The sequence below is a fragment of the Amblyomma americanum genome, chromosome 10 (genome assembly GCF_052857255.1).
Source record: "Amblyomma americanum isolate KBUSLIRL-KWMA chromosome 10, ASM5285725v1, whole genome shotgun sequence".
Classification (NCBI taxonomy): Eukaryota; Metazoa; Arthropoda; class Arachnida; order Ixodida; family Ixodidae; genus Amblyomma; species Amblyomma americanum.
This window is the reverse complement of record NC_135506.1, coordinates 42,601,204-42,713,816: the sequence shown is the minus strand read 5'-3', so window position 1 is coordinate 42,713,816 and position 112,613 is coordinate 42,601,204. Positions and strand designations below refer to the sequence as shown.

The 112,613-nt window shown below is 45.8% G+C and overlaps 6 protein-coding genes across 9 annotated transcripts; 3 read left to right on the top strand and 3 right to left on the bottom strand.

Annotated features, from left to right (window-relative positions):
- Positions 1-6,245: 6,245 nt before the first annotated feature.
- On the top strand, positions 6,246-41,425 carry LOC144106563 (sodium- and chloride-dependent GABA transporter 1-like). 2 transcript variants are annotated; one of them, XM_077639408.1, is made up of 15 exons: positions 6,246-6,334; positions 9,147-9,287; positions 11,410-11,541; positions 12,506-12,675; positions 13,355-13,485; positions 16,905-17,037; positions 19,226-19,360; positions 21,224-21,327; positions 21,749-21,873; positions 22,894-23,006; positions 31,129-31,257; positions 32,490-32,589; positions 33,856-33,956; positions 35,549-35,704; positions 41,107-41,425. In XM_077639408.1, the coding sequence occupies exons 2-15, from the start codon at positions 9,152-9,154 to the stop codon at positions 41,404-41,406; spliced, it is 1,965 nt and encodes a 654-aa protein (XP_077495534.1). In that variant the 5' UTR covers positions 6,246-6,334; positions 9,147-9,151; the 3' UTR covers positions 41,407-41,425. The 2 variants fall into 2 exon arrangements, with proteins under 2 accessions (XP_077495534.1, XP_077495533.1); XM_077639407.1 differs by having other exon boundaries at positions 13,355-13,536.
- A 5,695-nt stretch (positions 41,426-47,120) lies between these two features.
- LOC144106564 (uncharacterized) lies at positions 47,121-51,610 on the top strand. 2 transcript variants are annotated; one of them, XM_077639409.1, is made up of 3 exons: positions 47,121-47,316; positions 47,740-47,985; positions 49,854-51,610. In XM_077639409.1, exon 3 carries the CDS (start codon positions 49,870-49,872, stop codon positions 50,317-50,319), a length of 450 nt encoding a protein of 149 aa, XP_077495535.1. In that variant the 5' UTR covers positions 47,121-47,316; positions 47,740-47,985; positions 49,854-49,869; the 3' UTR covers positions 50,320-51,610. The 2 variants fall into 2 exon arrangements, with proteins under 2 accessions (XP_077495535.1, XP_077495536.1); XM_077639410.1 differs by having other exon boundaries at positions 49,789-51,610.
- A 2,459-nt stretch (positions 51,611-54,069) lies between these two features.
- LOC144107003 (uncharacterized) lies at positions 54,070-54,944 on the bottom strand. The gene has a single exon (XM_077639975.1). It carries the CDS (start codon positions 54,510-54,512, stop codon positions 54,081-54,083), a length of 432 nt encoding a protein of 143 aa, XP_077496101.1. The 5' UTR covers positions 54,513-54,944; the 3' UTR covers positions 54,070-54,080.
- A 5,140-nt stretch (positions 54,945-60,084) lies between these two features.
- LOC144106261 (uncharacterized) lies at positions 60,085-63,474 on the top strand. 2 transcript variants are annotated; one of them, XM_077639025.1, is made up of 2 exons: positions 60,085-60,282; positions 63,007-63,474. In XM_077639025.1, exon 2 carries the CDS (start codon positions 63,023-63,025, stop codon positions 63,467-63,469), a length of 447 nt encoding a protein of 148 aa, XP_077495151.1. In that variant the 5' UTR covers positions 60,085-60,282; positions 63,007-63,022; the 3' UTR covers positions 63,470-63,474. The 2 variants fall into 2 exon arrangements, with proteins under 2 accessions (XP_077495151.1, XP_077495150.1); XM_077639024.1 differs by having other exon boundaries at positions 60,091-60,282; positions 62,995-63,474.
- A 6,543-nt stretch (positions 63,475-70,017) lies between these two features.
- Positions 70,018-76,779, bottom strand: LOC144108221 (uncharacterized). Its single transcript, XM_077641499.1, has 2 exons — positions 76,447-76,779; positions 70,018-71,960 (listed from the first exon to the last, which is right to left on the bottom strand). The coding sequence occupies exons 1-2, from the start codon at positions 76,777-76,779 to the stop codon at positions 70,785-70,787; spliced, it is 1,509 nt and encodes a 502-aa protein (XP_077497625.1). The 3' UTR covers positions 70,018-70,784.
- A 5,724-nt stretch (positions 76,780-82,503) lies between these two features.
- LOC144108220 (uncharacterized) lies at positions 82,504-90,261 on the bottom strand. The gene is made up of 2 exons (XM_077641498.1): positions 89,971-90,261; positions 82,504-83,831 (listed from the first exon to the last, which is right to left on the bottom strand). Exons 1-2 carry the CDS (start codon positions 90,259-90,261, stop codon positions 82,686-82,688), a joined length of 1,437 nt encoding a protein of 478 aa, XP_077497624.1. The 3' UTR covers positions 82,504-82,685.
- Positions 90,262-112,613: the final 22,352 nt, after the last annotated feature.

Below are 112,613 nucleotides of genomic sequence, written 5' to 3'. Positions count from 1 at the left end.
AAATTTTTGAAGGGGCAAAGCGGAAGGTCCCCCCGGTCCTGGAGGTCTGGAGTGCCGAAGGTATTATACTGACTGCATTACAATGTCAAAATGTAAACAAACTCACAAATTTTGAAAAGTACATCCGATTACTTGTACCGAGTTCTCGCTTATGTAATTAAGTGCAGTGTAATACCGAATGTAAGCCATTAATGAAACCACGGAAGGTGGGCTTTTTAAACACTGCCATGTTTGCGACGCTTTCAATGGCTTGCAGGAAAGCTTGCCTCTTTATTTTCAAGCTTCACTCCTGGGTCCACGCGCTGAAGAAAACACAAAAAGCTAAGGTTTCAGGGTCTCTCTGTTCTCGACGCCGTCGGCATGGGTCTTCTCAGCGGTGCCCCCTATAAACAAATTTAGTTTGTGTGGTAGCCGACAGCGCGCCATCTGTTCTTGATCTCGGTTAGCTGTGCTTGCTTGTCTCATGTTGTGCTAATATTTTGTGCCCGTTCTTACGCGGACGGCCAAACGTCTTTTGAAGTTCTGTGGGAAACTACGCAATGTTCATAACAGCCTTAAGCGAACGCCGCCAATGAAAAAGATCCGCGTGTGGGTTGCTGCCAGTGAATTTTTCTTGAAGGGCGTTATAGACGAGTGTCCGAGCACTTATGGCTCCTGTCGTAGGCAGCCTACGGAAAGCGGTGACGGAAACTGTGCGGAGGTCATCATAGAAGCGGAGTCGGGCTGTTCGGGCGCTGTTCCCAGCACTCAGCGCCCTACAACAAGCAGCTGAAAGGTATATTATGCGCAGAATGGAGTCATAAAAAAAGGGCGCCAGCCCGATGGGAATGCAGCAGTGCAATGCTGCATTCAAAACGACTTCTTAGGCTGCAACCCCGGTGGCCTTCTGAGAAGTAAACATGCGGCTCAACTTTATTTGCCTTTTTTTTGATAGTGCTTTTCAGGCTGTTGCTCATCGAGTTGATTTGGCTAATGCACGACTGTTTTGTCTGTTTTGACCCCGTTTGCTTGATTGCGCTTCAAAAACGCAGTCAATGCAATGAAAATCTAAGTTTTTTAATTTGATGAATGGTGAAGTCTTAGTAAGATATTTTGTTCGCAATGTTCTTTAGTATACGGCAGGTACAGCAACAACAACAAAAAAATGTGTTGAGGAAGAAAAAAAACGAAGATTTTCACGACACCTTGTGTATATTCGAAATCCCTTGAATGCTGAACGTGTTTTTTTTTTTGAGTCTGCATGCAGTCTTTCCATGTGATGTGAAAAAGCAAAAACTTGAGGAAAAACTTGTTCTCAACGTTATGTGCACTTATGTTTGGAGGCATTTTAAGCGTGGAAAACCAATTTTTTTATCTATATACGTAAAAAGTAACAAAGTTACTGCTTAAAGTCTCATTGAAAGGGAGCATTGACCTGTTTTTTTATTCATTCCTCAGAAAGTAAATCTATATTCCAAAAAATTCAGTTCACAGCGTTCAACTTTATAAATTGATTGCGGTATTCAGCCTTTTATTCCTGAAAGCATTCGATCCCCACTTAAGTGTCCAGCGCTTATGCCAGTTTGGCGCCCTGAAAAAGAGAAAAGTCACGAAAATGAGCCGTTTTAGAGGCTCAGTAGTTTCCCGTATAATAGCCAGAACGCAGGCATATCTAGTACACATGTGAATTGTGCACGTTTCGTTAGGTATGCAAGATGTACTTGCAGCACTTTGTAGTTCTTTAGTTTTAATTGCGCATATATACCCGTAATAACGAAAACTAGACCCATGGGCCGCGGCGGGAGTGAACATTTGGAAGCACTGAATGCACGGATCAAAGATGACGAAAACCACGATTTAAAACGAGGGGATCGGGAGGCTACCTGTTAAAGCTCAAAGCGCGAAAGGCTCTAAAGATAGCCTACCGGTGTAAAGCATCGCAAAACAAAGCTGCTCTGCTTATATCGGCGCTGGTTAGAATCCGGCTGGGGCTGAAAGTATCACGATAGTTTTTCTCATTGGCAATGCTTAGACCAGAACTTTCAGAATGTTACGGAAGGGCTGTTTAGGTTCGAACCATGCTTGCTTTAGTTTACTGAGAATAGGTCATTGAAGCATTTCATGCTTACAAATAGATGCCCGTTGGCCTGTTAGGGTACCAGAGATGACTCCAAGGAAAAAAAAAATGCAGGCGGGTGAAAGAGTGTCAAGGCGGGATTTAAAACTTCCGTATAGTGTGTACCGTCACTGATTATTGGAGCTAACACGCATAAAGGAAATTTACTGCTAGAACTGTAGGAGCAGAAAAAGCTTGTTTTGTAAATAGAGAAACTAAATGTGAAGGCCAACCGCGTGAGAATTCCGAAACGAACCTTCAACCATTTACTACTGTTCTAATGTCCAATAAATAGAAGTTGTGGCTAGCTCGCTAAAAATAGAAATATGCAACAGAGGGACACAAAAAGAAAAAAAGGCATCAATTTGCTGATGGGACAGCTGGCCTAACGAGGTGTAGTAAGAAGAGAGCATAGAAACAAAATGAACCGAACAAATATTCGCAAAAATACCAGAAAGGAGTCCGGAGGAGGCAGTAAAGAAACGACCTCTGGAAAAAGAGCATTGCGGTAAATTAAAGCGGCTGATGTGAATCGAAACAAAACAACAAAGCAAACATAGTGGTCAGCATATCTGTGGTCTCTGTCGACACTGGCCTTCCCATCTGCAGCCTTTTACGGAGTGCGAGCCCTGCTCAAGTAAGCAGTTAAAGGTCACCGCAGAAGACCACTGCATGTTCAACTTTCAGCGCTTCTGAGGAACAGCTGAATGCAGCGGTGAATGCAGCAAACAAGATAACAGCGCCTTTTTCTCTTAGTCAGTTACCAGTGCTTGCGCAGCAACAGTCGACCGGGAAGACATGAATCCTAGTCGCCTGCACACTGTGCACTAGTCCTGCTGAAGGGTGTACGTCACGGGTGAATGGTTCATCGAAATTAGCATGGGATCCCCGCGTTGTAGTGGGCCAGCATATCTGTGGTCCCTGTCGACACTGGCCTTCTTAACCATTGCCCTCGTATCTGCCGCCTCTTTCAAGGTACGAAATGCCATCATCGTGCCTGAGTACGGTTCCGGGAAGCACTTCAAGTGCACCTCAGAAGACGAGTGCGTGCCCATCGTCAAGCATTGCGATGGAACTGCTGGCTGCGGCGACAGATCGGATGAACAAAACTGCACATCCAGCCGAACATGTATCAAGGGAGATTATAAATTTAAGAACGGTGGACCGTGCCTTACAGCCACGTGGCGATGTGACGGTGAGCGCGACTGTGCCGACGGGTCGGATGAACACCTGGAGAGCTGCCAGAGCCACACTAACGCAGCCATTTCGACTAACGCCACAAGCTGCAGTGAAGGCCTGTTCGCTTGCAGGGGTAATCCCTAACCTGTGATTTGCTGACCACTCTTCTTTAGGTGCGATGGCGACCGCGACTGTCCCGATGGCTCGGACGAGGAGAACTGCGTTTTCTGGAAGCAGTGCATGGCCAAATAGTTCGCGTGCAAGAGTAACAGTCTCTGCATTCCGAGGCTTTGGCTGTGCGAAAATGACCGAGACTGCCTCGATGGCTCAGATGAGGAAAAGTGCAGTACAGGCCCGTCATTGCCGACGCTGTGAGCCCTCGCGTTGTCAGCAATGCAACGACCCCCCGGACGCCTCTGATTAAAGCTGATGTCCGCAGTGGACCCGTCTCATACCCTTAATTCGATTTGTGCTGGATGTGTGTACCTTACTCTTTTGCAATTATACTAAAGTTTTCAAAAGTAACGAAAAGAACAAAAATATCACCAATCTGGTTTATATTTGGAGTTTTCTGGCTACATGCTGTTATTACCGTAATTTGTGGTATACAGTCCGCAGACTGTCGTGTTTAAGAGTCAAAATTTTAAACATTGAAGACTATCAAAAGGTGCAGACAACATAGTGTTCTCTTTGCAATGTATCCCGACATAGCATGAATTGTCCTAATGCGATCCTATGGATCGAGCGTGGAATATGAATCGGGTACAGACCAAGTATGAAATAAAATTTTGTTCACCCAAAATTGAGCCCTGCGGAGTAGTCACTGGTTGCGAACTGGTTACCGAAAATTACAGTAGTTTAAGATTAGAAGGTCGAAGACACCAGATAAATCACAATTACTCTAATAACTCAGTTTCTCGCTTAAAAATGGTGTCATTGTCCTCCAATTTCTGTTGATGTAGTAGCGCGTAGCCACTGTTGACCTGAAACGCTTCCAGGTCATTGCATTTGTTCCTAGGCTGCGATGCGCAAGTTAAATAGCACCTCTTACTCATGAAATTTCTTATAAGAGTGAAGGGGAAGGTTGTACCCACCGTTCAGAGGCATCACGGCCGCTGCACGTGCTGGTACCAGTCGCACTGGAAAGTTCAAAAGTTAACAACCTCAGAAGTGCATCCGATTTCTTGACCTGTGTTCTCGCTTACGTAGTAAAGTCCAGTACATTATGCAGTTGTATGTAAGCAAAAAATAAAACATGCTTTTAAACCAAAACTAATAAAGATCATAAGTATGTCTGAAAGTTCACTGCATGTTTTTGACATTATCTGGTGCATGGCATCAAGTAACATTGGAGTAAATGGTAGAGTAGCTGCAGAATGGGGATTAGCTAAACAAAGTGAAACATCAAGTCATTCGTAACACACCACTGACAGTCCATGAGTGTCGTGCCTGGCTGCTGCTAAGGTTTGAATAACAGCCATCAAGGTGAGAGCGGCAACTTTTCAAGAGTATTAATACTAGTGCGGTTCCAGCCCGTATACGTGGAGCAGGGTCAGTGAGCTCCCTTAATGGCAATTCAGGTCAACATGATTTATCGTTTCCCTTCGAGGGCGGTCACTTAATGCAGACAATGTAAGGCAGTCAACAAAGACGTCGTCCCGGCATGCCACCATGCGGCTTTTTTTTACTTTTATTTTTGATGGAGGCCGTGCCAGCACGGGGAACTAGCAACCTACCTGCTCCGAGAGGACGTAATCCTCCGAACGGGTGACATCGACTTTACTCTCCTCTCTCTAAAGGCGGTGAGGAGTTGTTTCGTGACGCGTTCTAATCTGACCAACCGATATTGACCTGTGATCAGGTAAATAAAGCATAAGAAGACATCCGCTTCTTTTTCCTAACCTGGTTTGCTGCTAGCACGGCATTGTTTCGCCCGGATCAAGCTACCTAGTGTCGTAGAAACTTGTGGCAGCGGCGTGAGCGACCCGTCAAGTCACCGCCGTTAAGGAAATTTCTTTAGACAGTCTAAAGACCGTCCATTGCCTTCCGCCTATAAAGTCTATAGAGTCTCTATAGACAAACCCTAGATAACAGTCTGTAGGTGATACAAATCTTATAGACAGTCTGCAGACAACCTATAGATTTATGGCCATACAATTTTAGTAGACTGTTGTCTATATACAGTCTACAGACTATGCGTAAACAAAAATAAATATCAATAGGAAGGCAGTACGCTCTATAAGAAGTCTGTAGACTGTTTGTAGGCCATTTTTATAAGGGCGGCTCGAACCTTCAACGGCGTTTATGGTAACTACAGGCATGAGCTACCTTGAAAGGGTGGGCTAGGTACCGCCTGTACTTGGGTACCAACCGTCTTAGCAGGTCACTTTTACAAGTCCTCATAAAAGCGGTACCTTAGTGTGGCGCTGAATCACTACTGGAAGATGCGCCAAAAATACCTTGCACTACATATTATTCAGGCAACGCGCGGAGAAAGTTCCCGCAAGGCAGAAAACCAAACGGGTATGTTTTGCAGTGATCTACCCTCCTTGCCATATCTTTTAGAGAATAGCGCAGCACGAAAAAATACTTAAGGAGAAAACCAGCAAAAGCGAGCTTTTCTCTGTTTTCAAATTTGTGCGGCTCCCTTCAGCCGCGACTTGAAAAGACCATCTATAATCTGTCGTGCACACTAAGCTTGGAAAGGAGGCGGAGCAGCAACCCTGAACATATTCTTTTTTTTTTACGAAACACATCTTTTTCGTTAGTCATCTTTCTTGTGTTCACACTTGGGTAGTTTATTGGGAAGTTAATAGCACGTAATAACTGCATTCCTAATTTGTTAATAGTGTCAAGATCTAAGCAAAATGATTTTCGCATAATGAGGGCACAAATGTTTACTTGAAACAAAGAAACACTTAGGTATCAGGTAAAAAACAAAGGCTACGTAAAAGAGGATAATAAGAATCGTTACGAACCTCCCGCGTGCGCTCGTGTCACCTTCACTAGAGAAAGCCGAAGAAGCAAGAAGGCCCAACGCTCCGTTTCTTTTCGAGTGAGGTAAGCTTTTTTTGCCCCTTGGTGTGACATGTATCACGGCGAAATAGAAGCTTTGTCTTCTGTTACGGATAGTTGTGCAAACCGGAGTCTTTTACGGGGCAGGGAGCTGCAGAAAAGAATTCTTTCGATCGAAATCTTCATGGGGGTGCGTTCTCTGGGGTACTCGACTCTGCCGACGTAGTTTATGGTGCGCGAAAAGTCTCCCCACGATGATACCATGGCTGCTGCTGCTACAACGACTGCTGGCACTGCCATCCGTCAGACGCCTGCCGGCGTGCCTTGGTAATTTTTGCATTGTCCCTTTTGTATCGGTTCAACCGTCTTCGTGCTCTCTTTCTCTAGTGGGGCAATTTGCAGACAAGAGGTGCTTGTGGACGGGTCCGAAACGGATTTTTTCTGAGCTTCGCTGACAAGACTACCTTGTCAGCAGCCAGCAAAAAGCCGGCAGAAAAATTTACCGGCAGTTTAATCTCATTGGCTGACTCCGGTCTCACCACGAACATAGTCAATGAAACGGCACTGCCGGCATTCTCTTTTTCGAGCTGTTTTGCTGGCAGAATTCCCTGCACAAAAAACAGCCGGCAGTCGGCAATCAAGCCAAACTCAAGAATCTCAGAATGCTGCCTTAAGGCAACACACAACACTACCAGGCAAAAACAATATGGATTTGTCCTGTTTTCTTTTTCCATTCGTAAAAACAAACAAAAAATTCCTTTTCGAGGGATGCTTCGAACTGTCTTTCGCATCCTGAAACGCGATGCTAATTTGCTAAGCCGCAGAACCGATAGAAAGTAGCACTATAATCGTGCTCCTTGCAGTTCCTGTGCACATCATGTGAGTTGAGTGAGCCAATAAGACGACACCGCCGGCATTCTGTTTGTCGGGCTTTTCTGCCGGCTGCCGAGAATGTAGCCCCTTCAAAACCGCGCAGGGGCAAAAGACTGGGAGCCGACTTATCGAGCCCTGGTTTCGGGCTCTTGTCTAATTTGTTCCGACTACTTCGAGCAAAAGCTAGCACGCCCACCTCCCCTGGTATCGTTCCATTCTTCAATTTCCTTGTCTCTAGGTTAAGGCCAAATGTCTGCGAGCTTCTCCTTACTTGGCGCTGGTGGTCGTTTGGGCCTCCAAAGCGCAGGGACAGAGTGAACATTGCTTAGCCGAATGAGGATGTTCTTAAAAGAATCTATACCCCTTTCTCTGGCTCGCAAGTTAAGCACGCGGCAGTATTGGTGGCAGACGCGTTCTTTAGGCTAACAGCGGGGAAGTAAGTTAAAGAATAAGAACTTTGGGGCGTCATGGTGTTCGTGCTGCTTGACATTAGAGTTCTGGTTTGAATTTCTGCTACTTCAAGGATACGAAATATTGTGGACGTGAGGCCGCTGCAAGTCTTTATTACGAAGACCATGCTCATGTTTGTTTTGTGGAACCGCCAAGTGAACAGCCGCGGTTGGAAGTGCGTAAGTGCCTAGTACATAGTAAACATAATGTTTCTCGTGTTTTCTTAACGTCTGCTAGAAAGTGTCATTTTGCTAAACCTGAAGGCAATATTGTAGTCAGGCATATTTCTTGCACGTTATAAAATAAGCCACTGCACATGTAACGAAGTCACTCTAGGTGTCTCTTGTGCAAGTGACTCGCGGAAGGCTGTGAAAACCTGAAATCTTCTATCTTAGCGGAAATGTTTCCACAGAGCTACGGTTAAAAGGTGCTCATTCTCATTCCTTCTGGCCGTTGCTTTAACGTTTATATGATCACTTGTTTGAAGATATCTATTCCGGTATTTTCAAGTTTTGGGATACGACTGACTTCACCGGGTGAAGTACTTCTAGCTGAACGTTATAAGCGATGTATGACTTGGCCTGATTTTCTTGAAACAAGTCTTTCCGGAATAATTTCCCAACAGTGCGGATGACATACCGCTTTTCGCTTAAACCATTTTCTTTCGACGTCTTGCGAACCATACGCACTCTTAAGGGGGAGTTTTGTTGGTCGGTCACATTATATCGCAACCTGTACAACCGTTTAAAGATGACTGGCTATTTGTCGCTCCAGGCCAGACTAAGTAGTCTTTCAAGGTGCAAAAATCCCTCCTGTAGACGTAATTAGATGGGAATGATGCCTGAATAAAACTTGCCAGCTTTCTGGGGTTGGCTATCAAACTTTTCGCACGCAAGACACGATCATGACTGCTGACACGCTTTTGATCTGTGGGATAATGGTTACATAGCGCAGAATGAGTTTTGGGTCACTGACCAAGTCAAAAACGTTAGTTGACGTTTAAGAACCCCTACGTTTTCCTTGTTCACAATGAGGAGCCGGCCAAGTAATATGCAGCTTAAGTAGCTTTGACTTGTCGATGTTATGATTTTGGGTAAGCCGGGTGATGATTCCCATTTGTTCTGCTGATATTGCTAGGCGTTGACTGTTATCAGGAATTCCAGGTGCAGCCGCGCTGACAAATTTCTTTCGGTAGCAACGATTTCCACGTCATCCAAAGCAATTTAATGCCTTTTTTCCCGCCTATTCTGCCACAGCGTGTTCTGCAATGTAGCGCATATCATAAGCGAGGCGCCGATCAAGAATACAGTTCATTACAAGAACTGAATAGTTCGGCGATGTGCTGACGCCAGCTGGGACTATTACAATGCCCCCAGAATTTAGTGAGGAAGTGTGTAGCGCATGTCTGTTTTAACATGTTTGCAATAATTAGCGAGAGCAATCTGCTTTAATCAAGTTTATGTTAAGCCTAACGTGGCCGTTTTCCAACTGCTTCGAACATGGGTATGGAGACCGCCTCTCTCTCTATTCGCAGGAGACATGGAGAACACCGTACAGCGACGCGAGCGTGAAAGGTGGGCAAACAAAATCGAGTTCATCCTATCTTGCATCGGCCTGTCCATTGGTCTGGGGAACATCTGGAGGTTCCCGTACCTCACCTACGAAAATGGAGGAGGTAAATACAACCTCTGTTAAGAGCACCCGAATCTTTACAAACTCTGGTATCCAGAACCGTCGTGATCTTGTGGCTTAAGCAATTGCTTAAGTTAACGTGAACATCTAGTGTCGCAGAAGATCCGGTTTCGTCGTCGGTGCTGTTGAACGGGAACGAAAAATCCTTAAGAAATCCCCAGAGAAGCAACCTAGAAGGTAGATGGGCCAGCTAAGGCACGTGTCCTTGTGGCATCATCACAACCTGCCCATCGGATTGTGAGCAAACTGCCCACCGTGGCAGGTGGCAGTTAAATTAATGATCCGTCGTGTAGGGTTGCTGGGAAGAGCAACCTGTATCTCACAAGCCTCACCGGTGACATCAGCGGCCACCGCAGGGCAGTGGCGCACCGCTTAACAGCTGCACCGCGGCGCCAGGAGTGGTATGAAGACTCCCAGAGACCTATGAATATTAAGTGGAGCCTGCACAATTCTGCATATAAAGGTATTAACGCCTTAGCTGCCACGTCATACAATTAAGGAGGAGCTTGAGTGTTCCCTTAAATCTTTAACCTTGCCAGAAAAACAGATGTTCAAGCTGTTTACGTTCCTACGGTCTCCGCATTATTTTCTGGCTAAGGTTGCAAAAAATACCACTTGAAGAGCGGCCGAGTGGTGAAGCGCACCTAACTGACCCTACTTTATTGCCACATTTGAGCATTTCGCTTGTAAAGACCAAATATTGTTACCTGTTCACAGTCTACAGAAGGACAGGGGATAATGTCCCGAAATAAGCGTTTCGTTCAACCTGAAACAAATGTTGCTGGCAAGGAGGTGTGGCCGAAGGTTACTTTTATGATGCCTCCGGAGCCACTTTAATCACTCAGAGCTATGGGCAGACAAGTTGTCAAAGTAATGGTGAAGCGTGTAGTATATGTTTTCAGGTCGTACACATGAGACAGTCTTGTAAACTGCCCACCAGCATGATTATACATATACATGGCATGTGTAAAAGTGCGGTATTGTAAAAGTGTGCATGTGTAAAAGTGCGCAGATGTGAAAGTGTGCGAAGTTCCTTGGCCCGACTAAATGCAGTGGTATTCTAAGCCTAAAACTGATGCCGCGTGTACTGATTTCCTTCTGGTAGCTGGAGTACTACATGCGCAAAAAATGCGCATTTCATAAATTATAGCGCATTATCCAGAACCACAGATTGATCTTGAACAAATTACGCATTTTCTGTCTATAGCAACCGCCCACAGGTTTATGTACAGTTTTCAGCAAACACAAGCACCTGGCCAATCTAAACAAACTGCGCCCTAGTCCGTGCTACGCCTAACCTAACTCACCGCAGGAATGCATGCGTATAGACCGCGCTATATCTTATTGACATGCTTAGACACCGAGCGTTGTAGTAAACAATCGTTTATGCACCCGTTACATTGTGTTCTCAAGGTTTAGAGCCTAGAGTGCTGCTGCGGCTCACGCCCACGGGACCCCACCGCATGTCCCATCCAAGCGGCCGGGATGTGCATTTCACATAGTGCTTCCTCAAATAGCGGAGCACGTTGAAAGCATTTCAAATTTTTTGACAGTGCCTAAATGCCTCGTTTGCCGCCAGTACGTTTTCAATCCTACATAGATGCACCCACAGAACATCCGAGAAGCATTTCTAAGCTTTAGTGGCATCGACTACGCGTCGCACCCGGTGATAGTGAAAGTGGACCATTGCGCGAGGTGCGGTGTGCGTGCATAGGGGGCGCCTACGGTTTTACGGGAGACTTCTCACTGTGAAAAAGTCTCACCGTTATTAAGGATTACTCATCGTTATTGTGCACTCGCAAGCGGACAAATGTATTTCTCGTAGTGTGTCTTTTCATAACTCTTTTCTTTCCTCTTGTGCTTTCTTCCTTGTACTGACTTAACGCCAGTTCTAGCAACCCTGCTCTTGTTCGCGTCGCACTAATTGCAAGTCATTACAAAAGGAAGTTTCCTTTGCAGAACTTTCTACAATCTGCATATCTCTCAAAAGGAGCAGCGCCGTCTGCTTGCTAGCCTGTGCCTTTCTCTGCTGTGTTATTATATAATAGGCCACTGTACCTTTGCATCACACTAAAAACCTCGTTCTGTGTTTTGCGGCGTCGCAGCTGCGTTCCTCGTGCCGTACATCTTCCTCATGACGGTGATCGGGCGGCCCATATATTTCATGGAGCTCATCCTAGGGCAGTTCTGCAGCTTCGCCACCCTCAACTCTTTTGCCTGCGTTCCGCTTGCCCAGGGTAGGTAGCTGCTGGCTTCCAGAGCAACGCTTTTTTTTTTTTTTTTGGGGGGGGGGGGGTCATGGGTAAGTAGACAGAAAGCACGTAACAAGCAACAAACAAGAAAAGCTGGAAACAAGCGATTGAGAACGAGCACAAATTGAAATTTTTGACACGAACTGCACATGCCAAAGCCCACAACTAGTAATCTCTCAATTTGGCACCACTATATATTTTTTCATTAATGGCACTGATGTCCAAAATATGACCAAGGGTGCAACACAGAGTACAGCGAGTGCAGCTTATTTTTCAACAAAAACAAAGCGCAGTTATTTATGTGACTAAAGGGTTAGAGGTCGCTAAGTTTTGTTTAAGGAAGGAGAGATAACGAGCGTCTTTTATATATTTTATCAAAGTATACAGACCCCTCGACGTCGCGATGCATTGCTCGCTTTGCGTCGCCAAGGCTACAAATGTTTCTCACATGTGGGGAACAATCTCAGCCACTACTCCATAGCTTAAAAATGCCCGTGGTGTTACTATAGCCTTTCTACGTTATCCAGTAGATAATCGTGTCGTTTCAAAAAATTGTTTGAAGACGACCATAGTGACAGGCAGGGACTGCAGGAAAGCTGCCCTTCAACGTGCTGCCAAGTGGACAAGAGCCTAGAGGGAAGACTTGTTTTTCTGACTGGATTCGCCTTCAAGATGTAAATACATTCATTATGAGAACGAGGTTATTCTCTGTCAAGGCCTTATTGCCCTATATCACAGCGCAGCTATCTTGAGCACAATGACAGCGCAACAAACAGGACACTGGACTGAGATGGCAAGAATCGGGCATGTTTTCGACTTGGATTTGATTCATACAGCGCTTGTGTTTAATACGCAGTAGTGACTCGCCCGATTTGCTACGTTGCAACAGTCTTCCTCTCCACTGCGCAAAAAAAAAAAAAAAAACGAGAGATCGTCTGATTATGCGCAGGTGTTCCCCTGGTCATGATGTACGCAGTCTTCTTCATCAGCATCTACTACAACGTTATCCTGGGCTACTCGCTCACTTACCTGTACTACTCGTTCTGGAAAGTGCTGCCCTGGACGGAGTGCAACCCGGAGTGGGCCACCAAGTACTGCTTCGTGCAGGGCACTAAATTTGTAAGCGATTCGAGCGTAACGGTAGATTCGATCTCTTGTAGAAGGTTTACACGTGTCATTTCAATAAGGGACTGCTGGTAGAAGCTCTCAAAACAACCGCGAAAGTTCAAGCAACCATGTTTACAGTAGCGCAGATAACCTGCTTGGTGGGTTATAATGTTTATTGCCCAAAAAAGACGGGAGCGGTTATAAGTCGGCATTTCAGGGGTGATATTCGTTTCAGCATTCACGAACACCGCGGAAACGCCCATATTCTTTGTATTATGATATTTATTGACTTCTTTACTCTGTTAGAGTGACTCTAACTGTTGAAAAAAAAAAAAACGTCAGCACTTGTGAATAGGTTGGGGGGGTTGCGGGAAGTGTGCCCTAAAAAAGGATGGGCATTGAGAGCCGTTTAGAATAGCCATAGTTCAGGTGCATTTCAAACAAATCGTTTACCGAATATACGTCCGGATACGAAGGGGAGCATATTCATATATTACATTTCAGTGCTTTCAGTAATGTATATTTTACCAACAACTATTCTCTGTTAAGTACGATGATAATGCAAACGCGTGCAATTTCTAGTCAATAACAGTTTTTCATTGGAGCCCTTTCCTTGTCTAATGGCCAGTGCTGTACGATTGTTCTCTGCGGGTGAAGACGACTTAAGGTGAGCGAATGCCTGACTATGCAGGTGACCTGCAAAGAAGCCAACGCGTCCATGCTAGAACTTTTCCGGCACTACAACTCCACCGACACCGATGCGGTTGCCATGAGTGATGGCACGACTGCTGTCATGGTGCCGTTCAAGGAGTTCTTACAATTGTACGAGGGATGCAAGGATGTGAACGTGACCTCGTCCGAAATGTTCTTCTAGTGAGGAAGCTTGGCCGCTTTAACAAGTGTTTAAGAAAATATTTTACTGTTGCTTTGATCGATAGTGGTTTACACGAAACTCAAGCCGTCGACGCTACGTATTTTCGGAAAATAATTGTACCTTAACGTTTCGCCGAGAGTTTCTTGCAGTTTAGATTCGGAAGTACGTTGCGGACATCGCCGTATTACTGGAATACCGTGGCAAAAATAGCTGATATTTTGCAGCATCCACTTATGCACAAACAATATTCTGGATGATAATCTATAATCCCCAATCAATGATAATGTGGAAATGATATACTTATTAGGACAGAATAGCGGGACTCAAAAACCGGTTGAACGTTGGAAAAGCTAGAAGATGCGGCCACTGTGCCGCGCGTCTGCTGTTACAGCAAGTGTGTTAATAAGGACCCTAAGAAAAACGGTGGTAAGTGCATATCCCTTAAAACAGAGCTTCTACGATATATCCATTCACTATGACGGAAGTGATGATGAACACACTTCAAGTTGGGTGAAGGAAAGAAAGAAGTAACAAGAATATTGCCCTTCTTAGCCAGTAAAGATTGATAACGAAAGTTACGACTAAAGACGCCGATTGAGAGCTGCTTATACTTTTGGCCACAATCGCCGCACTTCGTAAGCTTCCATAGCCAATGAGTGTAATATTGAGCATAGAATGATAAAACACACAAGGATTTATTATTATTATTATTTGCAAATACTGTTGGCCATGAGGCCGTTACAGTGGTGGGGCGTGATACTTGGAGTAACATGCTTCCTTTTGATTATACAAAAATACAAAGTTCAGCTTCATCTACGCAATCATAATTCTTGCAGCGCAATGTTTTTATTTTTCTGTAGAAGCAGTGTTAATAAATATTCACTTTAAAAACAGCTATTTAAAACTGGAAAAAAAAATACAATTTCTACACTTCCGGCCTTCCCCTTAGGCGAGACGTAATCACCAAGTGGTTAGGCGTATGAAATTGAAAAAAACTTCTTGTTCAAAATGAAGATCGCGTTTTCGAACGTTGTTAACGTAGTGGACTGTAAGAGAGATGCTGGTAAATCATTCCATTCTGCTACCGTGCTTGGAAAGTAAGAATTAGCGTACACATTAATTCCTGGGTTCGGGGTTTGGTAACAGTATTCAGTGCTTGCTCTCAGATGTGTAAGTTGTTTTGGGACCAAGTAATGGGAACTATTGATTTTGAAGGAATTTCATGAGAGCTGAAATAAAAAAAATTATTCTAGTCATTCGGTGACATTCGGCTAGAGGTGGAAAATTGAGAAGGCGCGGCATCTCTGTTACATAATCAGAACGCGTATATGTGGACATTAAAAATCAAGCTGCACTTAGCACACTTTCAAGTTTTTTATTAAACCACTTTCACAAGGATTCCATAAAATGCAGGAATATTTTAATGTTGGTCGCACATAAGTTAAATAGGCAGCTAAGTTGGCAGATTGTGAGACCAGTTTTAATCTTCAGCGCAAAAAAGTTTCTTTTCAGCGGCTGAACTGATTTTTAGTACCTGTTTTTTCCAGCTTAGATGTCTAGAAATGAAGACTCCCAGGTATTTAAGAGTTTCTACTGTGGCAAGTGCGGTAGATCCTAGCATATAACAGTACTCAGGGGCATGTTTGGTCCTATTCGTGGCGGGTAAAACTACTGTTTTCTTTTCATTGATTTTCATTTTCCAGCCTCAGCACCATTTTTAGACAGCTATGAGAACATCATTAAGTGCTTTTTCATTATCTGTATTATTTATACCACAGAAGAGCAGGCAGTAGTCAGCGAAAGGTCTCACTGTAACATCTTTATTGATATCGGGAGTAGTGTTGTTAATATGGATTAAAATTAAAACGGGACCCAAGACGGACCCATGAGGTAAACCGGAGGTCACGCTTATTAATTCTGATTTACTACCAATGATTTCGACAAATTGAGATCTTCCGCTTATATAAACTAATGTACAGCACGCAATTTTATGATTATTACCCATTAATAGTAATTTGTTAATTAAATCACCGTGTTGGACTCTGTCGAAAGCCTTCTAAAGGTCAAGGCATATTGCACCGATTCGTTTCTTGTCGTTCAGAGCCTTCGCGAAGTCATTAATTGCCTCTAATAGTTGTGTTACACTTGAGAACTGTTGCGGAAAAACCTGCTGATTTGGAAAAAAAAGACTTTGTTTATTCAAGATGTGTATAGATTGCCTTTGATATTATGTGCTCCAGAAATTTGCAGCAAACTCAAGTTAAAAAGATTGGCCTGTAATTTTCAACTGCCTGCCGGTGTTCAGTTTAGTGTACTGAGCCCACTTTAGCAGTAAGCCAGTCATTTTGGACCTGTTTCTGTTCGAGTGAGGTTTCGAATATAATGATCAGATAATGGATTACCCATTCCGCATACCTGCGTAAAAAGGCGTTCGGTATACTGTCCGGTCCAACAGACTCTTTTTTCGTTTATATTTAGCACAAGACATAACACTCCTTTATAAGTTAATTCAATATCAGGCATTGTTGATTCTTGTATTTGTGACGACAAATTCGATGACACAGTGTTCATTGCTGGAGCGGTAAACACATACAGAAAGTTGTTATGAGCGGTCACAATCACACAAGAATCGATAATCGCCTGATCGCCGATAACAATGCCATAAGAGTTGCTATCCCCCTGCGACAAGTGACGCCAAAATCTATGGGGAGAAGATTTCATGCAGTTAGTTAACGTCTCATCATAATACTTTGTTTTGGCTTCTCTCAGCATTTGTCGTAAAAGGCTTGATAAATGGGAGATTAGCCTACAATTTTAATTGGCAATTTCCTTCTTTGTCGACTAATTCTTCGTTTTAGGTGTACGATGTCACGCGAAATCCACGGGTTATGCATGTTTCTTTTCTTTTGTTTTGTTGGAATGAATGATCAAACACAGTGGAAGACTATGTCGTATTTCCTTGAATCTCAACCACATGATATTGACGCGATCTTCTTGAAAACTGTCGAAGGAAAAAGATAGGTGGCCGATAATACTGGTATCATGATACCAGTATTGTCATGAATGCTGTGTGTGCCGGTGAATAATATTATTCTGGATAAAACAGTTCGTGGTCAATGCCTGCCACTGTTGTTGTCTTCTCAGTGTCAGTCCTTGTTTTCGTTCGTAATGCAGTTTATCTGCATCAAGAGGAACTTTTTTTCTTCTTGCCTTCGTTTTAATAAAAATGTAGCTAGCTGATTTCGCTTATCTCAGCACTGCAGCAGACAGGAAACAAACAGGTAAGAAAAAAGTGTGTTAGCAATACGCCAAGGAATATTATTAAATGTCCCATGCTTTCTTAATTCGTTTCTACTCTACCCCCCAGCAAGAGATTCCTTGGTCTGACATCTGGAATCCAGGAGATGGGTGTCGTACAACCCGAAATATTCGTCTCGCTGATGGCAGCCTGGCTCATCGTGTTTTTCACCATCTGCAAGGGAATCCAGTCCTCCGGAAAGGTGCCTTTTGTCACACATGCTTAGATTTAGGCGGCGATTAGATGAACAATGCGTGAGGAGTGCTGAGAGAAAATGGAAGAAAAAATGAAACTCGTACATGAAGAACCCCAAGATTGAAGGTTCAGTGGCTCTCGCTCACGAAATGCCTCTGCAAATGAGCTTGCGGTGCTCGTGCTACCATTGAAAAATATTTTTCGGCCACCAGCAAAGGGTTGTGGCTACCATGAACTGAATGAAATATTTACTATACGCCAAGACAAGTTTAATTGGCAAAGAAGCTAAAGCTAGAAAGTTGGAATGTGCCCCGACTTTCTGTGCATCCGAATTATAGTCGCCGATTTCAGTTTATATCAGAAATACGAGAAAAGGGGCTAGTAGGTACTGAATTTCTTTAATCGAATGCTCTGAACGTATCCAGGATGAGAAAGAAAGAGAATAAAAATCGAGCAGACGTAGACGAAAGGAAAACGATATCAAACGGACGTTAACAAAAGAAAAACGAAATCTACAAGATGTATACGAAAGAAAAACGAACTAGACATAGACGACAGAAAAATCATGGTGAGAATACAGCGCCCAACAAGGAAGAAGTACACACAGAAACAGCCTAGCAACTAAACTTTATTTCACTGTGCACATAGAATTTGTACAGAAGAACACAACAGAAATGGTGCATACGTAAAGCCCCAGCCACAAAAAAAGATGAAATAAAACTAGTTATTCCGGAAATTTTCGGTCATCACATAATGAAACTGACGGCTGGTTGATACAAGCTTTCTTTCAGCTTAAAAAAATGCTTTCGTAACCTCCAGAATAGCTCTGTCAGAAAAATCAGAATCGGGAAATCAGAAAAGATGAAATGACTTGGACTCGCTCGTACTACAGCACTGTCGCGCGTGTAAATGTGAGGCAGTGTAACATGGTTCCAAGGTCCTGCTCCGCGACCGGGAGGGATCTTTTGGAGATGCTATCGGAGCGTTCTCATTGCTGAATGAACAGTGCATCAGCCAATTTGTTTCATCGTGTGATGAGCAAGTGAAATTCCTGGAATAACTTCTGGTGTTTTTTTCCGCCTCGTTTGTTCTCTTTATTGTTTTGTATAAATTCCACTTGCGTAGGGGAATAAACATAGTTGCGAGTCTGCGCTTGTGCTGTTTCCTCTTCCGTTTTCATGTATGTCCCTTTTGTTGTGCGCATTAATTTATAACGGAGTAGTATAGTGTATCTGGGGTTAGAGGTGCCGCTGAAACTTTACCCATAACGCACGAATGTCAAGGTAACATGGGCTAGTTGCGGTTATTTACAGGAGTTTAAGACATATCGGCTCAAAAATTATCTGTTTTCTAGGCTTTTGAATAAACGTATTAAAGGCCCTCGGCCGCCAGTCTCCAGCGGCTGCGGAGCAACTGACCACGGTGGCGGTCAGACCTGTGACGCGGCGGAGGATGCTAAGAATCACTGGCTCCGTACATGCCGCCATTGCGATCTCAACCTGGCAACGTTTAACGCTACAACCTTATCCAGTGAGGATAGTCTAGCAGTGCTGTTTGAGGAACTAGCGGGTATTAAATTGGATGTCATAGGGTTTAGCGTGGATGGGTGAGGCTTATACAGTAAGGGCGCGCACATACTGTGCTATCGCGGATTAGCGGGTAGACGAGAACTAGGTGTGGGATTTCTCATTAATCAGGATATAGCTGGCAACGTAGAACCATTCTACAGTATTAAAGAGAGGGTGACAGATAGCGTAATTAGGCTTAATGTGAGATACAAGCTGAAGGTGGTGCAGGCCTACGCACCTACATCCAGCCGTGATGAAGAGGTTTGCAGGCATAGGGTGGGCGCATCTGACAAAGGACAGGGTTAATTGGAGAGACATGGGCGAGGCCTTGGCCCTGTAGTGGGTGTAGTCAGGCTTATAATGACGATGAGTAAAGGACGGCTTCCAAATGCGATGGTTTCGTCGCGTGCTCTACGCTCCCGCACCGTGGACATTAATACATTGTGAGCGAACGTCTTCAAAACACTACTTTTCACGTTGGTGGTCTAAATGGCAGTTGGCAGGGTTACCTTCAACACAGAGGCTTAGTGCAGCGCAGTGCGCAAGTCACTGGACGTTCTCGTTCGAGCGTTCAGCACAGAGTAGAAGTTACGACGTAGAACAGGTTCCACTGGTACTTGAACGCAGGTTGTGTTCTTCACTGCACTGGTGCCCTTTCTCATACTGGGTGTTCTTGTCACCCGTGGAGTAACCCTCGACGGTGCTGACATGGGGCTGGCCTACTACCTTGTGCCTGACTGGAAGAAGATACTCGACTACTCCGTGAGTCAATGCATGAAAATTAGCATGGATAGTTACTGTAAATAATGTTCCTCAGCATTTGCTAGAACTTTGTTGAAAAGCATATTCTTTTTTTTTTGACGTCAAAAGTATGTTCACGAGGCAGTCACTGCAGGCACTGGTGCCGTCTCATTGCTCAGAAAAGAAAGCTGGTGCGGCACACTTTTTTTTATGAGAACGTGTGCTCCAAACAAACTTGGTGGTTCGACAGGTGGAAGCAAATGTTCAGATTGCCTATCGCTCGGGGCTGTGCCCTACTAACAGGGGGTTACAATTACTATAGCAGAGAGACCTGACCGAGTCTCGAGCAGTAAAAAGAATGTATTAAGGGTGCTTTCCGAGGGCGGCAAACAAACTGAATTAGGTAAAGCAAGAACAAAAACTTGGCGGAAATGTTTGATGCAGTATAAATTTTAATTTATTCATTTCCTGCTGAATGGAGCAGGCAGTATTTGGCAAAGAAACATCATGCCGACAATATCGCTAGCCCCACGACAAAAAGCAACAATCAGCCATTGAAACAGCAACAGGTAGCCATGGAAATAGATGCAAAAACAACACAGAATTTTCTTCAGCAAATGAAAACAAACAAAGGGGTGAAGTAGAGACCACTAATATTGAATATGCAAACCGCGAGCACATTTATTAAATAGATATTGAGGCTTTGCATGTCATCCCACTTCTCGCTTGAACAGATCATTTATATCTGTAAATCTCTCTTTGTGGACGAACCTCGTATTTCACGATTTTTCATGCGTGTCTTTGAAATCCACTGATGCCTTGGCACTGAATTCTAGCGGTTTTCTTGGGTCAGCGTTTGGATGCGATGCACCTGTGCACTTCTGCCAATGCGACTTTGAAGCTAGGTGTGTTGCAAGGGCATATAGCTTCTTCTAACATAGCAGTTCGATTTTAGTCCAGGTGGTTCTAAACAGATCGATGTCCAAGGAAGTACACAAAAGCTAATGGAACGTTAAACTTGACCCCTCATTTCATGCGCTTTTGAGTCACTGAATGCCTGCGTTGAGCCGAAAACTTACTAATGGGGCGTGGCGTTTCACTGCATTACAAGCAAGAGTTTAGCGTTTCCTGAGCTAAATTGGTAAACCGCAGCGATGGCCAAGTGGTTGAGCATCCGCCTCGCATGCGGGAGGTGCGGGGTTCGATCCCCAGTACCGCCGGGTAACCACCGGTGATACAATGGGTACAAGCTTTCCCCTGGTCTGGTGCTCGGCTTATTTGGGGTGAAATGCTTGGGAAATGGGTCTTTGACCCCACCTTGAAAAATGAAAAATACCTTGTGTCATGGCGCTCTTTGGCTGTAGATGCCCTTGCGCCATAAAAATGCATAATCATCATCATGAGCTAAATTGCTCCACAAGGCTCAATATCTCCTGCCCATAAGGTTTTCACATCCACGGTACTACGCCCCGAAGTAACTACCTATTCGCTGAAGACGCAGGAGAACTACGCAACAAGAATTTGAAGCGCATGTTAGACGGCTGATTCCTAATGAAAAGTTGGGGCAGAAGGTTTAGCGGTATGGCGCAGTGACATAGCATGCACCCGTGATAGGAGTCTCTCCTTAGTGCCACAGAGCTCTCTGCAGATGTTTATTTTTTTTATTTGGAACATACTGCCGTCTAGGAAGACCAATCAAGTGGGAGGATACAGATAAAGGTCTTACAATGTGTTATCACTGCTTTGGGAAACATACTTGAAACAGAGTGCATAGAATATGGTCCATGTTTGCACGATATATATGTGAATAATGGCCTTGCGTTTTTGTTGTTGCTTTCAAATGAGACACCATTTGCGACTCTTCAACCTCAATTTGTGCCGCAGGTCTGGCAGAGAGCTGCGGAGCAAGTCTTCTTCTCCCTGGGAGTTGCTCAGGGCATGATCATCACGATGGGAAGCTACAATGAGTTCGGGAACGACCTGTACAGGTGAGCCGAAACTTAATAGTGATAAAGTATCTTTACGCTTTGTACTACATCAAGACGTTGAGGCAGGCCAGGGTCGAAGGCTATAAATTTGTTGTAACCACTTGATATATTCAACGTGGACCGAGCCCGGTGTCTTTTACGTTACACCTCAAGTGAATCTCAGCCGCTGTGGCCAGGATCTAAGTACGCAAAGTCGCGGACGGCAGGCTAATGCCTCATGGCCGCAGTCACTTAGCGACACCGGCGGGCGGACGGTACCGGGGGACATTTCATTCGCTGTTGCGAAATTTCTAGCATTCATGTATAATCTCTGTGCTGCATATATATTTTGGAGATGTTTCGATACAGACTCCACATTTGTCTTGCGTGTATCGCCAAACTTCGACAAAGGGTGTCTCTAGTTCTGTGCTGTGTGTCGCAGAGATGTGTACATCATCGCCTTTGCCGACCTTTCGATCAGCTTCGTGGGGGGTATCGTGGTCTTCTCGGTTCTGGGCAACATGGCCTACGAGCTCCACCTCGACGTGCCGGACGTCGTCAGCTCAGGTGCGTCGCTCCTTAGAGTCTTTTGAAGCGAAAGCGAAGCCAATCCATTACCGAAGCCAATCCATTACCGTTCTCCTGGCAGAAGGTCGACATTATTGTCAGCGTCGTGCTTGGGCTAAAGGCAACCGCACTGCTAGTACCGTTTCTTTGTTACTTAATGACGCGAGAGCTGCGCAAGACCCATGGGGCCAAAATGTGTCCCCGGTCATAAAATTTGCCCATTGGCTGGAGAAGAGCCACGTCATCAGACCGGGACAATCTCATTGCCCTGAGAGAAGCGATGTCACCAGAACGCAGCATTCCCATTGGCTAGGGTAAGCGACCTCACCAAACGGAGCCATTCTCATTGGCTAAATGGAAGTGACGTAATCATACCGTAAGTGCCCGCACTTCCAGTAAAGGCGTCAAGAGGTGCTAATGCTATCGTATTGCCAACACATAACGAAACTACGTGTTCATGTGATTGTTTGGCGACGGTCTTTATAGTTAGATTGTTGCCGTTTCTAAATCAGCACGCCACCAAGTGAAATGTGCAACATTTTCAATTACTCGATGTAAAAAAGTTAAAACAATACAATTTTCCCCCCTTCAGAGGAAAGACGATCTGATAGCTGTGCAAGCCAACCACTCTCCACCCTTTTCGGTATTCCACTCCCTTCCTTGTGTAGCACTCTTTGGAATGCACACATGAATTAAGATGAGTTGAATCACACGGCGAGAAAAAAAAAATCCCCGAGATTCCTGTTCCAGCTGGTTACCCCTGCGATGCCCGAGCAATGAAAACGCGAGGTAGAATTCATGAGCATTGAGTATTGAATCCCTAGTGGCTCATATGTGGCATAAATGGAACAAGCTGGCTTATTTGTAATAACAGCGCGTACTGCGTAAATAAATTTAGCCATCGAATTATTATTTCTAGTGCTGAAGGACTTTGAAATCTCGAGGGCGTAGAGCAGCGCAACACTAGATCTGGTTGGCGCTGAGGACATTGCGACTAAGGTCTTTGCACACCAACCACAGGGTTTGGTCTGGCCTTCATCACCTACCCTCAAGCGGTGTCGGCGCTAAGCTTCCCCAACTTGTGGGCGGCCGCCTTCTTCACCATGCTCTTCTTCCTGGCACTGGGATCGCAGGTCGGTGCTGTCATCTGTCTTCATTCACTTCCACCACGCAGTCAGAGTGGTTCCTCTAGGCATTTGATATCTGTTCTCACTTATAATATGTGGATCAAATATGCGTCACATTGATATAATACGCAACAAAGTAAGATATATAGGAAAAGTTCCCGGCATAAGATACTAAGATAGAGAGCTTTACTGCCACGCTGCACGAGTCATCGCTCGGAGGTGAGCCATAAAAAGAAAAATAGACGAACCATGAGAGGTTGGCTGGTCACAGGTTAGAAAAGCTAGCCAGGTTAGAGCACAAGCGTACAGTTGGCGTCAAATGAAGTGCGAACAGCGGAGCACGTCGCCAATGGTCCAGTTTACAAGTGCGCTCTTCCGGTTTGCGATAGTTTTACTTATGTTTTCTTTGACATTCATTTTCTCGCTTTGCCACTGGAGCGCCACATCTATGGCGGCGGTCACTGCCAGAAACAATCGATTTAGCAACTGCCATGTTTGGCGCCGACCGCAACCCAACCGGTTTCTTTCGCTGAATCGAATCGGGTGGGGGAAAATGGAAGCAAAATATTGTCCCGAAGTGGTGATTGCCATCCGGAGAGCAGAAAGGCAGCGAAAATGGCGTCTAAACTCGTTTTTTTGGCTTGACTAGCGTCCAAAATGGACTGAATCACTCGGCGGCGGAGTAGCAACAAGCGTGGTCGGCGGTCGTCGAACAGAATCCCCGCCACTCTCGGCCGTGCTCAACTTAAAGCTGATAGCGAACTTTCCAGATAAAGCGTGCAAAGTGAACACAACATTCTGGAACAACGTATAATCAGCTCCGCCTGGATGCGATCAATCGAGATAAGTCTGGTCACGTCTTGCATCGCAAAGAAAGCGATAAAGCCGCGTGCCGGCAGCTTTGAAGAATGAACAAGCACAACAAAGATTTGCGCCAATATATAAGCGCTACAGGACGGTGAGCCATAGAGAAAGAAATTTATAATGAGCGGACACTCGGCGAAATCTGGACCCAGAAAATACGAAACAGATTAGTTGGTATCCATTTTCTTTAGTGGCGCCACCAGCGTTAGCGCACGTGCGCATGCGCGGACGCAAGCGAGTGGCGACGGAGCAGACGAGGCAGAATGAAACCACGAGACGGTCGTCTGCGCGGCTGCGCCTGCGAGCGTGCGGCGTCTTTTTTAGCGCACAGACTCTTGTGTTTATGCGTTTGTCTTGCCCTTCGACGCGAAACTCGCGTGGTTTCTGACGACGGTAAGATGAGAAATGTTTTTTTCTCAACTACTCTGCATTTCAAGCAGTTTACGCTGACCATACCGGCCGGTGCCTTGAAATACGCAGTTCGTGAAGGGGCGCGCACGCTTCGTGGCCTGCCGGCTGTTCTGGTGCGGTTAGTGTCACTCTTGCTCTTTCTGACAGCGGCAAAGTGAGAAACGCTTAGTTTTTGCTGAGTTACGCTGAATTTCAAGCAGTTTCGCTGAGCACGCTGGCCGGCGGAATGTGGCGCAGTTGTGAAAGGCACGCCTACCTCATCCTGCTCGCGCCATGGCGGGGGCCAATGCGCCGCAGATAGCGATGGGCGCGCCCACGCTATGTCCCTTGTGCGCTTTGTGTAGCGGTTAATTTCGCATGGTTCCGCGTTAAGCTTTAACCTCTTCATCGCTTTGTTATATCAACGAATTTCTAAACAAAACTGCTTATTTTTATTCTTGATTTCGAATATTATTGCAATAAAAAGCATGCATTCGATCTTTACAAACATATTTGAAGCAAACGCGAAGTCAGATTAGCATATTCAAGTTTATTATTTCACACAATACAGAAAACAGAAAACCAACTTCCTGCTGGTAATGAGCGATAAAAATTAAAGAATGACCGCCGGCAACAATTTCTTAACTCTTTCACTGAGTTGTGGTGACAAACAGTTGATTGCTTCACCGAGGAAGCTTTGGGACGGTGTGGTAAATTTCAAAACAAGGGATCACGCATGAATCCGCCGCGGTGGCTCCGCGGTTAGGGCGCTCGACTACTGATCCGGAGTTCCCGGGTTCGAACCCAACCGCGGCGGCTGCGTTTTTATGGAGGAAAAACGCTAAGGCGCCCGTGTGCTGTGCGATGTCAGTGCACGTTAAAGATCCCCAGGTGGTCGAAATTATTCCGCAGCCCTCCACTACGGCACCTCTTTCTTCCTTTCTTCTTTCACTCCCTACTTTATCCCTTTCCTTACGGCGCGGTTCAGGTGTCCAACGAAATATGAGGCATATACTGCCCGATTTCCTTTCTTCAAAAACCAATTATTATTATCACGCATGACGGCTTGTTGCAGCTCTTGCACCATGACCATTCCTTCCACCCACCAACCACTGAATTCCTTGCAACGGCAAGAGACCAAGAAAGAGCCACGTGCCTTCCTCAGACTCTTGCAGCCATTTTTTTTTTTGACGCGGGAGTGCTCACACGGACGGCAACCCTTCACTTTCTCAGCAGTGTTGCGGTTAGTTTCTTCGAGAACCACTGAAATGAGTTCATCATCGAGGAAACGTTGAATATATTCAAGCAACTCATCAGGCAGCTTATAGTGAACGTCTTACCGGGAACTGCCAGAAAAGAAAACCGAGGCGGTCGAGTAGGGATGTTACGACGATCTTCATCTACTGACGCGCGCTCGCAAAGTTCGCTTCTTCTTCTTCTTCTCCTCAAGTAATATGGCACATACCCACCTGGGGGGGATTGGCCAAGGTATAGAGTAGAATGCCAATGAAGCATTTGCGCGGGGAAGGAAACGTCAGAAGACTGAACCAAGATCGCTTCTGAGCTGTCGTCTTCTTCATCGGAAGAAGTGCTCAGCACAACGTAATCACTGTCGTCCTCGGTCCCCGACACAATGTACACTTCGATGTCTGAATCACCATCGTCTGGAGAAGATGACGAAGAAAAGCGTCTGTTCCGAGAAGACGGGCCCGCAATACATGCGACGCCATGGAGGGAGGATGTGCGACACCTCCGCTGAATGCCATTTATAAAACCCCGGTTGTTTTTGTTGCCTCAAATACGATGGCACATACCCACGGTGGGGCATTGGCCAGGGTTTGGTGCAGATCCAAACAGGAGAAATCTCATCCAGGTTTATCTCAAGCGGCTCATAAATTGAGAGGACTCTGAGAGAAAAAGAAAATCACGAATTTTGCCAGAGCTTGAGGAAATCGCAATGAAAATCGAGGAAACAAAGCGGTGCGAGTATAATAACTACAGTTTAAGAATTAATCAGAAATAAAATAATTTTGAGAGGAAAGTGAAGGCATCGAGAAGTTAATACAAAAATCTCCCGGTTTCAATGATATACATGTGAAGAAGCTGACACACGTGCCTAATGGCATGCCCTTTGACGGTTGCACAGAAGGAGAGGAGGACGGGAAGAGTAAACGACAGCACTAATTGAGCGAGAGGATTTTGTAAAAATTAAATTCTCTGCCGTGCAAACCACCGGCAGTAGAGGATGAAATGGTTGCGATACGAAAAATGCAGTAAAATACAACGAAATTAACAGGTCAGTGCTGCCATCTGTCGAGCAAAACGCCATCTAAGCTACACACGAGCGCTGCTCGTCCGAAACGCTGCAGGGGAAGAACCTATTCAGCGAGGACGAGCTACAGTCGTCCAGAACGGTTTGGGGATGGCTTGGCAAGGACGAGCACAACTCGTCCAAAACGGTTAAGGAGTAAAGGACGAGAAGTTTTTATTTGAGTGATATTTTCTGATGATCGGGTAAAATGTGTCGTCAACATGAAAAAATCGGCAAACGTGTCGAAAACGAGCGTTCTCGCGTTGTTAGTACGGTTTCGTAATTTTCAAGACTGCCGGGAAGACAAGGTGACTCATGAAAAGCTGAAAAACGAGAAACTTGCGCGTTGAAGTCTCCGTCGTCTGTTCCAGTGACAACTTTAATTGCACCCGTGTAGTGGCAACACAGGAGTGAGCATTTGAAAACTACCACGGGAACAAAGTAAACCCGTATGAAAACAAGGACCTGGTGCGCCGAAAATGTTTGTACTCTTCTGAAGACACGCAAATTGCATCAGCGCATTTGTTCTCAGTGCTCCAACACACTGTGCGCGATTGGTTGGGAGCCCGTGTCGTAGCCGTCACGATGCCGAACATTTGTCGAACAAAACGCACAGTTGGCCGTGGAAAAGGACTTACAGCTTTTGGGAGGCAGAGAATAACGTCGGGGAACGCAGTAATGATTGTGAACTATTGGGAGATGCACTATTGTGCGTGGTGCATAGAGGTTCCGCATGCGAGGTTCATAAAAGAATGTTTTCCTTGTTCGTTATTTCCTCGCTTTCACGCGTTTCGCCTGTTCGCACAGCTTTTGATCGTCAAAATGCTCGCAATTTACATTTTTTTCCAGCAGACAGTGCACGGCGGTAGCGACAGTCGCTGCTGTGAGCCATGTTGCAGTAACAATGGACGCAGAAGAACCACGTAACGAACATAGCGATGTGCAATGGCGACTACTACTGTATAGGTTTTGGGTTTATATTCAGCAAAATAAATATTCATTTCACAAAGCACCTGGTTTCTGGATTCACGCTGTTTGACAAAGGCCGTGGCGCAGCTGCGTTGATGGTTGCCCAAGAGCGCCCGGAATGTAATTTTTCATCTTTCTGAACTGAAAGTAGATAGGTAACAGTAAGAGACCATGCTCAACAGAAATAATGCGCCAAGAGAGCGCATGCTAGCATTTGAACTTCGCGCGCCGGAAACCGAAACGGGAAGCCCCCTCGCTCCTCCGCTTGGTGCGCTGCAGTCAATTGGGCAGCTGGGCCCTATGGGAGTGTCCGCTCTTTATGAACCCTTGCTCTGTGAGTGAGCAAAGAGCGCTTGTTTCACCCACGCGGCCTAAAGCGGCTGCCGGCAGCGAAAGACCGTTGCGCAGGTTGCGATAAATGTAACGTATGAATGCGGCGCTCCAGGAGAAAAGCGAGAAAAGAGCATAAAAAAAAGAGAATAGAGCTATAGCAAATCGAATCAGCGCGCTGCTTTGCGATGGCGACAGGCAAACGGCGTAGACTGGACCCTTGGCCACGGGCTCTGCGGTTCGCATTTCATTTAACGCCGATAGTAGACACAATGAGAGGTATGTGTGGCATAGAATTGAAGTATGAAGATGAGAATAAAGTTTGGAACAATAATAATCAACATATTCAACACCCTCTTTGAGGTCAGGAGAATTGACTTCCCTTAGAAATTTCGTTTTTGACATTATGGAGACTAGTTCGTCAATTTGCCTCAACTGACTGAAGGGCACGACGTAGCAAACTTGCACAAAATTATTTGTTTTTTATCACTCTTCAATGCTGAAGCTTTCCTGAACGTTTTATTCAGTTATTCAGTGGATCACTAAAGTAGAGCCAGAAAAACGCGCTTTCTAAAGAGAGTGACCCCTTATAAAAATGGTCTATAGATTGTCTGTGGACTTCTTATATACTCTACTGCCTTCATATATATATTTCTTTCTGTCTATTCATAGTCTAAAGACTGTCTATAGAAAAAAAGTCTACTGAAAGTGTATGGCCATAAATTTATAGATTGTGTATAGACTGTCTACAGAATTTGTATTGCCTATACACTGTTTTTTAGGGTTGTCTATGAAGAGTCTATAGACTTTATAGACAGAAGTCTATAGACAGGCTATAGACTGTCGGAAGAAATTTTTGTAAGGGACGAGCGGACAACACAAATTTCTTTGGAGCTTGCGCTCATAGCTAATTACAGCAGTCAGAAATGGGGACACGAAAGAACAGCATACGTCAAAACAGCATGCGTCGATACAGCACACAAAAACAGCACAGCACAAAACAGCAAAGGAAAAAATCGACACAGCGATAAAACGGCATAAGGAAAAAACAGCATGGCGACAAAACAGCACGCCAGGCAAAACGACACAGAGACAAAACAGCAAACCGAAAAAAAAACAGCATGACGATAGAAGAGCGCGGGGAAAAACAGCACGACATCCAAACAGCACATCGGAGTACGGTGCAGCTGCTGGAGGGGTGAACCATCATAGCCATAACCGCAAACGGTAAATCACAACACATGCGGCAGTGACCGTTGGAGTTAGAGAGTGCTCGTTTCGTTCTTTTATAAAGGAACAGAGCAGGCTCATTCATTGAGTAACAGCGTTGCTTATTTATTTATTTATTTATTTATTTATTTATTTATTTATTTATTTATTTATTTATTTTGACGCTAATGTTGCCACACGGGACAACTTTGGGCACTGGCGGCTAACAGCGTTGCTTTAACGGTGCATTTGGCAGTAGTAGTAAAGTAGCCCTTGCTTGCTTGGCTTCAATGATCTGGTTTCTTTCTGTATTATATGCAAGACGAATCTGGGAAACAGAGATAAAATGACCCGGGCATCCGCTCGGCGGTCAAATGCCCCGGGTAGTTTATCTTAGTGCACTTGCTGTTGCCACGGGGTTTCATGACGCTGGCTGCATATTGCTTGCTGATAATGTGTTCAGAGAAGTTTGCGCACATTCAGTGAAATAATATTGAACGTCGTAGCTATCATTTAAACATTTAACGACATTATAGCAAGAAGTCGCTGCGTTTCTATTGTAGCTTATACGATGATGTCAGTAAAGCCTCAGGTCAGTATTTTAGTTCGGGCGCCCTTTTTTATTGGTAGTTTTTAAATACCCTGAAAGGAAGCCCTGCGGTTGGCGGCCCTTTTTTACGAGATGGTCCACACGCAGAATCGATGCTTCCAGAACAACTTTTTGCAGCGTTATTCATTCCATTTGACGCCATAAAAAAGCCAATATTCGAGATCGTGATTATTACCCTACTGTGCTCCTTATCGATTCTGTGAAACGAGCACTCGCTAACTCCAAAGGCCGCTGCCGCATGTGTTGTGATTTAGCGTTTGCGGTTACGGCTATAATAGTTTACCCCTCCAGCAATGCTGCACCGTACACCTCTCCAGCAGTGCTGCACCGTACTCCGGCGTGCTGTTTTGTCGTCGTGCTGTTTTCCCCCGTGCCCTTGTGTCGTCGTGCTGTTTTGTCCTGTGCGCTATTTTGACGTGTGCTGTTTTTTCCGTGTGCTTTTGTGTCGCCAAGCTGATTTGTCGCTGTGCCGTTGTTTCCCTGTGCTGTATTGTCGTTCTGCTTTCTTGTGTGCGCTGTTTTGACGCATGCTGTTCTATCGCGTGCTGTTCTTTCATGGCGCCGTCAGAAAGCAGCACCGCTTGCGCGACATCAGCATGCATGTGCATATCAGGTGGTTCACCTAAGACGTCCTGCGATTTTAAATATAGGCTTATTTAGTTAGATTCTTGAGGCCCGTCTACGGTGCGATGTCAGTGAACGTTAAAGAATCACAGGTGGTCGAAATTTCAGGAGCCCTTCATTACGGCGTCTCTCATAGCTTGAGTCGCTGTGGGTCGTTAAACCCTCGTAAACCAGCGTCTTGAGATAGAAGGGCGCGTATTCGACAAGGCATTGCCAGTGGCGAAGCGCATCGGAATACAGCTAAGACGTGCTAACTAGCACGCTGCTCAATTAATGTTGAATAATTAGCTATTGAACTCTTACTGTTAGTCTTCTTATTTATTGACAAGCGTGCACATGTAGCCCATCATAAGTAGAATCCGTACCAGTTTTTACTGTTTCCAGCACAGAGTTACGCTCGGCGCTATACCCTTAGAAATCATGTACATCTTCAGGTCAGAAGTCTTACAAAAAGTCTTCAGCCCAGATTGTTCTTGAGCTTTGTTGTTGGGAAGCTACCGCCCACCCAAAGTTTTAAATCTCCGCAAGAGATTAAAAGTCTTCTCTCTCCTTAGGACTCTCCGAGCTTCAAAGGTGGCGTATACATGTTCGAATAAACGGCTCAAATGTGATCCATGTGGCATGAGGATTTCTTACCACGAACGCTCCTGTACATCATTAGGGTAGTAGACTTGAATGACACGACAGGAAGACGTCGTAGTGGCTGACAAGGATAGAAGCCTTACGAGCGTGTTCTCAAAGCAAAGTCACAACTTTGTTTTCTTTCTTATTTGCTTGAACATGCAGTGTTTATAGATTATCGGAACACGTTCTGATCGCAGATCGCCTTCGCGGAGAGTCTGTTGTCTCCGCTCAAGGACAGGATCGACTACCTCCACGAGCATCGCACCATGTTGGCGGCCGCGGCCTGCCTCATTGGGTTCGTGCTTGGCATTCCGCTCACAACACAGGTACGTATACTATACACAGCAGCATTGTAGAGAAGTTTTAGCATAGCAGAGCCGTACCAGCTTAGGCGTACACCAAAGAAAGAAGCCGGGTGCCTTCTGCGCTTGCGCATTGGCAGGTGTGCGTCTCCTCATGACAACTGGCCATGCGCGGCACGCGCCGGGCTGCTAAAATTATATGGAATTCATGCAGGGTGGCATAAATTATGATTGGCATTTCCTAAGCAGGTAACGATATGGAAGCTGTAATGAAGCGAAATAAAATAGATTTCGACGGGACATTTAACGCAAGGAATTTGTAAACGATAGTTTATTAGGTTGAAAGGGTGGCTATCAAAGGAAGAGAAACGTAGGTTACAACGTACACACACAGAAGCGGAAGGGAGATCTGGTTCGGAAGTCTTATTTGCAACGTCGGTTCTTGGGGTGGGCCTGACGTCACGCATGATGAGGGCTTGTAATGAGGCACTGAATTCGCAAGGACGCTTCTACAAAACAACTTCATGCTTAGGAAGAAACCTAGCTGTATAGTGCGCAGTTTGTTTTAACTGTAATGAGAGATTAGGCATATAGTCTCGATCGATTCCGCTGAACGAGGTGGTCTGTCTCTACTCTCCGCCCGGCTAAATCCACCTGTGCCTTGATGATGGGGGCGACTGCACTAGTGCTGAATTAAGCTTTCTGGAACTGTAACGGAGGCTCGCTGTTGTTGCTTGTCCAAAGTGCTAGCACTGCAGCCTTGCCCGCTGGAGTCTAACGCACTCTACGGGACTGACTCCGTTCCAAACGACAGAGAACCGAAGTGCACCTGTGTTGCTCAGGATGTACAGGCAAGCACCATTGTCGTTTGTTTTGTCTCCATCAACATACTTCAAAAGCAGTGCCTAGTATTGGGTACGAATAGTCTGTGTCTACAGGGATTGCTTCAATGCTTAGCAGTTGGTTGAATACAAAACTCTGCCTCCGAGTAAGCCATATAGTAGCACTTTGAAACAGAGGTGCTATGCACGCAGTTACATAGCGGTGCGTAGACAATACTGAAAATAATACGGCAGAGGAAGATATTTTGGAAATGAGAAAAGAACCACTTAAAGGTGAAAGTATTAAATGGTGCCGTTTAACACGACAACTTTATATAAGAGCAAATAACGCTTCAACTACGTCGTGAGAAGATTTTTCTGAATAGTGGAAAATTTTCGCAAGCATACCGCGTGACGCTTTCCCGGAACATGCAGGGAGGCCTGTACCTCCTGAACGCCATTGACACCGAGGTGGGAGGAAAGCTGCTTCGCTGGATCGCAGTCTTCGAGACTGTTTACATGGCTGCCGCCTACGGTACGCCTGGCACTAATCTCCACACCTATCTCTTAAGCTCGCAGTAACTGATGCGCTTGTGAGCCACGTCACTGGCGAAGTAGTTTTGCAGAAATTTTTATTCGTTCCACCTGAGAAATTCGAAGATAAGTGGCATTGTTTAGGCTGCGAGAAATACGCCTAGTAGATAAACGCTTGAAAAGTTAGCTTCTTGCAGAAAGTAATGGACAACAAAGAAATTAAATGGGCTATAAATATAAGAGCGAAAGTGCTCTAGAGAAAGCCTGCAGGCTGTGTTCTCAAATTTTCACTGGACAGTTAGAAAGCGTTTAAATCTGAATGTATTGCATTGATGCTTGCGTGTAGAACGCTACAAAAACAGAGAAGCAATTCATATAAACTAAGAAATTTATTCGTAGATGGCATTATAAAAATATGGATTGTTCAACAACAGCGTCCACGATGATTTGAAGGCGGCTAACGCCGATGCAAGTTTCCCGCGGCGGTATGATACGAACCTAGACTTTTTTTTTTATTTGGCTTAAGCCGGTGATACTTAAGTGGCATGAGTCGGAACGCTTGAAGCCCCTCCTTACTAAAACGAAACAATCGCCGAACCTACACGTTCATTCGGCGAGAAAGCAACAATGTTTATTCTCACTTACGCTGCAGATTAGTTGCGAAAAGCTTTGGTCACTGTTTCTCCAAGTCATTTAATTTGTGTGCAAATCGAAGACATAAGCGAGCATTTCAATGTTTAACGACTGGCATTAATACGGTGGAAGCTCAAGCCGAACTTTTTTCCGCTGACGCCCATACTATCAAGCTTGGAAGCTCATACTTCCTTGCCGTCCTTACTCTTCTGCAAGTTGCCTTTTCACACATGAGAATATTTACCATATGGAGGCTTTGTCCTATAAACATCGTTTCTGATAGAAAAACGGGACGAATAGTGAAGCGCTGTCTTGTTGTGATGCCTGGCTGCTTCAGCCTCATTAACGATGAAAATTAAGGTCCCGCGGTCGAGCCTCCGGTGGTGTATTTGTACCAATGATGCTCCATTTTTCTGGGTGACAGTTATGTGGGCAGTACATTTTTTTGTATATTGAGAATATGCTCGAATACATTACAGCTTCTGCATAAGATGACGCAACTCTAGACCTCCGTTGAGTGGCAGCACATGCCCATTTCTTACTTCTCTTCGAAATTGAAGGAATTTAAGAAGCAAACTAAATTCTGCTGCTCAAAATGATGAACGTCACATGCCCATTTTTATTTTCTGTTTAGGCATAGAGAGACTAAGATTGGACGCAGAGTTCATGATGGGATCCCCTACGGGCTGGCCTGTGCAATTCTGCTGGAAGTACGTCTGCCCCTGCTTGCTAACGGTGAGTTCGTGTGCAGCATATTTATCTTAATTACGCGAAAATTGGATCCCATTCCACGGAAATCAGGAGCACTTGAATTATTGTAGTCTCCCTGAGTTTGAATCAATCCGCATTCTGCACTTTTCGGTGCGTGTGTGATATAGGTTTCATAAGGGGAAGAATGTGATTAAAATTGCTTGCCTAAGCTCGCCTGACCCTGTTCTGCACTGAGAGTCTATTAAAGTAGCTTGCTTAAGCTCGCCTGGCCCTGTTATGCACTGAGATTCTATTAAAACTGCTTGCTTAAGCTCGCGTTACCGTGTTCTGCACTGATATTCCATTCCGTAAACAACGATTTTCTTCATTACACGCTGAAAAACGGATTTCTGTGCTTAACGTTTTTTTTCCTGCAGCTGTATAGAAAAGCAGGCAATTTGAAAATAAAGAAAAATTACGATTTTAGGTTTCCTTAAAGCACACGAAGATGACTTTTGTCGTGAAACTTAACTCCTATTCTCTGAAAAAAAAACGAAAATCTTCCAGATGGAATATCTTCGCTGATCTGTCGGATCGTCGCGATTTCCTCACACGCTGATTGGACACCTCAAAAATACAATGTGAAGCTCGTCGTCCAGTACACAAAGGCAGGTATTATCCTCTGAAAGTTGGCAACATGAGGAATCAGGGGTTCCAATAGATTGGTTTAAACCTACGCTACTGTTGTTAAGAGAACAGCGTTCGTACTGGCGGATATCAGGTCGACAGTTTACTGCGCACGCGCGGCACAACCAATAGGGCAAGTGCGGTCACTCCACTTTTAAACAGAGAAATGGCCAACGTTGCTTTTCCGAAGTAATCCCCTTTGTACAGCTTTGTTCGCGAATATTAAAGTCGCGCAGGTTACCTGTTTCCTTTTTAGTACAAAACACGAAACCTGTGTTTGCGCGAGCACGAAATCCCATCAATTCTCTTCCATTTTTTAAACAAGAAATACGTAAAACACACACTGAGTTCCGTTAATCCAAGTCAAGCCAAATAATTATGCTGAGAAAATAGTTTTGCCAGTGGTCGCTCTTATTCGCGATATACGGGCAAACCTCATTCCACGGGAACAGTTTTGTTATTTGGGCCACACCCCAACTAGACGGTTTGGATGCAATTTTTATGCGATAGCACAGAAGCCTCACTAGAGCAAACAGCCGGATGGGACCGTGCAGAGTTATTGGGCAATTTTCGCATTTTGCACGCATCCTTTCTTTTATCAAGGGTTATTATTAGTTCCAGGCCAGGCGTCAACTATTACACGCTGTATGAATAGTCTTCCGCGTTGGCCGTCGGAGCATGGATTTGCGCGTTATGGAACGCCATGTGGAACTCGTCACTCCTCACTACTTCATCTAGGGGCACCTCATAGGACTTGTGTACCTTTTAAATGTAAACGCCTAGTAGTCTGTGACCTATTTAATGTGCGCTATGAATGATGGGATTCACATTGTTACGTTTGACGTCAGTTAGTTAGCTGCCGTATATTTCCTCTGGAGCCAAAGCAAATTTCTTATTCCGCCTCTGGTAATGAAGGTAGCTCAGATATCTTCTTTCTCTCACCTTCGCAGGTCATATGCATCAGCAGCATCATCACGAGCAAGCCGCTGACTCTGGGTGACTACGTGTACCCGACATGGGTGCAGATCATCGGAGAACTGCTCGTGTTCGTCCCGATCTTGGCCATGGCTGGAGGGGGACTCTTGCACTTCTTCAAATGCAAAGGGGTGAGTCTAGGCACAACAGCATGCAAGGAGACCAAGTAGTCGACAGCTTAACTCAGTGCTTTCAGAAGACGGTCGATTACTGCAGAATGGGGCTAATACTGCTTCAGCCACTTGTATGTTGTACGTACTTGGCTTGTATAGCAGCTAAAGAAGGTTTTTTGTGTGTGAAAATTATCTTCTGTATAAATAGGAACAGGAAAAAAAATAGCACTACATTCTTTTAAATTAACAGTTCCATATTTTTTAAACTTGTATTTCTGTTTAACAACTCCCCTGTGCAGTGCCTGTACAGCACTAAGGGCTCATAAAGAAATAAATTGCTACTTCTCACTCTGCTAGCTACCCTCTTCAAAAGATCCCACTGGTGGATTGGCTTATGTGGTTTGGGACTCCAAGAGTACGACATTCGCGTTGTCGATTGGTCTGACCGTAAACAGGCTGATGGTGACACCCACTGACGCCTCCCTTTGTCGTCTGACGCGGCTCTTTTTAAGGCGAAAGCCTTTAACGGCTCATACTCGCGTCCACGAGCCTGTCCGTCCGATGTCACGCTCTTCAGCAACTTGATAGAAAAAAAAAATCTTTGTGCTCGATGGGTTTCGAACCACCATATCCTTCCGTTCCGCAGCCGAGCGTGCTAACGACTACGCTACTTCCTGCCATCGCATATGTAGTTCTCCTTGTCTAGGACGCTGGAGAGTGTTTACGGAAAGGCGTCGAATCAGACAATGCCTCCCAAATGCCCTCCAATGTCTCCAGAATTTAAGATTCACAAACAATTGTGTACTTCAACAACATCTTAACCACACATCAGGGACATAAGCAGGAACACCGCGCTAATGGCTTTCGCCTCACCGCACTTCAAGTCAAGAAAGTGCCCCACTGAATATTTGTATCCGGTCCCAAATGCCCTCCAATGTCTCCAGAATTTAAGATTCACAAACAATTGTGTACTTCAACAACATCTTAACCACACATCAGGGACATAAGCAGGAACACCGCGCTAATGGCTTTCGCCTCACCGCACTTCAAGTCAAGAAAGTGCCCCACTGAATATTTGTATCCGGCCAGCATCTTTCGTCGTTCAGAGCCACTGATAAAACATCTGTGCAGCGCAAAACCCGTGGATTGATTCATTCTTGGACCTCTTTGTCAGCCAGTCGTCATGATTTCTTTCCCGAGCTGCCCGCCACCATAGCCATCATTTTGCCATCAGAAAACCCTTGTGTGCTCATGCAAGTTTTTCCTGAAGACTTTAACGCGCCTGCTATTGCTATTCCTACAAAACAGAGAACTGCTTGGTGAGGTATTGTAGGTCTTTGATATACAATGCGAAAAGAATCGGACCAAGGACTGAATCCTGAGGCACGCCCACAGTAACTGCTTCAAAATCCGACCTTGCACCACCCAGAAGGACCATTTGGTGCCTATTATTAAGGTAACTTCTGAAGAATTCTATGCTAGTCCCTCTAAATTCATAATGCATTAGCTTCCTCAGTAAATTATTATGATCGACAGTGTCGGACGCTTTATTAATATAAAAAAATCCTAGGACTATTTTATTGCCCTTTAAGATAGGTTATTGTATTTGTCATACTACTGCTGTTCCGGTAGACCTATTAGGTCTAAATCTGTGTTGATGAGGAGACAGTAGGGTTTCGTGCTCGAGAAAAGCCTTAACTCTGATAGCAGTGAGGTTTTCAAACAATGTGTTGATACAGCTTAAAATCGAGATGGGGCGATGATTCTCAACAAGGTTTCGGTCTCCATTCTTTTATATCGGCACCAATCTACCTAACTTAAGTCAGGATAGGTAGTGGAATAGAAGTCGAGGTTGTAGATTTTTTCGAGTGGAACACATATCTATGCATTGCTTTAGCCCAAATGAGGCGATTACATCACATCCCACTGATCATTTGGACGAAAAAGTATGAAATGTGGAGACTATTCATCCACTGTAATATCGTGTTAATCAAAGGTAGCTAAAATACGTTGTGGAGGTGCGAGGTGTTCTGTGGAAGGACAGCTATTTCCTGTTTTTGCACCAACAGTGAAAAAAAAACATTAAATGTTGAAGAAAGACTTCCAATAGATGTCCGTTGGACTTTGATGCTAAGCATAATAAAATGGGTGGCTGCTGGTTTAATAACAGAGTTGATGATTTTGCTTGTAACTTTCATATCATGGGCATTTTTCAGTACTAATTGTGAATAGTACTCCTTTTTTCGCGATCTTATAGCAGCTGTAACCGCGTTTATTGCTCTCCGGAATTTTTAGAAGTAATATGAATTACCTCAATTTTGTTCCTGTTTGGTATGCCATCGATATTTTTCCTTTGCAAGCTTCAAAATTACTTGTGCCATCTACGGACAGATAGAGGCACTATTACCGTCGCCGAGGCCGAAAAATTGCCCACGCAGATCGCTTCGAAATCTACTACGAGTCCGCTATAATGTCATCCCCATGGGTCTTTATAGGATGGCGTCGTTATGTCCGGGTAAAGGCTGTATCATGGCGGAAGTCTGCTGTGTCTAGGGGAATTATCGAGCAGTGCATCGAGTATTCCCAACTCAGCATTTCTTCTCAACGTGTAGTAGCAGAGGCCTGATAGATCAGGGTTTATTTTTCATCATCGTTCTGGATGACGCACTTTGGGACGATGACGTAGCAGGAACGCTTCGGTAGCGACGGTTCGTTGCTTTCCGTGTGTGGTACACAGTTTAAGAGAGATTTTTTGTGTATACCAGTTAAAAGACGGAGTCTTAGGTTTTGTTCTTACTGGGTTCAGCCTCTTAGTTTCTTGCTTCAGCCAGTGACTATGACAGCGAACTGGTTATTTCTCACTATTACAAGGGAAACGCACTTATTATAAGTTGCGATAATGTAATGTTCCTCTGAAAATATCAGTCAGGGAGCTTTGCGCGGGAGAAATTTGGTAATATGCAGCTAAAATGATTTTACCAAATTTCTCCCGCGCAAAGCTCCCTCACTGATATTTTCAGAGGAACAGTGCATTATCGCAACTTATAATGGTAATATCCAGCTAAAATGACCCGCCGCGGTGGCTCAGTGGTTAGGGCGCTCGAATACTGATCCGGAGTTCCCGGGTTCTAACCCGACCGCGGCGGCTGCGTTTTTGTGGGGGAAAAACGCTAAGGCGCCAGTGTGCTGAGCGATGTCAGTGGTCGTTAAAGATCCCCAGGTGGTCGAAATTATTCCGGAGCCCTCCACTACGTCACCTCTTCCTTCCTTTCTTCTTTCACTCCCTCCTTTATCTCTTCCCTTACGGCGCGGTTCAGGTGTCCAACGATATATGAGACAGATACTGCGTCATTTCCTTTCCCCAAAAAACCAATTATTATTATTATCAGCTAAAATGACGAGAAATGGGCCTAGTAGGTTGTTCATGATGGTTCAGCGCGCTTAACTTTTTACAGACGAAAATACAAAACACAGAGCGCGAATATACTTCGTGTGTTTTCGTCTGTAAAAAGTTAACCGCGTTGAACCATAATCTTGGTGATATCTGCCTCTTGCCGCGAACATGAGTTGAGAAGAGTGACGAGCGCCCCCTTGTCCGACACTGACATTATGCTTTCTGTCTCAACAATGGCCGTGTAAGAGTGGTTCCCCAAAGGAAACGTTGCTGTGATCTTTTATCGTAGCCGAAAAGACCCCGCTCACTCTCTATTGGTCCAACCACTTTCGTTCACCGACTACGTGATCTTGATGAGCTTTTGAGCCGGGGAGTTTTTGCTCTGGTTGGATGAGAATTTGTTGCGCAGAAGTCACTGTCGCCGTTTTCCTCTTCCACTCCCATCAAAAAAAGAAAAAAAAATTCATTAGTCTGCAAGTGTTCTTGTTCTCACGACAAGCGACTAACAATGTTCTATCTGTTCAATTCACCGCATTTTTAGTTTTCTTAATTATACTCTACCGGCTGAGCTCAGTGTATACTCCTTTAAAGTGACAAGGACAACTGCTCCCTGTAAATTTCGTTCCTAGTAAAAATTAGTGGTTTGGCCAAGTGGCCATGTTGATGTTTGTTCGGCACTGAAATGTGCATTTATTGTTGAGGCCATTGAATGCAAATAGTGGAACATTTATTTCCCGCCACTAGCACCAAAACTCGCGATATCGCAACCGAAAAAGACCTTGAGCAACGTTTGGAAGCGAATGGCACTCCGCAACTCAAAATACCCCATTCCGCAAAAATCCGCCTACAAAAAATAGTGTCCAGGTGTGGGTCTTGGCGCAATCGCAGTTTGCTTTTGGAAACGGCCGTCTGGGGCGATGCCAGCAATATTTAACTTTTTAATGTTTTGTAGCTTGTAAAAGCTTTGCTTAGGAGGATCCGGGTCGGGGTTGCCCTCACACCAGCTGTCAATCGGAAGTGGCCTCAGTACCGAGATTTGTTTTCTCGGCCAGTGTGCCAGATATGTAAACGCGAGGACATTGAAGCCGACATACATCGCTTACTGTGGTACTGCCCAGCTCTCAAGCCTACAAGGATCCGGTACCTGATGGTAGCAGGTCTTTCACCAAGCAAGCTTGCTTCATACATTGCCTGGACGCAGGGACCGCACCATCGTTCTCTACTGGACTTCATCAAATCAGCTAACCTTTTTCCATTCATTTAATCTCTACTACATCATTCATCACACCTTCATCCATGGTTGATGCCCTGGGGCAATAAATTTCGCTTAAAAAAAAAGCTCTGCTTACATTGGAAGTACCGAATGTGTCGTTAAAACGAGGCGATATATTGATAGCAGCCAACGTGAAATCGTCCTCAGTGTGCCTTTGACAAATAGCGTAAAAAAAAAACTGAAGCTTCCCTGTGCAAACAGGGTCCGTATAATACAAAAATCTCTAGATTGCGTCCCAATTTTCTCTTTTTGCTGGCTGAGAATGATTTGCTCAAGCAACCGCACCCCGTTCCCACCAGTGGGTTCCAGCCGACAGCTAAATGCGCTCAGTCGGTTGAGCAGACGAGAAAGAACCGAAGTGAATGAAAAATAGGATTAAAAAGAAAAAAAATGGTTATATTTTTCTGGTCGCATGGGGTAAGAATTTCTTAAGCGGGCTTTTATGCACTGACACATCCCTGAGCACTGTGGCAGATAAACTCCAGAAAATTCTTTTTTTTTCTCCTCCTCTGTGGCCTTCGTAACCACCTTAGACATTAGATTGAGGGTGAAATTTTTCTCAGATAAAAGAAACGGGGATTTGTGAGAAGTCTTGGTCTGTATGACCACGTTTCGACAAAGAGTTATCTTCGTCTGGGCCTAGGCAAAGAGTTCTTGTTTTGAAACCTTGGTCGGCGGACTGAGACTTGCCTCCCGCTCCTTGTTTATTTTGTTATCTCTAACCGAGTGTAACACGCGGCGCTGCCCCCGCAGAGCTGCTCCGAGGCTACGAAGCCTCGACCCGAGTGGGGTCCCAAGGACCCGCAGACCCTGACGCGGTACCGGTTGTTCCTCTTCGAGCGGGGTGTCGTCCCGCCGGGAATGACCGAGGCCGACCACGAGTCAATCAAGAAGAACGCTATGGCCGCTGGGGACGTTGCCGTCGGTCCAGAAGGGCCAAAGCCGGAAGTGGGTGGCGCCCCAGCCGTCCCGCCGGCACCACCGCCCGGTGGCGCTGCTGCGCCCGCCGGCAATGTCGACAATGCCAAGCCAGCTGCTGCCTTAAAGCCCTAGGAAATGTAGTTCGTAAATAAATGCCCACATTTCCTGTTTTGCGGCGATAGTCTAATATATCTGGGACTATCTCAGCCTGAGTGGACTCGGCGTTTGCGCAGAATGCGTCGATATAAATATTGCGCGCTGAGCTGCCGTCCACAGTGAATTTACTTAACTGTGCTTGAGCCATGACATAACGGCCAGAGGCAGAAATGACCCGGGCTATGCGCTGCACACACCCCAGATGACGTGATCGAGTTACACCTTAAGTCGCGTGCGTGAGTGGGGTGAGGCCTATATGGATGATTCCGTTGTCTCAATTCTCTCAACGGCAAATACCTATAGGTAGGTCGTTTTGGCATCATCATCAGCCTGACTGCATCTACTGCAGGGCAGATGCCTCTACCACGTCCCTCTAACCCTGTCTCTTGCCAGCTGCGCCCACCCTATGCGTGCAAACTTCGTAATCTCATCCGCTCACCTAACCTTCTGTCCTCTTGAAATCCACTCCGTTGCCTTTCAGGACCAGCGGTTATCTTGCCTTTGCGTTACATGCCCGGCCCAAGCCCATTTATTCCCCTTGATTTCGACTAGGACATGATTAACCGGCGTTTGTTCTCTCACCCACTCTGCCCGCTTCCGATATCTCTACGTTACCCCCATAATTTTTCGTCCATGACTCGCTGCGTTGTCCTTAACTCAAGCTGAACCCTTTTCGTTAGCCTGCACGTTTCTGCCCCGTAAGTGAGCACCGGCGAGATACGGCTGTTGTACACTTTTCTCTTGAGGGATATTAGTAAACTACCAGTCATGGTCAGGGAGAACCTGCCATATGCGCTCCACCTCATTCTTATCCTTCTATATTTCCCTCATGATCCAGATCAGCTGTCACTACCTGCCCTAAGTAGACGTATTTCTTTACACTTCCAGCACCTCGCTGCCAATTGTGAACTGCTATTTCCTGGATAGACTGTTGAAAGTTTCTTTGGTTTTCTGCATATTAATTCTTAAACCCATCGTTCTGCTCTGCCTAATTCATTGGTCATGATTTGCAGTCCACCTCCTGAGTGCCGCCCTGCTGAGCAAATTAAAGCGATGTTAAGAGGTAAATCCAACAATGTGAACAGCCACAATCATTGCAAAAATGGCGTGGCTCAGCAGAGCAGGCTCCGCGAGCCCAAGCCCGAGCTTCGTCATCTTCATCTTCAGTCTGTCTTTCCTACTCCGTCGGCGCTGGTTGCTGGTGCAACAAGCGCCAACCGTGTCTCTTGTCAGGACGTCGCCCGGGAGAAAAGGTGACATCCTGGCGGTCTAAGGGCACGAGACGTTAGCAGGGCCATAGTAGGGATTCAGGCAGTCGGCTCCATCAATAGTTTATTGCTTCTATTTCTTATTCTCAATGGGCTAATCTTAGCACTACAAATTTTTAGACAGATGGGACCTACTTAGAACGGACTAGCGTAAGAGAGCACATGGTAGTGGGCTGGTCCATGACTTTTGTCGGCTGAAACACCGGAGTTCTGAGAGGTACAGGCAACTGTAAGGTCAATCTCGCTTGAACATCAACACTACCACCACCACAAGGCAAAAGCACCCGAGGTATTGGTAGATTGAGTCTTCAACCACTCTCTGGCGATAACAAGAAAGAACTGCTACCCCAGCCGTGCAAATCCACCAGGTCTTGGCTGAGATCACAGGGAAAGTGAGCTCTAATCGAAGCTTCGACAGCTCCTCGTCTGCGCCATCCATATCGTGGCCGATGTCGTCCATTTTGCTGTCGAAGTCTGCCATTTCGCGGCCGAAGTCGACCATTCTACGGCCGAAGTCGACCATTCTACGGCCGAAGTCGCCCATTCTACGGACGACGTCGCCCATTCTACGGCAGAAGTCGCCCATTCTACGGCAGAGATCGCCCATTCTACGGCCGAAGTCGCCCTTTCTACAGCCAAGGTCGTCCATTTTCCGGCCAAACTCGTCCATATAGCGGTGGAAGTCGTCCATTTTTTGGTCAAACTCGTCCATAGAGTGGTAGAAGTGGTCCATTTTTTGGCCAAACTCGTCCATTTTTCGGCCAAGCTCGTCCATATAGCGGCGGAAGTTGTCCATTTAGCAGCGATAGTTGTCCATGTTTCGGGGAAGTCATCTATGCTGCAGCTGAAGTCGGTGTTGTCGCGCGATTGTTCCGAATCTTGGAAGGTTGTTGTTGTTACCCTCACACAATGGCACATACCCACACATGGGGATTTGCTAAGAGTTCGGGAGGACAGAGAGTTTTTCAGATAAACCTTTTCATGGACGACAGTGAGATTTGTAGCAGAGTGATTAAAAGATGATAATTGTAAAAATAATATAAAAATGTTACAAAGGCAGCTAATTTGATTCCAGTAAGAAATTTTGGACAGCGGTAAAAACAGATTTATGGCTGTACCCAAGTATGGTGGCGCCAAACGACAATATGATCGGGCTGCTAAAACTAGGGCCAAGCTGCTGTAACGGCTCCTCTGAAAACCTTCTTCTTGAGTACGAAATACAACAGATGTCTGCGACAGATGCTACTTTTAGTGTCAGTGCTTATTATGCGTGCCTAAAAAAATTCCAACTGATTCGGGGCACTCTTAAGGTCTGCCTTGGAGGTACGATGGGATAGTGTTAGTGGGTACCTTCAGCGGCCAGGTGTCTTCTTTGCATATCACTTCGCAGAAAAGGACATTTTTATTTGTCTTCTTTTGTTTTTTTTTCTTATTTTCGTTTTTATTTCTAAAATTTTTATTTCATGACTAATTTCTATTATTCGCCACAAGACGCACAAGGCCTCCTTTTAACCAAGTCCGCGAACTCGCCTCGATTACGTAATAAATGTAATGCCACAAGCAGTATTAGATTTATTAGCGCTGCATTAAGCGTGTGGATCTAAAGCCGTAGTATCCAAGTATAAATGCTTATTGCACGTGTTGGAAACAATTTCAGATGAGGTTAGCCAAGTGGCTCTTTTTCAGACCTGGCAAAGGCCATGATTGTTTTGTTTTGCAATCTTGTAGGCTGCAAGCAGCGCTGTCATGTCTTGCTTAAATGCATAGAACTATGTTATAAAGTGTTCACTACACGACCGATCGTTAATCAAAAGCTTGACAAACATATTGAAGATATATAATCGGATATCGACTTTGTTATTCGCTTTTTTTCTTCAGCCCCTTTGCCTTAGTATAATAAAAACACAGCAATTTGTGGCTTCTGGCTATCTCAATGTGAAATTGAAATTTTGGCCTACGCTAATGATGTTGCCATTTTATGTTCTGGTAAAAAGAATGTGCTCGATGCTTTGCACGTAATTTTGTGAAAGGTCGTGTGCGGTACTTAACATTGCAGTATCGCAATAATGGGCCTCACTGGGACTCTCAAATCACGTTAGTTAGTCGACAAACCAAGCCTTGGATCGATAGGGAGCTGTTTGTGTTTCCACGAGCACAAGTATGAAGTACATTCTTGATTTTGAAGATCATGTACGTAATGTAAGTGCTTCATTCTGCAAGGAAAAAAGTACAGGCGATGCATAGAACTTTTGCGAGTTTTGTACTGCCCTCTCAGAGAGAGCCTATGCGTCGAGACCATATCATTCTCCCTCTGGAGCCTGGTGGAGCTGTTCTTTTGAACTCGTTTGTCCATCAGCTTGTTTCAAGGTTTGTCTTTTTTAAAACGGCAAACTATTTCTTGTAGTTTTGCTTCACGGACGATGAAGTTCCCATTTACCTATTCTGCTTGCGCCCACTGGTCACACACGTCAGGCTTTCTTGAGGAAGTTACCGAGACATTTTATTTGTTCACTGCACGTTTTTATTAGAGTAGCTATAAGAACTGGCAAGAAAACTTATGAGAAAAGTTCTTATCGACACGTTATTTCATGTAGCGATGTTTTGACAGCCTTACATCTCTTTCTGGACAATAATAGATTAAGGCAGGTGAAACGGATGTGTGTTCTGTCGGCTGCAAAGACTTTCTTTTTTAAGCTTCACACGTCAACCTTACCTGTAAATAATTGGCTTCAAGCTAAGGGACGTTAGTGTAACTATCAGTGAGCTTCCGTCTGTGTCAGCAGCCAAAGGCTATTGAGCATTGCTTTGGGCTTTTTCGTGATGCCTTTTTTTTTTTGGGGGGGGGGGGGGGCATTTTCTTATGAACCCTGAAACAGGAGATTGAGATCACGCCCTGCACAATGAGATTACTGCCCACAATGAAAGGTTGTAAGATTCCATGCAATAATTTTGTACTCATGGGACTGTTTAGCCTGTGGAAAAGTAGCGTGATAGATTGCCACGTAGGGCCGCTACGTTTACCGAAGTCTTTGATCAGGGAGAAGTGTGCTTTGGACCGGGTGGTATATGCTGCGCGTGATCTACTTCCTTTCTGGCTGCCTTTACTCGATGCATGTGTGTGTCACCTGGCATTTTGATGTGCGGGAAGATTGGTAGGAGGATGCTAGCGTGGCTATGAATGACGGCTTCGCTGTATATGGCCTGTTTGAGTATGGCTAGATTCCTCAGTATTGTTGTTCTTATTAATGCAATACAGTATCACATCATGCCGCAGTAGTAGGCACCACTTTGCGCAGAAAATGCAAGGTGTTCAATATAGAAAAAAGCATTAAAGAGCGCATTGCGCATAATGTTTGCTTTTGTTACACTTGCACTCCTCACTTCACTAAATTCGTTGCTTCAACATTCCTTGAGGAGCTACAACTGACTTGGGATCCTTAACCTTCGCGGAGAAATACGCAACTGTTGTTCGTGAATCGCGCTACATACGGCAAGGTCGCGAAGGGCGCTTGTCAGCTTACGGAAAGTTCTGGCAACTAGGCCTAGCTGGTAGCTCAGAGCGAAGTAATTTTCAGCTCAAAAACAGGAACAATGAGAAAAACGAACACGAACACAGCGTTGACTTCAACTAATTTCACTGTAGTCATTAGAGAGTTTGCATCTTTATGTGCACAGGTAACACAGCCTGGTAGAAGCCCTTGCTCCCCTAGCGCCAACTGACAAAATGCTTCGTTTGCACACGAAGTGTTTCCATTGTGCAACACCACCTGTCCTTGTTGTCATTGTAACATCTGTTTAATATATTCGTATTTATAACAACTTTGTATCCTTGTTGTCCTTGAAACATCACCTACCATGCTCTCCCTGTCATTTTCCTTGTGTTCTTGCGCTTTAGTTTGTTTTAAGATAACCTTACTTACATTTACAATAACCTTACTTACCTTTAAGCACTGAAAGCTGACAATCATTTCCAAGCGGCACAAACTACTTTGCTTTTATGCTTGCCTTGAACACTGCGACTAAAACTGGAAGTGTGGCCGTGCTTCTACAAAAGTATACCCCCTTTTGAGGTGCCACACGGAGTGGGAATGGCTTGTATTCATGGTTGCTGATTAGTATGAATTTATAATACGACAGCCGCCGCAATTTGACTTGCGGTACTCTCGACTCATATCACCGACGGAACTATCGATGGGAAAAAAGCGAAATGAGAACAGTTCCCTGGTTTAACTCGTCGCGTCGTCCGCGCCATCTCTCGTGAAGGTCACGTTAAACGAGTGCTCGGCTAAAAATGGCACGGAATTTCCCGGAGCAGTCTGCAGCTCTTTCATATGACTACTTTCGTAGCCGGGCTGCGAATCAGCGTAAAAAAAAGGACCGGAACAATGCAAGCGAATTCCCTTCGGCTGTCGTGTTGCACGCTGCGACCAAAAACCGGTTTCTCGTCTCCTTCGGACTCTTCACAAACAGCTGCTCAAACCCACGCGCGGAGCGCTACCTCAGGGCTTGCCCTGGGACTTCCCGCCTTTGCTTTGCCGGATAAAGGCGAGGTCGTTCTTTCATTCGTGTCATTACTTTCGGACTAGGAGGAGACGGCTACCTCAAGCTGTCTGTGAAGGTGGGTGCACTGTAATGTATTTTAATGCCCTAATTATAAATATGTTGTAAAATTGAACAGGAATAGTGCAGTCAAGTTCCATTGCATGCTGAGACCTGGCAATAGAAAGTTTGTTCAATATATTAAACATTAGAATCGCAGGCGAGGCCGCCATTAAAGGGGTTAATCGGTACAGTGCAACCAACAATTTAAGAGCACATTTGAGCGAAGAATGTCTATGTCTGCTGTGTTTTAGAACATTCATAGTTGTCTCTTCACACACACACACACATATATATATATATATATATATATATATATATATATATATATATATATATATATATATATATATATATATATATATATATACATTTTTGGCAGCAGTGGCAGCGTGTCAGCACAGTCAGCACTGCCTAATCCGCATGCTCTGCGTTTTTGCAGTCGGTTGCGCATCGACTAGAAATCCCGGCCGTGTGATAGCTCCTTTACCGTCAGACTGCCAGGAACCTGAGACGATCGCCTGGAAAGCACGTGAGCGGCGCATGCGGACTGGAGAGCGACATCAGCGCCGTTGGGACCGTCACAGTATAAAAAGGGGCACAGGATCATCGGACCGCCATTTGGCAGACGTGGCAGCGTGTCAGCACAGTCAGCACTGCCTAATCCGCACGCTCTGCGTTTTTGCAGGTTAGTCTTCGATTTGTGCATCTTCAGTCTACAAATTGTCTAAAATCGCTGCCACTGCTGCCTTGGCTTTTCGTGTTGCTGTACATTGCTCTAGTGACAACAAATGCTGTAAAGGTTTTATTCTTTGTTTTCTTTTTCTGCCATGCCTTCCACGGAAAGAGAGATTTGTTTGTGTTGTAATGAGGAGTGTTTGGATAGCGAAGGTCTGCTTTGCGCGGAGTGTGGCTTCCGATACCATTTAGGAAATTTAAAGAAACGGAAGTCAGGGCAACAAATATTTTAATCACCAACAACGGCATATTTTTATTTGTTTAGACAATGATCAGAATATCCTAAATTTCAAGTAATGAAACTTTATCAAAGCTCGTTCCTTTATTTCACACTCAGAAGTAATATACTTCACACTTAGCTCTTTATTCCTGATGGAGTCATGGCGTTTGAACACGGAAACCTGCGACACCCTGTAGAAGGCCTCCGGCAGGCTAAATAATAATATTAATAATATTAATAATTGGTTTTATGGGGAAAGGAAATGGCGCAGTATCTGTCTCATATATCATTGAACACCTGCACCGCGCCGTAAGGGAAGGGATAAAGGAGGGAGTGAAAGAAGAAAGGAAGGAGAGGTGCCGTAGGGGAAGGCTGCGGAATAATTTCGACCACCTGGGGATCTTTAACGTGCACTGACATCGCACGGCACATGGGCGCTTTAGCGTTTTTCCTCCATAAAAACGCAGCCGCCGTGGTCGGGTTCGAACCCGGGAACTCCGGATCAGTAGTCGAGCGCCCTAACCACTGATACACCGCGGCGGGTGCAGGCGAAACCCTCTGTTTGAAGCCTATGTATGGCTAGACTCGGCATTTATCTCGAGCTTACCCTGAGTCTAAAATGATAGCCGTGAGCCAAGGCAACCGTATGTCTCTTGTCCCCCGCAAAAAGAGTGCGCCCGCGCTGTCAGCTACATGGAATCGGTCTGTCTGTTATATTTTGGCTGTCTATAGTCCCCATCTATTACACTCTATACAGCTTTAATGTACTTCCACGTATTATATCGTTGCTCGTCGACAGCGCCGTGACGTCTTCACAATGTGGAGCGTGAACAAAAGCCGGGAGTATATTTCAGGGCTAAGACAGGCGGCGGTTGGAATCGATTTCAAACCCACCCACGAAGCACAAGGAAGGCAGGAGGCGGCGGAAGGACATAATGTAAAAAAAATCTACAGAAGGTGCGGGAGACCCTCGAAACACCGCACTTACTCTTCCTCTCTTGAATTGAGGCGCTGGAGTCATAAGCAGAAAGCGCGGAATATGGCGCAAGATATAAAGAATACCCGCTGCGGTGGCTCAGGGGTTAGGGCGCTCGGCTACTGATCCGGAGTTCCCGGGTTCGAAGCCGACCACGGCGGCTGCGTTTCGATGGAGACGAAACGCTAAGGCGCCCGTGTGCTGTTCGATGTCTGTGCACGTTAAAGATCCCCAGGTGGTCGAAATTATTTCGAAGCCCTCCACTACGGCGCCCCTTCCTTTGTTCTCTCAGTCTCCCCTTTATGCCTTCACTTCCGGTGCGGTTCAGGTGCCCCCCCCCCGAGATGTGAGACAGATACTGCGCCATTTTCTTTCCCCGAAAACCATTTTCCTTTTTCATGGCCCAAGAATACATTTTGGTATTGAAACGCTGCATAGCTTGCACCCATGTTAGATCAGTTTAAGCATTGCGCGAAAATTGAAAGCGGTTTTCTAGTGTCTGGAGCCCGCCTCTTCCGCTTAGTGCTGGTGATTATGTTTTTCACCTTTTATTGCAGTGATTCTTGTGCTGAAGTATTGCCTTGTTAGCAGCGCGCCTTTTCCCACTCCCGCATCCGTCCAGGATACAAATCTTCAACATGCTCGGTATTCGAGAGCTCATCCTGTTGGTCTTCTGTGTACTCGGAGCAAGCCTCGGTACGAAGAACGCCGGCAACTCGTTCCTGAGCGCAGCAAATACCGGGAAGTGCGCCCCGCAGCCGGACTCATACAGCGTCGGAAACAGGGCCAGCTGCACGTTCACCCGTGTCCTGGACATCGACTCGCACAGGATTCCACCGGAAATACCGAGCGCGAAATGCAAGTGTCCCGGAAACCTGTGCAGTCTGGTCGGCGACTTCCGGTGTCAGGAAGTGCGAGAGAAGTTGAAGGTGTCCTACGCCCACTACGACGGTTCTGGAGGGATGACGCTGCGCAACAAGACGATTGATGTGACGACCGCCTGCGTATGCGCCATGAACAGGGCTCTCAAGGCGCGGGACGAAGGCCAGTTTAGGACCTTAAACGTGGAGGACAACTCAGTTCGTTAGGAGTGCATGACTATCCTGGATTCGCAGTGCAGGTCCTTAGTTTGAGACTTGGAGAGAAGGTGGTGCACCGGTTGCAACTGTAGTAGTGTGCCTCCTTGGCAGCGGTGCCGTAGTACAGGATGCAGACGCTTTTTCCTTGAAATACGCCATTTCTTAGACGCACACATTGGATGCCAGGCCCGTGGTTCGGGCATAACCCTATTGAAAAATGTGTACAGGCTTGAATAGGAGACAAATAGGATTATGGCACATTCCGTTTAACATTATGGGATGAAGCTTCCAAAGCGATTCAGCCTTTGAGTCACTCCTTGGTGGAGGGCTCCGTATAACTACCATTGGCCGTGGTTAATTACCGTTCACTTACATCATACAGTGCATGCAAGTCGTGAGTTCGAACCCGCCCACTACGGTAGCACTTCGATGGAGCAAAAATGTGAAAATTCTGTGTACTGTGCATTGTTAGTGCCCGTTAAGAACCCCAGGTGGTCGAAATTATCCGGAGCCTTCCCCTACGGCGTCCCTCATAGACTGAGCCGCTTTGGGACGTCCATCCTATAAAGCCAAACCAAGTGGGTCATAATCCGATTTGCTGACCAGTTCAAACCTATATACATTTTCCGTAGGGAATGGTCGAACATTATGCACTAAAAAGGCTTGGACGCGTGATAACAGTACTGAAAAGCATACTGTTATCAAGCAAAATCACGCTCTTTGATAGTAGTATATCGAGACGGCGCAAAATGACCATTGTAGCCTCTATATATCACACCTGTCTCCACCCATGAGTAAAAGATCTTCGCTGCGAGGCTTTCCTTCTAGCTAATTACATGGCTACTGAGAGACACTGTGCTGTTTTCCAAAGTACCATACCATACACTGTACTGATTTTATTGTATTCGTTATTACTGTGTGCGTTTTCAATAAACTTGAAAGTTGAAACACCAAATGGGCGCAAACAAGCCGGAACATTCCGCGTAATATTGGGGTTTTGCGAACAGCCCAGGAATTTAAATATTTCCCGGAAATGTAGGCAATGTAGGGATCGATAGAAGAACACAAAATTTATGAGTCTTCGGAATTTGCCCCGGAGTCCTGGAGTGCCGCTCATACTTAGCACACTCACACTTCCGAATATGTATAAGCGTTGGACAAGTTTCTTCCTGACGCTCTCAGAACTTTCGGGTTAGAACGATGGCACTATACCTCCGCAACAGCACGCAGCGGGTAGCCAAGTATTACGACTAGGGCAATAATGATAACTAATTGTTTACGTCGAAAGCCTAATAAAATTATATAAGCACCTTTTCTCTGTCCCCTGATCTTTTATTCTCAACACACATTTCTGCACCCAGTGGCCTGGTACCTGTCAGAAAGAATGCCTATCACATGCAACTACCATGCCTCCGCACGCTTGTCGTTATAAGGCGTCACTGCAATGTTTCATCTTGAGTAAAATGTAAGCGCGCGTTCGCAGATTACCCGCTGTCGGCGCAAAGGCCCGAGACCTTGGAGGCATCAAGGTGAAGAGCAACTTTCTCTCATCATTCGCAATACCGTGCAAGATTGTTTGTATACAGACGCGCATTACGAGGACAGGCGAAACAGCTTCCCAATGAGCCATGCTACAAAGATGGAATGCCTTGGGAGAATATTGCGAATTTCGCGGGGCTGCAGGAGTTATTTAATGGGGCATGAACACTATAATTTAGGTGAGAGTCAAGTCTTGCTAGGGCTGTGAAAGGAGCCAGTTTACATTGCTACTCCTGGCAACACCTGCCCACGCTCCGGTTATGCTAGTAGTGTCTGCATTGAGTAATTCCGTGAGATATATGTAATGAACGGATTCTTCGTAAAGCAGGTAATATATCTAGTTATCTGTAGGGCACCAGAAGGCAGAATTCAGGCGGTGCATAACAAGAGCTTAAGTTAGATGCAGTTTCCTCAATAAATACTTATACATATCGGAGCTTCAGTTTTATTTGGCTTAACGTCTCAGAACGACATTGGCTATGAGGGACGCCGTAGTAGAGGGCTGCGGATAATTTCTTTAATACTCACTGACATCGCGCAGTGCACGGGCCTCTAGCATTTCGCCTCCATCGAAATACGACTGCCGTCGCCAGGATCCAACCCGCCTCTTTCGGGTGAGCAGCCGAACGTGATAACCACTTAGTCACTGCGGCGGCTCTATCTTGAAGGTTAGATTATACATTAGATTATTAGATTATACATAAACGAAAATGCGAATTCTGATAAAGGAGACCTGCTTGATACGGTGACTGTTCTCAGTTTCAATACTGCTATTCATTTGCAGAACACCGCAACTCCGCTCATTGTACTCAACCATCATTGCGAACACACGCCATTCGCAACATTAAGCCTCACATTTTTGACATCTTTACGAGCGTGCTAGCCTATGCAGTTAATATGCTCCGCTGAGGCTTATTGCCTAAGCGTTAGTCTGCTGAGCCCACGGTCGAGGGATTGAGTCCTGCAAGCGGCGGCCACATGCCAATGACGGAGAAATGAAAAGCGCCCGTGTGCCGTGCGATGTAAACGCACGTCAAAGTGCCCATTTTGGTGAAGACGAATCTCTCCATCAGGACGGTGCCTCCCATTGAGGCGTCCGTCGTTGCTGATGTCCAGTTTTTGGACGCTAAACCGTACTAAGCAAACTGTACAAAATACTGTGTTAGTATACCGCAATCATAATAATAAAACCCAACGGCGCCACTTGAAAATACGCTCAGAGCCCATTTGGAGACGTCAAGAAAAACTTGGTCGTTTTCAGCCTGACTTGTGTGCCCGATATCTTGGTTGCGCGGTGTTATGCGAGGGCAGGTAATTCAAATTCCTCTCCACATTCGTTATCAATGAAGAGGAGCTGAACGAATAGTATCTGCTCTCCGGTCGTCCTGCTTAAAAGCGTCACCTGCTCCAAGAGCATATAGCGCAGGTCGACCACAACGCCTAGTGGTAGCCAGCACTTCAACGAAGGGTTGTTCAAGCAGTCCTCCTGACAATTAACCGTGCTCACTGTTAACCGATTTATATTTGGAAAATAACGCCTGAAGCCATTTGGCCTGCTAAAGCTGAAGAGGATTTAAAGCGTCTGTCTGAAGAAAACAGCGCCGTAATAGTTTTATACAAAAATACTGCAGACGTATCAGAAATTGATTCAGAGCCGCTGTAGGGCGACTATGAAGTACACAGAGGAAATCTTCGTTCACTTAGTTTATTTAGACTCCATCCAAGAAAACAGGACATATTCATGGTACGCATATGCCTGGAGCACCATTGTGAAGAATCTTCGTCTGCAACAGGAAATAAAACGTTCGTCAAACGGGGTATTCAGTATTGCTCGCACGAATGTACATAAACAAAATTCATTGCGAAAGTGTTAGTTTTCGTTTATTCGAGAGCCTATCTTGAGGACCGTCGTGAATGGTGCAATAGACAAATCAAACGTGGAATCAAACGCGAACTTTCATACGCAGTACTATTCTACTTTGCCGTGAGACATTCTTTTTAAACCTGATAATGAATACGTACATCGGTATACTCTTTCGCCAAAAACTTTAATCAGGTTTGTTCTATACTGCAGCTAAAAGTGTACAAGCAAAATATTTTGTTTTCTTCACAGCAGATGTTTGCGTTTTATTCTGACCAGACTGTACGTCCGCCTGTCCACGGTAGTTACAATGCTGGGACGCGCTTCGACTGTAATAATCAACAGCTACACACTGTTGCGTCTTGAAGAACTACGGAGAGTTGTTATCGGTGTCTATGATCCTCTTTGTCTCGGTTTCAGCGGTGGCAGTTCTGCTGGCGGCGCAGACGCAGGACGTGGTCAGCTGCACGGTCCCATACTTCAGCTCAGGACCGTCTACTCGGTACGCCACGTTGAACGTTGTTCTCACCTCCTTGCAGCGGTAGTCACCCTGGGGACTACACAGGCTGTAAGCGCAGTTGCACTTGACCACGGGCAAGTGCGTCGGGATCCTGGTCGCGTTCACATCCACGGTGGTCGTGAAAGGGCAAATCGCACGACTCTCTATTCTCTTAGCTTCCGGCCGCGGTGAGCAGTTGTCGGCGCCGAAGGGCGTCTTGTGGGCAGCGGCCGCGGGGGCAGCCGGAGCGGTCATGTGCAGAAGCAGACAAAGGAACAGCGCAGCGCTTGATGGTATCCTCATGTCCCGTTGCAGGCAGAAGACGAGAACTCGTAAATAGAAGTATAGGAACGAGCAGGTGGACTTTTCTCTGGCGACGGTCAGAAGTGTGTCTGACGAAGCCTACTTCGCGAAAGAGCAGACGTGTCGCGTTCTCTTTCTTACTCAACGCTGGCGAGCTCATTCCCGACTTCCACAACTCTGTCTTTTGGGAAAGGTAAGGTGTCGAAAGGTTGCGCGTGCAGCGGAAGTATGAGACTGCCGCCGGATGATATTTTTTCCCGGGATGTGACTTTGATTCGCCGTGCTATCTTTAGTTGAACTGTACCATGTATGTCATACGAGCTCGACTCCACAGAGCGATGTCTACTTCCGCTGCGGTGGGCGTACCATTTCTTGAGAGAAAAAGCTTCGTTCTTTTTTCTCTAGGAAACGAAAGAATGGCCTTACTTTGCTTCCGTAAGCAGTTAGTACACGTGGCGAGCGCATCCTGTGTAGTTAATTTCTCTTCGTTTTTGTTTTTCAGTGGTAATTTTTGCCTGTACAACATGCAGACTGGTGATTAAGAAAGGCCTGATAAAGTACGACAGCGACGCCATTTTGTGCACAAAGTTCAAACTGCGCGATAAAGAACGACGAAAAAAAGACACACGTAGGACATGAACAGTCGCAGTTAAACAGATTGAACTTTTCAGTCGCTGCAACAATAAGCCAGCTGTACTGCAAGAATTCTTACTCTTGCCGCTCACACTGTGTGAAGTCGCGTGTACAGCTACACCTCTGAATAGTCTGAATGTACCGGTCACTAAGGAAGATAGCAGGCAGTTACGCGTTTGGGAACAAAAACTAGAGTTCCGCATTTTAAAGACGACGCGCCATTTTGGCTACAGTGGAGTGGACAAGTGAGGATGCACGCAGTGAATGGGGCAACAATAAAGACAAACAGGGGACATAAACAAAACGGAAAATCTAAACGGCGTAGGCGAAGCCGGCCAAATATTTTGCTAGCGTGCGCGAAGGTTCGGCGCTTCTGCGCATTGCGACGAAGTAAACTTGCGGAAAGCTCAATACTAAGCACGTGCTTAGTGAACCTGTGTTAGATTTGACATTTTCTCAAGTTTGCTCCCGCATAATCTGCAGGAGCACGGAAGACGTGGCCGTCACACACTCCAGCTAATGATTTGGCTGACTCTACATGCACGTAGCAGGCGGCGGCAGAAAATAAGGCAGCGTTAGGAAGTCTGCGGTATGCGATGGCGGCGGCTGGTTATGGTCAAGGTAAAATAGAAGTAAATGAAACAGGCATCTATCATGCAGTAATCTTAAGTAGCTGATGATGATAGTCATGGTTCTCGGCGGCAAAAATAGCACGTTCAGCTGTTGCAGAATATTTAAAAAAGCATTTTGTCTTTAAAAGGCAGTGTGTTATTTCACATTGCGCTTTTAGTGGGAGTGTCTACCTGATGCGGACAAAACCCCGTGCGGGCCACAAGAATTTACAGACGGTCTAACGGGGTAAGCAAAATTTAGTTTTTTGAATAATTCTCAAAAAGCAGTACCTGCATGAAGTTGGTACATGAAATGTTCCCGAGCTTAAGAGCAAAGGAACGTGGTGATTAGGCTGAATGCACCGAAAGTTTAACCTGCGGTCTGTTAGTAGCACAATGATCATTAGAGAAAGCGACGTTTTGTTAAAAGTCAGATGGAGTTATATGCTAAGTAAATTTGTTGGAATGACGCTGCTGTGGAACGCTAACAGCAGGAGTAATTGGAAATAATAGCAAGAGTCACTGGTCCCGCAGTGGATAACACTTTGGCTGATAATGGTGATGGTGGTTTGCTGAGGTGGTGAGTGTGACTATGGTGATCTTGGCGAAGACGCAATATTTGGGCAGGAAGGCGGGGGAAAGTTATGGTACGCGTAGAGAGTTGGGCTAGTTGGTTCTGGGTATAATTCTGGGTTCTGGGTACTATTGACGCAGGGGTCACTAGTAATCCTTTGCACATAAAAAAAGCCTGTTTTTTGGAATAAACCTGACTTAAAGTCCGGTGTTCGTGGTGTCTACTCTCTTTGTTCGTGTGTTTGTGTACGCTAGAATGATGTCTCATAATTATAAAGTTATGGTACACCTGCAATTCTCACTGTTTGAAGGAACGAAAAGAGAAATCTCGAGTCTTTTTGTAATTTTCATTTATTTGTGTACGTATAGAATGTTTGAAAGCCATACCTAGCCCTACTATACGGCTTTGTTGAACGGGTTTTCACCACTTAAAAGCTGGCAATCTCCCTTTGACCTCCTACCTTTCCACGTTCGCCTCTTCTGTCATTTGTCTATGTCTGCTATACGCTTTCCCTCTACGGTCTCAAGATCGCCAGGACGTTCGCTTGTATGCAAAGTGCATGAACAGTGCGTTTGAGTTTTCTGCCGTTCTGTTGAAAAGTAGAGAAAGAAAAATTCACTATTTATAAATGTCTAAGTTTGCACCCAAACGTGACGTGTATTCTGAAAAAGAAAATTTCCCGGAAAAAGCTGGCGTTATATTCATACTAATTTAGTACACCGGTTGTAACTTACCGGCCATATGGGTGCATTTCTGAAGACACAAATCGGCGATGTACTAAATTTACCGCAAAGGAGTCATGTGACAATATGTAAGCTGTAAACTGAAACCGAAAAACAAATCCTTCTTTCACAAACCACGATTGAGATCACTTCCTAGAGAAAACAGCGCAGATTTATGGCACAAAAATATTTAGTGCGTTAGGCTTAAACGATGGTCAAGAGGTTTTAGTGCACCGACGGAGAGCGGCTGGGAAGTACAATATTATCGCTAGATCTAGCACAGGACTTATATAGGAATCGCGCTGTTTATGTACCGAAAAAAATAGGCGCACTTATCGCAGTTTCCCTAAAGTATAACTCCTCCCCCCTTGCATTCTGTGAGCTGAAATCTCGCGTGATGCACACTGGATAGCGGCGCAATACTAGAGATCGATTTTGACGTAGCTTCTTGTGCCAAGAGTTGCGCCCCCTTGGAAAGCAATTATTTTGGCGGCTGTATAGAGGCGACAGTTTAGACGGACCTCCACTTATCACTTTTGTTAGCACGCCACTATGCATCGATCATCACAGATCAGTGAATTAGAAGCGCGATTTCAGTGCTACCTGGGATATGAGGATTTGTTTCGCTATCTAATTTGTAGTTTAGACACACTACTTTCGTTTTTTGCGTAGTTTGTATTTTCCCCCGCAAGACAGGCAGGAAGATGGCAGAGAGGGTCAGGAAACAAACGCACGTTTAATTAATTAATTTATTTACTTACAAATACTGCAGACCCTTCTTGGGCCCATGCAGGAGTAGATACAAGGTAGAAAAAATGACAATGGCGAATCCAGCAAGGAAGACAGGTATATGCGCAGATAAATACACAATACAATTTCACCATTACGGAGGCATCAAGGTGGGAATGATGTTGGATCAAGGAGATTAACCTGTTCTAAGAAAGATTCGACTGTGTTGCAGTTCCCAACAGTGGATGGTAGTTTATTCCAGTAATGGATAGCTGAAAGGAACAGGGAATAGTTGTGAACATTAATGTGGCTTATGGGTTGACGAAGTGCTTTCATTTTGTTAGTCCTTGAGAATTGGAGGAATGGTTCCCGAAGGTATGTTTCTTTTGTTATGTTGAAGCGTCATCCTAGTCGCAAGTAAGATGAACAAATGGGCTTTGGCAGGGCTTTTAATGCGAAGCCAAGATAACCGCTGCTCCTTAAGGAGAGCAGAGTGGAGTGGACAAAGAATCCCTGTCTGACGTAAAACAAGACAAATGGGCGTCATTCTTGCACCGAAACTGTCGCTTGAATCTGCAAAGCCAAGTGTCGATGTTGCGGAGTCGCGAAAACACTGCTGTTCGTGAGTAGGGTCGCTGCAAAATAAGGACGCCACCTGGGACCCCACGTTTGCCACGAACGCTCCTCCTTGATAGGTTTCCAGGAAAGTTTAAAAATGTTCTGTGATAGGGCTGAAAAAAAAAAGAATCCGAAAATTATGTATAGATTCTTTTTAAAGCATGCTCGACAGCGTTGCTTGTCAAGAAGCGGCATGGATCGCTAAGAATGGTCAATTTCAAGCCTTTGTTCAGTTTGAATAGGCGTGGTAAACAAAGAGTTAATTTCAGAACCTTATGGATTGCGGAGAGATGCCCAACTGCAAAAGGCGCTCATGCGCTGTGCGATATCAGTGCACGCGTTAAAGATCCCCAGGAGGACGAAATTATTCCAGAGCCCTCCACTACGGCACCCCTTTCTCCCTTGCTTCTTTCAATCCCTCCTTTACCCCGTTCCTTTACGGCGCGGTTTAGGTGCGCGCCGAGATGTGAGGCAAGTACTGCCATTTCCTTTCAAAAAAAAAAACAATTTTCATTTTTGTTAGGCTGCCTCGATACAGCGTTCCTGTGTCGAGGCACCCTAACTGCTGTTGCTGCACAGCCGTACGTACTGCAAGGAAAAAAGAGGTGCTTGTGAGCTGACAGACAAGTGTGGAAGTTCGGGCTCGGGCTAGGTAGGAGCTTATGCTAAAAAAGCATGACTAGGTAAAAACACAAAACACAAGAAAATGGGACAAATACACTGCGCTGACCAACTGATTTACTTTTACTCAAGGAAGCGCATATGAAGGCTGCTTTTTTGAGCGCAAAGGGTATAGTTACAGTTAAAGCCGTGATCACGCCGACTGAAACTGATAAACTGCTTCTTATGCGACGAAATGGCATCCATCATCTAACGTCATTTGCGTCTACTTCTGCGCTCTGTTTGTGCTCCTTTCCATGTCCTTATATTTATGCAATATGTTTCGATATAATTTTAGGCAGAGTTTCGAGTAAGTAACAAAGGTTGGCAGTCGTGTCTGAGTGGCCATGACATTGTTACATTTAACCCCTCTCTGAACAAGGCAACATGTAATATGTTCAGTTTTATACAGAGTCAGTTTTTGTATTGTATACACTAGCCGTGTTTTCCTTCTATATAACATTGCACATAATATTGTTTTGTTGTCATATTGCAAGCATGTATCCGCTCTGCTCTACCTTGTTATGGTCTCTTGGGCCTCGTCAAGCTGCCCCGAACAGCGTTTTGCCAAGAGCTCCAACCATGTATATATCTGGTGAAATAAATGAATTGAATTGAATTGAATATTCTACCAGTGCGGCAGCGATTCCATTGAGTATGTCTCTTACTACGAAGGCGCATGAAGTAGGCAGCGCTTGTATTTACGGCCGCGGAGAAGTATGGACGTCAAAGTACGTAAGACACCATACTTTCGCTTCCCCTGCTCTATGCACCAAGCACCGATGAAGGTGTGGAAGCAAAAAAAAAAACGAAACAAAAAGCTCCGCCATGTTTGTATTCGTCGTGTCTTCCGCGCCGTCTCTCGCGAAGGTCAGGTTATACGACTGCGCGGCTAAAAACGACTCAGAAGTTCCGAGAACTGTCCGCAGCTCTTTTATGTAGATACTTTACTAGTGGGGCTACGAACCAGCGTGGAAATAATGCAGGAGCAATAGAAGCAAACTCTCTCCGAGGGTCTCGATACACGCTGCGACCAAATCTGGTTTTCCGTCTCTTCAGCGCTCTTCGCAAGCAGTATAGCAAAACAGCGCGCGCAGCGCTACCCCTGGGCTTGCTCTGGGACTTCCCGCCTCTTCATTGCCAGAGGCCGCTGAGGTCCTTCTTCCATTCGCGTCTTTGCCTCCGGACTCGCAAGAGACGGCTATCTAAACCGGCTAGTGAGGGTGAGTGCACTTTGAACCTATTACACTGCCTCGCGTGATTTAACTAGAAAGTGTCGAAATTTAGCAGAAATTCCGCCTGGAAGCACGTTGTCCTCCTGAGAGCTAGTGATAGGAAATCTGTGCCATAGTTTGGACAACAGAATCGCCGTACCGGCGGCCAGAGAGGAAGCTCAACGCTGTAAAAAGTTATTTGTCGGCCACTTCTATTACATGTGCGTACAGCCGCTCAAATCTTTAGCTAGCGTGCGCGACGGTTGCTTTCTCTCCGCTCCTGTGCTTTACGACGAAGAAAACTTGCGGACGCTCAATATTAAGCTCGGGCTTAGTGAGACTGTGCTTAGATTCGATTTTTTTCGCAAGTGTGCTCCGTCATAAGCTGCAGGAGCACGGAAAACGCAGCCGTCACGCATGCCAGCTTAAGATGTGGCCGGCTGTACGTTCTGTTCAGTCGCATCAATACAAAAGCACATCTAAGTGCATTTAATCACTTTAAAGCACTTATCAGAACTCTTAATACTACCATGAACATATCAGAAGACCTCTGAGCTAAGCGGAGATCTAATTTTGGTGTGTGCTTGAAAAATTTCATAATATTCATTTTTTGAACATTTATCGGTGAACACTCGAAAGTTCTAACGGCAGCAAAAGTATTTATAACATTTTCACGAATCCAAGTTATTATATCCTATGCATTTGAAAAAAAATTTGGGACAGACATTACACTCCAGGTCTCTCGATGTAAAACCCTTGTACCATAAACCAATCCCTCCACGAGCATCACCAAGTCGCCCATGTTCAGCGATTTCGGACAAAAATTTTTAAACTTGGAAAACTCAGATACTTTTACTGTAATATTGAAGGTGATGGCCATTCTACTGATATGTAGCAAAATATTTACTTCAATCGTAAAGTTAAGACTCGCCATAGAAAACCAATAGGCAAAGCTTTTGACGATAGCAAAAACGTTAATAGAGAAAAATTCGACTGCTGTCAGGTGATCTGCAGATATGTATATTGTTATAGTGAAATCTGGCATTTGAACAGGAAATCTGACGGTTTTCTGTTCAAAAATGATTTTGTCCAGAATAGCTGGGTATAAAGCGCGGAAAATGCGAGTGGCTGAAATTGGTTTGGTTTATAGGTTTATTGAGGTTTAGCGTCCCAAAGCGACTCAGGCTGAGTGAGACGCCGTAGTGAAGGGCTCCGGGAATTTAGACCACCTGGTGTTCTTTAACGTGCACTGGCTGAAATTTCTAGCGGACACCGAATGGTAAGTTTTCAAAACATTGGCATCGAAACGACGCGGGTCGTATAGACCGACGAGAGTAAAATTTCAGTGCAGAAAAAATTTTGAATTTTGAGCTATAAAATTTTGTATGAAAGTTTGCCGTATCGTTTCGTCCCCACTGTGTAACACTTCATATTTCATCTATGAATATTTTCAGACATCATTCGTTCCAAACTTGCGAGACAGGCAAGCAATATAATGTATATTGCCGAAAGAAAAAGCTCTCAGTACGGAGGAGCACTACGGCCGAACTCAGAATTTGTCTGATTGCCCCAGCTAGTTGATTGTCCATTGCTTGATTTCAGATAACTATTCGTGACTTACGCCCTCTATATAGCCGTATTTAAACGTTAAATAAAATGTATTACATACACTGTCGACGGGTGCTCCTCAAGAGTGCGTAGTAGTTACGACTAAAGCACTTGTGGAGACCAGCGACATCCTTTGCGAGTAGTGGGTTGGCTCTATTCTTGCACCGAATGTGCAGGCGGCCAAAATAATCTTGTTAGTCTCATGATCCGTAGCCAAAACTAACCTTCAATTCTCAGAAATGTTTAGAGTACGGTGCTTTCATAGCGTCACATATGCATCTTGCGGCAGTATGGTTGTTCACTGTACTGCATAGTAAGAGTTTTCAGTTCGACGGCTGCTAGTTTTTGCGAGATTTTGTGCCTTTCTGTGGAAACCTCCACTGTTGTCAGGAACAAATCTCTCCATTTATGTGCATGTAACCAAATAAAGTAAGGATAAGCAATAACGAATTCTCAGCTTTCCGATTACACCGGCAGTCACCTTAAACTTAGGCCGTCGGCCTCCGCCTGTTATTGCTTAGAGGCTGCACTGGTGAACCTCAATGGGAGTTTTCTCTGTTGGCAAAAAAAACTGAAAAAGAAAACTAGAAATAACTACGGTATTGAAATAGTTCTTCGGCCTCACTGATCAAATCTTGCTTCGCACAGCTCCTAAAAGACATTAACTTGTTGTTAGTTCGTCCTGGTGGTATTTGTTTTGCAGCTGCTTTGTATTTAGCCCAAATTGTTTCTCTTACATTTGCAGTGTCTGTCGCGGAATCGCCAAGCGGAACGCCTGAATGAGTAAATCAATAAGTAAATGCTTGTTCACTAAAATGACAAATCGGAAAAGTCAGAATGTCCTTGCCGTTCAGCAGAGCGAAAGGATGGCAAGTTGGAAGGGAGCACATAGCACGGTTGCGGAGTTCGTGCAACGTACCTTTAAGATACGCTGCACACTTTGCGCGCATTTAGACCTTCACTTGAAACATTGCGCGCATACTGAAGGAATTCCACTGGAGTCCTGATCCGGCACTGTTCGCTTAATACCGGAGTTCGTGTTTTCAATGTTTTATTACAGTGAGACTTGTGCAAAGGCGCGACACTAATAGTGCCTTTCTGATACCCACTCAGGTATCTGTGCAGGATCCCAGCCTTCAACATGTTCGGCCTTGGTGAGGTCGTCCTACTAGTCTCCTGTGTATTTGGAGCGGGCCTCGACGCTAAGAACGCAGGCGAGTCGTTCCTCAGTGCCAACACCGGGAAATGCGCCCCACAGCCGGACTCATACGGCATCGGAAACAGGGCCAGCTGCACGTTCACACGTGTCCTGGACATCGACTCGCACAGGATTCCACCGGAAATACCAAGCGTGAAATGCAAGTGTCCCGGAAACCTGTGCAGTCCGGTCGGCGACTTCCGGTGCCAGGAAGTGCGGGAGAAGTTGAAGGTGTCCTACGCCCACTACGACGGTTCTGGAGGGATGACGCTGCGCAACAAGACGATCGATGTGACGACCGCCTGCTTATGCGCCATGAACAGGGCTCTCAAGGCGCGGGACGAAGACTTTTCTAGGACTGCGGACGTAGCGTACAATTCGGTTCGTTAGGGTTGCGCTGCATAAATGGCTTCGCAATGCAACTCCTTAGTTTGAGATTGGGAGAGAAGGTGGTGTGGCGGCTGAAAATTTAGTTGTGTGCCTCAATGCCAGAGCCGCCATCAGCAGTCGGGGTGGGGGGACGACGCTTTCCACACGAAAGATGCCATTTTCGTACGCACATATTGGGAGAGGAGTCGTCCGGTGTGGGCATATAGCTATTTTGACATGCCGTGAAAAGGCTTCGATGCCCGATAGTGGTATTCGAAAGTGTCTCGCTCATGAAAAAAACATGTTGACCTCCACAAGATTGTGTTTCAGGACTGAAGCATCATTCTATCTTCACCACTAATAGAGCCCCCGCTAGGCAATACCGTTAGTAGCGTGGAGAGGGAGAAAACTTCCTTCTGATGTTCCAAAATGCCAGATTATCCAAAGGGGGCGAACGAAAGCTCTAATTTCTCGTGTCATTGGGGAGCTATTGGAAAAAGAACCGGAATCCACATTTTTCACTTCAGTGTGCGCCGTATAGCTTTTAATAAGAAACAAAGAAGAAAAACTCTTTGGATTTCAATGCAATTTCTAGGACCAGCAGTGGCGCTCTTACAGAGCATCCGCGCATTTTAAGATCTCTAAAGAAGAACGACATGTTTCTTTTTAAACTATTCATACCTTTTACGGCTCCGTGGATGTAGTAGATTTCCTCAAAATTACACAGACAGGAAGCCAGCTAAAGTATAAAAAAATGATTTGATCTTGTATACAGCCCAATAAAATGACACAAAGATATAATATGTATCGTTGGATTCTGTTCAATGTATCGGCGCCCAAAGGCCTTGGGAATTGTGAGAAAGTGTATCAAGCTTATTTTTCGTATTCCGGAGAGGTCGCCGCCATAACGCTTTACCGCAACTTTTCAGTCAGCCAAAAATGAGCACGTGTTCGCAGATTTCTCGCTCCCAGCGCAACGGCCCTGCGTCTTGGTGAAGTCGTCGGCGTCAAGGTGAAGCGCAACGTTCGCTCAATTTTCACAAAACAATGCAAGGTCATTTGCATACAGACGCGCAGGGCGGGGAGGTGAAACTTCTTCCTAATTCGTCTCGCTACAGAAATGGGAACCCTTGGCCGACTACTACGAATTTCACGGTGCTGCCGGTGTTATTTATTTTAAGAAGCGGCAACTCTGCGAGTTCCGCAAAAGTCAGATCTTGCTATGGTGGGGCAAGGAGACCCCTTACAAGTCTACTTCCGCAAATAGCTTTACCTGCATTGGTTCTGCTGCATGGGAGTGTTTGCACAGAGTAATTTCCTCAAACAATTATAATATACAGCTGCGGCTTCACGCAGGCTAAATGCCGTTTTCTGAAGGAAACCACAAGGAAGCATTCGGGTTCTGCATCGCAAAAGCTACAGTGACATGAACTAACACGTCTTAATTCATAAGAAATAAGCAAAAATGACGGCCGATTTTTGTAGTTAGGCCAAATTCAAATTACGTGCGCTAGCACGGCGTGGCCATTGTTTTGCAGTGTTTATCGCCCACCTGCCACCAAGGTCACGCGACCTTCCAACGCCATTCCAACATACCAGGTGTATCAGGGAACAATTTATGTAATTTTCAAAAATGGACCCTTTGGGTATAAAATATGGCTTCCGCTGCACAGCATTACCAGTGCTGGCCAACACCAGCAAAAAGGAGAATCATATTGATTAGTAAGCAAAAAGGAGAATCATCTTAACTAGTATGCTGACTAACCTGTTTCCAATAATAAACGTTTAATAACTTAAGTTAGGCGCCTAGTCTCAATCAGAGATTTATTGCTGGTATTTGTAATATAAATGTCAGTTTTCAGAATTTGGAAAACGCGATTACCCTCGGCGCTGTAGCTCTACCAATTATGACTGCATTATGCCAAAATACTTGCGCGTTCGAAACGTATGCAGGCAAAGCAACCCCTCCAGCGCACGCAACTAATCGAAATAACCGAATTTGGCAGAGCCACAGCGCTGGGGCCAGTGGCGTAAACTGCGCGCGTAAACTGCAGTTGCGTAAACTGCGTACACGGCACTCCAACACTGCCTCCCCCCCCACGCTTGTGTAGCCCGAAGTACCGACAAACTCGCCGCCGTCAGCTGAAGTTCCGAAGACCGGGGGCCACACAGAGGAGCAAATTGCTGTGCTGTGCGATGTTAGTGTACGATAACCCCCCCCCCCCCTCCCCCCGGCGGTTGAAACTGTTCCGGAGCTTTCCTCTAAAGCTTAATCTCTTCCTTCTTACAATCCAACCTTCTTCTGTTCCCTCAAGTCGTGGTTGAGGTATCCGCCGAGAAGTGAGACAGTTACGGCATCATTTCGTTTGCTCAAAAACAACTAATTTAGCCAGCATCGTTTTCCCGCTTCCTATTCACAGCCTTCATGTTCCTTCTTGGCACATAGGAGGCGTGGGCCCCTGGTGGTTGAAGGGAAATTCGCAATTTTCGAATCGGAGCGGCAGTTTTACGAAACTGATAGTGACGGCGATGGACATGGTTCAGTGTGTTTTAGTTATTGCCTTTTTAAAATATTGTCACCGAGAAACGGTTGACGTAAGCAGGGCTGGTTTACTTGCTTTAATTAGACGCGCAAGACGTTGGGACGCGCAAGGCAGCAGGCAGCCGCACGAGAGATGAAGACGAAGCATCTAGCCCCGAGATGGCTCAAGGCATGCTAACTGCCAGGAAATGCAGTTTAGCCGCTGTATGGCGCCACTAGAGTAGTTAGTAGCGTAGCAATATTGATGGGCAGCTGAGATGCAGTAGTTTTACGTATGCGACCATGCGAGAGTCGCACCTGTCAGCGCACGTCTTCGCGCACTGTTAAAACGTTCGCCGGGCCCGAACATGAGAAAAAACCCAAAAAAGCTTCGAGGGTTTGCGAGTGGCGACTCTCGGACGCGGAGGACTCTACCTGATTAAGGGGCTCTCGCAAGTGGCTCTGATAAAGTTGCGGTATGATTGGGATGTTAAAAGACGTCGCTTCACAAATATTGTCCAGCAAGAAATTTTTAATGCGCTTTTGAGAACCCTGAGCAATCTGTAATCACAATCTGAATTTTGGCGTCTACGCCGCCTTCCCTTTCCTCTCGTCACTTTTTTCTTGCTGGAATGTCCCCTTACAAAAATTTTCTTATACAGTCTATAGACTCTCTATAGACTTCCGTCTATAAAGTCTATAGACTCTCTATAGACAAACCCTTGAGAACAGTATATAAGCAATACAAATCCTATGGACAGTCTATAGACAACCTATGGATTTATGGCCGTACACTTTTGGTAGACTTTTGTCTATAGACAGTTCATAGACTATGAAGAGACAAAAAGAAATATCTATATGAAGGCAAAGGAGTCTATAAGAAGTCTACAGACTGTCTATAGACCGTTTTTGTAAGGGTCTAGCTCCTAAAGCCGGTGCTAAATGAGAACACAGAGATCTGTAGGCTCTACGCAGCTGCATGACCTCCGCAGTCGAATAAAGTTGCAATGTTCGAGTGGTTTTGTTTCGTTTACGGGGTTCAACGTCCCAGAACTACTCAGGCTGTGAGGGACGCCGTAGTGGAGGGCTCTGGATAATTTCTTTTATAGGGGTGCCTTTAATATGCAATGACATCTACAGTACACGGACCTCTAGCATTTAACCTCCATCGAAATTCGACCAGCACGGCTGAGATTAGACCCTGGTCTTTGGATTCAGCAGCCTAGCACCACAACAGCTGAGCCAACTAGGCGGCTAGCGTTGTAGCTGTGTGAAGGGGTCTTTATGCCATGAATAGGCGCCAGAATATGAATATAGGCTTTAGAACAAGAGCAATCTGCAGTTTTAAAAAGAAAGCGGCTCCTTCAGGACAAAGAAAAAAGTTAATCGTTCTAGGAGTGCCTAATAATGCGAACTTTTTATGACCCGTCTGATCCCGGTGTTAATCGTAGTAGGCATTATGGAAGGCACTGTAACGCTGCAATTTCTCCCCTAAAGATTGGTGTAAATGAATGCACTTTCGCTTGATTTGCGCATGTCGCCGGTGCGCCCCGCCTCCAACTCGTGACGTCACGAAGCGAGGAGTCCGGTCTCGAAAGTCGGGTCAGCTAGTGTTCCTGTATATGATCCCGCATGGAGCAGAGTTGCGCGAAGGTCCGCCATTTTGTTCCAAGCTGTGCGGGAAAGCAGCTCCTCGAGCGCACAGGCGCTGGGATCATGACGGGGCTGGCGTTGTAGAACAGTTCGCTTTTTTTTTTGAAAAGCTTACAAACGGCGCTCGATTGCGGGCATCCTTTTTTCCTTTTACTGTCTTAGTGCTCAGGGATCGATGCTAAGCCCATCATACTTCGTTGAAAAAAAACGTCGAAAAATAATCCGATTTGCCGAAAATAACGTACAGCATGACAGAAAGATCGCGGAATGACAGCGATAGCTCGCAGTACGGACATTAATGGCGCAGAAATGCTTGAAAATGAAAAACCTGCGTGAGTTTTGCGATGAAGAGAAGTGCGGTAATGTATCTCCCTGCAGAACCACATTGAAATACATTATTCTATAGGGTTGCGACCGCCGATGTTGCACGAAGCTTGTGAAACCACGCTGCATACGATGTGAATGTGGGCAGTCTAAAGCAATGCATTTTGCATGCAAGTAAATCTAACCAACCAAAGGCACGGATATCGCAAACTCGCGCGCTTATATTTCACAAAATATACGTATCATTTGTTGCTCTAACTTTTAGCCCTCCATTGCATTTTTCCTATGCCATGGTCATCTTTTCAAACCAAACACATCACGTGCCGTACTTCTTTAATATCCAATTAGAGAAGCCTGCCTGCAGCTGCCTGCAGCTGCAGCCTGACTGCAGCTGAATTGTGGTATACGAGTTTCCAAGGATCTCGAAAAGTGATGTGTATCTCTTTCTGGTGCTGTTATTTGCTCGTTTTTCCCTAAGCACTATTGGGTTTTCTCTTGACCTACTCGAATTTTATGTACCTTCACTGCATTCTGAAATATCTTTGTTTTGGACTGCTCCATGATTTTACTCAAGGAAAAATAATGATCTGAATACCGAATTTTGCTTTCAAGTATTTCATGCTATTTTTGTTCCCCTCTCCTTCAGTGTTAACATCCTTGTCAGTGGAAACTTAAGGGTATTCGTAAGAAATAAAATAGTTAAATAGCCTAGGCAAAGCTTGTTCTCATGCAGAGAGACTGGCCTCCCACTTCTGTATAGTATACTGGGACTAGAACAAAATTTCACATACAGTTTGCTTGTCAGACATTGTTTATTTCACAAAACAAATCATTTCTGCAAAATGCTGGAGGTAGCAGCAGAATAAGCAGACAGGCTGGCAGCGGCTGCACATGAGAAATGCTCTGTCACGTACAACCAGGTTAGGAACAGAACCTTTGTTAACATTTTCATTTGGAACTTGCAGCGTTGCACGAAAAATGAAGACACCTCGCATATTCGAGCTCTTTTCGGGGCTGCTTTCGCGCGTCCCATACGCAAAAGCCGGCGCAGTCGCTGACGTACGACTGACCGTCCGGACGGCACTGGGTAAAAAGCTTTGCCGCTTTCGGTACGGTTCTTGCAGTTTGGCGCACTGCACCCCGTCATAGTTGGAGGCTGCCGTCACTGCACACTATCAAATATATACAACTGGAGCGCACGAAAAATGCGGGAACACACCGCAGCCGACCGCACCGGACGCGTCCGATCACGATGGCAGCCGAGAGGGTAGTGGGGCGGGCGAGGAACCGGCGTTGTGCCTGGAAAGTCGACTCCTCCACTTCAAAATGGAACAAACGTCGTCAGCGGAATCACGTGACGGCCGCTCGGCGAATGGCGTCAAGAGCGGCGCGAGGAAAACAGTCGCGCAACTTTGCTCCCTGCGGGAGCATATACAGGAACACTAGGGTCAGCGTTGGCGCAATACCCCCTGCCGCGGCAAAGAGGAAGGTGAATAGGCTTACGCGGATACCACAATACTATTGCTTCTAAGCCGCTAAACACGTTGATGTGGCGCTAACAGCTATCGCTGCACATCAGATGCCTGCTGGATCAGGAGGCAAGCTTGCACATTGCCGAATAACATGCGGACTGACGAGTAACACGTGAGCTGCGAAATTCCCAACCGCCGCACACCTTTTGTAGCCATGTCATTTAAACCGCCGCCCGCTCCTGCCGGTTAGCACACTTTTGCTTTCGAAGTTTTTTTGTGAATTCACGTACTCCCCTCTTCCGCAGCCATCTCTTTCCTTTTACCGCCACCGTTCTATGCTCCTTAGATATCATTCCCGTTTCAGCGTTTCTTTCTCCTGCGCCTCCTCTCTTGAGCAAGCCTGTTTTTTTTTCTTTTTCCACTTCTCCCCTCTACTTAGTCTCTCGGCGTAAACACTGCATCAGGCTTAGCACTCGCTTCAGCACTCCACGACACCTGCTTTTCCCCTCACTTCTGGTGCCATGTTGCGTATGCCGCAATCAGTAATAAAGAATTTTAAAGCATTACGGTACGGACGACAACAATGAATACAAAGGGACCATCTGACTGATCGTCTTTATTCAAATATTCAAGGCACACAAATGTATAGAGGAAAAACGCCACATAGTCATATAGCATAAACTCTTTGAAGCAGAACTTCGAGGATCAGTTGCAAAACAAAATGGCGGCCCATGCGGAGACCTACGATGAGTGTTCTCGAAGTGAAACTAGTGAAGGCTCTATAAAAATGTCTGAATCGTTGTCAGGAGGGATTTTGGTTCATGAACACACCACACAGTCGGCAGCTTCTGTTTATCGAGCGCAGCACTTAAAGTCCACCATGCCGAAGCTCAACGGACACTAATGTGGCTACATGTAATTTTCCTTTTGAGTAAAATTCAATGCTTTGGTTTTTGTGACCGTTGACACTCGTTAGGCAGGAAAACACGAAATATTGGTCAGAAATTTGTAAGCGAAATTGCGTTTGTTTTCTGCCGCTCAAGTTTAAATCATGACATTACCATTGGCGTCGATAACACTATGAACTACATGCTCACTGGCTATTGTAGCCTTGGCTGTAATGCTCGTGTACATAAAATAAGCTTATTTACGTTATCGCAGTGTGTTTGCGATAACGACCGCTGCATGTACATAATTTTCTGGACTGTTATAGCTTATAAGAGCGCCATTTTCATTAAACGCAGAAAATTTCTCATTAGAACGTGGTAGTCAGTCGACATACGCCAACTTCACTTTATCGTCCGTGCCCCTAATAACCTTTGAGCTCCTGCACGCGTAAGAGAACTTAGGAGAGCTGAAGGACGTTTCACGAAGTATTATTAGGAGCCTGCATCAATCCGTCCTGCACCACAAGTTTCATAGTCATTTCTCCGTTTTGAAGAAAGCCTTTGTATCTGGCCAAGTCTTGCTCTCTCCAGAATTTCCTAGCAATACCCTGTTCACCAAAGTGGCTGTGGTCAGCCTTAAACATCGAAAGGTTTTGGCTAGACTGCCCGTTGAGTAAGACCATGTCAACAGGTACTGGCAAGCGAGATTTTTGCAGAAGCCCATGGGCCCTCACTTCCGCTTCTAGACATGTTCTTCCCGGTTTGAAATCGCATGGGATTATGCGAACTGCTACAGTAATGTAAGTGTCCCTCCGGTGGCAGGTAGTAACCTCTGCGAAAATGATCTCCCTTCTATTTATTGTCTTCAGTAAGTCACCACCGTCCCTCAGAGTCAAGCGATACGTAGCACTCGGAAAGTGTTGCTTAGGCAATGCTGTTGAGACAATTTGTTCCGCGTTCGGGTTGAAATAATCGTAAATGCGATCACAGCAAAGAACAGGAAGGTGTGCATGCGGCTGAGCACTCTGTCGTAACTGTTCTGTAGCCCGAAACGCTGCACCGGCCACAACTTCCAACTTTCGAAGGATCAACTGCTTTTCTTGACTCCATGGGATGATCTTCTCGCTGCACCTTTCAAAGGCAGTGCCCTCGTTCTGAGCCTCCGAACTTTGCTGCAGCGGAGCAGTAAGAGGTTGTGGCGGTTGCGTAAGGACACAGTGCACGTCATCAGCGATTTGCGCTGCTTGCAGCGGATGGTTCCTTTCGCACGGCGCCCGTTCACTGGCTACGATGTCCGCCAGTTGAGCTGCCTGGATTCTGGAAAGCTCTACCAGTTCGTTAATTTGGCTCTGAATGGCAAGTATTTGGTCGTGGTGCGGGTCACTCAAGAGCACCTTCACTTCTTCCAGTGCGGCATTGACGTCGTGTATCGTCAGCACGCTGTCTTGCTTGTACGGCCGCTCTGTGTTCGGTGAAGGTGTCTCTTTGGCAATACACCCAGCTATGTAATGTACCGGAAGATCCTTGTGGTGAACCTTCTTTTCGCACAGCGGGCATTCAACTGCATGGAACAAACAGTCGTCCTCGTAGTGGCGCAGAACAGCTTCCATGGTGCCCACGAACTCACAGCCGTGCTCTTCATTCCAACAGTGGGCCTGAAGAAAAAAAAATAGAGGACGCTAATGCTTCGCCTTTAAAAGTGGAACGCGAGAGCGTGTTGCAGCACTGCCGGGGAGTCCCCGGAACGCCATCGCCCGTTCGGCGCGATGCCTTGCCCGTTAGACAAATCGCTCTGCTACGTACGTTGAAACGGACGCGCGGAGCGGCAAACCACGTAGAAGCGCTGCAAGGCTCCTTGCCGAAACACGCGGGACTCAAGTTGCAGTCGTAGTTGGTCGGCACATCGTTCTCGACAAACCTGACGAACGCCAGCATAGCTTCCGCGCCGAACGAACGGGCAGCAAGCCGCAAGCTTCGCGGTGAACGCGCTTTGGATGTGCGCTGCGTTGTTCGCCGCTCACGGCGTGATTCCTGCGTGCCCGCACGACCCCACTGAGCTCGAACGAAACGAGCGGGAGGAGCTGCCGTCGCGCGCCATCTTTTGGGGCAGTGGAGCACATTGCGAGCAGGAGGAGGAGGAATTTTTCTCTCACGGCCAACGCCGCTGACGACACCGGGTTTTCTGCGACACGGGGCCTTTAATGATGTCGCGTTGAAAAACTAACTCCGCGTCCATGACGGGGCTTGAACGCCAAAGAGAACTCTAAGCATAGGTGCGCAACGCCTTATCAGACATAATAATACCTCATGCCTTAAGACTTGAGAGGAAACTCTAATCCCTTATATGGCCCCTAGGGGCCATATAAGGGATGCATCAGAAAACTCGAACCACTGATTAAGATAAAGTTTTTTATCCCAGATGAGAGACACCAACGACGCTTTGTTTGCCGTCGTGTGGCACAGGTCAGTTTTGTTAATTCCTCTTAGAAGTTAATTAGCTAGAACTAATTATGCACTATATATCCTTTGTAGGCTCAAGAGAATTCAGTAGAGTTTGCAGCGATGGTTCATAAAAGCAACGCACCCCCGTTAATCTGTTTTCCAGAATTTAAAACAAGAACCCGAAAAAATTAAATAAACGACATTACTGTGTCCTCGCGCCAGGGTATCGTAGTGCTCTCAGCCATGTATTGAACTAAAGATGTGTGCGCGCTGACCGCGTCGATGTGGGCGACCACTACTGTCAGCATCGGCCTAAATGTGCAATGAAACCTTCTCCAGGAGCATGGAAATGGCACTCCGCAGTGCCTGAGAAGCGCTAGTCTTTCGTAACGAAAGCCGGTTGAAATAAATCGCTTATGTGGTCATAACAGGGGATAAAACACAGGTAAAAGGAAAAACGCTAAAGTGACGTTGGTCGAGGCAGACGTTATACTTCTCTCTTCGGTCATTGTACAGGCCACCGAAGTCTGCGGCAGCCATTCACTTCGACACAGCGCATGTGCATCGTTAGTTTAAAACATTGTTGAGACTGCCACAATATGACAGCAGAAGAGCGCACTTATGTTTTTTTTTTAAAGCGAAAAGCTGTTGTAGAGAACTCACCACGACGAACTTCATTATTCAAACCCATTATTCAAACACGCCCAACTATCGTACTTTTCCTTTCCTCTTCACGCAACAGTCACGTGTCAGGACGAAAAGAAGTTTCGCTGCGTCACGCACCGCGGAACGTTATACTGCACTGAGTCAGTGGAAAAACTGAGGAACACTTAGGTTCCGCCTTCAAGGGCATGGCGCGACAGCGGTTGCTGTTGTCCAGGCAGGCACGGATACTGTGTCCTCTTTCAGTCACAATTATAATTTGAAGGACCACACGGCATACACATAAATTCCTGATTTAACCAAGCCATACGAACGTGTCTGCATGACCCATGGGTAACGTCTCTGACTCGCAACACGAGGGTCAGAGGGTTTCCGATGCGCCGCTAGGGAGGCTGGCGCCATCTATGGGAGCCACTTATAATCGACTACTCGTACTACTACTAACGCTGACACCGGCTTTTCTGCGACACGGTCTCTTTACGTTTTCGCGTAAAATAACTTGCTAAGTCGGAGAAGACGCTTGTCTCATACACTCGCACATATCCACACTGACGACGCACCTAGCTAATTCACCGTTGGAGTCTCACACCCCATATAGGACGTCTAGGAGACCACGAATCAGGAGAAAAATGAACACAAGTTGCTAAACCCATTCGGTTCTAATAGATAAAACTATACCCTCTGCTTTTTCTCCTTCGGAGCATAAATCTTTGGTATATTGTGCTTTTATTTAGAATTCAGTTGGGGAAAACGCATATAGTACAGTATGAAGAAATTCAATCCACTTGTATCCGTTGCCTGCGGGAAGTCACGACGTCATTTATTATTCGCGAAATCATCGGCTGTGGCAGAGTGACATATCGTCCTCCGCCTTGTGATACATTCACGAGAAGAGGCTTTACCCTAATATGCGCTGCAATTCTCCAGTCGGTCGCTTTAGTTCGACCGATTATTCTGTTATCAGTACAAAGGGCAAAAGATAGTGGCAGGCCAAACCGGCCAAGCTTAGCAGGCTTGCGTGTTCAATGGGGAACTTGCCCTGAAGTTTGCGTTGCCGATTGCAGCGCTATAACACAATGCCTAGCTAGAAGAGCAAGCAGTTCCGGGTAGTAGTCTTAGTACTTTTACGCGCCACCTTCAGGCGCTTATTGGCATGAGCCTCCACGCTCTGTCGAAGGCGCACGTGCCGTGCGTCACCTATCTGGGCTACGCCGAGAGACGCTAGGCAATGCATGCTGTCAACCAAACGGGGGTGTCTCATCTCGCAGAATGAGTTCTCGCGTTTGCAGCGGCCCAAGCGGCTGACAAAAGCAGTTTTGAGTTACTGAATGGAACAATTGCAGTGCCACCTTGACAGTACAGGTTCCCCATGGAGTACGAGCCAGTAGCTGCATCTGTAGAGGACCATGGACACGCATTTATCAGCACCACTAAATATTATGGTGTCCAGTGCATATGTGCGACTTATTTCGGTTTGTTCAGATTTACATTTACGCGTAAACCGTGGAATAGCAAGCAAACGGAAGTTTCCCACCTGATTATGGCCTTGTAGAACAGAACAATGAAAGCATACTTAAGAATTAGAAACACTGAATCGCGCACTTTAGGGCTCTAAATATATTGTCACGTTTTCAGCAAGAAAAAACCAGGAAATTATCCCTATAACAAGAAAGGCACTGTACATATTTGCGTTTTTCTAGACAAATGAAGCTAAATGAAACTGAAGTTTCATTCCAAACAGGAGCTTCAAACTTATGCGCGAAACAAGTGAGATAATGCGAGTCCGTTTCTTGTCATGTGTGTGAAGCACAACTAGCCATTCTTTCATTAGAAATTAAATGCGGTGTACTGAGTAATATCTACGCACTATTTTTCTCGTCACAGTGATAACGTGCCTCCGCAAAGTGCATATCGAAAGAGTGTGAAGTGGCTTAATTTCAACGACAACATGCTGTTAATTCTACCTGATGCCTCCAGATTTTCAGTTGCGCGAATAAAATTTCTTACATTTTCCTTTACAGCATATATGTGGTACAGAAAGCAAGGACGTTTTTCTCGCTCCATCCCGAATAAACTCCGGAAATCGGAATCGGCAGCGCTGTTCACGCAGTGGAATACTTGAGAGAGTGTTGTACTTCCGCTTTCTAAATAATAACAAATGGCCCGACAAATTTTGGCTATTTCCACGAGTTGCGTGCAGTGGAGAGGTTGCTTTGCCTGCAAGCTTCTTGGAAGCGCATGTATTTTGGCGCGATTTAGCCAAAATTTGTGGAGCTACAGCGCTGAGGATAACTGCGTTTTCCAAATTCTAAAAAGAGATGTGGATAATACTTGCGGTGGGCTACAGGCCTCTCAATAATTAAGGAGCCTAACAGTTATAAAAAGTTAGCTATTCAATACTAGTGAACCAGCGTGCTAACTAAAACGCGTTATCTGTATCCTCATGTACTACAAGGCTGACAATGCTATGCCGAAAACAAGTACTCAAAACTAGAACTCAAAAAACCTATTTTAAGAACTGTGTAAAGTTTCAGATGAAATACCCTGTATATCGAGGAGAACAACACCATCGGAAGACTTGCAGTTAAATACGCGGGACATTCGGCAGCGGCGATGGCTTCGTAGGGGCGTGGCGCTCTAATGCAGTGGCCAACGAAGATGATCTGTTCGCGCCGCCTTGGGTTCGAAACCCATTCGTGGCCCTAAAGAGGTTTTTGTTTTTATTTCATTTTTATTTCATGTTAAGCTTTGCCAGACAGACAGTGGCGAAATCGTTGAATGGTGATCTTAGTGCTGGCGCGCTAAAAGAAATTATTCCAGTAAGTCCATACAGATAAGCCACCACTGGAAATATTGAAACTGAGCACAGAACCTTTTATTACTTACATTTTCGGCAATATATTCATTAACAGTTCTGTGGCTTCATAGCTGCTATTACAGCAGCACTGCAAAGCATTCTTGCGCACAATTCGGAATCACTGCGCGAGGAAAGGTCGAAAGCAGAAGCAACCGTGCTCCCGGAAGCTTTGAACTCACTTTCAATTTGCTTGCTTTCTTGGCGGTCAAATGAATCCTCTCGCAATCTTCCACTTCGAAGGGCTCCCGGTCCAAGGGACACAGAGCAGTACCGTCAAGGTGGCTGGCTCTGAAGCACGACTCGCACAGAATGTGCGAGCAAGGTAACTCCACCGTTATGCTGGGAATCAATCGGCACAGGCCGCAAATATTCCATGCTGGCACGTCCTCTGCGAAACGAGTAAGCCGCCAGTTCACGCCGCCGACGTGGCCGTGCAGCCTATGCCTTCCCCGGATCCGGCATGGCGGTATGTGCCTGAGGCACGAGTTGTGCAGTGGTGATAAGCGGCGCATCCTGCTCGGAGCCGACCGTATCTTATCGCACCCGCAGAAATGGATCGGTTGTCGCCGAGAACAAAAACACAAAGGAGCGCTAGTCGATTATACAGTGACTCTACAGCGTGTTAAAAGTTAGACTTTGCCGATTAAAAAAAAGAGTGAAACGCCGTGCGCTAATGCCCCTTTTGCACGTTCGTAATGCAGCCAGGCGGACACAAATTGGGGTAATAATAATTGTCCCTGTAATTTAAGCAATTAACTAAAATTTATTAAATAACTTTTTATTGGCTGAATTTAGCGTGCATATATATATATATATTGAGAACTTAGAGGCAGATGCTTTTGAGGGCTATTCCATTTTGTACATTTTTAGTAAAATGCCTGTGTCCTTAGATGCGCACGTCTAAAATTTCGTCCCAGTTCGTCTAATTACGCATGCAAGACAGCGGCTATCGGCATGAAGCAGTAAAGTAAGATATCAGTAAAGTCTAATTTTGAACACGCTGTATAGCCGACGGGTACACTCATTCAGCGGTCGCGAATTGGCCATTGGGGAGGTGTTTGGATAGATGGTTGGGAAAGCGGTGTACACGCGATGTGGTAACTGTGCTTCCCAAGAAACTTTTGTATGGAAAAAGCAGAGTTCTCAATTTTTATCTCTGTGAAGTGAGGAAATAAATTGTTCTGATAGGGTCATCTAATTCAAGTGGTAATTCTGCCCTCCACCCCCCCCCCTTCCTGCCCCCCAAAAATAAAAAAGTGAGGCGGAAAACGTCAGTGGATATGACCACTGGGCATATCAGTGCACTGCTACACTGAAGTCATCACTCTGTTAACATATTTGCAACATAAAGAGATAAAACCATCCTGTTGTCGTCCGAATTAGAACAGTTGTAACCAACGTGCCGATCATGGCGGCGCGGTAAAAGGAAGCATTTCCCCATAAAGGAAACCATGATACTGAGATCGAAGCGTGCAATGTCGTACTGGACGTTGGCCGACAAACGCACAATTACTATGCGCTACCAGCTGCGAGCGCTTTACAACAACGACTGAGAACAAGCCTTCCTTCTTGCAAAACAGCGCCTAGTATTCATCCCATTATGTACGGTTGTGAGAAAATGTGGCATGCAATACGCAGCCGGTGACGGATCTCGTGAAAACTGAATCTAGACGCCATCTAGAGACAGCGACAGGTACAAACAGGGACGAACAAAAATAGGGGAAGCAAACACCACACACATGACTTTTATCGCGTTGGAGCTTTTAGGCGCGAAGAAGCGCGACGCATCGAACCAAGCTAACTGATACATTCGTCTATAAAATGGGGGACAGCCATGACTGTCTCGATCCCTAATAGCTGTTGCTAGATGGCGTTGCAATACAGTTTCCCTTACGCACTGGCCCGGTCGACTAGCTTAAGCTGTTCACCGGCTCATATGGCCAGAAGTGAGGCCTCCCAGAAGGTTTTGCTAGAGGAGTGAACTAATAATAATAATAATTGGTTTTGGGGGAAAGGAAATGGCGCAGTATCTGTCTCATATATCGTTGGACACCTGAACCACGCCTTAAGGAAAGGGTAAAGGAGGGAGTGAAAGGAGAAAGGAAGATAGAGGTGCCGTAGTGGAGGGCTCCGGAATAATTTCGACCACCTGGGGATCTTTAACGTGCACTGACGTCGCACAGCACACGGGTGCCTTAGCGTTTTTCCTCCATAAAAACGCAGCCGCCGTGGTCGGGTTCGAACCCGGGAACTCCGGATCAGTAGTCGAGCGCCCTAACCACTGAGCCACCGCGGCGGGGTGGGGGTGAACTGGAGGGACACACATTGGTTGCGGGCATTCCTAAACGTAATCATAAAGCTTGGAAGGGGGCGGATACGCAGGTGACAAAATAGGCATACGACGCTAGTAATCCAGAAGAAAAAGGTGATATTATTGTTGGTGGAAAAACATAATCGCAAAAAATGGTGGAGGTGGAATTACACCAAGAACACCGCATTGTAAAATATTTAATGCTTAGTTCACTACCTAGCATTAAAACCACCCTCTCCGTTACATAGATGCTAAATTATTCTTAAGCAGAGGCCACTGTTAGGCGCTGGAAAGTCATGAAATGCTGCGAGTAAAGCTCGCGCCCTATTTGAACGTAGCGACTTCACGCAGTTAACGATACCCATGCACACAGATTTGGTAGAATTCATTCTTCATACCTGCTTCCTTTCCTGCCTATATTCTGACCTCTTGCTTCTGTGCATATCTAGACCACTGTCTCTTCTCCTGCCCTGTCGCCCTGCACACTCCCGTTATCCCCTTTCGTTCAACTCATCACTGCAGTGCCTGGCTATCGTTTGCGGAGCCCGAAGAAAAATTAGCCGCTTAAACCGATGTGTGACGTGCGAAAGCGCGGTGACGTAAATGGTGGCACCACAAGAGACACCATACAAACGAGATGGCGCAAGCCTCTAAGCTGTGAACTACTTTTCGAGGGTGGCCCAGACCAAATTTTTGGATAAGGCCTGGGTCAAATTTGGGTGTCGCCATCGTGTCGGACAATGTCAGTTGCAGTTGGGCATTGATTTTCTTCAAATCTCCAAATCAGCCAAGGTCAAATTCCCTGGTGGCTCGGGCCAAATTCTTGCTGCTTGGCATCACAATTGCTATGGCAACGAGGGATGCACAAGCAAGATATCTGCACGGCTGTGACAATCGTATGACTGCTTTCACATTAAAATCTCGGACGGGTCAACAGAGCACTTTATCTTGGATTTTTGCAAAAATGGCACTCTCCGTCATCTCACCAGTCACAAGCGAAGTGGGCTAGGGTGGTGAACACCGAAATTACTCATTAGTTAAAGGCGGCGGTAGTGAGTTCGGAGCCACGCAATGTTTTTAAAACGCAGGCCGAGAAGAGGTACAATGATTCAGGAAAAACGTCGCTGCAACACTCGAATGAAGAACTTCACTGCTGAAGTTCCTGGCTTGCGTGTCTATTACCTCTGCAGGAGTATAACAAAAGCACCGACATGGTACTATGCTGGCTTGTCCTGAGCGAGTTATGCCGGAGGCCCAGTTTTCATGCTGACCGTGCCTTTCGTTGGCCAGGCGGAAAAGTCTGCAGCCTGAAATATAGCACGAATTCGGTCCATATATTTTTTTTTTTTGCGTGGGAGCGTAAAAGCTACTGAGCTCTAGTACTTGCAAAATTGAACTTCCAAAGTTCGCAATTCTGCCTCCGTCGTGGCTCAGTGGCTATGACACTCCCACTGCTTACCAGAAAAACTCGGGTTCAATGCCGGCCGCGGCAGTCGAATTTGGATGGATACGAAATTCTACATGCCCGCGTACTGTACGATGTCAGTGCACGTCAAAGAGCCCCAGGTGGTCAGAATTTCCGGAGCCCTTCGCTACGACGTCTCTCATAGCCTGAGTTGATTTAGGATGTTAAACCCTGACAAACCAACAAAAGTTTCTCAGCTTCTATGGTGGAGCAGGCCAAAGTGTTAGAAAAAAATTGGAGGGGACAATTAAGCTCCGCCTTGAGGGTATGATGTGATAGCGTAGTGACTTATTACCAGTACGCAAAAGGTCATCCCCTAATTTAGAGTCATAGAGACTTGGCGGTCCTCATGCCCCTTCCTGGTGCAGTGGTTCAGCGGTTAAGCGACGCGCCACTGCCCTGCGATGACAGCTGCTTCCGGCGGTGGGCCTTGTGCGGCCTAGGTTGCTCTTCCCGAATGACCAATCATTAATTTGAACAGCCACCTGCCATGGTGGGAAGTTTGCTTGCTATCCGGCGGATGCTTGCGATGACGCCGCGAGGTCACGTGATCTAGGTGGCCCCACTTTCCTCCTAGGTTTCTATCTGGGCACCACCTGCCAGATTCGTGTTTGTGATCTTTCGCTCAAACGCTGACAACGCCGACGCCGGACGCTCTTCGTAACGGGGCCTGTAACACTGTGGCGTTGAAACAAGAGCAGGAAGTGCTTCTCGTGCTAGCTGCTGGAAAGCATTAATATTGAAGGGCTTTCCAGTGTTTGCCAGGAAGTAGTCATATAAAAGGGCTTTGCGGTGGTTACCGTATAAGCGGTACTACGGTCGCATGCTAAAATGGCGGCGTGTGGTAATCAAGAACCTTGGAGAGCGAAGCCTCCCGGTTCCAAAAGCACCGCCCGCCAGCCACCTCCTTACCGTACTACCTCCCTGAATTTGAGGGCAGAATTGGCATTTTAAATACACCACCCCAGCCCACCCCCGCCTACCTCAGCTATCCAAGAAGCAATTAATAACTCACCCACCCAACTCTACTCACTAGAAGCGCCGCCTACCACCAACAAACCTACATCCACCCTCTACGAGGCCTTCACACACTACACTCTATACATGAATACCTCTGTGTGGAAGTAAAAAAGGGAGTAAGCTGTCATAGGCGCACTCCCTTTTATGAATGGGAGTGCGCTCCCACCTTTTACAAAGCCTCCTCCCCACAACCTGCCCCCTACAACGTCCACAAGCTGCCAAGTGGCAGTTTTTTTTCCGTAGCCCCTCCATCTGTAGCACCTGATGGAAAATAAAGATTTGATTTGATATGAAATAAAATTCAAAGACTCTTTGGAAAAGCGATCAATGCAAAACCGAAACGCCTGCACTGCTGACATAGACTTGTCGCATCAGATCTCTAAAATCACCTTTGCATTTTTATACTCTAAATTATACTCAATACTAATTTTTATACTAATTTTATATTTACACTAATTTTTATACACTACGCTAATTTATACTAATTTTTATACACTATAAACAAAGCACTGTTTCGACACCAGTGGGCCTCGGGATCGTGTTATCGATTGCGACCATGCTCCTCACACTTTTACCCCTTCTCTTTTTTCTACGGTAAAGAACCGATTGATGGTGATGAAAATATTTTAACTGGAACTAATATTACGGGTTGGTCCCCCTTTTTGGGTAGTTCATTGGACCTCGTAGTCGTTGTCACCCTTTCGGTAAACCCCTGCTGAACTTTCGTGTCTGAGCTGGACAGCCTTTCCTCCAACCGCGCAGTCGTCGGTTCTTTCATCTTTTCCATTGCTGTGCTGTTTTGCCGGGCCCATACTATGTGGTATAGGTCCGCCTCTATGCCCCAGTGTGCACAGTGTGCTTATAGCCGCCTGTGCACATAATAATTGGGTGCTTACGAAAAGCGCCCGGGAAAAATCGCTGGATTGATTTGAGGAAGAAGAGTAGAATGTGAGAACGGGAAACGTTGGTATGAAACGGGTGTGAGAATAAGAAAAGGGCGGAAGCAGCTGGAGCTACGTCCAGGCTTTCCAAGGAGGAATTTAGGAAGGGCATCTGGGCGAGGCTTTCGTGCGTGTGGCACCTATGCTCACGTGAGACTCGAGAGCGCACTTGTGTAACACTGGCGCAGATGTGCAATACAGCTGTCGCTCTCGATTCTTTTCTTCACAGCTCTCATTTCACCCCTCCACTGGGGATGGAGCAAAATCTCAGTCATCATATCTGGCTTTCTTTGTGTTCCTTATGTGCCCGGGAGTTAACCAGACTTTATGAATATTGCTCCATTTTCTCGGCTTAGTAGACCGTAAGAAACAAGTACCGCCCCATGACTGCCCAGAAGAAGCGCGAAACCCTTTCTTACAGGCAAATTGCCAAAACTGCCGAAGGGAACTCCATACGAAAAGACACATCGTGCGCACCTGGTCAACCACGGATATTTGATGTTGCTTTTATTACACTGTTGTATCGTTCTGCAGACGCTTACAATGCAAGTGCATGGTCTCAAGTAAAGGTCACAACTCATTGACACGTTTATTTGACCCAGGAGTGGCACTGCGGAAAAAAAGAAAAAAAAACATGCAAAGGCCGAAAGATTGCAACCGATTTCAGGACATGGCCGCGAACTACACTGCGGAAGATGTTCCTTCTAGGTGAAGGTGCAATACAATTTGTCCATTGTGAAGACAGCCATCCTTCCTGAGCAAGTTCAACGGATCAAGAAGCCAGCGATCAAATGGCTCGTCACCAGCAGGCCTGGGGAAACTCTCAACAGGCACCGAAGTCAAGAACGACTGACCTGACGACGTCGCCTGTATAGACATGTCAGCGTGACACGGAAGGCAAAAGGTTCCTAGAAGAGGGCGGTACCTCACATCTACCTGGAGACGTGGCTGATCCAACGAGTCACTTCGTTTGACAATAGAAACTGCAAGAGTGATACATGTTTCCATGCTGTGAAAATAAGGTATCTCTGTGAGAATGCCTATGGGCACTTCCTCTGGGGTCTGTAGTAATTGTTCAACATTCCTCAGAGTAAATCGATCAACTGAGCTACGGCAAAAAAGCGTACTGAAGGCAGAAGTTGCGACTACTTTCTGCTTATCCACAATCCGTTGAAGCTGCCACCAGAGAGAACGGCCGTTTGGAATCGGATCAATACTTTCGCGCAATTGTCCTTTGGCACGCAGAGACACATCGGCTAAGACTTCCAACTTTCGAAGGATCAGTTTCTTTTCCATGCCCCACGGTAGAGACGTCCTGTTGCCTCCTGCTTCAGAAACACTGGCTTCGTTTGGAGCTGCCAGATTTTGTTGCAGCAAAGGACCAACAGGCTCGAGACACTCCGAAAGCGTAGAATAGAAATGATTTCCGGTTAGCGCCACTTGGCGTTCAGGGTTTCTTTCCGGTTCCTTTATCTCACGAGACACGCTCTCCAGTTGAGCTCCATGTTTCTTCGATTCCTTTACGAGTTCCTTAATTTGGTTTTGATTGACAGGCTGCTGGTGGCGAGTGCTGCTGAAGAGCGCATTCTTTATTTGTTGTATCCTGGGAACGGATGCATCTTGCATGGGTATTTGTCCCGTTCTCGGCGAGGAAGTATTGACGACGCACCCGGAGATGTAATGTGCCGGCAGATCTTTGTGCAAGACTCCGAGCCCGCAGCGCGGACATTCGATGGCTTGGAAGATGCAGTCAGTCTCGTAATGCCGCAACAAAGCATCCACGGTGCCCATGAATTGACAGCCGCGCTCTTCATTCCAGCAGTACGCCTGAAGCAGAAAAAAAGTTTTTTTTTTTGTGCGCACACCGGAGCTTGAGCCTGGGTTACATCTCAAAGCAGTAGTATCAAAACTATCATCAGCCTAACTGTGCGCGCTGTGGGAGAAAGGCCTGCTCACTACTTCTCGAATTAACCATGTATTATGCCAAGAGCGGCCAGCTTATTCGCACAAAGTTCCTAAACTCATCCTCCGAACTGACTCTCTGCCGCCCTCCGCTAAGCTCGCGTTCTCTCCTCTATTCTACTTTACCCTAAGGTACCATCGGTTATCTTTTTTCTTTCGCATTACATATCCTGCTTACATCCTATTGTTCGTTATTTGAGACAGGATATCATTAACTGCCCTTTTGTTTTATTTTCCACGGCGCTTTCTTTTAGCAGTTTTCAAACTGAGGTGCTAATTACGACAGTCAAATGAAGAAGGCTAGCAGACACGCAAAAAAATGGAGGCACCTAGGAATGTATCTTTATTTGTTGTGCTTATAAGTTTGAAATAATCAAAGTAATCATTTTTTCCTAAAAGATTGGTTTAGTTTATGGTCGTGTAACGTCCCAAAGCGACTCATGCTATGAGGGACGCCGTAGTGAAGGGCTTCGGAAATTCCGACCACCTCGGGTTCTTTAACGTGCACTGATATAGCAACAGTACACAGGCCTCTAGAATTTCACCTCCATCGAAATTCGACCGCCGCGGCCGGGATCGAACCCGCGTCTTTCGGGCCAGCAGACGAGCACCATAATCACTCAGCCACCTTGGCGGCTTTTCCTGAAAGATAAATTGTTTTAAAGTAGAAGGAAAGGCTTTTTGTTTTGGTTTATGAGGGTTTAACGTCTCATAGCGACTCGGCTATAAGGGACACCGTAGTGAAGGGCTCCGGAAATTTCGACCACCTGGGGTTCTTTAACGTGCACTGACATCGCACAGTACTCGGGCGTCTAGAATTTTGCCTCCTTCGAAATTAGACCGCCGCGGCCGGGATCGAACCCGCGTCTTTCGGGCCAGCAGCCTAGCGCCATAACCACTTAGCCACCGCGGCGGTCAGAAGAAGGAAAGCCAACCACCTGCCGCCGGTGGTATTCCGCATGTCGCGTACATGCGGAGGACTACTTCATGCGTGCGACTATACATCACTCATTTCCACGCTTTTAAGGGTATCTAAACAACATTTGGTAAAAATTTGTTACCCTGCATCAGTTGTCACGGATCGTGTGTGCAACGCGTGCCATTAGAAACATTTTTCAAGGTCCTTTAAAGGAGTAGGACTAAAATACGTCTTAATGTATATGCCTTGAATGTCGATGGCGAGACGGACCACGGGTCCCTGTGGGCCCTCGATGGGGTCCGCCAGCCAGGTAGCCGCGGAGACATCAGTAAGGTTGCGGAACTGCTTACCAGCGCTGTCTGAGAGCGCGTGCCTGATGTATGCACAGTGCACCCACCCTAACATGCTGGCCTTTTCGCACAGGCATTTCGGTTGGATATTCTTCAGAAAAAGCGAGAAAGGAGCCCTCATCACTTCCGAGGGGGCAGGCAATCAGGGTGAACGAGTTTGTGAGTGCAGGCCGCTCTATCAGTCTTTACATCAGGTTGCTATCGCTGCATTACTTTGGGCGCAGTTTCGGCATTCTGTCTAAAGCAACGCATGGCTTCCACTCAGTGGTGGTCACTCTGACATGACCATGCATGGCGCATAGTGAAATACATCGTAGCCGATTTCCCTAGCCGAGCTCGGTCTGCTGCTGCTGCTGCAAAAAGAAAAAAGAATTGGGCGCCGCTTAACCTGCCTTTAAGAGTACAAAGCGACCGCATTAAAGATCCGTGCAAGTACTTCTCGTTCATAGATCGCCCGGAACCCTGGCTTTACACCAGGATATGACGAAGGAAAGTTGTTCGCGCTGCAAGTGAAGTGCCGATCTGCCACCGATGCTGCATCTTCCAAGCTGAATGGCGCGAATACACTAAATGCGCACATTATCATGGTTTGTCCGAGGTCAGTGCGCATTAAAGAACCAGAGGGGGCCGAAATTAATCCAGAGCCCTCCACTACGCTTTCTCTGTTAGCTCATCTGTAGATGCCGGATGTAAACTCTGACATAACTTACGCTTTTACTGATGCAGTACTAATACTTAATACAAGGCCGTCTATGGAACGTAAGAGAAAAGAATGATAGGAGAGCGCGCGCATATATAGGAGCCAGCGCGACGCGGCAGGTGAGCTGTATCAAGCAGGCAGATGCAGGCGACAAACGCGGCGCGACGCATATGACGGCAACAGTGCAGTACCACGAAGCAGACAACCTTGATGCATGCCAGGACGCATGCGCGTGTTTGCAAAATGAGGGGGAGGAAGCGTCCGCTCTACTGACCCCAGCACCGCCGAAGGAGCGGCGCCGCGGAATTGCTGTACCAGGGCTAAAGATAAATTATCAAGGGGCTTTAGTCGATGGATGGATGGATACGGCTGAACCCTTTAAATCGGGCGGTGGCTCAAGCCACCTAGCCATGACGTGAAATTTTACTCTTCTCTTGATTTTAGCCAGCAATCAGATAACCTTAGCTTGGTTATTTCTGCCAGCTTAAAATCTTTCTCTTCACTGTTCTTAAATCCCAATGTCTTGGATAAATCAGCCCCACTGCTTCACACTGTAGGGTGAAGCCCTTTACAGAAAAGTATCAAGTGCTCAGCCGTTTCCTCCTCCTCTCCGCACGCAACGCACAACGTGTCTATCTCAAGGTACCTGACTCTATATGTCTTAGTCCGCAAAACTCCCGTCCTGGCGTCAAACAACAAAGAGCTTCCCCTACAATTATCATAGACATTTTCTTTGGCAATCTCCTGCTTAAAAATCCTGTATGTTCCCAGTGCTGATTTCGTCAGCATCCCTGTTTTCCACACAACTCCCTGTTTCTTTAACCTTTTTCTTAACCGATAATTGCTGATTTGCGCCCCTACTGCTGTCCAGATATTTGCTTGTCAATTTTCTAGTTCACTTTCACCATTTCGTATCAACATTCCTTATATACAGCCGATGGATGGATGGATGGATGGATGGATGGATACGGCTGAACCCTTTACATCGGGCGGTGGCTCAAGCCACCTAGCCATGTCTTGTGAAATTTTACTCCTGTCTTGCTTTTAGCCACCAATCAGATAACCTTCGCTTGGTTACTTCTAACCTCTTAAAATCCACTTTCCCTTCACTATCCCTAAACCCCAATGCCTTGGGTAAGTCAGCCCCGCTGCCTTCCACTGTAGGGTGAAGCCCTTTACAGAAAAGTATCAAGTGTTCAGCCGTTTCCTCCTCCTCTCCGCACGCAATGCACAAAGTGTCTATCTCCTGGTACCTGACTCTATACTTCTTAGTCCGCAAAACTCCAGTCCTGGCCTCAAACAACAAAGAACTTCCCCTACAATTATCATAGATATTTTCTTTGACAATTTCCTGTTTAAAGGTCCGGTATGTTTCTAGTGCCGATTTCGTCAGCATCCCTGTTTTCCACAAAGCTCTCTCTGTTCCTTTAACCTTTTTCTTAACCGATAATTGCTGATTTGCCCCCTTACTGCTGTCCAGATATTTGCTTGTCAATTTTCTAGTTCGCTTTCTCCATTTCGTGTCAACATTCTTTATATACAGGTATCTGAAAACTTTCCTAGCCCACCGCTTTTCCTCCATCCTTCTCAATCGTTCCTCAAATCTATCTTACTGCTAGCCTCTCTGCTCTCGAAAGACGCCCATCCCATATCACCCTGTACCCCCTGATTTGGTGTATTGCCATGTGCTCCCAAAGCTAACCTCCCTACTCCCCGTTGCCTAATTTCCAGCCTTGCTTGAACATCTGGCCTCATACACAGGACCGCATTCCCGAAGGTCAGGCTAGGGACCATCACCCCTTTCCAGATCCCTCTTACCACCTCATACCTATTGTAATTCCACAGTGCCCTATTTTTCATGACAGCTGCATTCCTACTAGCTTTATTCATTACATATTTTTCATGCTCTGTCAGATACTCAACACTGTTATTTATCCACACCCCAAGATACTTGTACTCATTCACTACCTTTAGCACGAACTCCTGTATTCTATGCTCGCCGCCGAGCGCCATCTATCGGATGCCTCACCAAGCTCTCTCCTATGTAGCTAATCTGAGCCCGTCTTATCAGCGGAGTAGGTGCTCCTGTCTGTCTTACTCCATGGTTCTAATGAAATGTGCGAGTGCGCAGAACAGCATAATAGAGAGGATGTACTGTCCTGACCTTCATAAAAGGGAACGTGGGAGCACGTGGCAGACAGTCTGAAACACAACTTGCAGCGATATGCGGCGGTCGCGTTTCGCAACTTTGTGGAAAGCATTCTACTGCCTTGCCTGGTTCTGGCAGTGGAGGATCGCACTTCCCATTACATTTGGTTTCTGAAAGCGGCCACCGCGTATCACCACAAGCAGGCTTCCAGGTTATCTGCTACGCGCTCGCCTTTTATCTTCCATAAAGGTGACGACAGTAATATTGCGCATATCTCCACAGGCACGCGCCGCCAGATAGCTCTGACAAGCTATTCTACCATTGTTTCTCAGGTCTCTCCACTTTTTCTTATGGCTGTAGTAGTCATGCGATTCATGAGTGTGAACATGGGAGTGCGTAGACAGATAGTCCCGAACCCTATATACTTGCTGCGTTACGCAACGGCTGCTTTTCGCAACGTGGTAGAAAGCCTTCTGTTGGCTTGCCTGCTCCTGGCAAAAGTGAAGAACGCACCTCTGTTACCGTTTTGTGGCTTAAAATGGTCGCCGCGCATCGCCGCAAATAGAGTTTGAGGCTATCTTGCACGCGTCCCCGTGTACACGTTCATTTATCTCCTGGCTGTTGGCACGACTCTTTATACGTATTCTATGCCAAAGTGCACCTTTACGGGGCCAGGCTTTAAATATGTATTTTCTGCCAAAATCACGGAGCAAGACTGTATTGGAGTGGAAACTCCGCTGTCTGCGGCGACCAGAAAAGGTCACAAGCCCGCGGCGCCACTACCATGCTGACGGCGCATGGCGGCCTGGAAAGAAACTACTGCCGTTTCGGTTCCCAAGGCAACCGGTCGAGCGTGTTGCTCCCGTTGGGCCGCACGCGCCATTGCTATCCTTCTCCCTGCAACACTTGTAACCGCTTTTGCAATTTCGAACAAAACACCTGCGCCCCATCTTATTCTAGCAAATTCCGAAGGAGGCCGCACTGCGCGTAGCAGCGCTGTTACTATTACGGCCCTCTAACAGACACCGACAAGAACTGATGCTGTTTGATTTAAGGGCGCATAAATACAACGTCACGGCGTGCCCGCTGAAGCAAACACCCGTGTCGTCTTCTTGTCTGCTTTGAGCGCGCGCCGCCGGAGAGCGCGCCGAAGCCGTCTGCCCTAAAGTCACTGGAACGGGAAAAGTACCGCAACCAGCCGCCATATTTGGTCCAGCCCCGCTTGCTGTGCACGTTTATCTCTGCCCATGAGAGCAAGTGCTACGTAATGCTACGGATTCTCTATGTGCCGGCGGCCGCGAGAAAGAAGCGAGCGGACCATTTATGGCGGGGAATGACCGCGTCACCGCGGAGAACGAATCGGGAACGCGCGCGCGCTGGCCGGCCGGCGCGGCGGCGAGAGAAAACGAATGCGGTACTTTTCCTGTTCCAGTGACTTTAGCCTGTCCGGGCGCTGCATTTTTTTTTTTCGTTGCGGCTTCTACGAGGCGGCCCCGTCGGGGCATAGAATTGTGACTATATGGTCGCTTGCGGTCGCTCGCGCTGACGGGAGTTTCAACTCCTATATTGTCTTGCTCCGTGGCCAAAATACAGTTCCGAGTCTAAATGACTGGACAGCTTTACTGGACCACAACCAATGAAACAACACATTTCTAACGCAACCACTGCCACCCAGTTCGAAATGTTCATTTACTGAAAGATGGTTGCATATTCTTTAGAAGCCGTCGGTCTTCAGTGCTTTTACCTCTAACTTACTGCAAAACGAACATCACCCTGCCTAAAGGAAGCCAGCCATTGCAGCGTTGAAACAGATGGCCTTGAAAAAAAGCTTGAATAAAGGTTACAGGAATGACAAAAGAGGACCTGTCCCCGACCTGTGCACTTACCTTCATACTGTTGCCTTTCCTGGCCGGAAAGTGGATCCTCTGGCACTCTTTCTCCTCGAAGGGTTCCAGGTCCAAGGGACACAGAGCGACGCCATTGTGACGACTTCCTCCGAGGCAGCTCTCGCACAAGAAGTGCGCGCAGGGTAATTGCACCGTTCCCTTAGGAATCGTGCGGCACAGGCCGCAAACATTGGCAGACGGCACACAATCGACGAAGCGCGTTGGTCGCCAGTTAACGCCCCCGATGTGGCCGCTTAGACGGAGTAGCCCAGCGTTTTTCATGTCAGGCATCGCGAAGCGTGCCTACTCGTCGACTGATGTGGCCGCACCGTTCCTACTTGACCTCGAGTGCTTTTTTCGCAGCCGTGCCTTGATACGCGCTATCGGTGACGATCAAAAGATAGTGAGTGGTAGAAGGATTGCCCGTTCCGCTTCTTATCGGATTTCGGGTGAAACCATTTCATGCGAAGTGATACACGGTTGAAAGTCGCGCTAGGGATGAAGGCTTGCACACTAGTGCGCCGTCATTGACAATTTGTACTGCTTAGGTGACTCTGCAGTTGTCCCACTGCGTGCCTAGAAAGTTTGGGGAAAATTTGAGCGCCACTTTAAAGGTATGACGTGATAGAATTCATGAATGCTGTTGACGGCTCGACTTGTCCACTCAGATGGAAACAGTTTTTCATATTAGGAGAGAACCCACACGATATTACATATAAAGCACCGCTGTAAGCACTTCGATCTCGTGTAAACCGGAATGGCACTCTCACTTGAATTGCTCAGCAATACCTCCAGTCTAGTGCTCAGTTGAACTTTTTGAGACGACTTTCCTATGACATTCGTAAACAGTTCATGTAAACAGTGTAATAACCGCCATGTTGAAAAAAGATACGTGGCATAGAGTAGCGTGTCGGACTCGCAAATCAAATGTCACGGGCTGGAATCCCGATTAATTACACCAGTTTTCTTTGAATAAAAATTGATTTAATTTATGCACTTGCCTGTTGTGGTGATATTTGAGTGGTGTTGCTACCATGTAATAACAATTTGTGTGAAGTTTTATTCACTTTTCAATACCACTTCCCCACGTGTTACCTCAAACGTTTTCACTCAATCCGGATTTTTTCGATAACCGGACGCCCAGCCTTTTGATCAACGGGACCGTTAGGGCTATCGCGCTAAAACTGCTGCCGTGAGCCGCTTGGTCCGCAAAAAACGCGTCACCACGACCTAAATGATTATAGACGCCTGTATGGGTGATAACAACTCTTGCCAAATTGTTCTCGGCGTAGACGAATTAGCCCGCAGCGCCACGCATTGTTTCGATTGAGCCCGTGAGCTTATGATTATAGCGTGGGCAGAGTGCTTGGGAAATCACTACGGATGCATTGAAAAAAAAAATGGAGGAAACAGTTAGGAGAAGAAGGAGGAAAGGCAGGAAAGAAGGACACACTTAAGCTGCACCTTAAGGGTATGACCCGATAGCGTAATGTGTTAATTGCCTCATATGTAGGAAGTCATTCTCTATTCTATATTAATAGATCTCTGGGAGTCCTCATATTCCTCCTGGCGCAGTGCTGCAGCGGTTAATCGATGCGCCACGGCCCTGCGATGGCAGGTGTTGTCAGCGGTGGGCCTTCCGCAACCCAGGTTGCTTTCCCCGAGCGACCAATTATTAAACGCCACCTGCCATGGTGGGAAGTTTGCTTGCTAGCCGCCGCCACAAGGGGACGTGACCTATGTGCTCACCTGACTCTCAGGTTGCCATCTGGGCACCATCTGTCAGAGTCATGCTCATGATTTTTCGCACACAACGGCGACACCAAATTTTCTGGCTAATGGGAGCTTTAACTCTAAAGGGTTAATATGCTTGCTCTTCTCGTTAAGCTTTGCGTCATGGCGTTGCTGTCGACAAGGCAAACTTCAACGCAGGTTGCCTATGCTCTGGCCACCATTATGGATAGCGCATTGATCATAACCAATGCAGAAATTCATGCGCGGAGTGCCAGAATTATTTTAGACCGAAAGGCGTCTGCAAAGTAGAACGCACGAGCAGTATGGACGTTTTTTTAGGGCGCATGCGCAAGCTACATTCCTCGAAGGAAATGTCTGCACGGCTTTGTGTGCTGCAGGGAAAGCAGTCGCGCCTTTAGTTTACGACTGCTGACAGTGTTGTCCATGTGGTTCAGTGAAGCGGGTGCTCTCAAAGATGTTCCTGCAAAGTCCAGTGGTACGCATGAGCCTAGACGGTTTGAAGTGCGTGCCCTCAAGTTTTTGCGTACACGGACCATCTAATATGGGAGAGGGTGCAGTGTTGCGGACTATTACGAAGTATATCCAGCCGGCCATCGGTGTTCTGGTTGTATTTTAAACCGAAGCAACCATGCCCTCGCAGCATTTCAGCGACCTTCGAGAGCAGATCATTTCTGAGAGCGAAAACTTTACTATGCTTTTTTCCGTTTCAGCATTTTCAGACAGCGGGTGAGTGTACTGTACATTAATTCTCTTGGATAGACCCCTCACAGTCGGAGAAACGATTCTGAAGAGATTTTGGTATTTGCCTGAATAATCAAACGAATTGTGTTAAGAGCGGCCTTATGCTGATCCCATTAGAACAAGGGTCATTTTTACTCGGTCAAGATGATTAGTGACAGTGCGGTTACTAAGCTAACGACAACTTTTTCTCTTGCGCAATTTCCCCTGTCCCTATTTTTTTTTTCTGGAGAAGTTGTACGTCTGAAATTATCAGTGTATTAACATGGTATGAGCGATATTCATACGTTACGACACGAATATTTGATCTTGTTTTTCCAGGGTTTAACGCCCCGAAGTGAGTCAGGCTATGAGGCATGGGTGCCCCAGCGGATGGCTCCGGATATTTTCGGCCACCTAGGCTTCTTTAACGTGCACTGAGATCGCGCAGTACAGGGGCCTCTAGCACTTCGCCGCGACCGAGATGGAACCGCCACGGCAGAGATCCAACTCGATGTGTTTCGGGTCACCAGCTGAGCCCCAAAACTACTCCGGCATCGAGGCAGCGCGCAACTTGAATCAAAGCTCAGAAAAATGGAGTAAGCGTGGTGAGCACTCATTCACTTTTTTTTGTTCGCAGCGTGCTAGTGCTTACTGGAGAAGCTATTTACTATTTAATAATTTATTACTTATTGGTACAATAATCACGATTTCCTCCTCCGATTAAACAGTTTCCAGTGCAGAGCTATTGTGTGTGGAAAGAAAAGTTAGACCAGCATTGTGCGAGAAAGTAGCGTAATCCACACTTGGATTAGCCCAAGTACACTGAACCATTTATTCATAACTTAGCTGGTAGATCCATTGATATTTTGAGGACTGCGCTTCCCTCAAACGCGGGTTGTAGGAGAGCTGCCAGGTAAGCCTCCAGGCATGAGATTCCCGGTGCAGACAATCATGAAGTTAACACTGGGTGTGACTGTTTCAGAAAAAAAAAGCTTCCTTTCTGTTCATGTGGTGCTGACCGGCTGTAATAAATGGCGCTGTCACAATGCGGCAGCTTGCTGATAGGGAAAAAGAGCAGGGGATACACCTTTGTCATTTCTTTATCCCCGATAATTCTGGACAACAGCATTTTTCAAAGGTAAATAAATTATGAGGTCTTTTCATATATTACAAGATTTCACCGTAATAATCAATAAATCCGCAGATCTCTCCTCGGCAGGCTTGAATTTTTATTGCTATTAACGTTTCTGCGGTCGTCGAAGACGCTCCTGATTGGTTTACTACTGTTATCTTTACCAATCGATGCAAACGGTGGAAAATTTTGAAAAGAAAGATTTTGCTACGCATCAGAAGAATATACCATTACCTGAAATTTTTTCCATGAGTAGATTCAGATATCCTACTGTACAAAATTTTTCTTAAAGCTGGACTTGTGTTGTAGAAATGCCTTCAATATGGTCAACACCGCTAATATCTGTATTTAAATTACTAATTCTAGTCGAGAATCCTGGTAGTGGGCGCATCAGAGAGTGCTGTCGCCACTCTGGTTTTCACCGATCCGAAGCCAATGCAAAATACAACACGTGCATCCTTCATCGCAGATTAGTGTCGACGGGTGTCTGTCGATGCGCGTGACAATTACTGGTTTCTGTTCAGTTACACTATTTATTGAAGTTCTTCTCCACGAATTATCGATAAAACGATTTTCCCCGCCTGTACAATTAAACCAGACGACGTTTAGACCTAAAATTATCCGTGATCACCATTTCAGACTGAATAGTGGTGCAGCACAGTCTCAAGGATCGGGGAAAAAGTGCTTCGAAATCGAAGCAATTTGCTTTCGAAAACAGCTTGGGATTTTGATGCCCTTTGCTACCTTATAACAACTTCGCGGCCTGTGAAATTGACTCTTTATCTTTACAACTCGGAGATCTACTGATACATGCTAGCATCAACTGGCAGTTGGAGTCTTGTTAATTGTCGGTAATGAGATTCCACAGGGACAATCCTATTCGCGCGTGTGCGAGAAACCAATAGGACGACGTTTGCAAGTTGTTTCGGCTTCGTTTTAAAATGAGATTGCGTTGAGAGGACAGAAACGGGAGATAGTGGGTTTTAAAATGTGTTCAGATGAAATATTCAGTGTGTAGTTTTTGGAGAATGAATGTTTTATTTTCCATAAGCATACACTGGTGGAGTTGTAACAGATATAAACTCTAGCTCCTCGCGCGCGCGGACGTGATTGTTTTGTACGGCCGTGAGCCTTCTTGAACAACGGACACCATACTACAGTACCGCCCTGATGCTTCCGAATTTCCGACTCTTTCTCAAGCCGCAACTTATGCCGAAGAATGCCGACAGCTTGCGCGGTCCTTCACTTCTCACGCCCAGCGGCTGCAGAAAAGCACCCGTGATCCCCCTGCACTTCCTCCCGCTTGCTCTCCTGACTCTTTGGTCTGGCTCTGGGTACCCTCCTCAGGTCCCGGCCTTTCCCTCAAACTTATTAGCAAGTACCAGGGACCCTACCGTATTCTTAAGCAGATATCTCCCGCCAATTACCTCATCGAACCCCTTACGCCATCCCCTGATCATCGTCGACGAGGCCGCGCCATTGTCCACACGACCCGCCTCAAACCATACTACGACCCCGCCGTTGTCACATCGCCCTAGGCCGCCAGGATGGCGCCCTTTCGCCCGGGGGAAGTTGTAAGACTGGCCTTCGGGTTGGAACCTTCAGAGGCTGGCGCTTAAAGAAGAAGACAAAGACAAGCGCCGAACGCTCCTTCCCTCGTGCGTGCTCTGGACCGACGGTTGCCTCTGGTCTGTACTTGGACTGTACCGCTAGTCGTTCGCGACGTAGTGCCTTGCAAGACGTTCCTTATTGCAGTTTAAACACGTTTTTTTTTTCAGCGATGTTGGGATAATTTATGCAGGTTTCTCTATGCGTCAGTCATCTTGCAAAAAAAATGGAGGGTACAGTTGAGTGTATCGCATGAAAGCTTTAGTGAGTCGATGTCGAAATATGCAGAATTGGTCATTCTCTCTTTAACGATGCGCCACTCCAGTCGGAGTGGTGCAGCTGTTGAGCGATGCACTACAACCCTGCGATAGCGGGCGCTGCCTTCTGTGGGGCTTATGCGACCCAGGATGCTCTTAGCGAGGAACCTCTCGAGACCAATCATTAATTTAACGGCCGCCTGGCGCGGTGATCTGTTTTCTCGCAGTCCGGTGGGCTGTTTGTGATGACACCACAAGGTTGCGTGTCCTAGGTGGCCTACTTGTCTACGAAGCCGACACAGGATTTGCGATACGAGCTCCTTAACGATATCGCTTTAAGGAGTTCTGATCATCTTTACAAGGAAGTTATCTAGCAGTATAATTTTAAAACTACGAACCACCTGTCCGCATCGTATCATAAGTTTAATTTCCTCTGAGCGGGATCCAGACGGAAATATCTCAAATCCTTGCAACAAGAAAATGTGTAATCGGAGTTTAAAACATCCCATTACTCCTGGTATCCCTGTGGTGACGACTGCATACATGAGTGCATAGAGCTATTGACACGATATAAACTCTAGCGGTCCCGTTGGTCCGTGTGTGCTCGTAATCCTGGCTATGCTCGTGGACGACCGAATGATGCAGAGGGCATTCATGTCAAAGCGACTGTGTGCGGTCTTGTTCTCCTTGGTGACCTGCTCTGACTGCTTGAATCGCTGTGGCTCAAATTCTTCCCTTGGTGTTCTTAACAGTTTTCCGGCAGATAGTGTAAGGTGATGAAAGTGTGAAATGCACCAGACAAATGTTGTGTGCTGAGTTTAGAAAGAAAATTTTCGTCGTCTGCATATTTATTGTAAAAGCGTTCTAATGATTTCCACACACGAATATTCAGTTCAGCTGCAAGCGGCTTTATTAATATTACTGGCTGTAAAATTACAGGTGTAGGTTTACTGCTGTTTCAAATAATTGCCACATTTTACTGCTGTCAAAAATAGGGATATCCTGGAGCGATAGCTCTACTAAATGCCAAAATCGATTGTAATGATCTTCGGACTTGGCGATTTCATAGCAACAGCCGTAAGTCATATGCCGTAGCATACTTTGACTATGCCCATTGCGATGGTGTCCCCAAACTTGACCCTGGTCGCTACCCACCTTGGCCTATCCCCACTCCCAAAATTTGGCCCATCCCAACCTCCTAAATTTTGGTCTTCAACGATTTTGACCAAAATTGGCATCCGGGCTAATTTGACTATGACCAACACGATGGCGGCCTCCTAATTTGAACCAGGCTATTTTGATCCGGGTTAAATAGATAAAACTTGAAAATGAGTAATTAATTTTAGAATATATTGCAGCCAGGAACAAGTAACAAAAACAAAGCAAGGAAAAAGCTACCGCTCGACCATTAGTGCAACGGAGTTAGACCATTGCCACTTTTTTAAACAGCTTGACGAACTCCTGAACAGGAGAGTTGGCTCTGCTACATGGGCGAAAAAGCCATAGCGGAACCATTTTGCCTTTTTTACTTGCGAAAGTTAAATGCGTTACAAAGAAACAGCAGTCACGCACCGAGTGAAAAAAACAAAAAAAAACAGTATCATGTGGAGTAGGATAGGACGTAACTTACATCCATCAGTCTGCTATGGTCAGATGAAAGTTGTGCTGTGAAAAGGTGTTTCTTGAGCCAGAAAGTATTAACAGGGCTAACAACGAGAAAGAGAGGGTCGGTAGACAGCGGCTAGTGAGTATCTTCGTCTCGTAGGAAAAGTGCGTTATTAGCATTTGTACGAAACATGTGCAGTGGCCGGCTTTTCTTTAACTAGGTTTGGTTTATGGGGATTCAACGTCCCAAAGCGACTCAGGCTATGAGGGACGCCGTAGTAAAGGGCTCCGGAAATTTCGACCACCTGGGGTTTTTTTACGTGCACTGACATCGCACAGCACACGGGCCTCTAGAATTTCACCTCCATCGAAATTCGACCGCCGTGGCCGGGATCGAACCAGCGTCTTTTGGGCCTATAGCCGAGCGCCATAGCCACTTAGCCACAGCGGCGGCTCTTTAACTAGGAATAACAACAATGTTAGGTAGTTCTTGACATTCTGGGTGACGCAGCTCCATTGCGCTTATCTGGAGACCGTGTCCCGACATTTGTGAAAGCTGTACTCTCCTTCCTTAGCCGGGCCTGGAGCCACGCGTTAAAGAATTGCTCTGGATCGGTTTAGAGCACTCGAAGTTCTTTAGGTTGAGCTGGAACGGTGCTCATCTGCTATGCGTTGTCAATGCACATTAAAGATCCATAGGTGGCCAAAACTATTCCGGAGCCCTTCACCACGGCACTTTATTTCTCTCTTCCTTCACTACCACCTTCCTCCCTTTCCGACGGCGCGGTTGAGGTGTCTACAGAGGTCTGAGGGAGTTGATGGGTCATTTTAGTTGCCTAAAAAAGCCACTTTTTCATGTGCAGTAGCGTTTTCGCATTCCGGCATGTTGAGACGCCGCTCAGGTAGGAATGGCGAGTGTGTATTATTCACAGAACAAGTTCGACGTGGAACGACGCTCATGGTGATGACAGTGTCCATCCCGTAGGTACCACAGTGGGTGCTCTAGACAGTTAGTCATCAGTGGTCAGGTGCTGCAAGCTCATGATGATGATGATTTGTAGCCTGCAAATAGGCGCCCTCTTAAGTGTACATCTGCAACTTATTTTTCGGTGTGGGCCCTCAGTCACGGTGGAAAGAGAAAAAATCTATGTGTGACTCTGAACATACTACAATCTAGTATACTGGCCTTCATGCCACTTTTTGAGAAAGATGAAGTTAATAACTTCGCCAAATATATAACGACGTAGTTTGTGACTACTGTTCAGCGCGACAGCACAAGATGAGATTGTGGACAGCAAGCATCCGGGCGAGTTCTCATAATTCTGCAATGCCTTTTTGGTTCACCTCGGCAGATACGCCGCATTAAGCATTACAGCCCCTGCTCGAATATCGACTGCGTGCGGATTATGGCAAATTCACGAGCATTCAGCGCCAGGGCAAGATGGCGAACAAAACAGCCGGTGTGAAGTCTGATTTTGACATGATTATTGACAATGTTTCACATCATTTGTGTGCGGTGTAAATTATGGCGTATTTCTAATATGGGGAGGCCCCGTCGTATTCTAAGGTCTGAAAAAGAGAATTCTACCGTAAGAGTTAGGGAAGAATCTAAGTGCTTTATTTTGTACCCCTGCTAAGTGGTTTGTTTATCTTAGTATCAGGGCCCGACGCAGTGTCTGCGTAATCAAGCAATGACCTAACGAACGACGGAAAGGCTGTAAGTTTTGTCGCACTTATCCTGTGCTCCATGTGGTGTTTCAATAATCAGAGCTTTTCTATTGACGCCGGAAGAAAATCGTCACCTATGCTGCAGCACAAACGTCCACTAAATTTCAGTCCAAGTAAACAATAGTGGCTGGATCCTTAACTCAAGGACCGACTAAATCTGGTATTGGCATGACAGCGGACACTGCCAGCAAAAGAAAAGCACACGGCCAACGGGCACACCACACCAATGAGAGTACGGATATTGTGCTTGAAGGAAAGCCAGTTCATTCATTTTTCCTTTATCACAAAGTGAAGAATAAGGCTGAAAACGAAGTTCCCACGGCACCTGAGCAAAAAAATGGAGTGTTTATTTGATGAAAAAATAACTAGCTGAATTCCTGAAGGCCTGTGTGCATGCAAATTGTGTACTTTAAAGCACATAGGTCTACCAATTCCGTCATCATTTCGAGTTATTCAAGTTTATTTAGAGGACAACATGTACTAATGCCAGTGACTGCGCCATGTTGCAGCACGGAAAGACTAATGGGAAAGTGTGAAGGAAGACTGCGCTGATGATGTTTCCAGGACGCTGCACGAATAAAATACAAAAATACAGACTGATTAACTCACACTAGCGGTGACCAGAGCCAAATGGGATGACGAATAAAAGGATAAAAGCCGTGTTGCTTTTCCTATTTGTGCTTCGCCTTTCTACGCTCTCACATAATGCAAGTACAGCCTTTGTCAGTAGTTTAGTGACTAAAGATTTTTCATCTCCGGCTTATAATGCACCGCCTGCGTTCAAGACTGCTTGAAGGTAGAGGAAATCTCGTCCTGACCAACCCGTATGTTAGGACGTCCAGGCATGCTGCAAGGCCCTATTACATTGCTTAGAAATGAGACCCTTCAGCTGTTTATGTTCTACGAAAATTATACACAGAATTTGTCAAGAATGCATGATCTTAATTTTCTTTTCATGTAATTGGGCCAACTGGCTAATGTGATGCTCATGGATTTCATCAGAGGATTGAAGCCAGTTCGTGTTCCATTTGCATTGTTCGAAACAGTACTATACAACTAGATATATCGGTCAAATGTCTAGGAGAATCTCTGAATATGGAGTAGATTTGCGGTTGGGTGGATGGCAATGAGTAATTACTTCCTTATTAAAACTAGATGTGCACATGTGGACATGTCCGTGTGGTTCTATGTGGACGGAGAAAACAGCTCAATAAAAAGCACTCAAGCACGAGGGGACATACGCGTTCCTTCTCGAGAAATACCAGCTGTCTGCCTAGCGGAGCAACTGAGAAAACTTTGTTCCGCAAATACGTATCCCGGAAGGCATTGCTCATGACAGTGAACAAAGTACAGTCAGAATGAACAAGCATCTCTTTATATTGAATTTCTTAACAAATTGATGACCTCATTACCCTTGCAGCATAGCTTATTTTACACCAGGCCTAATAAATCGGCTCAAAATCTTAGAAGACAGTTTGTCTTCATTAGAGTCTTTCACAGCGAAGAGGTTTTTGATGAACAGGAATGAAGAGGAAAACTGCGCCTTGATTGGTGAGGAGACATAGGTTAGGAAGTAGCTGGAGCTCTGAAAAAAAATAGCAAAAGACATTGAGAAAATTGACACTTGTAGCAGAGAGAAGAAAAACTGTCATAGTAAAGTATCCGGCACATCACATGGCTTCTCTATCTCAACGACTGATTTCTCTAATCGAAAGATTTTACATAAACGCCCAATCTGAACACAATTCTTCCGGACACCAAAGCAAATAAACCCATGGTTCAAACATTGCGGCAACAAAATGACTGGTACACAATGATAATTGCGACTGGGGTAATGCACTTTGAGCAACCAAAGCTTTGTCTAGCTCCCACTTCACTGCCCACCGCTATGTGCAAAAGCAGAGTATGCACGAGTTTTTACTAAACATTTTTCTCACTTTCTTTCGTGATTCGTTACTACGGACGATTGGCTAGATGGACTATTTTTGGATCTAGGATCGAAATGTTCACATAAAAAGGCGCGATTATGCACACAATTTACCACTCGCAGCCAAGATCACAATTAGTGGATAAGCACATCTTTCCAAAAGATAAGGAAATGCGGCGATGAGCTGCCCAGCAAAGATGGGACAGTTCTTGAGCTGTAAGTGCCACACATGCACCAACAATGCATTTTCGTAGAGAAATCGCTTTGAAAACGACGACTCTTTCTTTGTACCGTATATATGAAACCGGTGTAGAGTAAAAAAAAGTTTAGTTACATTCTCGGCCAATTGACAGGGTCGCGAGAGAAGCAAATAGGAGGCTCGAAAGGTAAATTTTGAAATTCGAACTGGCCGTGTAGTACTTCATGGTTATTTACATACGATGCTTCGCAAGAATAATTTCGTGGATGTTTTTCTTTCGATCACTGCGATCTTGAATTTAGATGCAAACAGGCAGCCTAACTCTAGTCAGCCGCCTAGACACAATGTGAACATCAGCTGTATAACAAACATCTACAAACTTGGCTACAATCTGCATGAAGTATAAGTCTCATTTATTAATAAATTGCTCACAGAAACAAAGAGCCGTTTCCTGTGAGATTCCGCCCAAAAATGAATAAATACTCCATAGTAATTTTCTCAAAAATGAATAACTACGGATTTTCAGAGCGAATACTTGTGCCATTTCTACACTGGACAACTCCCAGCTTTATTTCTGAAACCATTCGTGTGTTCTCTTGCTCGGGGCCGCCGCCAGCTCTTTTTGTTTAGAAGGTAGTTTTGAGGAATTTGATGCGCTAGTGTTTAAAGAATCCCTGAATGGTTACCACATTTTAACAACGCTTCACTAACAAAAATATATACCCGGTAGACGTTACAAGCACACACAAACCGCATTATCAACCACGGATAACCAATGCTGGGCATACAGTACAAACTGTCAGCTGGAGACGTAGGGTTTCTCGGCAGGGATTAGCCTTTGCGATAGCGTACGTACGGAGTAATTTATTTACACTACACGTTTAAAAAAGTAAAAGGCCCACAATGCAGACTGTCGGTTCCTTAATGATAAAAGTTTCTGTAAGTGAACTTGAACTAGCATCTTAAAGTTCCATCAGAGGTCTGTGTGAACCAGCGTCCAAACAAGCAGGCAGCACTGCGCATTTTAAAATGCGCACCTTTCGTAGAGGCTGGTTACCAGTCACAGGTACGCTAACCATACGATTGGTACAGACCTATATTATTCCGGGATTTAATTATCACTCCGGCAATATATATATCACGCATAGTCCTGAGTGTTGCTGATGACAGCCACGCCTGTTGTCAAGAAAACAATAATTGTGCCCATTCTACTGAATATGTCAGCACTTCAGAGGCCACAGAACAAAGTATAAGAAACGCAGTCAGAAGGAATTTTGGCCTACACGATCATCTTAATTGCTACAATGCCCGCTGCGCCCACTGTATAACAAAAAAGCTCCAAATAACATGTGTTAGACATCTCCCGTGCCACCTTCAGCCACTCCATTGCCCCAAATTATAGGATCTCAAGTCAGCACCATTCCGCCTCTACTGCCGAATTTCTCCACTCTCAGGCTTCATTCATTCACCCAAACGGTCATCAATTAAACGATCTTTGCATCAGACGCCTCAGCTAAGTTCATCTCCTTTTGTCGATTTCATTAGGATATAACTAACGTATCAAAGCAAGAGCGTTAAGGCTCCTCTTCTGCAGAGTACCTGGCATCGTCAGTGTTGTCGTCATCGTGAGCGGAGTTGAGAGCGGAAAAGCTGGTGGCCGACCTGCTACATAGTTCACACAACCTAGTGACGTCATCGCAACCTGGCCACCTTTGCAGGCGGGAACATGCCTACCGGAGATTGAGCAAAGTGCTCACCGTGGTAAGTGGCAATTAACGATTGGTCGAGAGACTTTGCTCGGAACGAGCAACCTGGGTCTCGCAAGCACCACCGATCGCTGTGTTTACAACAGACACCTGTCAGGCCAGTGGCGCATAGCTCAACTGCGGCACCACAGCACCAGGAGGGCTATGAAGACTACCTATGATATATGATTGAAATGTAGAGAATGACAAGTTACGCAAGCATAGGAATGTAGGCAGAACGTAGGCGACAGAGGAATACTTTTTCGGGAGGAATCGCTAATGATATCAGACTGTACCCTCAAGGAAACGAAGGTGCTTTTCGATGGTTAAAAAAAAGAACTGTATCTGTGTTTCCGGAGGTATAAACAAAGAGGACCCCAGGTAGCTAAACCAACGCATTAACGTTAATGTGTCAAATCCCTAGGCAGGAGCTCAGGCGCCCCCTGAAGTTTCTTGCTTGCCTTTGGGATTTTTATATAATTTTTCCTGCGAATTGTACTAATAGCGCTCTTGTTATTAATTGCACATTTGGCATGCTCCTATTTTTCAAGGACCCACATTGTTTGTCGGCTTAGCATATCGCAGCACATCAATGACACGAATAGATAGTCACAAGGTATAGTGCTTACCCACCCATAGCTGTGCCCAATTCAGTAAAAAAAAATGGAGAGACCAGGCTGCCAAGGGGAGGTGCTGGTAAAGGTACCTGCAAGGCAGATCGGAAAAATGTTTTAACAGAGGAAATATAACTTCGGTTACATAGTGCACAAAAAGCCGTAACTTTAGCAGATCTCTGCAAGTGAACACATTTGGGTGCGTAAGAGCACTTTCGTTTGCACTTCTTCCTTTCCTCGCTGAAGGTCGGAGCTCCAGGAACAGCATAATGTTTCATTGCACAATAGGATTGAGCACATAAGTGGCACATGAATATATAAGCTGCATTCTTCAAGCACTTTAATACAGAGCGGTCATCGCCTCATCCATCCACTCACCGATTAAAAATCCTTCAATCTGTGCAGTGGCGACAAGGCATTGCCCATGGGCACAAGTTTATTCCCTGTAAAACACAGATATAACTTCATGAATTTCCAGAATTGCGCAAAACATTGTTCCGCTTGCCACCAAAATATTTCACTTTATAGCGTCTACCCCTTTTATAGCAAGCTATCATCGATCATCATAGCTCAAAACACTGAGTAGTACGTAGCATCTACGTAGCATGCCATTGTTTTTTCATTGTGTAGTACTACAAGAAGACAAGAGCAGAAAGTTCTTCTAATGCCGGAAATGAAAAATAACGCAATCAGTTAATTATCACTAAGCATTCATAAAACTAAATGATAATCAAGAACACCTGCTAGTCCAGCAAAGCTCCTCTCTGAAAGGCACCTAGAAGACACAGAACTTTGCAAGATAAAATACATATCAGCGAAGTCAGTCGAGAAAGCGACTGTAAACCAGTAGGGCAAGAATAACAAACTGTAAAAGATGTGACAATATTCCTAAATGAAGACACTATACGTGACATTACTTAACTGCATTCTAGTCGTTAGTTTCAATAGTACCAATTATTAGGAAGATTGTCTGCAAGCCTCATAAGTAGCAATTTTTGTTTGCGTTAATATTGCTTGCCTCAAAATTGTGCCAAAGATAAGGAAGTCTTTTTAGAATATGGCTGAGCGAGCAGTTCATATAAGTGAAGTACACGAATAAAATGAGATGGTGAAGTGCGTCAAATAGGACATTTACAGCGCAAAAGTTAGTATGTTCCCTTTAGCAGTCTTCACAAATGGGAAGGCGTATGAAGGCCTCCTGTATACAAATAATCATGCCATGAACAATCACAAACTGTTTATTCTCGTTACATAGACAAATGCCTTATTTTGCACCATAATGCTCTTGAACCTTGGTCTGTAGCTAGGTTAAAGAAGTATCTACCTAGTTTACTTGCTATACTAGACGTGCAGTTCCTAGGTATTGGTGTGCTTGTGTGGGGTATTCGCCAAATGTTTTAACGCTTAAGTGAAGCTTTCGTGTGCAGTAATTTATTGTAGACTTCAAGCACATTCGAGAAGTATTATCACAGCAAGAATAAGGTGGATAAAAAATTTTAAACCTCTTTTATATGCATCAGAACTGAACAACCCATGTTTGTTGCTTCAGACTAGACATTTCAACATCAGTAAATATACAGCTTCTTAAACTACTATTGAAAAAAAAGAAACAAGTTAAAAGAAAACAAATCGGGGATAAAGGTTAGTGGGAAGTTGCACTAATATATTACTAAGATCCCAACAGATCTGTACATCACAACCGATTCAGCAGTACATGCAATGAAAAATGAAATGATACAGTCAGACTTCTTTTTCTTGTTTGATATACTTATTATAGGTTAACTGCACCTCTTGACAAGAGTTGCGACGGTTCGACAATGATTATATAATAGGTTTTTTCTTAACACGTATAGAGTTTCACCCTACCCACCGCGTGTTTTCGGTTCAGTTTTGCATGGACCGCTGGGGAACTTTCGGCAGATGTGGTGACTTGAAGACTGTTACGGATAAATAACAGATTAGAAGCAGATGAGAAAAAAAATGACTGTATTCTGCATTAGCAGCATGTAGAAGACAAAAAGATATCGAACTTTTTCAAGCACAAACTATTCTCATTCTTTAGTGCAATTCCCAATGTGAGAAATATCAATGTGGTGCATGACACCATTTTGGAGGAAACTGATCACTCTAGCTTGAAGTGCCTAACATAAACAATTCCAAAAGAAGGGTATGCTGGCACAAAGAAACATTTCTCTTGCACCTGCCATATTTTAAGTTTAATATTAAGAAGAGTAGCCTCTCTTTATTATTTTTCAAATATTTTGCTATGCTTCTATATTTTGCTATGCTATGCTCATTGAAGTTACTCCTATCTGTAACAGCTCATTGAAGTACTGTGTGAAACACACAAAGCTTCTTAATCTGATTTATTTGCTATTAGTGTCACAATCACCTTATTGAACTAAAACAGAGAGAAGAAAGAAAGGTGAGTGACACAGCACATAAGGAAGTTGTTCTGCGTGGGGTTTAGAGGCTCATAAATCTCTAAGGCCATCTGGAGTCGAGCTCGAAGTGTAGGAAAATTGTTTTCAGCAGAACTTGAGAAATGTGTAATAAAACGGGTGAATAATGTTTAACGCTTGGCTATGAGGGACTCCGTATTGGAGAGTAGCGGGTAAATTGGACCACCTAAAGTTCTTTAACGTGCCCAGTACACGGGTCTCTAATATTTCGTCCCCGTAGAAATGAGACCGCTACGGCCGAGATCGAACTGGCCTCTTTCGGGTCAGCAGCCAAGCACCATAACCATTGGGCCGCTGTCGTAGCCTTATGCGAAAAACATCAATGACGTAGAGGCCCTAAAATTTAGTTCGTTCTAGTTCTTAATGAGAGATGAAAGAAACCTTATAAATGGCTAGTAGGGAAAGTTTTAAAGAAGGTCCGGTAACCTCGGGGGCCATCCTCTGCTGGGCAAGGATCGTGAAGCTCCCAACGAAACTGATAAAGACCTCAGCTTTTTTTTTCTCAGGAATGTTAAAGTAGATGAGGATATAAAAAGATCAGTCGAAGCAGTCGGTCAGAATTTAAATGTTTATCGTAAAAGCCTGCTTCTCTTGAAAAGTTAAAGATTCAAGACATGCCTATAATTTCATTATCCCCTAAGAGCAATGTTGTTTGAATAGGAATGCATTTATAATAAGTTAGAGTAGAGTGCTTTGTCTTTAGTTATTCTAGTTTGGCATAGGAGAATAAATGGTGATTTACTCGAAGTTTATCTTTGCATTTTTCACAGATTCCTTTTGTTTTGCCAATAGGAAAGTGTTTAGAAGATTGTGTCCAATGTGAGGAGGACATAAAAATACATGTATAAAGCGTTCCTGGTGCATGCAGGTCTTCCATTCCCCCGAACAGGCAGCGTGTTTGTTACTTTATCACAAGTTGTCTGCCATTACCCTTTATGATACTGTGTATTAAATTCAGGCAGTCTTAATAGGGCATGCTGACTTTCTTGTTCTCACGACGGGGAGCTTGTGCAACACATAGAAAGGCTATTTTATTTATTATGACAAAAGCAGCGTACTCACACGCTGCCTTTGGTTTATTCATGAAGAGGCTTGTCATTTTTGGAACTGTTAGTAGTTATGACATTTACACTGGCATCTTATTGCTGCTGTTTTATGTTGATAGTTGCAGAAGTAAAATTGTATTTAAATTCAAAAATGTAACTCGACGTTAGGCAGCTTGCGCCTGTCACACATTGCATACCATCTCTTTTTACAAGTTACGGAAACCGCAGGCCATCATGGCAGTCAATTTTTTGATTGAGGATTTGTTCCAAGAAACGTACGCTTTAGAAAAGCTGGGGATATCAATGCTTTAAGCGCAGTCTGCGCCTCATGTGGGAACAAATTATTTTTAAGAAAAATAAATAGACTTTTATTTCTTTGTTGTACGGTGTTTGGCACTGCTTGTATACCAAATGTATGCGGCCATAGACTTATTCTTAGGTTATAACGTGGACAGAACCATGAAACTAAAAATGCGTATCCAGTTAGAGTTGATACTGAAACCTTACTGCAAAACCATTGTGGTCTTCTTTAAATTTCTGACGATTCTCTTAATGGGCTGACAACGACCATGAAGTAGGCGAACCTTTGGAAATATAGCCGCCATGGTGGCTCAGTAATTATGGCACTCGGCTGCTGACCCGAAAGACGCAGGTTCGATCCCGGCCGCGGCAGTCGAATTTCGATGGAGGCGAAATTTTAGAGGCCAGTGTACTGTGCAACGGCAGTGCACGTTATTGAACCCCAGGTGGTCGAAATTTCTAGACCCTGAGGCGCTTTGGGACGTTAAGCCACCGCAAACAATAAACCATAAACACTTGGAATTAAAGCAGCGGGTGTATTTACACTCATCACTACACATATCGTGCTTTTGACGTAACAAGCCACACATGAAAAAATTGGCTGTAGTTTAGCTCTGGTTAAACCTGGAGTGGCGCGATAGCTAGATCTGGACGAGTGGAATATTGATCAATCGAAATGCAATGTCAGCCTTCCGCCACTCCGTTTCACTGGGCGCTCCTTCATCTTCGTCCCACTGGACACGGCGCATGCGCACAGCTGTTGCAGATGTTGCCCGCCGCGTCGCCGGAAGCTTCCCCGAACCACGTGACCATTCAAAGTGACCAAACACGTGACCAACGGCCGCACCACCTGATCAAGCCACGTGACCAACGGAGCTGAAACGGCTCTCAAGTGGTGCCACGCTGAAGCGTCGAAGAGCTGGCCTAGTGTAGTGACAGGCATCTTTCTCGCTTCCACACTTGTTGGAGTGTCTTTTCATTTCGCTGACTAAAATTGACGAGCAATCAGGATTGAATGCTAATCGTGATGGCGGCACCTGTGAGAACAAATGCGTCGGAATAAGGTGTTTGCTGTGTCGCGCACAATTGGCGAAATTATATCTTTACAGCTTTGGTGACAAAGCGCAAAGGTTTTTAAAACAAGATGCATAATTATCGATGCTACATATCGCTTCCTGCGCGCAACCTTGAAGGAAGCGGGGCACGAAAATGCTACGTATATCCAGGGGAATAAAAATGAGTCAAGTTCTTTAAAGTGCTTTAAATAAATAAAAATGTCGAACACCTATCTCCTCTTGTAGCGGTGAAGTTGCGTGCAGATGCGAACAGACTTGTGAAGAGTGTTTGTGCGGTGCTTTGTGGTGTGAAGAAAGGCGAATACAACGCGCAGCTACTGAGATTATCTTACAGTCCTGGCGCTTGAACGGCGACAGATGACCATACAAAGGACAAAAACTTCACTAACAACGTATCCTTAACCCTGTGTAAGTGAGTTAATACTGTTAGTTGTTCCCAGCACACTCCTCAAAGCGTTCTAGACAAGCCTGCTCATGTCTGTAACGCCGGACGCTTTGTAACACATAAAACACTTACCATATGGCTTATACCGAGACGGATGTCAAATTGGGGTTCAGATATATCCTTGAAGGCAGCCTTGTCGACGCAGATTTTCAGTCCCGCTGGTCAGAGGTGCGGATATGCATACACTTGCTTCGATCTTCTCAGAGCGGTGCCAAGTCGCCATTCGTAAACAAAAGTGAGCCACAAACTCACCCCAGTTCACGATATTCTCAACTGAAGTCGCTCTGAGGGCGTTCACCAGACGTCTTTCCTTCCTCCGTCGCACATCGAGAAACAGTGGACGCAAATGCACAGTTGCCGCTCAGAGTATCTATTTAAGAGGCGATTTTAATTGATTCCACCGTATCCGTTTGAAGAGAATCTACAGCCCGCGTGTTTGGCTGGAGGTGCTCCATTCTGTGGCGTGGAACAACATCACTCCGCTTGCACTGTTGGGCTTACGCGGCGTCTTCACGACCCCCTAGGCCGCCGCCCCCTCACAACCACAGCCCCCTCCCCCCCCCCACCCCCCCCCTACCGCCCGCGATCCTTTGCAGCGTCTGCCATTCGCTAGAGCTCGATAAAATTTGAAATTCGCCGCTTGGTGGTATGTATTCGAAGCAGATATGAGAAAAGGACACAGTTCCCTCTGGCCCGTGCTTATAAATCACGGCGGCATTTCGACCTTGCTCGAATGTAATTGCCCGTACGTAGTTTTTTTATCTCATGCATTCCCACCTGAAGTGAAATTGGTGCTTATAATTATATGCGCTATGTTTTACCCGAGTTCGAGCCCGGTGATGCAGAGTTTGAAAATGGACCAACGCCGCTAAACCTCCCATGTCATAACATTTGCGTGTAGTGCGTTGCCGTCCTCTGGCTACCCTGCTATCCACTTTCTGGTCCCACCCTTCCCTCCCAAGCAGAGAGGAGGATTTCCTTTTTTCCACTTTGGAACCTGCCCACCATCACAGTTTCAAGCTGGCTCTGCTTTGTACCCGTGGCTGACCGATAAAGGCACATGTCGTACTTGATAGGTCTCTCGCCAGTATGCGTGCGCTTATGAACACTAAGCTTACAAGACGATGCAGATGGGAAAGCAGATTTGTCCTTGACGCGTCACTCATCACTGTGTATATAGGTTTGTGCTCAGTCAGTTTCAGATGAGCTGCTTCAGATGGGCACCTGTCATATTTGAAGGATCTCTTGCCAGTATTCGTGCGCTTGTGCTGAGATAAATTCAAAAGGGCACACGTCGCACTTGAAGGGTCTCTCACCAGTATGTGTGTCTATATGCACTATGAGATTATCAGACCGAGCACATGGGAAAGTACTGAGATTACAAGACCAAGAAGATGGCAAATAACACTTGTACTTTTTGAAGGGCCTCTCTTCACTATGGCTGCATTTGTGCTTAGTTGAGCATATTTGAGCATATGGCGACAGGTTAGCACACCAAGAGCTGAAAAAGTGCGCTTGTCCTGCTTGTCTCTCCACTATGTGTTTTCTTGAGCTGAGTTAAAGCTATAGACTGAGCACCGAAAAATTGCACAATTCACAAATGAACGGTTTCGCCATTATGCGTGCGCTTGTGGGCAGTGAGATCAGAAGACTTGGCAGGTGTATTTGAGGACTTGTGGCACTTGAAGGGTCTCTCGGCGCTGTGCCTGCACTCGTGGATTTTTAAGTTGCAGACTTACCAGCAGCAAAACAGCACAAGTCAATCTTGAAGTGTCTCTTGCAAGTGTGCGTGCATATATGAACACGGAGGTTATTTATGAGATGCAGAGGCTGCAAAAGAGCACTTGTCACTTTGAATAGCCGCTCGTCACTATGCGCTTGCGTTTGCTGAGCTGAATATTCAGACTGAGTAGCAGCAAAAGAGCACAAGTCACCCTAGAAGGGTCCCTCCTCAGAATGGGAGCGCAGGTGGAGATCGAGAGCCCGAAAAGTGGAACTTGCAAACGAGCACTGGTTACACTTAAAGGGTTCGTTGCTGTTGTGCCAGCGCTGGTGAATAATTAAACCTGAATGGCGAGCAGCAGCAAAAGGGCATAATTCACACTTGTGGGGTTTCTCGCCAGTATGCGTGCGCATGTGTCTATGCAGACTATCAGGCCAAACGGTTGCAAAAGAGCAGTGTTCACACTTGAATCTTGTCTTGTCAGTATTTGTAGGCTTCTCCGGAGTTGTAGGATTGGACTCAGCAGCTTTGGAAGGGCGCATTTCGGATTTAAACGGTGGCTGTTCTGTATGGCACGGCATTCGGCTGCTATAGTCACACTTCACAAGCGCCAGTGCATCTATCGAGCTTTCCAATTGTTCATCTCCCGTATGACACTGCACATGTCTCTTAATATCAGCAAAGTTAGCTGCATTGTAAGAACAGAAGGGGCACTGGAAAAGATCTCCTTTTCCCGGAGGTCTCCCCTCCTGATAGCAAGTACTTTCCATCAAAGAATACGAGAACGAAGCGTCTTTGCTGGAATTGAGTTCGCTGCTCTTCCACGCTGGTCGTTGCCGCCAATGTGCCCGGAACCGAACTTGTGTGACGAAAGTGAGGAAAGCACGCCGCTTCTGGAAATAAAGGAAATAAAATTAGCGCGGCAAAAAATCGGTGTGTGTTTTTTGAACTTCATCCTACATTAAAATTTTCATTCAATGGCTCAAGCATGGCGACCATTTGGCTGCAGAAAAACGATATTCGGACAGAGACTGATGCTAAGTTAACAGAGAGAAAAAGGGAAATTTGTGGAAGCACACTACGTCGACGGCATCACGCAATATTAGCAGTGTATTTATGGAGTCTCAAATTATGCCCATTATGTGTGAACAGTGTTCGAAGAATTTTCAATTCGCCCAGTGGAAAGGCATTTTCCATATAATAACCAACTGTACAACATTATCTTTGAAACTGTGCAGCAGTAGACCACAATATAGACGGCGGTCTTTCACGTGAACCATGGTTATAACGCTGTTGCCTTCAACGCGCGTAGGTGGAGAGAAAGCGGCCTTTTTGAGAAGAACGTTTGCAAAGGGGGCCTTTCTAAAGAATACTGTTCCGACAAAGTTGAAAACATTTGCCTTCTCCGCTTCATTGTTAAGCGAACTGTACAATATTCAATTGGCATTCCGTGTTGAATGAAATTAATGTTGAATCTAAGCACATATGAGTACCTATATGTTTAGCATAAAGCTCACAGCATGCCAGAGGGTCATCTATAGTGTGGCGACTAAACACAGCTGCGGCAATGAAAATATGACATACAATACGATCACTCAAAGCAGTGTGCAACCCATTGAAGTACTAACAGACAGAAAAACCTAAATAATGCTCTTGAAAGAACTGAAAATCCTTACGTTTACCCTGAACACTGGAAAGAAAAAACTCAGCCAAAAATAGAACGATTCTCCTAAGCTAGAAATGTTGCGTCTCAGGCTGCGCATATCCGGCTAAGTTCCGAAGCTCTCGCAGCCCTGCAACCCACTTCACATGACGGTAGCCGATGGTTCCGCGTTGAAGGTCTCTGGAAGAAACCTGAAGAAAGTATCTTCGATACCGATACCCGCTACAGGCTATAATTGTATTTCCGATACGGATATATGGTACAGAACTGAAATTGACTCCAGACACACACTCGTTCGTGTATCGTCGACGCTTTGATACCTCGATGATATCGCCAGTATATGTAAAGCTAGTAATACGATTACCTGGAAATGTTACCGTGCCATCAAGAATATTTGGTGTATTTTATATAGCGCACTGTTTATCGGATCAGCGATGTCCGCAAAAGCTGTTACTTAGCGCGTTTCCTTTACAACATTAACTCTATTGGTGAGAATGAGTGCAAGCGCCCCCGGCTCCTGACTTCCTCAGGGATGCGCTTATAGGATGCTACGGAAACCCCGCTAAGCAGCGCTGTGTTGCACTTTAAGATGTGTTGCACAGGGATGCTGACCAAATCAGCACTGGGAGCATACAGGA

What these genes read in the sequence shown, in the direction of transcription:
- LOC144106564 (XM_077639409.1), top strand. Translation starts at nt 49,870, where the DNA reads ATGCTCGGTATTCGAGAGCTCATCCTGTTGGTCTTCTGTGTACTCGGA.
- LOC144107003 (XM_077639975.1), bottom strand. Translation starts at nt 54,512, where the DNA reads ATGAGGATACCATCAAGCGCTGCGCTGTTCCTTTGTCTGCTTCTGCAC.
- LOC144106261 (XM_077639025.1), top strand. Translation starts at nt 63,023, where the DNA reads ATGTTCGGCCTTGGTGAGGTCGTCCTACTAGTCTCCTGTGTATTTGGA.
- LOC144108221 (XM_077641499.1), bottom strand. Translation starts at nt 76,779, where the DNA reads ATGCGCCGCTTATCACCACTGCACAACTCGTGCCTCAGGCACATACCG. An exon ending in AGAAAGCAAGCAAATTGAAA is followed by an intron (nt 71,961 to 76,446) that starts GTGAGTTCAAAG and finishes TTTTTTCTTCAG; the next exon opens with GCCCACTGTTGGAATGAAGA.
- LOC144108220 (XM_077641498.1), bottom strand. Translation starts at nt 90,261, where the DNA reads ATGCCTGACATGAAAAACGCTGGGCTACTCCGTCTAAGCGGCCACATC. An exon ending in GGAAAGGCAACAGTATGAAG is followed by an intron (nt 83,832 to 89,970) that starts GTAAGTGCACAG and finishes TTTCTGCTTCAG; the next exon opens with GCGTACTGCTGGAATGAAGA.
- LOC144106563 (XM_077639407.1), top strand. Translation starts at nt 9,152, where the DNA reads ATGGAGAACACCGTACAGCGACGCGAGCGTGAAAGGTGGGCAAACAAA. An exon ending in TCGTGCAGGGCACTAAATTT is followed by an intron (nt 12,676 to 13,354) that starts GTAAGCGATTCG and finishes CTGACTATGCAG; the next exon opens with GTGACCTGCAAAGAAGCCAA. An exon ending in GAATCCAGTCCTCCGGAAAG is followed by an intron (nt 17,038 to 19,225) that starts GTGCCTTTTGTC and finishes ACTTGAACGCAG; the next exon opens with GTTGTGTTCTTCACTGCACT.